At 41.6% G+C, this 144,179-nt stretch overlaps 3 protein-coding genes and 2 pseudogenes across 8 annotated transcripts; 1 reads left to right on the forward strand and 4 right to left on the reverse strand.

Annotated features, from left to right (window-relative positions):
• Positions 1–7,682: 7,682 nt before the first annotated feature.
• Positions 7,683–32,009, reverse strand: LRRC66 (leucine rich repeat containing 66). Of its 2 annotated transcripts, none has more exons than XM_027599531.2 (5): positions 31,985–32,009; positions 29,311–29,808; positions 17,760–17,929; positions 12,385–12,574; positions 7,683–10,336 (listed from the first exon to the last, which is right to left on the reverse strand). In XM_027599531.2, the coding sequence occupies exons 2-5, from the start codon at positions 29,801–29,803 to the stop codon at positions 8,145–8,147; spliced, it is 3,045 nt and encodes a 1,014-aa protein (XP_027455332.2). In that variant the 5' UTR covers positions 29,804–29,808; positions 31,985–32,009; the 3' UTR covers positions 7,683–8,144. The 2 variants fall into 2 exon arrangements, with proteins under 2 accessions (XP_027455332.2, XP_027455333.2); XM_027599532.2 differs by lacking the exon at positions 31,985–32,009 and adding an exon at positions 30,416–30,446.
• A 378-nt stretch (positions 32,010–32,387) lies between these two features.
• SGCB (sarcoglycan beta) lies at positions 32,388–49,658 on the reverse strand. Its single transcript, XM_027599548.2, has 6 exons — positions 49,597–49,658; positions 44,206–44,415; positions 40,179–40,364; positions 39,336–39,527; positions 38,894–39,025; positions 32,388–35,823 (listed from the first exon to the last, which is right to left on the reverse strand). The coding sequence occupies exons 1-6, from the start codon at positions 49,630–49,632 to the stop codon at positions 35,620–35,622; spliced, it is 960 nt and encodes a 319-aa protein (XP_027455349.1). The 5' UTR covers positions 49,633–49,658; the 3' UTR covers positions 32,388–35,619.
• An 11,340-nt stretch (positions 49,659–60,998) lies between these two features.
• Positions 60,999–97,967, forward strand: SPATA18 (spermatogenesis associated 18). 5 transcript variants are annotated; one of them, XR_004819919.1, is made up of 13 exons: positions 60,999–61,325; positions 73,523–73,628; positions 73,729–73,844; positions 75,211–75,323; positions 80,186–80,281; positions 83,179–83,430; positions 85,034–85,304; positions 87,620–87,778; positions 88,606–88,781; positions 91,775–91,974; positions 93,687–93,770; positions 96,270–96,315; positions 96,614–97,967. XR_004819919.1 is itself a non-coding variant. In XM_035726231.1 (13 exons), the coding sequence occupies exons 1-13, from the start codon at positions 61,239–61,241 to the stop codon at positions 96,619–96,621; spliced, it is 1,638 nt and encodes a 545-aa protein (XP_035582124.1). In that variant the 5' UTR covers positions 61,001–61,238; the 3' UTR covers positions 96,622–97,967. The 5 variants fall into 5 exon arrangements, 2 of the variants coding, with proteins under 2 accessions (XP_035582124.1, XP_035582125.1); XR_004819920.1 differs by having other exon boundaries at positions 61,000–61,325; positions 91,775–91,948; XM_035726231.1 differs by having other exon boundaries at positions 61,001–61,325; positions 91,775–91,898.
• Positions 81,886–83,131, reverse strand: LOC113924998 (annotated as a pseudogene).
• A 43,145-nt stretch (positions 97,968–141,112) lies between the features above and the next one.
• On the reverse strand, positions 141,113–141,747 carry LOC113924783 (annotated as a pseudogene).
• Positions 141,748–144,179: the final 2,432 nt, after the last annotated feature.

A 144,179-nucleotide genomic window follows, 5' to 3' on the forward strand; every position in this document is an offset into this window, starting at 1 on the left:
TTGGGGCGGGGAGAGAGGAGGTTGGGCACGCAGGTGCAGTGGACAGACCTTGCCCTGCATGTCACAGCATGCGAAATCTCCACCCCCGGGCGTCATTTTTAGTCTTATAATGAGGGAGAAAGTCGGTAAAAGGTCAGTGCTGGGGGTCCACCTTGGCGCAGACAGGTTTGGTTCGGTCTTTAGTCTTAGTTGAGTCCCTCCTTTAGGTACGCATCCTGCTTCCTCGTTTCTGCAAGAAATGCTACTCAAGGGGCAGAGGGTTTCAGCTATCCAGGAACGCTGGATTTTGTGGTTGGGGCTGAGGGGACCCCAGTCCTGTCCCTGCTCTGTCTCACACTAAACACAAATAACCTATTCTGCATTCCCAGGCCTCATTTTTACACACATTCCTCTATGTTCTGATACAACTATGCACACACAAACCACCCTACAACATAGTGGCTTAAAAAAGCAATTTACTATTCTCTCTCACAGTTCTGGGGGCTGATGGGTTCAGCTGAGTTGCTCGTGCTGTGGCTCTTATGGGGTTGCAATCAGGGGGTGGCTGTTGCTAAAGTCATTGTCTTTATTCAGTGTCTGGCGTTCAGGCTAGGATGTCTGGGACATCCGGGAACTGGTTGGGCATCTCTCTCTCCATGTGGCTTCTCCACATGGCTAGCTTCAGCATCCTTATGCTATAATGGTCTTAGGGTAATTGGACTTCCTACGTGGTAGCTGCTTCCTCCAGAGCAAGCTTCCAGGACACCCCAGGCAGAAGCTATAGAGCTCCTTCTGCAGCCTCAGAAGTCCTGCATGTCACTTCCGCTGTCCCCGTTGGTTCAAGCAGTCACAAGTCAGCTCCGATTCGAGGAGGTATGTGGAAGGATAGCCATCCCCTGCCATGTGCACTGCACGTGCACAGAGGGAAGAACTGATGGTTTCACGAAGCATGTTTCTACATGAATTCCTTCATACACGACTGGAGAATGATGTCGGTCTACCCTAGAACTCACGTTCGAGCATCTCGGATTTCTTTCCAGCCAGGGGCAGCCAGCACACAAGAGTAGCATCAGAACCTTCAGCAGGAAAGAAAAGAAAATCCCACAACTAAGCTGCTGTACTGGCAGCAGGATTCCTTTCGCTGTGTTTTATGAAAATTAAAAGGGAGCACCTGCCCCAGGCTCTCCAAGCAGGCCCGGGCTGGTGCATCTGGGTCAGGGGCCGCTCTCGGCTGCCATGCCAGGGAAGCTCCCAGCTTAGATTTCCTTCCGCCTGCATTGTCCCAGCACCCCCAGCTCTCTCTAGCTCGACTGGCCAGTTTTGCCCTTCAAGGGGCTATGTGAATTTTCCCCATGAACCGTTGTCAGCCTGTACCAATGTTTACCTGCCTGCGGCACCCAAGGTGACTGTCAAGGTACCAATGACTATTTTCCTTAATGCTCTGGCTCCAAGGTCACCTAACATTGGAGTGGTCTCCCCGACTTTGTTTGTCCCAAAGTCCCATGGCTTTTAATGTGTGACTTTACAGAACGGGAGATTTTTCAGAAATGCAAATTTCATATTATGGCAGAAAAACCTGAACTCTTTATTCTCTGCTAAGAGAAAGCAGGAATCTTTGGAGCGAAGCTGGTTCCATTCTTGGGGTAATGTTCTAGCCTGGTGTGGAACTTTTACTGCCAGAAAGCGATGAGGCTTTAGAAATTCTGGAGAAAGACACAGAAACCGGGTTAAAGGTGGGTCTATTGGCCAGGTTACAACAAATTGATTATCAAAACAAAAACAAAAAAATATGGTTAACTCAATATGTTGAGTCATGAAAAGCAAGAGTCAATAGATATTTAAAGAAAAATAATGAGAATTTTCTTTTCAAATAACAAATATTATATTTGCATTGTATTTGTTCAGATGAGCAAAGATGTTACTCATGCTTAATCGTACAAATTGCTTCAGGACTATAGATACATAGACACCCAAAGGGAGATGAAATATATGTGAGAAAAAGACTGGAAAAAAGTGTAGGCCCCGGTTTGGGATGTCCTTGTCTATTACGGTGACCGAGGGGCGTTCATTATATGCTAAATTATAAAGACTCTGTAAAACTTAAAAATTCAGTAACACTTTCATTGCCCACATTACCCAGAATCTTCAGATAGTAGTAGAACGTTAAAGTGGGATATTGAAAAATATAAATTAGCAGAAGTTTGTGCAGAAACTAGATTCAGTTAGCTAGAGGCCTTGTCCTCAAACTCTCGTGAATATGTGATTTTCAGGCAACAGAAAGAAGGCACCCTCTTCGCTTGCTTATTGGTGGACAGGCTCGTGAGACCTCCTGTTGTAAGGCGGTAGCCTGCCATTCACATTTGCCTAATGACATAGCAATCTAGTGTAAAGCACTCATGAAATTCATCAAAGCCTTTCATTCAAAGGCTATAAGAACCCCTTCTCCTCCTCCCACCTTCATTTCCCTTGGGTCTCAAGGCACTTCAAAGAAATTGTAGCCTTGAGTGGATTTGATTTTGTCTTTTAAATAGACTGGAAATGAGGAGACATCTGCTTGCTTGCATATATTTGCTGTTTGGTGGTTCCAGCAGTTACCCCTCATGACTCCCTTGATTTTCTCCTGCCCTGCATGACCACCGCAAAGAACCAAAGGCTTCTGGAGGGGAGAGAGAAAGGCCCAAGCCCTCACATCTTGAACCATTCTAGAGGGCTAAGAAAAAGGTTTTACCAACTTGGTTGAAAATGAGTTTACTGACACCCAGATATTAATATAACATTGCGTGTCAGCTTTTTCAATTAAAAAAAAATATACATTGAACCTGAAGGTTTTGTAGGAGGGAACATTAAAAAGACAATTCATTTATGGCACTGGTTGCTCTTCAAGAAGAATAAGGTATTTTCCCCCCCGTTTTATTGAGATTTAATTGACATTCAGCACTGTATAAGTTTAAGGTCTATAGCATAATGACTTGACTTAAGAAGACTAAGATTTTAATGTTTCATATTTTGGGTTTACAGTCATTGGTCCAAGACTTATTTAATAGGTTTTGAAACATGTAAAGGTAGATTATACAAGGGACTCTTCAGATGCTTCTTAGATGAAAATATGCTATTATGGAATTGTGAGGCTGATAAAAATTGGAGCTACTTTGCTAGAAAAATGCAAACAGATTTATCCTAATGAAAAGTAAGGTAAGTTTTAAAGGTCACTTATGCAATCATAGAACGAGAGACCTAATCAACATAAGGGAAGCTAAAACAGAGGGGAAACTTGAGGTGAAGAAGATCTGTGGGACTTTAGGTGGTTACAAGTTTGAGGCAGTTTGCAGGCAGACCCCAAAGGTGAGCCGTTTTGGAAATCTGGAAGTCACAGGCCTCGGATCTCAATCACACCGAGCAGTGTCAGCCACGTTTACAGCAGGCACATTGAGAGGGGTTGTAAAAATTTATTTTTACAAGCGCTTGCTGAGAAACGGGGCTACTTACCTGCAATCCCTTTGGTGTTTATGCCACATTACCAGAAGCCTTTTTTTTTTTTTTTTTGGAAGCGTGAAGAAAAACAAACAAAAACAGTCAAAACTGTGTATTTGCCAGAAGAGAAAGTAATTTTTCACCTCATAAAATAACCGCCCACCCTGAGATGATTTTCTGCTTCATAGACTCTAAGTCAGAACTGAATTTCATCCAACCGTTGCAAGTTGGCCAACAGAAGATCCGCTAGAAGATCTCACTCACGCCATGCGAAGCCTTGTTTCTTCCACAATTCGCAGGGGCACAGTGGGGGCCCCGGGAAGAAGGAAGTGGTCCACTCTGCTTGGGCAGAATGAGCTGAGAAAGACTCACAGAAGTGATCCTTACACTGTATCTTGAAAGCAGAGTAGGTATTTGCCAGGCAGGTGAGGCAGGGCTTAGTGGAAAGGTCATCGGTACAACCCAGGAAGTGGGAGCAGTGCGGGCTAAGGGGTGGTGGGGTGACATCGTCTGGGCCCCTTGTGACTTTGGAGGTCAGGAAGGAGGTAAGGCACAATGAAATAAATATGGGGTGGTGCCCGGAAAGCAGGGCCAGATTCATGGACATCCTTGTACGTCGTGCTCAAGAATTTATTTTCATTCCTTTATTTAATAAATTGGTGTGTTGAAAACGTACTAAACAACAGGCCTTGGGGAGATAAGACACATTTTGTTGTTGTTGTCCTCGTGGAGGTTATAGTATAAAAAGGGCAGAGACAGACATTAAATCAATAATCACACATATAACTACTTAATTTTACTTGTGATAAGCTCCTGTGGGTGAAGGACAATGCTTGTGTCATGAGTTTGTAATGGAAACATCTAACTTAATCTGAGGATCACAGAAGGCTTCCCTGAGGAAGTGACCATGAACCTGAGAACAGAGTAGAGGCTACTGAGTCAGAGGAGGGCTTATTTGGGTGGAGTTGTTGGGTGGGGTTGGAAAGAACGTTGAGGGCAGATGTGACAGGGGCAAAGGCCTGGGGATAGGGAGTTTGGTGGGGCTGTAGAAAAGCCAGAAGCCTATGGATGGACTCTAATCAGAGGAGCCTTGTGATCGTATTTGCATTTAAGAAACCCTCCCCTGGCGGTAACGTGGGATATAGCAACAGCATACGGGACTGGAGGTAAAGAGACCGTGTCCCGTGTCGCTGTGTGCTGTTATCCTAGCTCCAGTGGGAGGGTCAAGGTGAGAGCTAAAGCTGTAACAGTGTGGACAGAGAGGAGGGAATAGATTTGGTAGATAAAGGGCTACAAATGGCTGTTCTTTTTTAATTAAAATTTTTTTAAACCATTTTATTTATTTGAGAGTGAGAGTGAGTCAGAGGGGGAGCAGCAGAGGGAGAGGGAGAAGCAGGCTTCTCGATGAGCAGGAAGCCCGATGCGGGGCTCAATCCCAGGACCCTGGGGTCATGACTTGAAGGCAGACGGGTAACCGACTGAGCCACCCAGGCACCCCAGAAATGGCTGTTCTTAATGACCAGTGAATTAGATTGGAAAGAAGGGAGGAGGAAGTCAAAAGAATGACTCTAGGGTTTCTGGATGGAGCAACTGGGTGGATAGTGAAATGGAGCACAGAGATCAGACGTGGTGGAGGATTAGGAGGAGCCAAGGAGCTTCATTATGGACACGCTTGGTTGGAAGTGCCTACAGAAACGTCCCATAGGCAGCTGGATGCGAGCATAAAGTTCCAGGAAGATTTCAAAGCTGGAGTCACAGAAATGAAACATATCGGCAATTAAGTGGTGGTGGAATTGAGAGCTCACCCCAGGAACGTGAACTGAGTGAGGAGACCAGAGTTTCCAAGACCACACCCTGGGAAACATAGCTATTCAATAGGTGAGCATAGAAAGAAGAGGTAGAAAGGAGCCCGAAGAAGAATGACCAGAGAGGTGGAAGAATCAGAAGAAAGCGTATGCTGGATATTCTCCATCTGCCCCTCCAACTCTGCGTTCTTCCCTTCTTCATCCTGCTTTGTGACCCCTGTGGACTGCATCTACTGGCTCACTGGCTCTCTCGCTCTCTGGCTTCTAGAGGTCAGTGGCTGGGAGGCACTGACAGAGAAGGGAGGGCCAGAAGAGAGAGAGAGAGAAGCTGGGTGATTCCTCCTGCTGGATTCTGGATTGTTAGTGGCTCTGTTCTGCTACCCAAGTCCACACTCCTGTTGTGCATGCATAGCTGAGGTTCTTTCGTTTCTGCAGACCTAAGGGTGGGAAAGGTGGTCCTCCTGTTGCTAAGTCCTTAGGTCCCTCATCTTCCTTTGCTGGTTCACCTTAATCCCATCTAGAGCTTTTCAAACAGTTCCTTCATTAACCTCTGTCCAGTCATTCCTGTTTCTTGCCATCTGCATCCTGTTGGGATCCTCACCTTTACAGAGTTCTAGCACAAAGCCACAGAATGAGTTTCGAGGTGGGGGTGGTCTCCAGCGTCAAATGCTGTGGAGACCTTGTTTGATGAAGGCTGAGGAGTCCATGGTATGTAGCAACTGGAGGGTGTTGTGGCCTCAACTGGCACAGGCTAAGGGAATGATGGGCTGGAGCCCGATGGCAGCGCACCAAGGAGTCAATGGAGAGGCGCTGACCATTCCTTTGAGGAGCCTAGCTATTTAAAGAGCAGAAGGTGATATTTTGAGGGAGGTGTAGGGTGGTGTTTTCTCCCTTTGATTTTTAAAACATTTTTAAAAAGATTTTATTTATTTATTTTAGAGACAGAGAGCATGAGTGGGGGGAGGGGCAGAGGGAGAGGGACAAGCAGACTCTGTGCTGAGCGTGGAGCCCGATGTGGGGCTCCATCCCAGGACCCTGAGATCACGACCTGAGCTGAAATCAAGAGTCGGACGGTTAACCACCTGAGCCACCCAGGCACCCCTCTTCCTTTTATTTTAATGTTGAAGGGACTTGGGCACTCTTTTAGCCAGTAGGAAGGAGCCACTAGACAGAGAAAGCTTGGAAGTGAAGGAATGGGAAACATGAATGGATCCATGCCCAGGACTGTAGCAGGAGCTGACCGGAGGGATTAAGCTTGACCACAGCAGAATGCCGACTTCTTAGCTCATAGCCAAGGAGTGAGTGTAGATGTGGACAGTAAATGTGTACTGCTGTGGGGTAGGGAAATGAGGGGGTTTCTTCCTGACAGCCTAAATTTTCTCAGTGAAAGTTCAAGGGCAAGGAAATTTCAAAATTGCAATTGTGAACAACGGGAGAAACTGATCAGGGACCAAAGAAGGTCTCAAAAGTTTGCTAAAATAAATGAATAAATGATTGGTCTAAATGATATAAACCAGAATGCAGCATGTGTGAAGTGATAATGTCATGAGATACAGTTGGAAAGGTAGGATGTATCTAGATTATGGAATTTGGTCTTTATATAGGCAATGGGGAGCATGAAAGTTTTCTGGGTTTTTGTTTGTTTGCTTATTTGTTTGTCTTTTTAGTAACCTCTACACCTAACGTGGGGCTTGAACTGACAGCCCTGAGATCAAGAGTTGCATGCTCTACCGACTGAGCCAGCCAGCCACCTGCACTGAAGGTTTCTGATTAGTGGAGAGATGAAGAGAACATAAGACTTTTGGGGGGGGTGAGTGGGGGCAAGGAGAAGTACTAAAGGTTACAAAGAGGCCTTAAAATAATCTAGGAGCTAGATAAGGATGTGCCTTATTTGGGGGTTGAGAGTAGAGATGACAAAGTTAAGAGCCACTGAGGAGCTAGATCCTATGAGACTAGTGGTGATGCCAGCAGGTGGATTGGGGGATGGTTAGTTCCTTTCCCCAAATTCAATCCCCTCCCATCTTAATCCACCCTAAATATACACTCTGAGCAAAAGCAGGGTGCTTTCTGTGCAAACGCCGGTTTGACATGAACTGCCTAGCCCCATCCAGATTGCCACACTGAAATGTCTCCTTGCATAGACATACACGAACTTCCACCGCACAGAGGTTAGAAGTTACTCAGATACAGGAACTACAAGACAAAGAGTTGGAGATAAGACAGCAATTTCAGTTGGCTTTTCTGGGTGGATGTCATGATACTGTTGATCAAGAAAGATCACATTTGTGAAGGAAAATGATGAATTTTAGGTCCCGGGATGATCTATGTGGATTTGGGCCATTGGGGTTGAGAATGTGAGTCTGGAGCTTGGGAAGGAGGCTGGGCCTCGCGGCGCCGATGCAGGTGCGGTCTGTATGGGGCTGATGGTGAAGTGGCGGGGCCCAGGGAGAGCGGTGCCTAAGAAAGACCGGGAACAGCTCTTTGAGGAATGCTCTCTGAGAGGGCAGGCAGAGGTGGACAAGGGGTGTCAGGAAGGAAAAGGAGAAAATGCCAGAAAAACAGGAGGATACACAGAAGAACACAGCTCCTGACAGCCCAGATTGGAGAGTCCCGCCCAGGAAGGGCTAACTGAGGATAATGGCATGGTAGCTTTTCCTTTTTACAAACAATACCACGTCTCTTCTTGAAGACTGACTTCTAATTTACAGTTCGGTCTACAAAACGGTCCCCCTTTTAACATCACTTATGAGCAAATATTTAGAGTTGCTGTGAATCCCCTAACCTTGTAGTTTCACAGTCACTGTCCAGAAAGCTGTGCCGTCCTGTGTGAAATTTGTTTAAAGAAAATCTGTTCAGCGGTTCTAAGGGCTTCAATCTGAACTCAAAATGTTACTTGAATTCCCTTTGATTTTCAAGTTCCACATCGTAGTACAGCAGGTCCTCATACAGCAAGCCAGCTCCCAACAGGTGGCCTTGGGTCTGCATTTGAATATTTTCTAACTGCAACAGGTTCTCTTCTGAGTATTTACCCCAATCTCTGCCATTGAAGGGCTCCTGCATTCCTGGTGAACTGGTTTCACTTGGGATCTCTTGTAATAATGGCACCTGGCTTCTGGAACGGCTTTCAGCACAACCCCCCTCTCCTCTTTCACACTGAAGAGCCGTTTCATCGCTACAGGATTGTAACAATTGTGTGCGGCTTCTAACCTTTCTGGAATCCGAGTCCTCAAGAGTGCATACCAACCCCTCATTCGCATCAGTGTCTGTTAGGTGGGGATTCATGTTGCCCCCTTCCGAATTTTGTTGTGAGGGTGCTAAGTTTTCACCGGCAGTGATCTTGAGAGGAACATCATTTTGAGCTGTGTTTATTTCCTGAAGGCAAGGTTCATATTTACAAATGTCTGAGTCTCTTTCATGACAGTCGCTCTCGTCAGGATCTGAGGGAACTTCAGCGGACCATGGTGGTGTTTGTGGTACAACATCTACATTTAAATCTAAGTCTCCAAGTGAGTGAAGCCACTCTACGGCCTCAGATTGGAGAGCTCTGGCATAATCACAGACGACCGTGCCTGGGGTCTCATCCCTGGAGGGACTGCTACTGCCCAGAGACCCAGGCAGGGTCAGTGGACCCTCAGATGTGTCAGTGTTAGAGGCACCTTCCAGATGAGTCTCACACAAGCCTGAGTCTGGACCAGAAATGAGAGGGTTTTCAAAACAGTCCTCCTGATTCTCACCCTTCTCCAGAATCTTCTGGCAGGGGATATAGTCCTCAGGGTCCTCTAATGATGTAACATTGTCCTTCCTCACCCCTGAGTCCTCGTCCTCTGGGGGCTTGCTGGGTCTGTGGCTCTTCTCACCATGTGCCTCTTCTTCGGTCACATTTCTTGCATCCTCTGAACTTACTGAACTTAGAGTAAATAAAGACCCTTCATCAGAATCAGAATCATAGCTGCTGTCCAATGGGTACTGAGGGTCAGAAGGAGCATGTTTCTGCCCTGGTTCCACGTCACTGAGTGGGACCGCACCATGGGAGGCGGGAAGCCCTTCCTCAGCACTGGCCCCCTGGAGCCCTCGCTGTCGTGTGTCCAGTAAATTCAGGTAAGTGCCCACTTGCGTTTCCTTGGAAAACTCCGAAGGTAACCACTCATTCTCTCCAGCCCCCTGTGCTTTCGTATGCGTTTGCATTTTAGAGATAGAAGCTGCCATTTCTCCCGAGAGCGGTGTGTTTAACTCACTCGAGTCACTGTGAATTGAGCCAGAGACAGTCTGCAATCTGCCAGCTCGCACAGGGGCACCCGCTGAATGCACACTGGGAGAACCTTCCTGGGCCAGAGTTGCATAATTTACTTCCCCGAGAGCATCTTCCCTGCGGATGTGATCCTGCCCTGCTGGAATTCGTTGGTTATGACCAGCATTCGGCTGTCCTTGGAGAATGGAATGGGCTGCGCTGTCACTCAGAAGTACGTACTCCTTCCCACCTCCTGGCCCTCTGCTCTCCCCACATGGTCCCCTGCTCTGCCGCCTGCCAGGCTCCCTTCCGCCCTCTCCTAGAGGGCCGTCGGGGATGACAGCAGCGCAGGGGCTGGCGGGCCCTGGGAGGGGCTGATCTGTTCTCGGGTGCTGGGCGTTCCCTGCAGCTTCAATGTCGCCACAGAAGCCCTTGTTTGAGTACGCGTTATCCGCGTTGTCCGAGCTGGGCCTTTTGCGTGCGCATCTCTGGTGCCACAGTCTGTCAATGAAAGGCCTGGCGAAAGCCCCCAGGCAGAAAGCCACGAAGAACGTGATGAACACGGCCAGGCAGACGGCCAGGGCGAGGTCCTGGGAAGTGTCTCCCTGTCTGCCAGCTGTGGGCACATCCCTGGGGCTCCTAGCCCCTCTGGGCAGCCTGCGCGGCCTCTCGCTGGCCGGGGAGTCCGCGGGGCCCTTCCTCCGCGCCGTGCCAGGGTGCTCAAACCAGCCTGCCTGGGGCCTTTTGGCTTGGCCAGGCGGGAAGCTTTTCACAGGCTTTGCAGGATGGTGAGGAAGGTGGGTCTCCCTGGAAATTTCGCTTTGGAGGGTCCACTGGTCTGCCTTCTCGTTCCCTGGAAGCAGGGTGGGGGGAAACACACAGTGAGTGGACACGGAAGTAAGGCTCTGTGGGTCCTCCTCAGTCCTTACCTGGCTATGTCTCAGGTGTACATTGCATGACAGTAAGCAGCTTTCCTGGCTGATCAATTGGTTGTAACCAGTAGTATGTCTCCGGCCACGTGTGCTTTTACACCTTTTACACCTGGCGGTCAGGCTTCCGCCTGCTACTTAGAGACCTGGGAGGCTGTCCGTTTCTTAGGCTTCTTGCCTGATTGCTGCTCATGGGAGGAAAGAAGACAGACGGGGACAGCTATACCACTTCTCCTTCCTCTGACTCCTCCACCTACTGCACATTTTGGAGAACATTCCATCAGCCACCTGCACAACCTGCCTTGGCTCTGCCTATGTGCACGATATCAATTTCTCACTGTGCCCCAGGGCTGGCAAACAGAAACATTCAGGTTTCTCACTGGCTCCTGACATCCTGCCTTCCATACCCAGAATGCCAGTTGTGGTTTTTACAGAGGAATGAAACAGGGCGGCTGACATTAAGACCTCTGTGATCCCGGCGCCTGGGTGGCTCAGGCGGTGAGCATCCGACTCTTGGTTTGGCTCAGGTCATGATCTCATGGGTGGGGAAATCCAGCCCCCAGTGGGGCTCCACACTCAGTGGGGAATCTGCTGGAAGTTTCTCCCCTTATGCCCCTCCGCCCACTCGCTTTCTCTCTCTGTCAAATAAATAAATAAATCTTTAAAATTCATAGATTTCAGGGCGCCTGGGTGGCTCAGTCGTTAAGCGTCTGCCTTGGGCTCAGGTCATGATCCCAGGGTCCTGGGATCGAGCCCCGTATCGGGCTCCCTGCTCCGTGGGAAGCCTGCTTCTCCCCCCCGCACTCCCCCTGCTTGCGTTCCCTCTCTCGCTGTGCTTCTCTCTGTCAAATAAATAAATAAAATCTTTTAAAAAATTAAATAAAATTCATAGATTTCTTCTAAACCTAGTAAGCATGGCCATTTTCTACTTTAGTGACAGTCATGAACAGAACAGAGTCCAGGACTCATTACAAAAAACCTTACCTCCCCCCCACCCCCCACCCCTGCCCCCATACCCAGGGAGGAGTTTGAGATTTAGCCAAGATAGTTAATGGCAAAAAAAGTTTTCCAGAATGTTCAACTCTAGTAACATAGTCTAGCATTTTGGTAGAATGTCAGGGAACCAATCAAAGTATACTTTTGAAATATATGTGGTTTTTTTGTGTGTATATATATACATAAACATATGCATATATAAACATATATAAACATATATATACACACATTCATATATATATATACACACATACATATAATATATATAACAGGATTATACTTTCATAGGGTTAGCAAGCATTTTATTTTATTTTAATTCCAGCATAGTTAACATATGGTGTTATTTTCAGAGGCAAACACTTTAATCATGTTTTACGTTTTAAAAGTTTCTTTGATCAGTTATTTGTTAAGAATTGGGATTGGGGCGCCTGGGCGGCTCTGCTGGTTAAGCGTTTGACTTGAGCTCCGGTCATGATCTTGGGGGCCTGGGATCAGCTCAAGTTGTGATCTTGGGGTCCTGGGAATCTGCTCGAGCCCCACCCCCACCTCAGGCTCCGGGCTCTGCAGGGAGTCTGCTTCTTCCCCTCCATCTGCCCCTCCCCCTGCTCCTATGCGTGCCCTTGCTCACACTCTCTCTCAAATAAGTAAAAATCTTAAAAAAAAAAAAAGAATTGGGATAAAAATGTGACATTTGGGGGCTTTTCTCTCCCTGTGAAATTACTGTTTTTGACCAAATCCAATTGTTTCTGAGCAATTTGAACTAGGTTTCTTTGACCATGTGAAGAAAATCATCCATGAACTGAGGGAAACAGGTACCAGTGATTATTCTGTGACACAGCCCGAGGCTGACTTAATCCCTAATCAACACTCTTGCTTTCAAGGGGACTGTCATGGTTTCCAATGAGACTAAATTTTTCATGGGTTTTTCTCAGTTCAGCTGGAACCACTTCAGAGAGATGAGATGCCACTGACTTACCTACAGACTTACTGCAGATGACATTCCATGTTTTCCTCCAGGATTCAGAAATGACCTTTTGGAAGGCTGCCACGCTATAATCACACTGCCATTGGTTATCAGCCAAGTCCACCTCCAGATGGGGAAGCTCCAGAGCAATGACCATCATGGGTAGGATGGTGGTCAGAACATTGTTGCTGAGGTCTACCACCTGTTTGAGAAGAAACAAGTTGAGGGCAGTCTGTGAATCAAGACATTTAGAGACAAAATAAATACTAGTTACAGGTATTGTTTACATTGCTAGGGAGGCAGTACAAATTTAGCCCTGATTTGAGAGTTAGAGAATACTGGGTTTAAATTTCTGCTCTGCCCCCTAACAACTCTGTGAGCCTCAGCAAACTGTTCACTTTTTAGGAGGCTCCCTCCTAGGGTTGTTGTAAGGGTCAGATGTATGTGAAAGCTTTAAGTATGGTGCCTATATTAGATGCCCAGTCCTTTCCCCTCCCTTCTTTCCTATGAGTTGTAATTTGTGCTCAGACAAAACTGAAACTCCCGGTGGTTATCAAGGTCTAGAATTAGATACCAGGTTGAGAATTTCTGGAAGCACTGTGATCTTGAAAGTGACCAAAGATACGGGGCCATGAGAACATAGAACACAGAAGAATTGTGGTTGACCAGAAGTAGCAAAGAGAGATCTTTTGCATCAACAATTATCTCAAGGGTGGTAGTACGTTTCCCTGCATCCATGGCCACCTGGTATATACAAGATGACTCATTTTTCTAGTCTAATCAGAAACGAAGACGAACCTGGGGACCAAAAAGGCTTCAGTGGCTCTAGAAACATAGAGCAGGATCTGTGGAAGTTGGATATGGCCGTGACATGATTCAGCAGGAAAGGCAGTTGGGTGTAGCTCTTGCTACCATCCATTTGCAGAGTGCTGCTATGTACCAGTCATTCTACTGGGTGCTTCAACCTTCTCCTCCTTTTCACAGAGGAGGGAACTGGGCTAGGTCACACAGTACATACCACAAAGCCCCTAGTACCAGGGCCTGGTACACAGCGGGTCCTCAGTAAATAATGGAGAAAGGAATGAATGAACGGAGTGGCCAAGTTGAGATCTGATCTAGCTCCACAGCTGTGTGCTTTCCACTGGAACAGGCTCTCTTGGAGCCTGGGCTCCCACTGCCCGGGACGGAAGGGCTGGGTGGAGGAGGCCTGCAGCAGGAGGCGGCAGGGGTGGGGGGTTGTGGGGCTTAGGGAGGGGCAGGTTGGTAGTTAGAAGAACAGAAAATCATAAAAGAGAAAATGTAAACCTTGCTGGAAGGGGGAAAAAAAAAAAGGAAAAGAAAATTGGACCATGAATGAAAGCCAGAGACGATGAATGTTATCCAGGTCAATGGTTTTATAAACATCAGGGAAAAAACAGCATTGGCATCCTGGGTTATATAAATTCCTAAGAAGAAGTGATTCAAACAATCAAATAGCACCATGACCAAGACCACTACGTGTAGAATCAGAATTCTCCCTGAACTTAGGTAGTGAGGGTGACCTTTCCAGTGCTGAGTAACCAAGCAGTCTTGACTCCCAAAGGAAGGTTGCCGAAAACAGGAAGGAGGAGACTTGGGGGCTCGGGGTAGAAAGAACCACTTCGCTTGGTCAGGCCTTTCCTGTGATCAATAGCTTTCTTATGTACCCCTCCTCAGCAACAGAGTGGAATACTCCGAAGTGCTTCGGGTAGTTATTTTCCTTTTAGTGCACATCTGTATTTTCTTCATCCCAGAATCTTATTATATTACAAATTACGGAACTGAAAACAAAACTGGATCAAGGACAGAAAACTAATAAAATGATTAAGGAGGAATAATTTCCAAGGAAAGATTAAAGCAGAACAGTCTAATTTGCCTAAAGAAAAAGCCATCCACCATCATTTGAAAGGGGTGTACACTATAGAAAGATTGGAAGAGGCAACTAATGTTGCTACACAAGTCATCGCATCTAAGAAGAATGGGAAAGATTAAGAAAAGAAATGCTAATTTGAAATGCCAGTGAAACTTACTTCGTTCCATTTAAACATGAGGATGAATTTATGCTTTGAAAACTCTATCTGGCTTCTGAAGATAGTGCAAGTACTAGATGCATCTCCCGAAAAAGAAAAAACCAACATCTATTTTGATATTCAGCTTTCTGGTACCAAATAGTTCCATCAAGTTCCAAAACCAGTTTTTAGAGTTATTGGCAAACATGTAGAAGGGATAATGGAGGAGAAATTGTATGATTCTGGGCAGTTCAGGTGAAGCGAGAATTAGATGATTTCAAACATTCTTCAGGCTAAATGTTTTATGCTAAAAACACTTTTAGTTTGCCTGTAGCATCTCTTACCTGTGAGCTACAGAACACTTAACGAAGAACAGTAAAAATACAAGGGAAATAACAGACATAGGGCAATCGCAAACACAAATACACCTATGATCACTATACAGTATACTAAATGAGGTTCCCAGGCAATCCAACAACTCATTTGTGGGGAGCTGGGGAGCACTGCCAAGTTAAGCAGGCTTTCTCATCTGCTCTGATAATTACTGCGGCAAAGATGCTCCCCAATGGTCCTGCCTTCTGGTATTCACGCCCTTGAGGAATGTCCTCCCCTGGAGCACAGGCAGGGCCTATGACTTGGTTCTAAGCAATCAAATATGGCAAAAGCAATGTGATGTCACTCCCCTGATGACATTATATTAGCTTGTAATGTTTTTCTTGCTAGCAGGCTCTCCTTCAGGCTCTAAAGCAAGCCGCCATGCTGTGAACTGCCCTATGGAGAGGCCCATGTGGCACAGGACTGAGGCTGACAGCCAGTAAGGAACCAGTAAGGAACTGAGCCCTCAGTCCCACAGCCCACAAGGACCTGAGTCTTGTCAACAACCACGTGCGCTTGGCAGTGGGTCCATCTCCAGCTGGGCCTTAAGGGGAGTCTCCAACCCTGGCCAACACCTTAACTGCAGCCTCTTGAAATACCCTTAGCAAAGGACCCAGGGCCTTGCCGGGCTTCCTGACCCCCCAAATCATGAGATAATATGTGTGTAGTTTTAGACTGCTAAATTAGTAGTTATTTGTGATATACCTATTCATGATCATCATCCATTTATTCATTCCTTTGTTCAGCAAGTGTTTTTAAGTATGTGTTATGAATTAGACATATGCTAAGCACTAGAAAACAAAATAGATTATGATGTACATCCTCAAAGAGATTGGGGGGATATAGGCATTAACAATTAACCATACCTAAAGCTAAATAATTTCAGTTGTGATAAATGCAAAGAGGAAAAAACATAGCACATTATAAGTGTATATAAAAGGGCAATGAATTCAATCTGGAGGCCTCAGGAAGGTTTGCTTGAGGAAGTGACATTGGAAAGATTCAGAAGAATTAGTTTTCCCAGGCAAAGGATCAGCACGGGATCCTTCAGCCTTGGTGTGAAGACAGAAACGGAGTGCAGTGAACAAGGGAGAGTGGTTTGCCATGAGGCTGGAGAGCTGGGCAGGGGCCAGGCCCTTGTTGGGAAAGCTCAGAAGGATTTTTAACAAGAAGTGGCACAATCAGATATGTATGTTCAGAGGGTGGGATACTGTGGCCACTTTAGAATTTCTACATGCAGTTTACATTTATAAAGACCTTGCCAGGACGCCTGGGTGGCTCAGTCGGTTAAGCGTCTGCCTTCGGCTCAGGTCACGATCCCAGGGTCCTGGGATTGAGTCCCACATCGGGCTCCCTGCTCACCGGGAGGCCTGTTTCTCCCTCTCCCGCTCCCCCTGCTTGTGTTCCCTCTCTCGCTGTGTCTCTCTCTGTCAAATAAATAAATAAAATCTTAAAAAAAAATAAAGACCTTGCTATATTCCAAGTACTATTCGAAGCACTTTATATGCATTAAAACATTTAATTCTCACAAACTTCTATGAGAAAGGAATGAAGTTACCTTCATTTGTCAGATGAGAAAACTGAGGCACAGAGAGATGTGCTGACTTGCCCAAGATCATGTGGCCGCAAAGTGGCAGAGCCAACCCAGGCTGCTGAGCCCAGAGCCCACCCACCTTACCACGGCCTCACTTTCCTCCCTTCGATAGAGGAGGGCCTTGGGGGCCCTGGCTGACAGGTGGCAGTTGGAAATTCATCTCCCACCTATACTTGAAGAACGCTTTTCTTAAACCTGGGGAAAATCAGCTGTCTATTTGATGCTGTCTAATATGATGGCCCTTAGCCACACGTGGCTTTTCAAGCATTGAAATGTGACTCGTCCCATTGGGATGTGGGTTTGAAGTCTTAGCATGAAAAACAACGTAAAATTTCTCATTAATAATTTGTATATTGGTTACCTGGGTAAAAGATAATATCTGGGTATACTGGGTTAAAAAATACATTACTAAACGAAATTCACCTTTTTTTTTTACTTTTTGAATCTAGTTACTAGAGCGTCTAAAATCGCCTATGTGGCTCGCAGCTGGTTTCTACTGAATGATGCGGGCCTGTCTGAAGAGTGAGGGACTGTGGTGGAGGATATGGGACTGAATCTGTCCCTAAGACCTAGCCAGATGTCCCGCTAGATGTCCCCACGGGAAGCCCCCTGGCCTTTCTAAAGGAGCACTGCGGGGAGACTGTAAATTATCCCCCAGAGAAGAGTGGGGAAGGTGGAGGAAAGTGCTTGGGGCAGGGGCTGAAGCGGCCAAGCCCGGAGCAGGGCTCTGGGGGGCCCGGGGAGCGGGGGGTTCCTTCCCTTCACAGCTGTCAGCATTAGTGAGATTAACTGCAAGGCGCCTGAGAGACAGGGGTCCGAGATGGGTCCGATGTTTGTTCAGAGCAGTATATGGTACGTGGTAAGTACTCTACAAGTATGGGCTGTTATTATGATCATTTTTATTATTTAGGGCCCCGTTTGGGTTTGGAAGCAACAGTGTCGCAGGCCTTCAGAGCCCCATATCGTCCCAGGCTGCTCAGCATTGCCTGGGGTGGCTCAGAGGGGCCTCCTCAAGTGCTCCAGATCGCACAAGACCCCAGGGACCTGTGACCCACCTTGCAGCTCAGGGCGGGAGCCTCAATTATAACCCAGATTGAATTTCCTGCCAACTGGTAAGTGGAAACTTGGAGTTGGGTTTAATTTGATTTAGAAAAATAGTGTGCCAATTCTTGCGGTTGAGTATTATGTTCGAGTAAAATTCATGTCCATTACTGAGGCGTTTGAGTTCTGAGGCAAGAGAGAGACTTCAATTTTAGCAGAGCCTTAAAATAGAGTTTTTGACTAATAGCCCGTACTCCTGGGTGTGGAGAAACTCTTCCATAGAAATATTCTTCTAATGCAATGGCCCGGATGTCTGCATATTTTAAATACTCTAAAAGTCACTTTATAACCTGTAACTTCTTGAGGTCCTTGAAGGCTTCTGGATGAATCCTGAATATCTTGTTGCTCTTTAAGTAGAGGTTTTCCAGCCGCAGGCAGTGTCTAAGGTCAGACAAACCGATCTGCGCTATCCTGTTGAAGGACAGATCCAGACTCTGTAATGACTTCAGTTTCCACAGTCCTGTTAAAATGAAAAAGCACGTTAAAATACACACGAGTGATATTTACTGTTGGTTATCAAGGTCAAACAGTGGAGGCACCCTGCCGGGGCTGTCCGTGCAGGACAGGCTGAACGGCGGAGGCTACGGGGATCTGCGCACGACCCACCGCGCAGGAAGGAAAAGGTTCTGTTGCAGACGTTCTTGGGAAAAAAAAGAGCCACATGCAAACAGATAACTATGTTCTGAGCCAGCGGAGGAAAAAGGCCGGGAGGGAGCTGAACAGAGCGATCAGTAGTAGTAACACTCCAGAGTTCTTGTTGATCCTGTAACATTTCTAGGCACTCGCTTATTTTTCAGAGGTAATAAGTTGTAGCGAGGTTTTGTTTTCTGACAAAAAGAATCTAATTGGGTCTTGGTCTCCAGCTTTGTATTTCACTTGATTCCAGAGAGTAACCAGGAGGCCCATTTGGCACAGAACATAAAGGCTGGGAAGGAGGTGCCAGTCATAGCAGACTTCCAAATCTGATTTCCCATATGAGTCTCATAAGGATGCCCTGCATTTTCACATTTCCCTTCTGCTCTGTTCTCACATATAGCTTGTGTCTCTCTCTCTCTAAGATTTTATTTATTTGAAAGAGAGCAAGAGAGAGCACGAGCAGGGGGGAGGGTCAGAGGGAGAGGAAGACTCCCGCTGAGCAGGGAGCCTGAAGTGGGGCTTGATCCCAGGACCCTGAGATCATGACTTGAGCTGAAGGCAGATGCTTAACCGACTGAGCCACCCAGGCTCCCCCTACATGTAGTTTGTGTCTTTAACCAACTACTACTTAGCAGATCAGGTTGGTTCAATTCCAGAAGGGTTTATTCCTTGTCTACTGTCTGCAAGATGCTCATTATCAGACTGATTATGCAGAGATGATGACTTAATGTAAATAGCTGTACCTCAATGTTATCTTATGTGCCCATCAGCTGTACAGATTAAGTAAGAGATCATTAGGACAACTCAATCAAAACATTATGAGCCAGGCACTTTGTGCTGAGGACAGAGCATAGCATCCTTGTGTCTGAGTGAGTGATAAGACATACACACAAGAAAAAGTTACTAGTTATACAAGACGTTACACCCCCACCATCCTACTATAAAATTAACTGTTGTTTGCCTGTCAGCCTCTCCATCAGATGATTAGTCCCTTCAGGGAGGAATTCATATTTTTGTTAACTCTTACAATGCCTGGAATATAATATGTATCCAATAAGCCAGAGGTCACAGTGTTTGACCCGCACAGAGATTTAAAAATTATTGAGCTAACAATAAAGATTCAGCACAAAAATTCACATTTCTAGCTTCTCTTGAAAAATTAAAGTTCCAGTGGCACAAGATAATGCTTTGTGAGAGCTGAATGAGGGCTGTCTGCTTTAGCTGGGGCAGGCACTTACAGAGGAAGATGGTTTCTCTGTACTCATGCCTCTATCAAAAACAGGAAAACAAGGGACAGACCAAGAAGCTGCATGTTTAAAAAAAAAAATGGGAGAGAACCAAGGCTGATACTCAGCTGGCATAGGCTAGTAAGAAATATTTCCATATTGGTTTGTAAATAACCATTGCTGGGCCCTTGTGGGCTGCCCCACGGCCCTAGAAACCCAGTGGGAAAGCCCAGGTTATAGGCCAGTTGTTAAATATTTTGAATATAACCCCTAGAGAAAACATGTTTCTTCATGGAGTGAAGACTATTCCTATAAATTTTAATATGCAAACATATGGGTCTGTGAGAAAAAACTGCAGCAGAAGACAACAATATAGAAGAAGCTATAGTTTCCTTAACATCGTCATGGCACTTGCCTGGCCTACATATGGCTGTGAGCTCATAGTTCCTGTAATATCTTGCTGCTTAATTGAATGGAACACGGACCCTAGGAGTTCAGTGGAGGGAAGAAATCATTTTTTTTTAAGATTTTATTTATTTGAGAGAGAGAGAATGAGAGATAGAGAGCACGAGAGGGAAGAGGGTCAGAGGGAGAAGCAGACTCCCCGCTGTGCGGGGAGCCCGATGCGGGACCCGATCCCGGGACTCCAGGATCATGACCTGAGCCGAAGGCAGTCGCTTAACCAAGGGAGCCACCCAGGCGCCCGGGAAGAAATCATTTTAAAACTCCTGTTTAATTGTATACTCTCTTTATGCTCTAAGCACTTCACAAACATCTCCTCTTAATCCTCACAAAGCCCTGGGTGTTGTTACCATCTTGTAATTGACAAAACCTAGGCGCAGTGAAGTTAGGAACTTGCCCCATGTCAGAGTAGGTGGAGCTGTGGAGCTGGGATTGAAACTTGGGGATCTCTCAACCATTTTGTTTAATCATGAACATTTCATACAAAACAAACAAAAAGGGCAAAAATAGTAACATGTATTGTAGGACTCACAATATATATGTAGAGGTCAAGTGTATGACAAAACTTGCACAAACACCAGGAGAAGAGAGGTGGAAGAATATTGTTGTTAAGTTTCAGGTATTATGGGCAAGTAGTATAACACCAAATAAAGATGTTAGGATGTATACTGGAAATCCCAAAGTAACCACTAAAACAACACAACAACAGCAAAGAATTATGGCTAGTAAGCCTACAAAGGAGATAAAGAGGATTAATTTTAAAGATACACAGTTAATGCAAAAAAAGGCAGAAAAAGATAAAAGGGGGAACAAAGAACAGAAGGAACAAATAGAAAAAATATCAAGATGATAGGTAGAAATAATAGTTTAAAAACACCGAATAAAAGGCAAAGATTCCAAGTTTGGATAAAAATTCGAGTCAACGATATAATTCCTACAAGAAACCTACTTTAAATATAGAAACATGAGTAGGATACATGTAAAAGGATAGAAAAAATAGTCTTTTCTACAAATGGTGTTGGAATAATTGCATATCTTTAAAACTTTTATAAGTTATGCATACCATGTACAAAAAATTAACTCAAACTATTTTAAAACTATCATAAACCTAAATGTAAAACCTAAATTTAAACCTAAATATAAATAAATCATAAACCTGTAATATAAAATGTAAAAAAGTAAAGTTATAAAACTTCTAGAAGAAAACATAGGAGAAAAATCTTTGTGACTTTGGATTAGGCAAAGATTTCTTAGATATGACACCAAAACACAATTTATAAACTAACAAAGTGATGAACTGTACTTAACAAAAATTTAAAATTCTGCTCTTTGAAAGATATTGTTAAAATAAAAAAAAAATACTCAAGCCACAGACTGGGAGAAAATATTTACAAGTCATATATCTGTGAAAAGTTTTGTATCCAGAAGATATAAAGAACACTCAAAACTCAATAATTAAAAAAAATTAGAAATTGGCCAAAGATTTATATACATCATCAGAGACATACAGATGGCAAATAAACACACAGAAAGATAATTCAATATTAGTCATTAGGGAAATCCAAACTAAAACCACAATGATATACCACTATACATCTATTGGTATGGCTAAAATTAAAAAGATGGCCCATATCTGGTATGCGTAAGGATGTAGGACAACTGAAATTCTTACACAATGCTGGTGGGAATTTAAAATGGTACAACCACTGCACACAACACTGGTGATTTCTTCAAAAGTTAAACATCTACTTGACATACAACTCAGCCATTCTCCGCCTAGGTTTTTTACCCAAGAGAAATGAAAACATATATCACCACAAAGACTTTGTTTCATTCTTCTTTTAATGTTGACAGGAACAGTAGCAATGATCCCTCTTTCATCTCTGATACTGACAATTTGTGTCTTCTTATTTTTTTTCTTGGTTTGGCTAGAGGATTATCAGTTTTATTTTTTTTTCAAAGAAACACCTTTTGGTTTTGTTGATTTTATCTACTGTTTTTGCTGTTTTAAATTTCAATTATTACTGCTGCAATTTCTATTATTTCTTTTCTTCTGCTTGCTTTAGGCATACATTGCTCTTACTTCTTTAATTTCCCAAGGTGGAAACTTATATTATTGATTTTAGACTTCTCTTCCAGTGGATGCTTTTAATGCTATACATTTCCCTCGAACTGCTGCTTTTGCCACATCCCGCAAATTTTGATAAATTGTATTTTCATTTTCACTTAGCTTAAAATATTTTCAAATCCCTCTTGAGACTTCTTCTGTGACACGTGTTATCTAGAAATGTGTTGTTTAATTTCCAGAGATTTGAGGGGTTTGCTGCTTTCTGTTGCTGATTTCCAGTTTAATTCCATTGTAATCTGAGAACATACTTTGCATGATTTGTTTGTTACTCAAGTTTGTTAAGGTGTGTTCTATGGCCCAGAATGTGGTCTGTCTTGGTAAATGTTTCATGTAAGCTTGAAAAAAATGTGTATTCTACTGTTGTTGGAGGGAGTATCCCATACATGCCAATTATATCAAGTTGATTGATAGTAATATTCAAGTCAACTACATCTTTATTGATTACCTGCCTGCTTAATCTATCAATTGACAGGGGAGTGGTGGAAGTTTCCAATGATAGTGGATTTTTCTAATTCTCTTTTCAGTTGTCAGTTTTTCCTCACGTTTTGACACTCTACTGTCAGGTGCATTCACATTTAAAATTATTAGGTTTTCTTCAAGAATTGGTCCCTTTATCCCCTTTATATAGTGCTTTATTTATCCCTGATAGTTTCCTTGTTCTAAAGTCTCCTTTGTCTGAAATTAATATAGTCACTCCACTTTTCTTTTGACTAGTGTTTATCTAAATGGTTTATCTTTCTTTTTTTTTTTAAGATTTCGTTTATTTATTTGATAGAGAGGGAGAGAGAGAACACAAGCAGGGAGAGCAGCAGAGGAAGAGGGAGAAGCAGGCTCTTCACCAAGCAGGGAGCCCGATGCGGGGCTTGATCCCAGGATCCTGGGATCATGACCTGAGCCGAAGGCAGACCCTTACTGAACCACCCAGGTGCCCTTAATGGTTTATCTTTCTCCATCCCTTTAGCTAGCAGCTTTTTTAACAACAGCCAAAAAAGACAGCCTAAGTGTCCTCCACTAACAGGAAAACACATATCCATACAATGAATTCTGGCAATGAAAAGGAATGAACTTTTAATACATACAACACCATGGATGAATCTCAAAATAATTACGCTGAATGCAAGGAGCTATACCAAAAATGAAAGTACATATCATATGATTGCATGAATATAAAATTATGGAAAATACAAACAAATCTATAGTGTCAGAAAGGACATCAGTGGTTACTCGGACAGAAGGGAGAGGATGGGTGGGAAAGATAAATTGTAAGGGGCATGAGGAACTTTTGGGGGTGCAGATAGTTCATTATCTTGATAGTAGTGATGGTCTCATGGGTCAGTGTGGTTCAGTGAGTCAAAGGACAGATCAAAGAGTGCTCAGAAGACAGAGGAGAAGGGGCCTCCAACAATGTACAGACTTACGGAAGTCTGAGCAGTAACAACAGAATTGTTGATGGGCACTTTGAACTTAAGAAAGAGAATGGAAATCACCTACAGTTACCCACTGTACCTCAAATCACAGACGTGACCATCACAGCAAAGACTGGGATGGTGGGGAACACAATTAGAGACTCAGGATGGTGAAAGGCACTAGAGGGGAACTGACATTTTTGAGCACCAGTTACGTACCATATGCTGTGAGAAATGTTTCACATGTATCATCACTCTCTGTGTTAAAAGTTTTTACAAATACCGGGACGCCTGGGTGGCCCAGTCGGTTAAGCGGCTGCCTGCGGCCCAGGTCATGATCCCAGGGTTCTGGGATCGAGTCCCACATTGGGCTCCTTGCTCAGCAGGGAGCCTGCTTCTCCCTTTCTCTCCCTCTGCTTGTGCTCTCTCTGTCAAATAAATAAAATTAAAAAAAAAAAAGTTTTTACAAATACCATCTCTAACCCTCATATCCTCCCTGTATACACCATCATCCTCAGTTAAAAATAAGAACCAGGCAGGTTTTTATAGGTTAAGTGTCTTGTTTAAGGTCAATTAACAGGTAGAGTAATACAAGAAATATAAGAGTATAGAAGAAGAGTATAAGAGTTAATAAGAAGGATGGGACCAGAACATCCTAAGCATGAGGCGGGAGGGGTGGGGACTTTGAAGGCAGAGAGTTATAAGGATAACCCCTTATTCGACTCCCTTCATAATATCAAGCTAAGATTCCCCAAGAAGAAGGTAAACTTCTGCAGATGGGAATTAAGACTGTTAAGTGCAGTTACAACTCCTACATGAAAAATTTCCATCTACTTCCAATTTTAGAGAGTTAAGGTTTAATTGTATTAAGAGAACTGGTGGGGTCCTATAAATGACATTGTTTGTTTAGGGTCTCCCAGGAGAGAGTTGGGAGATTTGAGTAAACTCTTCCACAGTACTTGGCTGCATTTCTCAATGGGGGAAATGTGTTCTTTTAAAAATTTTGCATGGTGAATCAATGTTTAGGGGGGTACTCAGGTGAACAAAAGAAGTTGGGAGGGGCATTCATGGCCGAGGCATGGACATCAGAGGGTAGGTTCCATGTTTCAAGAGAGGGGAGTTGAACACTGGGAGGAAAATATGGAGGCACTTTTATGGAGAAGGAATTATTTATTGAACTGCTTTCTGATGATCACATAAGCCACGGGAAGCAGGAATCTGATCAGCTTTTGCATTTAGGTAGCCAGAGGCATTTTATTATTTCCAAGAAATTGTCTCAGTGTCTATTAGAAGAAAGGCCATAGAGGGTACGCCCAGACACTAAATTGCCTACGAATGTTCCTTTGGACTATGAACTTCCTAAATACTCCCCGAAAGCGATAACCTGATAACACAAAAAAATGATATTCAGGGGGTTACGGTTTCAAGTTCAAAGAGTATTAAGAATTGGAAGAGTCTGGAATGGTCCTAGATATTTTATTCATAAGGTCAGCCCTCAACGTGGTCAGTTTTATATAGGTGAGCCAAAGACTTTGCCCTCTTAGCTTACTGACATACATTCATGTTGCTATTTTAGAACCTGACCTGGTTTTGAGAACATAGGTTATTGGTATTTCCATAATCCAATAGCAATCAGGAGGAAATATTTAATTCCCTAAAAATAAGTAAGAATATAACATATTTTTGTTTTTACCATACACTGTTTTTTTCGTCTTTTTTTTTTTTCCTCTACCAGTTTCAAAAGTCGGGTATTATTTCATCTCATTTGTAACACATTTATCTCTTGGGTTTAACTGGAGATTGATCCCATTGTTTTAAATGTTTTAAAACTGATTTTTCTGTTATTAACACTGTACTCCAGAGATCTGGGAGAAAGGTGGACTCATCAGTAAGCTTAAATTCATAGCTAGCTAACTGTTTTGTAAATTGCATTGGCTGACACCTCCTCTGGGTGTTTTTCCCAACATGAAGCTTATTGGTGACATCAGAGCTGACTCTGAAGGTATGGGATCAGTTGACTCTGGATTAGTTAGTGTGAGCTTTCACTCTTACAAAGGTGGGCTTTCCTGAGTGAAAGCAACTTTTAGTTGCTTCTATAAGCTGTCAGCATTTGAAGACGTGAGACATGATTTATAAAAGTACACATGTGTTACAAGGCCAGTTGCTTGATTGCTACTTTGTGAGAATCTCTGATTTATTATTATTTTAAATGAGTGCAAGCACTTATATAAATAGGTAGACACAAATGATTCTCTGCTCATGAATTATAGTGGGCTAGGAGTTCCATCTACTGCAATAGTTATTTAACATTTTAAAAGATAACTTGAGATTTAGACAAAACCGAATTTATAATTTGTTTCTAAATAGAATGCTATCCTGAATTTGTGCCAAGAGAGTAAAAATAACTAATATTTGCAAAGTACTTTACAAGTATACAAAGTACTTTTCACATATTTTAATAGCTACCATTTATTATGCCAAATGCCATGTTACAGTAGGTTCTTGAAATACATTTTTCCTTTAATCCTCATAATTCTATGAGTAAATATTACATTACCAAGATGTTACCTTTTTAAAAAAATGTTTTTAAGTAAACTCTACCCCCAATGTGGAGCTCAAACTCACAACCCCAAGATCAAGAGCGGCAAGCTCTACCCACTGAGCCAGGCAGGCGCCCCCAGATGCTACCTTTAAACAGGCTTAGAACAAAGGAATCAAAGAACAAAGGGAAGGTCAGAAATAGAATGGTACTCCAGGCAGCACCTCCCCTTTACCAGTTTTTTCCCTCCAAAATGGGATTTCAAAGTCAGAGTGACTGAGCCACAGTCCCAGAATCATAGAATGGCAAAGGGACGTTACAGGGGGCTCAACTGAAATATGTGATGATTAGAGGAAAATAATTCAAATCACAAAATTCTATGGATAAAAGAACTCTGAATTATATCCAATTAGGTTCAGGGCTTCCATTGGCCTTCCATCATCAATTGGTTTCATTCATCTCTCTATGGTTTCATCTGCTAGAGTTCTAATAGAATTTCAGATACATGATTCGCTCATTTCACTTTTTATTCTCCTTTGTAAGTGTAACATTTTTCCTGATGTTTTCGGGAGGCAGAAGTTCAACTCCGAAAAGAAAGATGGGGTTGTATGTGCATTTTATAGGGGTGTTTGGTCCTTAAATGGAATTGTATTCCCTCTGACCTCCAATTAGCTCTGGGGAATTAATTCATCTGCCTTAAGGAGATATGTTAAGTGGCGGGATAATATTTTGATATATTAATCTTTTATCTCTATGTCTCTCTTTCCATTTCTCCCCATTCAACCAGAAAGTAGGCTCTGTGTTAATTACCCCAGGGGAGGCACAGTGCAAGGCAGAAAACAGAGGAGTCTACAAGTCTTTCTGGCTTTTGTTTTCCAAAGGCCTAAAACTTTAGAGGAAAGGAATTTCTGGATCTAGACAGAGGGTTTTGAAGAAACAAAAAAATGGGAAGAATTTTCTCCAAACTGAAAAAACTGAAAAGAAATGTTCTCTGGCTGGCAGGGGTAAGGGACACACAGACACACACACACACACACACACACACACACTTGTTAGGGTATAAAATTTGGGGAAAAGCAGAGGAAAGCTCATGGAAGACTAATGTTAAGTACAAGTATCTCTACACCCCATCCCCAGCTGACCCTACTAGAACGGGGGCTCAGAATCAGAAGTTATGTTGAATTATAGACAACAGAAGGTTATATCTCTAGTACACCTGAATTTAGGGGTTGAAATTCACATCTACCATACTAGTTAAGAAATATGTTATATCATATGGATATGTGTAGCTATGATGATGATCATCAAAGAGTTATAGCAAACAAAATGGCAATAGTCTAAATGTTGTTTGATTAACCTGGTTATAACATATGTATATATAAAAGCTATTCAACTATTTAAAATATTATTTATGAGATTGCTTAATTATATAAAGATGTTCAAAATACACTGTGATATGAAAATATAAATTAGGAAATATTATGGAAAGTATCCAATTTGAAAGAAAAATATGTACATAGGCATGAGGAATAGACTTAAAGAATATATATAGCTGATCCTTGAACAACACAGGGTTGAGGGGTGCTGATCACCCACATAGTAAAAAATTTATGTATAACTTTAGCTCCCCCAAAACTTAACTACTAAAAGCCTACTGCTGACTGGAAGCCTTACCTGTAACAGAAAGTCAATTAACAAATATGTTGTATGTTATATGTATTATATACTGTATTGCTACAACAAAGTAAACTAGAGAAAAGAAGATGTTATTAAGAAAATCGTAAGGAAGGGCGCCTGGGTGGGTCAGTTGGTTAAGCAACCGCCTTCGGCTCAGGTCATGATCCTGTAGTCCCGGTATCGAGTCCCACATCGGGCTCCCTGCTCAGCGGGGAGTCTGCTTCTCCCTCTGACCCTCCCCCCTCTCATGTGCTCTCTCTCTCTCAAATAAATAAATAAAATCTTAAAAAAAAAAGAAAATCGTAAGGAAGAGAAAATATATTTACAGTGCTCTATGATATTTATAAAAAGAAATCCATATATAAGTAGACCTGCACCATGGTCAACTGTATTACACGAAGGACTTATGTTTTTTCCTTTAGATTTTTCTTTAATTACTAATGTTCTACAAATAACAGGTTTTTAAAAATAAGAATAATACAGTAAAAATTACAAAATATGATGCAATTAGTTTATACTTTACACTGAAAATCCTGCACATTGCTTTTATGGAAAAGCTTAGGGAGAGAAGACTCCTTCCCTTCTCACACAATTCTGTTGATTTGATGACTGGGATAGTCATTCCTTCACCTGGCAGGCTATCAAAATGATGCTTAACACAAGACCAAAAGCTGGAGAAAAAGCAAAACAATAAAAATATGAAAGGAAAGAATGGAAAATAAGAAAAACTAAATATGTATAACTTAGGATGGAGAAAAAAAGACAATATCCTTACATTTTGTTTTTTAGCAGAATGTCTTATATAAAGTAAGTACTTAGCAAATAGCGGCCAAGATTAAAAACAAACAAGGAAAGGAAATTGTCTAGCACTCCTGAATACTAAAAAAGGTGAAGGGAGCTGTGGATTATGAATCTATTTTCTTAATAAAGTATTGGTGATTAGTTAAGGAGCTCCAACATGTAGACTACTGAATGCGGGAAGAGATGAGAATTAAACAACAGGAATATGTGAAGTATCCTATTAGAAACCAGGATAAAGAATTCTGATTTTGGGGCACCTGGGTGGCTCAGTCGTTAAGCGTCTGCCTTCGGCTCAGGTCATGATCCCAGGGTCCTGGGATCGAGCCCCCATCGGGCTCCCTGCTCAGCGGGAAGCCTGCTTCTCCCTCTCCCACTCCCCCTGCTTGTGTTCCCTCTCCCGTTGTGTCTCTCTGTCAAATAAATAAATAAAATCTTAAAAAAAAAAAAGAAAAAAAAGAATTCTGATTTTGATTTGATAAGAAAGTTTACATACTGATCATACATTAGCATATTTCTAGTCTACATTTGGAGGACAACTAGACAAGCAGATGCAAAATGTATTCTAAGAAAACAAGTATTATAAATATGGCAATATAATTTGAATTGTGCTACACACTGAAAGTACATGAACTAGTTATTTCTTAGTGCTTTCTATATATAGTAGCAAATATCTGATAATCAAAGTAGGTAATTGGAAATCATGCATTATTATTTAGCACTTAAATACCTCCTTGTGTCTCCGACAAATCTATATTACATTAATGTAGATTATAGTAATGGAAGATTAAATTGCATTGGCTATGAATTCCACATATTATAACTTGAAATTTCACTAAGAAACTCATTTGTCCTGATAAAATTGCTTTACTTTCAGTGGTTTCCTCAAAACTGAAAACATGGAATTCTTACGGGCATAAAACATCTCCTTGTTTCTTGGTCTAGTCCGTCTTTTAAAATTGTACTTACCCTTGGGAATGTCGGCGAGTTTGTTTCTTTGAAGAATTAACAACTTTAGAAACGGAAGCCCATGCCTCCAGCTGCTTCTGCGGTGTTTCCCCCACGAGGACTTAGCACTGTGTAGATCCAATGTGATGGAGCGGAGGGAACTGTTGCTGAGGTTTAGTACTTCCAAAGCATGGAAGTGTGCAAGAGGGCTTAAGGTGATGTTCGGAATGCGATTGTTACTGAGGTCCAGATGTTTTGTATTCCAGTCTTTTCTCACGTGTGACCGTAAGAGAGCCCTAAGGAAACTGGCCCTTGTGCCCACTGTGGCTGCTGACTGGGGTCTGTCCACATGGATATCATCCTTTCCAGTAAAAGAACAATTTGTCAGAAGATACCCATTCCATTGGCACTCCGAACTGAATAAAAGACTGCTTTTTCTGGGTGGGTTTGTCATTGTTCCGGTAAAATAAAGGCCTATTAGCATTGTTAGGACTCTGAAATGTAGGTTTTTCATAATGCCTAGAGAAAGGAAAATGGACTTATTCAAAATAACGTATATGAAAATTAACAGCAAATTAGCAGAAAATTCAATTTTTAAAAAAATATTTTATTTGAGAGAGAGAGATAGCAAGAGAGAGCATGGTGGTGGGGGGAGGAGAGGGAGAAGCAGGCTTCCCACGAACAGGGAACCTGAAATGGGGCTCAATCCCAGAACCCTGGGATCATGACCTGAGCTGAAGGCAGACGCTTAACCTACTGAGCCACCCAGGCGCCCCACAGTTTTCAATTTAAGATTTAGGAAAATTATTTTGCCTTGATTGCCAATTTAAGTGCTTGTTTGATTTCTTAGAACTTGGGGCATTAAAATGTAGCTAAAAAATGTAAAGCTATGGGGCGCCTGAGTGGCTCAATTGGTTAAGTGTCTGCCTTACGCTTAGGTCCCCATCCTAGCCGGGAGTCTGCTTCTCCCTCTTCCTCTGCTCCACCCCCGCCCCACATGCTCGCTTTCTCTCTCTCTCTCAAATAAAGTCTTTAAAAAAAAATGGTAAAGCTATAGTATACAATTACATTTATGTCACATTTTAAAGAAACAACTCCCCTGATTTTTCAGAGAATACATACTCACTTGGGCCTCACCTCTGTGTCTGTTATTCCAGGAACACTCACTGTGCAATCTGCTTTGGATGGAAACCTACCAAGGTTAAAGACTTCTCTGTTTTCTTGCTGGTCCTTAGTACTGAGCAAAGTCTATTATGCTTATCTACAACCTGTTATCAGCTATGTGGTTTATTATGTGAGTGACCAGCCATCCAGTTACACTAAACTGTGAACGATATGAAGGGAAAGTTCAACTCACAAAAGGAGACTCTTGATTTTTTAAAATTAAATTTACATTTTTTTGTGACTTTAAGTTGAAATACAACATAAACAAAATGGGTTATAAAAAGGATGTTCTGCATCAGCACCATGAAGATGTAATAAGATATATAAACATCAACTATCCTTTTCATCAAAGATTGAGAAGTTGAAAATTTTAAAATAAGAATCTACAATGGCTAAATGTATACACAGAAAATTTTAAAAGAAAATGGATAGTAAACTCCCCAGAAGACTGTCAGCTCCCAGAAGGGCTATGTTTTCCAAATATATATATTTCATATATTTCCAGATATATATATGGAAAATTTATAAAGAGTTCATTCACAAGACTCTTGCTTTTCTTAAATGATGACTAGAACTATATATATATTATATATTATATATCATATATATATTATGTTATTATATATATATAATGCTTCCCCCTTCTCCTCATGTTTTATATTTTCAATAGTCTGCAGTCTGTCTATGCTGTTTGGATGAATAAATGCATGGAGTGAATGAAATTTAACATGTAACTTTTAAACTTTGGTTTTATACAAGGTCAATTCTCCTACATTTTGAAGGGCACCTAAATCCAGGTACACATGGCCATGAACTGTAGAGGTGCCCTGCAGCATGGAGGAGTGATTTATTTTTATAGTGTGCCTCTTACAAAATACCAGAAGTTGAATTAATTTGTACAGCCAGAAAGATATGTTTCTATATGCAAAGCTGCAATCATTGTAAATACAATCGTATATACCAAGTTAATGTAACAATATGAACAACCAATAAATATAGTCATCATTCACAGGCACGTTACTTTGCAGTATTGAAGAGAAACGTATGATTGAAAAATACTTATGGGGGCATAAGTTAAAGATTTTCATTGACCTGCTTCTTTTTAAGTTAAGAGATTTATACATTAATAAATGAGTTCAAAAAAGCTAGATAAGGATAATTTTGTCTTAAAATGAAATACATTGATTTGTAAAGAAAAATTATGTATACTACAGACTTTTATGTACTAGGTAAAGAACCCCTAAGAACTCCAGAAAACTTTCTAAGGAAATTGGAAACAATTAGGTAAAATGTCAGTCTTTAAATGGACACATTCAAGCCTAAGTATGAGGAAGCAGTTAGAGATATCGGAGGTGTGTGTCTCAGAGTGAGAGAGATAGGGAGAAGGCTGGAGAAAAAACAAAGTACAGCAGAAACCAAGGGCCATTCTTCTATAAAAGAGAAGTTAAAACAATAGGAAGAAAGCAGAAGAAGGTATGTTAGATAAGATGTAGGAAGAACACCACAACAGTTAACAGTTTCTAAGGCATACCTTAGGTCCTTAGGCAGTTTTCAAATGGGTCTCTTTCTGGATCTAGCCAGGTGGGGATTTAGACCTGAGCCTTTGAGGCTCCACCCATCCACCCTTGGAGCCTGCCTGCCCTTGGCAAACCTTCACATTTTCATCTTCCAGGCTCTGGCCTCTTGCCACAGTGACAGTGTGCACATTCCCCTGGGACACGGAGGGAGGAGCCACTAGAGAGAGTCTGCAATGCACAGAAGGTAGGACTATCCAAACAGGAACTGTACAGCTTCGAGCTAGGAGCTCCAGGATTCCAGACAGATTACATAAACACCAATGCATTTAGGTATTCTCAAGCTATAGTTAAATTCATCATGTTTGTATGATTATGTAGAAATCTGCTAGAATTTTAACCATTAAAAATTCAACAGCACACAATTTACAGAATCTTTATTGTAAACAGAGATCATTAATAGTTATTACAAACTGAGTTAACTGAAACTCAGGGTAGCAATCCGAAACAGAGTTATAGGTTTTTGTAGGGCATAATTTGTAGTCTTTGCCTCCTCAACACTTTTTACAAGACCAGTGTTCTAACCCCCGAGCTATATGGCCTCGTGTCCTCAACACTTTTTAAAAGACTACCAAAATTATCAGCATTTCAACGGTCTCTTTTTTGTTAAGTTTAGCACCATAACGTTCTTAAGAAAACAATTCATTCAAAGCTAGGTAGAATTTCCACATTTCATCAACAGAAGTATCACACAAAATTTATTTTTTTCATAATGCAAAAAGAATACAAATAAGGATATTTTTAAATCTTGGCAGATTATATATAGGCAGACCCCACCTTGTGTTGTTTGCATTTCCCTAGCTGCCCATTGGACGGTTTCTGAAATACTTTGCTTTTATTTCATTTGTCTCCCTTGCCATTGCAACCTATCTCTGAAGTACTGCGGTTATTTAAACAAGCATATCTACCCCCCTCTCCTGAGAGCCTGTCTTTACTTTATCTACTTTCCTGAGTCGGCTGCTTTTTCCATCAGTGCTCAATGCAGGGGATGAACCACCAGAAGAAAGAGGCAAAGTTAACATTTCGGTTTTTGAAAATTACCATCTGGTGGTGAGAATGAGGAGCTGAAGCTTTACCATTATGCAAAATAGATCACAAGTGAAATGGACGGTTTGTTCTTGATCTCATTTCCAGTGAGTTTTCCAGGTCTACATCTCAGTGAAAAGGCAAGGGCTACCGGCTACCTGCAAAGTGTCCTAAAATACCATACCTGTTACCTTTACAATCAGTTCTATAAAAACATTAAAATATCCTCTCATGTTAAAAGCACTTACTGGAGATGTATCAAAAACACAAGTATTTTTCAAGGACGAGTAAAAATAGATTGCTTTGTGAATTATATTCAATAAATAATACTTCGTAATGTAGTGTTTTGTGATTTTTGCAAAAATATTTAAAGAGACTTTCAAAACAAATCTAAATAGAGCAGACAAGTAAAGAATGTAAAATTAAAATATACTAAGCATCTGAATGAAAATTCCAATGGATTTTTCTGAACATCATTCAAATATGAAATGACACTGAATATATTCAAATAAGATCTGAATATCACAACAATAACACTCAGAGGTCATAAAGTACACTTTTTGGCTGATGGGCATTAAGGAGGGCACGTGATGTGATGAGCAATGGGTGTTATATGCAACTGATAAATTATTAAACAATACAACTGAAACTAATGATGTACTATAAGTTGGCTAAATGAATTTACATAAAAAAATAAAGTTCACTTTTTTCCTTCATTTAAAAACTGCACTCCATATTATATAGTAAGTCGATATCTTTTAGTATACTTTAATGACTATTCATAATCTCTAAGGCATGTGGTTCTTCTATCAGAGAGAACTGTGACTAGATTGAATGCAAATTGTTTTTTGTCTTGATTTTCTTATCTACACAGTTCAAAGTGACCACGAGAGAATGCTGTTCTACTTGAATGCAGAGTGGGGCTTATGATTTATCTCTACTGTTTATTTTACAGCAAACTATTTTGAAAACTCAGCCCCTGATGCTCTGTGTGTAATTAATAATACCAGAGTTCCTTTTAAGTCAAATATAAAATGCATTAAAAATCAACTGGCTTGAGGGTTGTAAATCACTACAATGGGATTGTGATATGAGGAGCAGAGATCAGTTCTCATACTTACTCAAAAGTTACTTAAAGATTAATTTTCTGTATCAGCATCTGTTACACCAGTGCGGCCCGACTTTGTTCAAGGCCTGGTGCACACTGCAATGGGTGCTATTTGAATGGCTCACTGGGGTGAACTACCAGCCATTCCCAGCCCAGGGACTTGCCTGGGGCCATGGCCTCCCACTTCTCACTGTGTTGCCCTGAAGCCTGAGGGTATAAATAACTTAGTGACCCTTTTACCCAATTCAGGCATTCCCAGGTGCCAAGGCCCTTCAGTTATGACACTGCAGTAACCTACAACTAGGCTAGTTTGACTTCTCTGTAGTATAATATTTTGGAATTGGCTTAAGCTAGTTTAAAACCTGACAGCAGTTGGCCATTTTTTTTTTTTTTTTGACATGAGATTGACTGTTTTTTTTTTAACTAGAGTAAGCATGGTTGTTTTATTGGATTCTTATCTGCTTAGGTAAGTTTGAATTAGTCTCTGTTCATTTTTCTAGAGTTTTAAATATTAAGACTTCAGTGCAGATAGTAAAAAGAACACGGTATTTGGAAGCAGGTACATTTAGGTTTGAATCACAAGCAAGTTCTAATCCCAATCCGGCCGGCTATTTCCTATGTGACATTCGGTAAGTTTCTTAACTTCTCTGATCCTCAGTTTCCTAAGGGGAAAAACTGGGATAATAACACCTACATCCAGAGCTGTGGTGAGAATCAGTGACATTACAGATGCAGTGCCTGGGACAGGGCCTAGGGTGTGTCAGATGCTCAGCTGTCATCAGGATTTAACAGTTTAAGCTGGGATGGTGTTTCAATTTCTACCACATTGTGAACACTTCGTACTCATCAATATTTAACAAATTCTATTCTTTTAGAGTAAATTCCATTCTATTAGAGTATTTTCATCCTAACGCAAAACTAAGAAACCATAGTTTCTTACCAGCTTACATATGTGAAGTTCTTTAATGACTTCACTTGCATTGAGAATACAGCTGAAAATTAATGCACTAAAAATCTGTCTTTTCTCTTAGAAGCCCAAAGATGGAGCATGTAACATTTATTAATGGTGTACCTTTCAAACATCTTAAGTGGGTGTATCTCTCCATTAGTCACCAAAATTTACTTATATCGAGTCTAAACAGTTGCTTCACCCCTTTATCCTTTAGACAAGGAACAGCGGGATTTTAAAAATACTTCTTTAAAGATTAATTTTGCTTGTATTCACTTCTGATAATTACTTTAGAACTGTAATTTGAAGATCAGTGCAACTTAATGAAATGTATTAAAATTTAGGCTCTCTGAGAGCTCTTTTAAATATGGAGATTATATAATAGATACAGTAGTGCTCTGTAGATAAAATAAGAATTATTGCAAACTCTCTAAAAACATGACTTGCATGCACACTCTTAAAAAAAGTCAAGTCAAGATATGAACACATGGGTGAATTCCCGGGTTCTTCTAGTGAGTGTTTCCACAGGGGTTGTCTGAGATCTGGCAGCCCATGTTCTGGCCTGTTACTTGTACTTTGAAGAGCGTTCCATCCGCACACATACAGAGCTTGTAGCGCACCCAGTCGCCAGTCCCAAACTGGTCTCCACTGGAGGAACTAGGTAGGCGACTTGTGCTAACCATCACAGTTCCATTTAGGATGATGCTGTTTTCCTATTAGGAGAATAATGGTATGATTTATTTACCTCCACAAGTGGTGACAGAACAAAATTAATAAACGAAACTTAGAATATTAACAAGAAAAATAAGTAGTAAAAAACCGTAAAGTCATGACCAAAACCACAACAAAGAAAACAAAACCAATGTCAAGATTCAACTAGTGACCTCTTTAGTTCATAAAGTGTATCAATAGTTATAACACATTTTATTAAAATTTATCAAAATTCCTAAGTACATAAGACTGATACAGATAATTTTCATTTGTTACTTCCTAAGAGAGTTTTTACAAAGTTAGTGGCTGGTAGGTTTCTGATGATAAGAAGAAAAAGACTGTTTTTCTCCAACAGAAAATTAATTTTAATTTCTAATGTTTTTACACCACCACAAATAAAGATTCAAACCAGAGAATTCTGAAGACCAGGCACTCAAAGAAAACCACCTTGAGGTTCTCTTCTTCAAGCCCACTGTTTCAGGAACATTCTTGAACTGTAGGCCCTTTTTTTTGGGGGAACTCCTAAGTCTGTCTCTCCCTTCTTTCTCCCCTCTTTCCTTTTCTTCTTTTCACTCATTCAACAAATAATTATTCAATGTCTACTATGTGCTAGATACTATTTTAGGTGCTGAGGATATAGCAATCAACAGAGAGCTAAGTCTGAGTTCTCATACAGTTGACATTATCATGGGGAGGGGCAGACAATAAACACGTGAACAGGTAAAATAAATAAAACATCACTGGAGGAAAAAAGGTAAGTGGAGAGAGAGTGACCAGGCAGGGGCTCTATTTACAGAGGGTGGTCAGGGAAGGCCTCTCTGATAAGGTCACAGTGCAGTGGAAACTGGCTGCTATGAGTAAGCCATGTGGGCAACTGGGGAAGGGCCCTTTAGGCAGAGGACCCAATACATGCAAAGGCCCCCGTGTGAAGATGTGCTATGTGTTCGAGGAACCCATAGAAGCCAGTGCGGCTAGAGCAGAGAGCACAAGGGAGTCGACTGGTAGATGAGTCAAAGAAATAACTCAGGGCCAGACATGTTAGGGAAGGGAATGGACTTTGAGTTTTATCCCCAATTAGATGAGAAGCCGTTTGGAGGGATCTGAATGTGGAAGTGATGTGATCTCTGAGAAAGGATCACTCCGGCTGCTGTATAGAGGACTGACTACAGGGGCGAATGAGGAAGCATTCACCATTTAGGAAGCTGTTCCAACAGTGCAGCAGGATGTGGTTGGTGGTTTATACCGTCGGTGGTGGTGGTGGAGGCAATGAGAAGCAGCCAGAAGTTAGAGCCAGAAGGCTTTTCTGATGGACTGATGGGCACCATTTAACAAGATGGGAACACTGAAAGAAAGGCATATCTGGGGAGAGAGGAAGGGTATGAAGATTTTAGACTTGTTGAATTTGAGATGCCTATTATGCACTGGAGTGGAGAAGGTACAAAGTCAGCTGGGTATGTGAGTCTTAGTTCAGAGGAGAGATTAAAGCAGGAGTTCCAAATTTGAGAGTCATCAGGTTATAGAAGGCATTCAAAGCAGTAAGACAAAGTTGGGTTTGAAGAAATGGAAATAGCTAATTGACTATGTAGTGTTAGTATGCATATGGAATAAAGAGAATCCTTAAGTGATGAAATTTGAAATTTTGTTCCAATATTGCCATCTTGTGGTCATTTAACTTTCTTTAAATTGCTAGAGCAGTTATTCTTTAAATGCGTTTAATTGATAAAATTAAAACAAATTTTTTTAATAATTAGCTATACACTTAAAAACTAGCCACTGATATTAACTGGATTATAAAGCTAATTATCTTTTCAGTACTGGGGGCTTGTTTTTCTTTAACATGTGGAGAAACTGATATGTATGTATGTGTATTTCAAAGTATCTTAATGTTTCCCATATCAACAACAGACAGAATTTTCAGGTAGAAAGAAAGAAAAGATTTAGGTAACTTGCTAATGGCTATATGCAAATCTATCACACCTCTTGCTTCTTTGAGTTTCCAGTGCTGAGAAGAACAGCCCCACTATGACCGTTCTTCAACACTATTCTCTCAGAGGAATGGCTTCTTACTACAATACATGCAAAAAATACTCAGTATTGCTATTGAGTTTCTGGCAAGAAACACATTTATGTTTATCTTTATTATTTAGAAATTGTAATACGTGTTTTAGAGGAGAAAGCTATTTATGAAAATGGAAAGCTTAATTTTTTAAAGCTTATTTTTTCTAAATTAAATTAAATTTAAATAAAAGAAATAATTATTTTACAAGTCCTTAGGTTTAAGTTTATTTTTGTCATATATGATGCTTGGTAAAATAAATTTAATTAGCTTTAGTTAAGTGGCATATAGCAGGTGGCCAAAGACATTTTGAATAAATATGCTTTGATCAAAACTGTGAGCAGGTAAACCGTTTTTGGATTTCTGGCTCCCTTATATGAGATATGTTACCTACTGAAGTTCAGATATAATCTGTGAAGGACAAAGCTTCACTTTTCAATAGCTATAATAAAGGCAAAATCATTTTCCTTTGCAGTTAATAATAGATGGGTAAATAAAAACATTTTGTACATTTGCTAATTGATTTTCACATAGCTAGATATAAAACTCAGGAAAAGGCATGAAAAATCTTTAATTAAAAAAAACTCCAACAACTTCAGGGAATGGATACTTCCTATGATAATTCTTACTTTGAGAATTCTTCCAGAATTTTGGAAATTTATTTATTTTTGCCTTTTAAAATAATATAGGTATCATGTTATAAAAAATTGTTTTAGAAAACAAGAGGCAAGCAGAAAGAAAAATAAAATTATCTGTTATCCTGCTACCCATAGCCAACCACTGTTGACATTTTGGCATACCCTTCCAGGTTTCTAAAAACGTACATATGTATTGAAAAATGAAAATGAGATATTTCACAAACTGTAACTTTCTTTCACTTTAAAGTGCATTTTGAACATCTTTCCATGTCAAAAAATATACTACATTACCATTTTTAATAAGTGTATACTATTCCACATATAGATTTATGTGTCCAAGAATCTAATAATTCTCTAAAACTCTTAAGAAATACTCACTGCCTTTAACTCCATATTACCACCCATGTGAAATTCAATGGTTTTGCCCATAATGAATACACCTTCATTTCCACGCACGATGGCACGCCCGTCAACTTTTATATTTAAGTCACTAGTAGCATTGCTGGTAATCTGAAAATTAAAAAAAAAGGAATAAAAAGCATTTCTAAATTAAAGTGAGAATTATTATCAGACACAGAGGAACAGGAGTTTCAGCCATGGAATATGAAAGGCAAGTGTTTTCAGTCACGTTTTATAGGTGTTGAGATAGAGAGATGTGATTTGATAATGATCAGATGACAAATCTAGAATTAATCAATCCTCCCCACTATTCCAGAATTTATTCTTTCACATCACTATAAAACAGCAAAACTCCCCACCCGCTTTGTAACTTTAGACTGCAATTCTCTTCCATTAATAAAGTAAACAAAATAAATCATACCCTTTCAGTAGATGCTTTTTGAACATTCAAACTTTTCACTCCACTTGGCAAATGAAACTCATGAGTTTCATAGTCTGTGCTGAATAAGATATTCTGAGTCCTCGGGTCAAAAAATTGCATACCAATGTCACTTGTAATAGAAGTTTTGTTCTTTTCTACACTGAGCTTTGTTGTTCCTTGCTGAAAAACAATCTTCAGGAAAACACTTTATCATGAATATGTTTTCAAAGGAGACAGCATCCAAAATTCATCAAGAACATTATCAAAAACACTTTGTAATAATAGACTAACTTCAAATAATTTTAACTGCATCTGTCTGTCCCCTCTCTACTTGGGAAAAGAGTTCTTTCAAATGAGGGTTTATATGCTTGTTTGCTTATACTGCTCTGCACAAATCCATGGGTCACAACAGGACACATAGACAGACCTGGACCTAAGATGGACAGGGGGTGGTAAGATTACCTCCTTGAGGTTCTAGTCCATTGAAAACCTATGTTACGGCAGCCACCTGGCATGGGCTGCCACTGACCCGATTGGCATATTCCCTTCTAGACTCCCAGAAAGTACAGGGTATTCCAACCTGGGAAGGTGCTTTGTTTGCTGGTTACCTTGCATGGAGGAGAAAGAGAACACTCTATTCTTAGAATAATTAATCTATTACAGAAAATGCTACTACCATATTAAGATATTAAGAAAGCATGTAATATTAACAGATTATAAGACCAGCATTATTAAATATGCTTGTGAATATTCTCTCAAGGAAAATACCCATTTCCAATAATCAACTCTAGGTTTTTACAAAGAATTTTTCTCTAATGTCCCTCAACTGATACGATAACTTACAGGCTGGTTGTTGCCAGTGATAACCAAGTTTTCATTTCGCCTTCCTCCTACGGTGCTCTTATAAAGGGGATGTATAACTCCCATGTCAGACACTTGCTTAAACCGAAGCAGGCCACTTTCATGAAACTCCATGCTGTCACAGCCATTTGGTCCGATGCGAATCACAGCCCAGATAACAAGTGTTATCTAAAAGAGAAAACAAGACCCCTGCTAATAGGTAGCATACATTTAACATAATTAGAAAACAAACAGAAAAGGTAATTGCCAAAGGATTAAACTTCCTTAAGATGTCTCATCAGTGATACGAACACATCAGTCGGTTTTCCACTTATAAATAAAACCCAGTTTATTTTTATCAAGGTATTACAGGCAAATAGCTAAAAGTCAAAAAGTGCTGAAAGAGCAGTTTCTTATTTCTTCTGCTCTCTCCACATCTTATCTGGTGACAGCCACTTGCAACAATTTTAGGTATTTCATTTAGAATTTATTCCAGATTTTTAAGTGATACATTATTTCTTCACTCATCAATTGGAGGTTTTATCTATTAATTTCCTCCTTTAGCAGATGAGAATTTATCTCATTTATATTTCTTCTCCCCTGGGTCCCATCTCAAGTGCTGGCAAGACCCAGGTTCAGTATTTTTAGTATTGCAATCGTGTAAGTACCGTTCACTGCTAAGCCAAATACTGTAACTAAGAGAGCACTTCCTTTCTTGTACTCTGCGTCTCTTGGAGTTTCATATTTGTCCTTCTTCAGCACTGGACCACATTTGCTTAGTTTCTTTGAAAACCCGACTAAATCTTTTCAAAACCTCCAATGTTTCTATAAAATGACACTCAGTAAAAGGTTCTCCGAATCCAAACCTCTCAGATAGTTTATTCTATGAGTTCTGTTTTTCTCTCTCAGGAAAGCTTGTTGGAACTCTGATCTTCTTGCTCCAATCCGGACTATTCCTCCTGGGTCTGCAACACAGCTGTTAACTGTGAACTTTTCCTTTGCTTTCATGCTGGAACTTCCTTCCGTCCTCCTCTTGCGTTGGATACCCAATTTCCTGCATCCCTACCTTCAGCTTTCTGGGAGTTAGTGCCTTCTTGCGGTGAGCACCTCCTCCAGTGGCCTCCTTAGAAGGAATCTATATGAAGGAAATTTTGAGTGTGCATGGTTAAAAAATGTCCACATAAGCCCTCACATTTGATTAATAGTCTAGCTTGATAGACATTTCTAGGTTTGGTGTTATTTTCTGAATTTTGAAGGCCCTTGCTGTCTTGCTGTCTGGTTTGTAGGGCTGCATTTGAGAGGTCCGACGCCTCTGATTTTGTATTCTTCATACATAACCTGTTTCTATTTTTCCTCTGGGAGATTTTAGGATCTTCTCTTTATCTCCGGTTTTCTTAAATTTCACAGGAACGGCCTTGGTGTGATTCTTTTTTTATGCATGCCACTGGACCCAGAACGGTAGTCTTCAATCTGTTCTAGGAAATTTTCTTGGTTCATTTATTTGATAACTTTCTCCCCAGTATTCTTTCTTATCTCTTTCTGAAACTCCTATTAACAGAATGTTACACTTCTTGGATTGATTCTTTAATTTTGTTGAGCTTTCTGGAAGGGTTCTTTTTCTTTATCTTCTAATCTCTTTCTCTCTCCATCTATCCATCCATTCTTATGTATTTCTACAAGTTCTTCCTTATTCTTTAATTGCTCCTTTTTAATGGCATGTTATTCTTGTTTCGTGGATGTCATAGTCTCTCATTTCTCTGAAAATACTGGTTTTAGCTTTTTAAGTTTTCTGTCATTCATTGTTTTTTCTCTATCTCCCTGAATTCCTATTTTCCCCATGGTTGGTGTGTTTTTGGTCTCCATCATTTTTCAATTCTGGGAGCTTCCCAAAAAATCCATTGATCCCTGGTGACTCAGTGTTCATATTTATCAGTGAGGTTTAAAGAAGTGCACAGAAAGTTCTATGTGTGGGGTGGGACTTGTGACAGGCTAAACAGTAGGAGATTAGGTGGCTTTTTCACTGGGACCTGCCAAGTGTCAGTATCTACAGGTTTTTTCTCCAGATGCTTCCGTTTCTCCAGAGCAGGCTATTTTCTCTCTCGCCTGGGGGACATAAGCCTGGCGCCAGGCAGCTGGAGACAGAGGCTGAGAAAAGAGCTAGAGATCTGGGAAACGGAGTCTCAGCACTCAGGATTCAGACTTCCCCACTTCCAGCATGGAAACCCATCCCTACCCTCTTCTGCGTAGCATCCTCAGACAGGAAGAATCCTCTCCCTTCTATAACGTACCGTGTGGGGTTAGGGGGCGAGGTTGCCTAACTGCTGGCTGGAAGGGACAGGAAGGCTCGGGATCTCATGGCTCCTTCTACAGAGTTCTCAAAAAGCTGTTTTCAGTTCCTGCCTCACTCCTGCTTTTCATGGTACTTGTATTTCCAATTCCTGATGATTCTGCATGGCACTTTCACCAACACACCCTGTAGCCCCATCCCCAACACAGAGAAGCAGTTTCTTCTCTGGTAAGTTAGCTGCCATTTCGCTTCCTGCTTTTTTGTCTTCTTATATAATGGTTTAGGATTTGGTTGCCTCTCACGTTCTTTCAAGATATTTCTGTTTCCTGACATTGTCACCTTTGGATGAGCTTTTTAAAGAGGAAGGGTATAAAAATGTCTTCATTTTGCCATCTTAATCAGAAGTTTCCAACAACAACAAATAAATGTATAAAATAAAATAAATTCAGAACATATGCTCCTAGTAAACTATTTACAGTTACCAGCTCTTTCCTCTTAAGGGAAGAATTAGACACAAATGTTTTGGATGTACATAAAATATAAAGGACTGGCTTAAAAGTATTAGAAGTCAAAAATAAAAATAAATGGAATCACTTCAGAACCACTGTAGCCCATGTTCATCAGTCATTAGTATACCAATAGCCACCCTCTGAATATGTCATCTACACACATGCCACAGGGGTGCAAGTTTAATCCTCAGATAGTTACAACCTTGGAGTAAGTCTTCTTCTTTAGAAAAGCAAGTATCTTTGGAAAAGGCAACATACCGGGTCTTCAGCACTTTAGTGTAAACTGGCCTACCAGATCCTTTCCTTCTTTGACAACAGAGACTTAAGACTACAAAACATTACCCTCTGCTGTCAAACAAGGATTTACAATTTTAAAATCTGGTTGAGGAGGTGAGACTAAATTTAGGCAAAGCTGACCGAAAACAGAAAGGATTATATTTTCTAGGAGAGGTGAAGGCAATAAAGTCATGATGGCAAAGGTCTCTTCTACCGAGCTGATTTTACCCTTTCAAAAGTCATGATGGCAAAGGTCTCTTCTACCGAGCTGACTTTACCCTTTCAAAAGTTAAAGGGAATATTCCATGCACATTTTCTTCTAAATAAAATTAATATGTGGTAATACTAGCATACTAGGTTTTTAAAATATATAACACATTTATGACAACTCAATAAGAAGAGGCACAGACTTATAAAATAAGTCACAGAGATGCAAAGTACGGCACAGGGAATATAGTCAATAACGTTGTAACAACACTATATGGTGACAGATGGTGACTACACTTACAGTGAGCACTGAGTAATGTACAGAACCGTCAAATCCCTTGTGTTGTACACCTGATACTAATAATAACACTGTATGTTAACCACACCTTAATAATAAGTAAAAAAAAAAAAAGGCCAGCGGTCTTTTCTATAAGTGTGTAAAAGATGGAATCTCTTGTTTTTCAAAGTATATATCAGAAGAAGAAACATCTGATAAAATGCGCTCTTGAGTGTGAAATTTGGAAAACAGGATTCTGTTAGACAATATTTTGGACAGTAAGCAAGTCAGGGGCTCTTTGTACACACTGTGAAGGGTAACTGCATCTAAAAAAACTTAATAAGGGATAAAACATGTACAGAAAAGCAGAAAGTAAGAGGGTTTCAAAAGAAAGTACAGAAACAAAGTCCATGATTTCACTAAAAAATTTCCCATGGTAATTAAAAACAAGAAAATTCTGTACCACATACTTACAATTAAATTGATGACAGCCAGGATAAACAAGAGGATAATGACACAGATGGCTAGACTGCCCTTTCTCCCTCTCAATCCTGTTTTATGGAGGCGATCTTCATCAATTGGAATGTATCCGGCTTTGAAATTACTGTTGTGCTCCTTATTGACGTTCCTTCTCTCGACAGCCTTCTCACGCATGGACTTCTTTACAGGACCATTGGAACTTTGCTAAAAACAAAATACAACACATTGGAACAGCCATACCCACTCTTTTCAATGCATTTATTTATGAAGTGCAAATTCCTAATGAAAGAAAGCTGAACTGATTAGTGACATATTTTCCATGAATAAACTTTAAGTCATGCTGAGTTGTAGGCTCCAAGTCAGGACATTCGTATGCTTAGAGGGGGAGTGGAGAAGAACCTTTTAGTGTGACTCTTTGATAACACACTTCCACCCTTTGCTTTGAACAGTCCCAGTGTCCTTAAAGTGTACAGTTAGCTCATCTGGGGGAAGAGTTGACATATACATTCCACAGTGGGTCATCTTTTTAACTAATGATTTACAGTGATTTGTTTCATTTCATATATAGATAGATAGATAGATATCATGTATATATATTTTTCATTTATAAGAAAAGAATTTGGAAAGGCTGACACACTTTGCTATTTATCACCCCAATTGGCTAAAGCTAACATTATCCTAGATCAGCAGTTTTCAAAGTATGGGCAGGGGAGACTGGGAGAAGCCCCCTGAACCCTTACAGGAGCCTAGAGAGTAAAAACTATGTTCAAACTAATACCAAGATGTTATTTACCTTTCTTACTCTCCTTCTCTCATGAATGTTCAGTGGAGTTTTCCAGAGGCTAAATGACTGTATGTGATGACATCAATGTTCTAACAGCTAACGGAATGTGTGCTTGTGTATTCCTGTGTTTCAAATTTTCTCAGGTTTAATTTTTAATATGGTAAATATCAATGAATATAACCCACATAAATAAAAGCTCTTTGGGATCCTCAGTTAACTTTTAAGGGCATAAAAATAACCTGAGACCAAAACGTTTGAGAACCTCTAACTTAGACTATGGGTGAAAAACACTTTTGGTAATACCTCATGAACACAAAATGGGTAGAAGTGGATACTGCCCAACTTACATATATTTTAGAGCTCTGAGAAAACTTATTTATTGAGTAGGCATTTGTTAAATATTTTATGCTTAAACACTAATACCACAAATAGGAATACTAAAGAAATATAAGACAGGATCCTTATTCTCTAGCTATTACAAATGTGATTTGGGTATAAAATAGTTAGCAATGCAATAATGGATTCTGTGTGTTCAGGTGCCAGAATCAGTAGTATGGCCAACATATGCTGTGGAGTTCAACGGGAGGAGACACAGGATGGCTTTGCACTTGTTTTCAAGGAAACAGGAAGTAGGTGGGTCAGAGCCGGCAACGCAGGGAGAAGTAAGGCAGGTTGAGAAAATTCTGGGACTGCCGGGTACAAATTCTAGTCTTTCTGTCTGTTTAACCGGGAGTCCCTGGAATGACATACATTTCAGGATGCTAAATGTGTAGGTGTTTGTAGGAGAGAGAGGAAACAGGACTACCAGTGAGTAGGCTGTTGGGGATGTTGTTGTAATGGAGGTTTGAGGTAACGAGGTAACGAGGGCTTCAACTCAGGGGGGACGAGAAAGGATAGGTTAAAAACATACTTCGTGAGAGGAGCTGACTGAATTTGCAGCCAGCTTCAAAGAATCTCATGTTTACTGAATGGTGACTAGCTAAATATGGGGAATGGAGGAGGGAGAAGATTCTACATATGTTGAACTTAAACTAAATGAGAAATAACCACATGACTCAAAGGCAAGGGGAAGGATGGAATGGGTATTAGATCAGTCAGGACTAGAGATACAGATTTGAGAGTCCCTAGCCTCTAGGTAAATTAAATCCATGATAATGCATCAGTTTACTGTGAAAAACAGCATACAGGAAAGAGAACAAAGGGCCAAGGACACAGTCTTGGGAAAATTTAAATGTGCAGCTACAGTAGAAAATGAGAAATACAAAGAATAGTAAGAAAACCAAGAATGTGCAGTGTTGCTGAACTTGCTTTGCCGAGAAGTGTTCTATAACCTTCAAAGATGAACTCTGAGTAGCAAATTGGTAAGCCGGACACAGTCCGAAAAGATGCCACATGTATACATCTATTTTCCAGTCCAGAAAGAGAAAAGAGGAAAAATGTAGCTAAAGAATTATGTACTGTCAGAGGAAAACTGTGCCTTTGTTGTTGCTGTTAGTAACCATCACCACCCCCCAATTTGGGGAAAGACTTGTATGTTTGATGGCAGAGGGAAAGATGCCAAGAGGGGCAAAGACCAAAGATCTCACAATAGGGCAGGATAATGTACGAAATGAGACCCTCTAGGAGGCAGGAAAGAAAGTGATACAGAATAAATGAGAAAAGAATAAGCTTTAAGGAAAGGCTCCCACTTCAATGAAACAGTTCACACCCAGGAGAGAAAACATTCTTTTTCTTTGGGATGTGGAAGGCAAGGCCATCTGCCAAGAAAGAGTGCAGAAGGCTACTGGAATCTTATCATGGTGGCGGAGGTAGCAGGCTGGTTAAGGGCTTATGGAAAATAGAAAGAGACGTGAATAATCATTGTGAGTAATGCAGCAGATACAATTTTTGTAATTCCACAAAGCAGTAAAGAAGGCTCTATAGAAGATAATTCAATCTACTCACCAGATTTTTCACAAAACAGGTTGTTGAGTGTTATGTAGGTTGTGTGTCTGCATGAGGTACATCTGTGAGGGTACAGTGATACTGCTGAGTTCCTAGAGTGGAATATGCATTTTGATACTTTTTGGCTGAAGGTATAGAATACCTTAAGGGAGGTACGCTTTCCTCTAATTTTCACAGATGCAGTATGGGCAATTTAAAAATCAGGGCTTGAATAAAGGTCTACATAAAAGAGAGACAGGACAAAATTGATCCCTCCTGGGATACATTCTTTTCTCTGCCAATTCGTGTACATTATTATTCAGTTTGATACATTTATAACTTATTGAAGAGTTACTATATGCCAAATGCCTCAGATCACCAAGACAAGCCAGACATAGCACCTACCCTCAGTGAACTTCCTTACAGGCCAGGAGAGTAGACAGGCCGGGTCACTAACAATGGCAGTTTAACATGGTAAATGCAGTGGTAGCAAATGCACAGAATACTGAAAGGGTACAGAAGAGGAATGTAGCTCTACCTAGCAAGCAGGTGCATCAGGGGAAGGTTTTTAAGAAAGGCTGAGATTTCATTTGAATCTTGGGAGGATAAATAGGAGTTAGCCAGGCAAAAGCACAGAGAAAGGCATTCCAGGCAGAGGGAAGAGCATGGAAACTTTGAGTACAAGTCATCTCAGTGTGAAATCAATTTTGGTAGTTTCTGTGGATGGTGAAAAGGATGAATATTGAAATGGGGCAAAAAATAAGGTCAGAGATATGGTTAGGGGCCAGTAAATGAACAGACATAAGTACTCGAATTGTCAAGAACAATGGACTTTATCCCGAAGGTGATGGGGGAACTACCGATAATTTAAAATGGGTTAGTGATACAATCAGATTTGCATTACAGCAAAATCTAAGTCATGTACCAAAATGAGATGAACTGGAACAGAAGAGTTTAGAGATGAAGATATCAACAGCAGGTTTATCTAACAGTCCAAAGGAGGGCTTGACTGAGCTTTAGATGAAGAGAAGATGGGGAGAGGCATTAAGAGGAAGAACTACAGAACCTGGTGATTGATTGGCTGTGAGTGTGACCCAGAGGAGATCTAAGATGACTCCCAGCTAGAGACCTGCTAACAAAATGTGTGGAGTCTGGACGAAAAAGAAAATGTGAAGCCCTTTGCAAATATCACACCTGGGACAGCAGAAATGAAACCAAGTGTGGGTCCCTTCTGAGCTCCCTTAAGCTGGTCCGGCTCTCAAGTTTCTAGCTAGGTTAACCAAGTGAATGGATGGTTGTAACCCTTTTAACGGTAAATATGATGCAATCCAGTTTTGTACATTTTTGAGTTTGGGGTACCTGTGGAAAATTCAGTTCAGGCTGGAGACACAAATGTTTAACTCTGAAGTGGAAACTAAGGAATGGACCAGATTGCCCAGTTTATGTGTAAAGCAAGAATAGAACCTTGGTGGAGCCTCCAGAGCATCAATAGGTGATGCGGATGAAAAAAAGAACCATCTAAAACAAGAGCTGGTAGAAAATCAGGAAAACCAAAAAACAATTTTAATCTCAACAACTCCAACAAGTTTTGTCTCCTTTTACTTTCACTCATTCCTTTAGATTTTATTTTATTGTTATGATCTGTAGCTTGCCACCTTCGCTGATTTCTCTGCAATTATTTGGCAGTCTGACTTTAAGTTCCTTGAAGGTGGATTTCAAGTCTTTTTTATGTCCTTTAGAAGGACTGTTCCAGTGATATATAAAGCAAATACGGCGTTAAGAAAGTCTTTTCTGAGAACAGCATGCTGGCAACTTGACTTACATTTATTTTTTCAACAACGTTGCAGAATGAGACTTTTTCAAAGGAAACTATCCTATCATAGTTTTCTAAAGGGAAATAACAGTTAAGGGAAAAAGTGACTATGAAAATTATTTTTATTACAACAAAATACCCTAGCAACTATAGATATGTATATGTAACACATGCATGCCTGTGTATGCATATTCATAGCTTGCTTTTGGGGGAAAATGGTCTTTTAAACTACTCTAAGGTACAAGTTTACAATGCAGATCAGGAAATACTTGATAAAGCATTAAAAAAATAATTTTAAACCAACTGCACAGGAGGCAGTTTTAAACTGGTGACCAAATTTCCAAAACCAAAGCGGGAGGAGAACCTGATGCCTGCATATCGGGGATGGCAGGCACAAGCAGTGGCCCCAAGCTGACATGCAGGCAACAGCGGACTGGTTCTTGGCTGGTGTCAGAGGAGCCTCCCCCAGGGGCTGAGGCTATTTTTACCAGCATCTTTGCTGGCCACCGAAGCGGGCACGTCCCTGGCACGTCCTGGCGCAGGCTCCCGGCTGCCACGGCCGCCTCCCCGCCCCTCAGGCGGCGACCCCTTCTCAGCCCGACCAAGGGGCAGTCGGCCAGGCCGAGAGCCGCCGCCTGCTTCCTCTCATCGACCCGGAGCCCCTGCCCGCAGTGCCGCCCGGCCCTCGCCAGCATCCCGGGCTGCGGACAGCTCCTCCCGCCCGCTCCGCCCCCCCCCCCCCCCGGAGCCCGGCCCGCGGCCCCCGCAGCCCGGCCTCCGCCGACCGGCCTCACGCCGTACCCCACCGGCGGGACCCCGGCCTCCCCGGGCCCTCCTGTCCCTGGCCGCGGCGGGGCTCCCAGACCTGCTCAGCCGCCGCCGCCGCCGCCGCTGCCGCCATCTTCCCGCGCCCGGCGCCGCCGCCCTCCCCGCCGCACCCAGCGCGCCTGCGCCTGCGCCCTGGCCCGGTGGGGGGGGGGCGCCGCTCGCCGCACCGCCCCCCCCCCCGCAGCCCCGCCCCAGGGAAGGGAGGTTCTGTGTGAGGTGGGGGGTCAGCCGCTCCTGCATCCAGCGCTGTGGCCTCGGGGCGTGCCTTCCCGTCCAGCGGTGTTCATGCGAGCTCGGGCCGCTTCTGGATTCTCCCGAAAGGAGGACGCCTCTCCCTTCGCCCTCCATTCCCATCACGCAGGGCTAGTGCGGTCCCGAGCTGGGACGTCCTCCTTGCATCATGGCCCGGGGCCTCCCTGGCCAGGGTGGCAAGGGGGCGTTCTGGAGAGCATATAGGGACGGGGGTGGTGACAGTGTGCATGGAAGTTAACACGTTGCCAATTAGCCTGCTAAAATCTTGGAAACTGAGAGGCCTCAAGGAGGACAGAAAAGCACTTTAGGGAGGCTTCTTAACTTTGGAGGGCCTGTGAAGTCTGATGCTTTTTTCTGTGGTATTGGGGGTGTATTTTCCATTTAGTATTGGAGACAGTGTTGTCGATATACATCGTGGGGAACCCAACCTAACGGATACCCACTGCACACCGGGAATGTGCCGCCCAAATGTACAGGTAACTTGAATACACATTCCTTGTTCCTTGTTGTCAATAGAATCCAACGCTCTTCGTAGTTTTTTGGTTTTTGTTTTCAGTGCAGTGAAACTGAGGTGTAAGAACTGTTCCCCAGGTAGCTGAAACTATTTCTAGAAAGCACCTTTGGGCCCCAGCGCTGCCTAAGTCAGCAGGAAACTGCAAAGAGACCAGCTGGCAAAAGCTTTCTTTCTCTAGGAACCAGGTCAGTTTTGCTTTTTTGATGACTGGGGCTGTTATTTCATGGCTCTGCTTGCTTTCCATCAGAACATTGCTGTGAAGTTGAAATTAGATCATCTGTTGCATGAGAAATCCCTCATAAACTTTCCCCTTCTCTCTGGATTTTGGCTAATGTCAGTAGCTCACTGGTCATCAATCTCTATATATCTTCTTTCCCAAATGCTAGAACCACTGACTCACATCTCTATGCTCAGTGCTGCTAGGATCTCTAGGACAAATCTGCATCTTAACCAGGACAACTGCAAATTGTAGCCCAAACTGTTGGGAGTCAGCAGTAGGTCTGTTAATACTCTGGCTCTGGTTTCATTTATCAACTCAGATAACTGGGCTTTTGACTGATCCTCAGTTCCTGTCTCCAGTTCTGGTCCTTACTTCCTATGCTTTGCCTCTTTTTCCTCTGCTTAGAAAGAGCTTCTCTTTTTCTCTCTGGCAAGCACACTCTATTCATCCTCCTAGAATCCATCCAAATGTCACATTCTCTCTAAAGCCTTCCCAGGCTCCCACAGCCAGTTTTTAGCTGGTCTGTCCCTTAACTCTGCTGTTTTTTGTAGTACATCATGTTGTGTTATATTTTATCTTGTTTACTTGTCTGATGTCACCTAAAAGATGGTGAGCTCTGTCAGGAAGGTTCATGTCTTACTTGTCCTTTTACCTGGAGTGCCTGGCAGAGCATAGAAACTTCATAAACATCTTAGAAATCTGCCTGATATCCCAGTTTTTAAGACTAGAAGCCCTGCCTTCATTTTGCTAACTTCTCTTTGACTTAGGTGGTGAGATACCTGATAATTGATTTTCTTGATGCCAAATGCCCCTTAGAGTCCAATTTTTTGACATGTTGGGCTTGAAGTGTGTGTTGGTTTGGAGTCCTCATTGCTGATCTCCATCTCTCTGACAGGACACCTCCCAGTTCTTCTTGTTTTCAATTGCTATAGTCTAAACACTCAGTATACTCACATAACCCCATCTTTAATGTGGGTCATTCCCAAATGTGTTATCTTCAAGCTTATTTTTTTTTGAAATAATAGCATCTACCATATACCTGGGAATGAGACTTTAACTTCCCTGCCAGTTTTATAATAGGTCATATTATTCCCATTTTACAAATAAAGAAATCAAGACTCATAGAGGTTAAAAGGCTAACCAAGTTTTCAACTAATATAGAGTCTGGATTGAACCTAGATCCTTCTGACTAGTTTTTGCTCTTTCTACAACATAACATAGTCTTTAATTCTGTATTTCCTTGTGCCTTTGGAAGTGCAAACCAAGCCTAGAGTACTAGTCAGATTATGAAGACAGTTATCCCTTCATTCACCTTATAAATGCATTGAATAGTGTCCCCCCCAGCAAAAATATATCCAAGTCCCAATCACCAGTACCTGCAAATGTGATGTTATTTGGAAATAGGGTCTTTGCAGATATAAATAAGTTAAATATCTCACGAGAGCTCACCCTGGATTTGGGTTGGGCTCTAAATCTCATGACTGGTGTCCTTAAAAGAGGAGGAGAGGACAAAGACACATACAGAAGAGAAGACAATGTGAAGGCAGAGGCAGAGGTTGGAGTAATGTTTCTACAAGGCAAGAAATGCTACAACTTGTCACCAGAAGCTAGGAGAGAGGCATGGATCAGATTCTCCCTAAGAGCTTCCAGAAGGAACTAACCCCGCTGATTTTCTGAATTCTAACCTCCAGAACTGTGAGAAAATAAATTTCTGTTGTTTGAAGCCATCAAATTTGTTACAGTAGCCCTTAGGAAACCAACACACACTTCAAGCCCAACACGTTAAAAAATTGGACTTAAAATCGTTCCTCCCCAATCTGCTCTTTGGGTGTTCCCTTAGTGAATGACACCACCATCCAGTCCGAAACCTTCAAAGTCATTCTATACTCTTTGTAGTGTGATCTTTCTAAAAATACAAACGCAATCATGACACTCTTCATCCTGAACTTGAAAATCCTCCAATAACTTTCACAATGAAAATTCTTTATATTAGCACATAAAGTTCTGTACTTTCTGGTCCCTGTCTACCTCTTTTTTAGCCTCATTCCCTGCCCCTTCTACAAACTCATCCTACACTCCAGCCATGTGTGGTATTTGCAGTTCCCATCTGTTTGCCTGAATGCATCAAGTTCTTAATGTCTCTGTGCTTTTGCAGATGTGGCTATTTCTCTATTTTATCTAGCTATTCTCCTCCTTGTCCGCCAAAACTCAGCTCAAGGGATATCTCTTCTGGGAAGCCCTTCTTTTTATTTTTTTATTTTTTTATTGTTATGTTAATCACCATACATTACATCATTAGTTTTTGATGTAGTGTTCCATGATTCATTGTTTGTGCATAACACCCAGTGCTCCACGCAGAACGTGCCCTCTTTAATACCCATCACCAGGCTAACCCAGCCCCCAACCCCCCTCCCCTCTAGAACCCTCAGTTTGTTTTTCAGAGTCCATCGTCTCTCATGGTTCGTCTCCCCCTCCGACTTACTGCCCTTCATTCTTCCCCTCCTGCTATCTTCTTCTTTTTTTTTCTTAACATATATTGCATTGTTTGTTTCAGAAGTACAGATCTGTGATTCAACAGTCTTGCACAATTCACAGCGCTCACCATAGCACATACCCTCCCCAATGTCTATCACCCAGCCACCCCATCCCTCCCACCCCCCACCACTCCAGCAACACTCAGTTTGTTTCCTGAGGTTAAAAATTCCTCATATCAGTGAGGCCATATGATACATGTCTTTCTCTGATTGACTTATTTCACTCAGCATAACACCCTCCAGTTCCATCCATGTCGTTGCAAATGGCAAGATCTCATTCCTTTTGATGGCTGCGTAATATTCCATTGTGTATATATACCACTTCTTCTTTATCCATTCATCTGTCGATGGATATCTTGGCTCTTTCCACAGTTTGGCTATTGTGGACATTGCTGCTATAAACATTGGGGTGCATGTACCCCTTTGGATCCCTACATTTGTATCTTTGTGGTAAATACCCAGTAGTGCAATTGCTGGATCATATGGTAGCTCTATTTTCAACTGTTTGAGGAACCTCCATACTGTTTTCCAGAGTGGTTGCACCAGCTTGCATTCCCACCAACAGTGTAGGAGGGTTCCCCTTTCTCCCCATCCCCGCCAACATCTGTCATTTCCTGACTTGTTAATTCTAGCCATTCTGACTGGTGTGAGGTGGTATCTCATTGAGGTTTTGATTTGGATTTCCCTGATGCCGAGCGATGCTGAGCACTTTTTCATGTGTCTGTTGGCCATTTGGATGTCTTCTTTGGAAAAATGTCTGTTCATGTCGTCTGCCCATTTTTTGATTGGATTATTTGTTCTTTGGGTGTTGAGTTTGATAAGTTCTTTATAGATTTTGGATACTAGCTGGGAAGCCCTTCCTAATTTTTTTCCTTATCACAAATTTCTGATTTCTGCAGCCCCCCAGTAATTGCGATTGCACTGATTTGCTATGATGACGCTTTGATACTTAATAATACACTATCTTGTGTTATTTTACTTTTCATGCATGTATAGTTTGCTCCAGAGTAGACTGTAAGTTCATTACAAAGCAGGGGGAATGTGTTACAACTTCTGTGCTCCTGAAAGTACTGGGAACCAAGTAAATAATAGGTACTTAATAACTGATGAATGAATATTGGATTAATTTTCTTCTATTGGGTAAAAAATATTACCGACATCTAAGTGTCTCTGACATATGTCCACTCTAATGCTCACCATGCATTACTCCAGAGAAGAACCTCATTAACTCTCAAATCTGTGTCTCGTACGAGCTCTTTCTGGGTCTAACACTGCTCCAAATTTCACCTCTTGGAGCACCAATATGATATAAAAAAGAGACTCAAACATATCATTTTTCTGTTTACAGCTCTTTGCTGCTTCCCCACTGCCTACAAAATCATGATCAACTTCTTTACCCTGATATACAAGACTTATCACAGTTGAACCCAGGACTATCTTCACAGTCTTGTCTCTGATTCCCTGAATACCCTACAGTCACCCTGGACTAGCATTCATCATTCTCTGCCTGTCCATGCAATTTCATGTGTCTTTGCTACTGTCCATTTTGTTCCATCATCTCTTCTCTTCCTGGTGAAACTCTTCTCCATCCTTCCAGATCTGGCTCTAAATGTCACTCTCTTCTACAACTTCCTTTGATCCGTTCTTCAGAGAGCTGGATGAGGAAGTAAGGGAAGGATCAGTCAGTATTTCATAGAATTTTATATTTACTGTTGTAACTTGTCACATTGATCTATGGTTACATATCTCTCTTCTGAATAGATTATGAGATGCTAGGGAGCAGAGACCAAGTCTAATCCTGCCTTATGATTAAGGCAGATGTTTCTGTCACCTAGAAATTCAGTCAATGTTTATCAAATGTGATGAAAAAACCTATTTCAACGTCCTTTATTTTAGGGACTGCCCTCATGTGTCCCAAGTCCTCTCCTGGGATCTTTAAGGACATCTTACAGTGTAGATCACACCCAATGTACATTTGCAACACCTTAATGTATCCTAAGAGCACCCCTTCAATGGCCATTTTCAGAGCCAAGTATTTGCCATTGCATTTAGCTCCAGAGCTGAAAACATTGAGGGCAAGTATGCCTCAATATTCCATCACAATGGTAATGAAAACCTGTGTTGTGATAGGAGGAGTATCTGTGGCTCTCAAAAATCACAATAAATTGGCTCCCCCATTCTAATCTGTGTTTGCTACAAAAGCTCCATAGTTTATTTAGGTGCTAAGGTGATACAGTTGTGATAGATTAAAATCTTCCTCTTGTTTGTGTCACGTAACCAAGAAGAGGCATGAAATAATTTTATAGCAACATTCTGAACTGTTGCTGTGAGCAGGAAAGGCTTATTGGCACGACACAGGAAACAGCATCCCTGCTTTCTGTGCGATGGGGGAGCCTGCCTTCAGCTCAGATCCCAACCAATTGGTTCTTTCTCCAATGGGCAGTGGGTTTTTTTTTTTTTTTTTGTCTCTTAAAATCTTTTCCTTTCCTGCAATGTAGCTGAGAATAAAAAGGACCTAATGAGGCTGATAAAATGAGTACAGGGAGCCCTCAGACTAGAGAACACGAAGTACGTGGACAAATGAGTGTTTTGCTACCTGTGAATGGAGACAAAGCACCTCAGCAAGACCACCAATGAAAACTGGATTTAAAGGAAGCTTCATGCAAGTGGGTGAGAAAAGGTTAAGAGATTTTCTTCAGATGGCACTAGGCCCTACCCTAAAGAAGGTCCTAACACAGGCAGCTGTTGGACGAGAATAGCACAGCTCACAGAAGAGGATCAGGGGTGCCTGTGAAAACATCCAAGCCACAGCTGGACAGAATATTCTTTCAGCCATGCTGGCTTAGGGTGGGCAACTGTCCTTAGTGAGGAAGAACTGAAAATGATGATGAGGATTCCACTGTATATCCTTGCAGTTTGTTGTATGTATTTATGTTTAATTTAGTGCAGCGTGGAATTCCATACAAACACACCTCTCACTACAGTGAGTGGGTTCAGTGAATCTTTTGTTGGCTTCTTAAAATCTCCCCAGTTGACCAATGCAGGTAAAATTTAGAGTTAAGGACTCTAAAATTAAAGACTTTTCCTATTCCATCCAGATGTTTGTCACATGACACTTCTCTAGAACAAGTGGCTCCTGGCTGGGTGGTAGAATTATGATGCCATAAGAACCACCAACTGGCTATTAAAACTTTTGCTTTCTTTTGTCTCAACAGGATTATGACATCAGATATAAAGCAGCCAATCATCTCCTCCCTTCCTTCCTTCCTTTTTTTTTTTTAAGATTTATTTATTTTTTTGAGAGAGTGAGAATGAGAGAGAGAGAGAGAGTACATGAGAGCGGGGAGGGTCAGAGGGAGAAGCAGACTCCTCGCTGAGCAGGGAGCCCGATGTGGGACTCGATCCTGGGACCCCAGGATCATGACCCGAGCCGAAGGCAGTTGCTTAACCAACTGAGCCACCCAGGCGCCCATCTTTCCTTTTTTCTTTCACTTTTTATTAACAATTTGGCTCAGCAAACTTTTTTTTTAAAGATTTTTTTTTTATTTGACAGAGCAGGGAGCCTGATGCAGGACTCGATTCCCAGGACCCTGGGATCATGACCTGAGCCAAAGGCAGATGCTTAACCGACTGAGCCTCCCAGGCACCCCAAGTTCAACAAGCTTTTTTTTTTTTTTTTAAAGATTTTATTTATTTATTTGAGAGAGAGAATGAGATAGAGAGACCATGAGAGGGGGGAGTCAGAGGGAGAAGCAGACTCCCTGCTGAACAGGGAGCCCAATGCGGGACTCGATCCCGGGACTCCAGGATCATGACCTGAGCCAAAGGCAGTCGCTTAACCAACTGAGCCACCCAGGCTCCTTCAACAAGCTTTTATAGAGGGCCTAGAGTGAGTCAGTTGCTATGCTGAGGAAAGATAAATAAACCTCTGTCCCTTTCTTCAAGAAGCTCACAAGCTCATACAGGAGGCAGACAAATAAGTTTAATATAGTGTGATAACTGCAACAATACGATCGTGTCCAAAAGTGAAAGAGAGAAAGCATAAAGAAGAACAGGTTTGGGTTCTGAGAGCCAGGGTGGGTGGAGGGAGTTAGGAAGATTTTGTCAGTTTCAGTTGGGCTTAAATTTATTAAAAGTGCAACTATAGAGAAACCCCTTGCTTATGTCCTGGAGGTTAGGTGTATTAGTTATTCCAGCAAGCCTGCAGAATAAATTGTACTCAAGAAAAATGCTCTACTTTTGGTGATTGACTAATGGTCTCAGAATCAAGACTTGACACAAGCTGAACTGTGAACCAAAAATTGAAAATAAGGTGATGGTTGAGAAATAAATTGAAATAAAGGGCAAGATTTGCTCAATCTGAACCACAACCAGTATGTTAAAAAGAAACAAATGAAACAATAGCATTAAAGAATGTCAGAACTGCAAGAGATCTTAGAGCTGATCTAGTCTATGTTTTTCATTATGTAGGTGGAAAAAATTGAAGCTCAGGGTGATTAAAGACTTATGTAAAGTCACAAGAAGCCACTGATTGGCAGAGGGTGAGATAAAGGGCGCGTGTCCATCATGATCCAAGTTTATTGTTCTTTCAACTTCTTCAACATGCCTGATAGTGTACCATGCAAGAAAAATTTGATTTTATCTTTTCTTTCCAAATAATTGCCTAGTGATAATATCCTAAAATAATCAAATTGAGACAAAATTAAAATACTGTCCGAATAGAGCCTTTACTAATCTGTTTTTGTCCGTATGTATAAAAAAGTAGTCTTTAAAAATTGAATCTCAACCTTGTTGGCTGCACACTTGTAATATGAAGCATATGGATTCTTCTTTCATCAGCAACACAAACTATTTGCACTCCAGGCTCCAGCTCTCTCTTAAATTAATTGCTATCCAGCACTCATCAAAAGCCCTGTGGAGGGGATCATTATGAAGGGCACTTACGAGGATGTCCGCTTCTTCCTACAGGTATGGAAGTTCTAAGCTTGTATCAGGTAGCATCACCAGAGAGCTAAGAAATGCCGAGTCAGTTGCTTGGCCCTCTCTGATGACATGAGTTCTAGTGTTACCCCTTTGGCATTGATCAAAGGTGACCGCAAGAAACAATCATGTCAAGATTGTTTCTATATTTTCTAAAAAAAGTGGGGGACGTATTAAAGACACCATCATCTGCGTTGTTCTAGGCTCTTTGGAAAAGCATAAGCATATTTTGTGATTGGTACCAGGAAAATGTGTTCCATTCAAAGAAGTGGAATGTATACTTCTAAACTCAAATAATAATAATAATCATGAAAGTCATTTTCCTTTCTGCGTTGGCTTCCACAAGGTACAGATTAAATGTTAAATGAAGCTCAATCTTCGTACATAGGCTTAAAACGGGGGCATATTTGCTTTTTCCACTAAAAAAGTATTTCTAATCTAACAATGATATTTTCTACAAGTCTCTTACTGTAAGTTATCTCAGATCCTCTTTTGGAAGTAGTGGGGAGTAAATAATGAATAAATACATAAAACACTTGCTTTGTTTTGAGTCATTGATGACTATGCTGCTTTGCTAGTGATAAACGTGTTTCCTGCTACACACAGCGCATGCTCCGGAGTTCTGGGGAAACTAAGAGGTACCCAAAACACTGCAGGCCGTAAGGGTCTTGAATCCAGCCATGGGGCTAGAGCATATGTAGACATAAACAATATCAGGTGGCAAATTCTAAAGTGATTTCAAAGATCCATTCTCTCTTAAGACTAGAAGACTATTAAATTAGTAATTTGGACATTTGGTCAAAGCACATTCTGTTTTGAATCAGCTTAATATTGTTATTTTGGCTAACATTTTTCTGAAGGTGGTATAATTCTTTGGGTAACTCTGCTTCTGAATAAGTTTTCATAAAAGCAATCAGTATTCACGGTAGAAATTCGGAAAATCAAAAAAGTATAAAGGAGCAAATTAAAATAACATAATCACACTTTGAGTTTATATTGTATAACACAATATAGATAATTTAGTGTCCCTGCTTTTTCACTTAATATAGTAAGAATTCCTAGACAATAGATATTCTTCAGTAACAAGATTTCTATTGTGCAACTTTTCATTGAAGGATTTGCTCAACCATCACCTTATTGTTGGAGTTTAGATTGTTTCCAACCTAGTTATCTCTATTAAATGTAGTATTGTGATCTACATTGTAGTAATAATGATCATGCATTTGTGAAGCCCTGTGCCAAGCACTGTGTTAAACACATCACACAAATTTTTTTATTTAGTCTCATAATAATCCTGTGAAGAACTGTTGTTCCTTGTTTATAGATAGTGTAAACAAGGAGTAGCAGTTAAAGAGCCCACAGCAAGGAAGAGGATTTAACCCCTAATCTAACATAAGCAAATATTCCAACTTGTTTTTTATGAATAAGTAAATAGGACTGCTCAAAGATTCCAACTGCCTATTGAAATATGCAGTTAATTGGCTCCAAATTAAGAAATCTGTGGGATTTTTCTCCATTCCCTTACTCCCTCTTTACATATTTTTTAAAGGAAGAAAGCGTCTAATGAATATTTAGTGGGTTTTTTGTTTTTTCTTTTACTTTAGTAATTATTACTGTACTATGATAAAATGTGTTATGTACCTTTATGGTCCTTGTTGTTCCTTTTGTTTTTATTGAGATATAAGTGACATATAACATTATATTAGTTTCAGGTGTACAATGAAATGATTCAGTATTTGCATATATTGTGAAATGACCAACACAATAAATCTAGTTAGCATCCATCACTACACATAGTCACAAATTTTTTTCCTTGTGATGAGAACTTCTATAGTTCTTATTTTGTAGTCTACAGAAGATAGTAGCAACCCAGGCTCCAGAAAGGAGCCTCTCATTTTTACTGGAGGACAGAAAACCACTGTAATTAAGAGAAACAAGAACAAAAAAAAGAGGTGGTATAATTTTGAATATTACCATATTTGGACACATGCAATGTTCATATATTTTCAAGTACCTAAAGAAATGGAACTGAATTAAACTAGCTAGCTAGCTCGCTGAGGCCGGGCTCCATTCCTGCTGTTTTAATGACTAGATAAGAATGATTTGCAATCAGCTCATCATTTGATGCATATAAAATAAGGGCTTCTAAAGTGCTTAATGATGGTTGAAATTGTTTCATTTCTTAAGCAGTTTAAACTACCGTTGTGGCTTAATGCACCCTTTTGAAAGAGTGCCAAACCGGGTCTGAACTTCCACAAAGTTTCAGTTGGAGAATGAGAATTAAATGAAACTTTAGAGTGCTCAATGATTCTAAAACTATACCAAATCTTGTCTAAGCCCGAGGATTAACTTTGGTTTGTGAACGTCCTGGAGCTTCAGATCTCCTGACTTGGGCACCCACCAAATCCTAGGTGTTACAAACGAAGCACTGAAGGTCGGAGAAGTTAAGAGAATAAAGGAGGGCGCCAAAGAAGGGCTTACCTCCTGCCTAACCAAACTGTCAGTGGAGAAACAACCTTGGCTTTTTCAGGCTAGAGGCCTCGGGATGCCCCCCATCCCGCACGGCGGGCGAGTCTCGCTCCATCAAGCAAGGGACGGAGTAGCTAGCGGCCGTCTGTAGGCTTAGCCCCTCCGACCCCCGGCCCCATCCGGAGTGAGGGGCCTTGGGCGGCCTCGCCTTCGGCTAGCAGGAGCAGCAGGAGCAGCGGGAGCAGGAGCAGCGGGAGCAGGAGCAGGAGCGGCTCCAGTGCGCGCTGGGGCGCGTGCCCGGCCCCGGGGGCGGCGGGGAAGGCGGCGGGGTGGGCGCTGGGTGGGAGTAGCTGTCGGGGCTGGCCGCAGAGGCAGGCGTTGCCAAGGCGCGCGCGGTGCGCGTCCCTAGCAGCCGCCCGCCCACGTCAAGGTTTGTTTAATAATCGCCGGGGTATTTCTGGCTGGGGCTCCCGGCGGCCGCGGGGGAGGCGGCTGAGGCGCGGCGGCTGTGGCCCAGGGCACCTCCCCCCGGCTTCCCGAAACCTGCCCCGTCTGACCCGAGGGGGAGGATGGAAGGGCCAGCCGCGCTCTGAGCCCCTCAGGAAAAGAACACCCTTCCCGCCACATCAGCCCGGGGTCCTGCGGAGGCCACCGCCTCGTCCCCTCCACGTCTCCATCTCCCAGAGCGGGGCCGAGTGGAAAAGTGAGCGATGGCAGAAAACGTGAGGAAACTGGTCTCGAGCGAAACTTTACGACTGATGCACGACAAGCTAGAGTGCTGGCTGAGGGAGTACAACGTGAGTCCGGGTGGCTCGCCCTCGCTTTAGTTCCTGGCAGAGCCCCCTTAGGGCTGGCTCGGGGTGGTCGCTTAGCAAAGCCCCGGCCGGCGTTATTCCTCGCCGCACGACCCAGGCTCCGACCCGGATCTTGGGGGGGGGCGGGGGGGGGAGGAAGGGCACGGGTCGGCCTGTGCCCTTCCGCCCGCTCCCCCCGGCGCCAGGGGGCGCTGGGGTGGCGCGGCCCGCGGAGCGCAGACTCGGAGTCCGCGCAGAGAGAGCGCCTTCGTCCGGCGGTAACCAAGGACGCTGGCGGCCCTAGAAACGGGAAGGCCCAGAGGTCCGCCAGGGGTCCAGCCTGCTGCTTTCCGTTCCATCCCCTTGTTAGCAATCCACCTCCCTATGCCTAACTCTATTTTTTTTTTTTTTTTTAACTACACCCCTGGTCCTGCCTCTCATCACGTCTCAGGATACTCAGGGGTTGTATCACAATGAATTTTTATAAAAATACTCCCAGGAGTTATTACCCAGATGTCCGTGAGATGGACACTTGTCAACGTTGCGGATTTCATTTGTGCGCTGGTCAGCATGGCAAGTAAGGCACAATTTTACACCAAGGCAGACTTCAGGAGGCCTGTTACCAAGGCAGTTTTAGAAAGCCAGTATTCTGTCATCAAATCCATAGAGCTCTTCAAGTCTCATTAATCCCTACCCCCACTCCGGCTCGCGTTAACCTCCCCCGCACATTAAGTACAACTCAGTGTTGCATTTGCTGGGTTTGATCTGTCCGTCTTAAATAGGAGGGTCCCACTCGTATAGTGGAACAGTGAGGCAGACAGAGCTGGGCATCTGTGGACCCGGAATGAGCCCCCCTTCCCCCACACCAAGTTCTGGGTCTGGCTCTAGATAGTACTAGCAATTATCTGGGGCAATTTATTTCACCTCTCTGGGTCTCAGTACCTCATCTGTTAAATAGGACAGACTCACTCAACCAGATCTCAATTTTTTTTGAATTTAAATCGGCTTGTTTCTGAAATCCTACCAGGAAAAATGCAACTGGATGCTGTCTGAGTCTCTGGGCTTTCCCATTCACCCTTTGACCAGGGCTCCTGTGGTGGAGGGGAGCTCAAAGGACACCTACAGCTTTCTCCTTGCCCCCTTTCTAGTGTTCAGTGTTTACCATCTTTGCCCACTTTTAAAGAATGAGCACTGTGACTATTCCTTCCCCATCCGGATTGCAGGAAAATTAAAATTTACCTCTTACAGCGTGTTATTTCTTCCTTTTTCCCTTCCCCACTTCCTTCCTTCCTTCCTCCCCCCCTTTCTTTCATTATTACCCCTTGGCCTAAATAAACTCTGAATGTTAAAAGGTATATTTAGTTTGGGGGTGCCCGGCTGGCTTAGTTGGTAGAGCGTGGGACTCTTGATCTCTGGGTTGTAAGTTTGAGCCCCTCTTTAGCTGTAGAGATTACTTAAAAAAATAAATGTTTTTTTTTTGTTTTGTTTTGTTTTTTTACAGAAAGTATATTCAGTTTGCCACAAGACAATGTTTTAACACAAATGACATTAGCATTTGACTGGATCAAATTTAATGATTGTTTTAGAAACTTTTCATAAGTCCTGAGAAATGCCAAAGTTTATTACACTCTCCTTTCTCAGTAACAGTAGTCCCCCCCCCTCCTCTATTGTCGTGGACATCATTTCAATCTAGATTCTCTCCCCCATGCCAGGCTCCTTCCCCCACCTTCATAGAGACTGCACTCTTGGAGACCAATGCCCTTCCAAAAAATCTGTGGCCATTTCCCCGTGCGATCATTTTTTTGGACTATCTAGTGTTTCTGTTACATTTGACACCTCCATTCTTCTAAGGCTCTAAAAATTGGTCTCCTTTCCTTACCCACTTTCCTCCTATGGCAGTTCTTTAAGCCTTTAGGAGTCTTCTCTTGGGCCTCCATTCTTGCTTCTCTCTTACACATATGCCCATGAATCTCACATCCATATTCAGGGCCTCTTCTCATCTGAGCTCACTTCTCTGATTGCCTATTAGACATTTTCAGTTGTGCTATCATCATCTCAAAGTCAAATCAGTCTAAAACCTGTCTTAGCTTCTCCGGTGCCACTAACACTGGCCTCTTTCTTGACTTCACTGTCTTCATCATGACACACCCCACAACATTTTTGCCAGCTTGATCTGTTGGCACCTACTTCGAAATTCACACAGAACCCTTTCACCTCCTCTGCTGTAATCACCCTTGTCTGCCTTCCATCATCGTTCATCTAGATTATTGTAAAAATATCTCAGAGTGATTCTTCTAAATGTCAAGTCAGATCAAGTTACTTCTCTAATAAAATACTCAGACTTTCTGTCCCACTCAGAATGAAAGCCAAAGTTCCTGCAATGGCCATCAAAGTCCTACACAACTGTGCTCCTTTAAACTCTGACCTCATCTGTTACTCCCCCCTTCACTCTACTCCAGCAATACTGGTCTGGTTCTTTCTAGAGCAAAGCTTTCAATAGAACTTTCTATGATGGACATGTTCTCTACAGGCACTGTCCAATATGGTGGCTATTTGGTACGTGAATTGTGGCAAGTACAAACTGAGAAACTGAATTTTAAATTTCATTTAAATTAAAAAAATTAAATTTAATTAAAGTTTAATTAATTTAAATCTAAATCGTCACATATGGCTAGTGGCTACTCTATTGGGCAGAAGAGTCTAGAGCACACCAGCTGGTCTCCTGCTTTAAGGGCATTTTGCACTCACTGTTCCTCTCTGCCTGGAAAACTTTCGCCTGTGGATATTTCAGTAAGATATCAACATCTTTGCTTTCTCTCCTCCTTCAAGTCTTTGCTTAAATGTCACCTTCCCAGGAAAGACCATTCTGTTTACAATTGCCATCTCCTACCCCTGCCCCTGGCACTCACTGTGTCCCTTCTCTGCTTTGTTTCTTCTGTAATAGCTACATCTTCTAATTTTTACTTATTCTTTCATTGTCAATCTTTCCTCCCTCCTTCCCACTAAAATGTAAGCTCCAGAGGGCAGAGATTTCTCCCTTTTTCTGCTCATCTCTGTATTCCCAGCACTTAGAATAATGCTTGCCTCCTACTAGTTGCTCAATAAATACCGACTGATTGAATGCTACCATCATTCTCCCAGACACCCGGGTTCTTGGACTCCTTTGTCTTCTTAAAACCTCATATCCAGTGTAGAATTAAAGATGATCCCCAAATATCTTTAATTCAGCCTTTGTTAAAATTGAATAAAAAAGCCATGATTTCCAGGGAGGGGCACAATTGAGAGGATGCAAATGTTTTTAATAGTTTGTGTGTGTGTGTGTGTGTGTGTGTGTGTGTGTGTGTGTAGCTAAAGAGAGAGGATAAGAAAATATGTATATACCACCAACCAAAATTAAGGTTACCTCTAGACTTATTCAGTATCTTGTCACCTAGAGTGTGGGTTTTGGTCAATGGCTAAGAGCTTCCCTTTAATACGGCGTTTGTTTTACTAGTTCCGAGGACTTTTTCCTTGAAGCTTTAAGATGAAGAATAGTCATTGTAGCAAACTACATTTATTTAAATGTTGGTTGTAGAGGTTTATTCATTAAAAGCTTTAAATTATGTTTGCTATGGAAAATTGATTTTGCTGACTCTGACCACATTGATTTAGTTCTAATTAACTCAAGCAAAATAAAAGGCCATAAATACCACTCTAGAATTAAGAATGGGATTAAAGTTATCCCCTTGGGAAACAGTTATTTTCAGTGAAAAAGATCAATGACTTGAACAGATTAGTTCTAAAACACAATGCAAACATTTCATTTTCCTTCAAACTAGCCATTATTGGGATGAACAGTTAGATCATAGTTAATTTTTCTTCTTTCATATAATTTCCTTCATATGGATTCCCATTTCCTCTGCCTTAATCTGTCCACCACCACTCTTTTCATTGGGTCCTATGTATGTGGTCAGACACAGTACATTTTTTAAAAATGTAATTTTCTGCCCCAAAGCCTTTGGTTTTTATTTGTTGGCTTGCTTTTAATCTTACAACATCTAGCAATCTTATGGGCCCTATGCAAAACCACTACTTGCTTAATTTTTTAAAGATTTATTTATTTAAAACAATTCCAAGAAGGGATATTTTTCAAAACCTCACTAGAGAAACACAATAAAAACAACAGCAAACATTGCCAATTCACTTTCTTTTAGTTATTAAAGAGAAGCTGAATTACTGTATTACTTGGTCTTTAAAACTTGGATTCCATTGGCTGTTCAAGGACAGCTTGGTACAAACTTGTAACTTTCAGAATTGTTCTTCCTCCTCAGTGGTTACTGAGACTGTTGGTGAAAGAACCATAGAAAATCTCTCCTTGTTCAACCAAGAACGGAGCTAATTATTAAGAGCTTAATTATTCACTCAATAAACGGTTATTTAGCTTCTGCTGTGTGTGAAGGTTTGACCTAGACATTCTATATTTACACTTTGGGCAGTGTGCCTTTATTGATGAACTTATTCATTCAACAGAAGATTTTTTCAGAGTTTATGATATGACTGTCTGTGCTAGATGCTGGGAATAGAAATGCCAGCTTCATCTTAGTGATAAACTTCCAGTCGGAGACGCAGATGAAGGGTAGAGGAAAGAGCATGTGTCAAAAGGAGGGAGGCAGGAAGAAGCTGGCCTATTTGGGGGGTCTATGAATGGTTCTCGGCAAGGAGAGGAAGTGAGATGGGGCTGAGGAGGTGGGGTGGTTGGGGCCAGAGGGTAGAGGCCTTAGGTGGTGTGTTAAGGAGTTTGGGTATTATCCCCAGGGGGCAATGGGGGGTTGGACTAAAAGCATCATGCAGTGAGGAGACATGTAAACAAGGTCAGACTCTGAGAATGGTCCTTCAGGTAAGAGTATGCTGCCCCAAATGCCTCCAATTGATCATGCACCATCTGTATGGTCCTCTCGGTCAACTCTGCAAAAGGGTCAAATAACCAACTATGCAGAACAGAATTAGGTCTCATGACCTAATTACTTCATAGAGATGTTAAGACGAGAAATTAACCTCCTTCCAATGTTAGCAGTACCTGGAGAAGGTCAGCTCTGGGCTGAAACTCTCTTCCTCCTGAGATGCTTTTGTTTCCACCCAGAATCTTGTGGACTAGGGAGCTACCTTTGGTCAGATGCTCTGCGATTTATTACTTTTTTAAAAATGTACCGTATGTAATTACAGGAGCAAATGGTAAGAACTTACCATACCCTTGATAACCCCATCCCTAAGATAGGATAGGATTCCATTTCTTGAAGTATCATAATAGACCCCAGGACATGACGATCTGGAAACTTTTGATTAGCTGATATGTGAGTGGGGATGCTAGGGAGAGCTCATAACACTTCCTCTTGCATTACTCCCCTCTTATGTTTTGGAAATCTGCCCTTAACAAGTGAAAACAGCATATTCAATATCGGTACATAAAAAGGAGCTCTCAAAGAGGTATCCCTTTGTTTTAGGATAATCTTTGTGTTGAAATAGACGTTGCCTCTATGACAAAATGTCCCTGATTCTCAGTACAAAAGGGTTGTAGTTGCTGTGGTGTCTTTAGACAGACTCTCCGGCTGCCTTTGCCCTCCCCCATAGTCAATACACTTCCACATTCCTGGGGGTTCAGTCTAGTTAATTCATAAAAAACATTTTTTCTTCCCTTTATCTCCTTATAGTATGCTAAGCTGCAGTAATGAATACACCTCCAAATCTTACTGTCTAAACTTACACGAAAGAGATTTCTCATTAATGCAAAGTGATGGCAACTCTCCTCCATCATTGGCTTCAGGTTCAGGTGGACCCCGCCTGGTGGCACAATCATCTCATCATGGACCTCAGAGGTCCACTGGGGAAGAGAGGGAGAGCACTTAAATTATACACATCACTTTCACTCATCTTCCCTAGGGATTGTTACGTGGCTCCCATCTACTTGTAAAGGAGCCTGAGACATGGAAAGCACGTGGAATATTTGATTAGTGCTACTGTTTCTGCCACAACTACTAATGATGGATTCATGGCTAGGAAAGAAGTTGACAAGTGATTAAGGCAGATTATTCTATTTTTAACAGAGGGGCTATCAACTTTTAAATTTTCCTTCTTAGTTTCATCTTAGACAAACTTGCTAATGGAAACATCATTGTTGTTTAATATTTAAGGAAAAGTCATTAATAAAAGAAACCTGATAGAAATATTAACTTCAGGTCAAGATGCTAAAATCCAGTGGAGAGATCTAAATAGAAGCTTTTGCTAAGATGTTGGCGTGTATATAAGCCTACTTTTCTTAAATCTAAAATTCAGTATTTTGGTTTTAAAAACATTGTTGTGGAGGTGACGGTGTTGTGGCAAAGTCAGCCATGCTGTAGAACAGAGGGTTGATTTTGGAAACTGAGCCATGTGAAGGGCTGCCCCCTGTCTCCATCATGCCTTACAAATGGGTTCATCACGTCAGGATTCTACCTTTAAATATCTGTCAAATATCTCCCACTTTCCCCCTCTAGCTACCATTGCTCTTATTCAAGCTCCCATCATTTCTTACATGTGTGGGAAAATCTAGGGTGAATTAGGGCGGATCCCAAGCAAACGTTGTTGCAGAAATACTTGCAAGACTCACAGGCATAGGAGCTTCATTCTGTCCAGAGAACTCTGCCCTGGACCGAACTCACAGTATTTTTATAACCATCATGGTTACAAAAGGAGGCTAGTAGCCCGTCTCTGTTGCACAGGGATTGGTGGCTATAAAAGGACACATTTTGTTAACAATGCCAGTAGTTCTATTCCTGAATATTCTACTCCTTTCTGTTACCTCTCACTTTCCTATCTGCATGAAGGATAAGAATAAGTTTGAAGTTTACTTAAGTTCCACAATTATAACATGGCATATTCCTATTGATTTTCCTGCCTTCCTCCATGCCCACCTCTAAGCCAATATTTACTTAGCCATTTGCAAGATCATTTTTGTGGCTTCTCATTGCCCATAGCAGAGATTCTCAACATGGACAAAGCACTGTTCTCTAGGATAGTGCTTTAAAAACTTACCACAGAAATCTATGCATTTTACTTCACAACATAGCACACCTACATTCTTCTATACGTATTACTGAAGCAAAGGTTTCTTGAGTAATTCTTATCTTTAGTAATTGTGATATACTCCTTTTCTCTTTCATTAAATTTTTTAAGGGGGGGGTACTGGTTGAGATTCATTAAATTGATCTCACTTCCCACGAATGCTGTGGTTCTCAGTTTTGGTTGCACATAAGAATCATTTAGAAAACTTAAAAAAAATTTTCAGTGCTCAGGCCCCACACTAGAGCAATTAGAAAATAGGAATGGGAGCCCACAGAGCTCCTCAGGTGAAAGCCTTCCTAAATCTTGGCTCCTCACCGCTTCCTCCTTTGAGCCTCACCTGGGAGATCTAGACCTACTTTTCTTATAGCAAGTAGTTCTGGTTTTGCATTTATGTGCATGTTTATCTTAGACTATAAATTCCTTGAGGGCAAGAGGCTATATCTTACCCATCATGGTACCCCTAGCATGCAGCACACAGTAGCCTCCTCCATAAAAATGTGTTGACAGCCTAAAGGCATAAGTGAAGCAGAGCATAAACCATCTCCTTCTCTGGCTTCCTCCTGGAAGCCTTCCTTCCATTTACCTTCCTTCCTGGCTGTGTTCTTATTTCTCACTGCTCTTGTTTTGTTTTCATCTACTGGCCCTTCTTCCTCTGCCCACTTCTGAAATAGCAAAACTGCCCTCTGCCCTGCCCTTTGACTTCTCCCACCCTTGGGGGTCTTGTCTATGCATATGGCTGGGGCACTCTCCATCAGCTGAAGGCTTGCAGAGTCACGCCCCCAGCCCCCACCTCTCTGCTGAGATCCAGAGTCTTCTCCTTCTGCTCTTGGGATAGGGCCATGGTTGAGAGCCTGGCTCATGTCAAAGGCTGCAGGAACAGGCTTAGTTTCCGGATCAACCACCTTTTCCCCAAATTGCTTAAGGTCTTGGTTTTCCTCATTGGTGAATTAGGGATGACGGATGGTAATCCAGTTGGTAGGGTTATTCTGAGGATTAAATGAAACTGTATTTAAAGCTCTCAGCACAGGGTTTGGCTGGTACAAAGTTAAGTGCTCGGTAATTGTTAGGTACTATTACTAGACAGCTCTATCTGAAGGTCCTGTGGATCCCCTACATTGTCTGAAAACAGCACCATCCCTCTGACACCTCTTTTCTGTTTCCAAACCTTCGGGCATCCTCCTCAGGTAATGCTAGAAGCAGTGGCTGACACAGATGTGATTTAGGGCTGCAAAGGGCCTTCAGGGGACCCTTGGCATCTCCACAGCCTTCAGCATCTCTCAGCCAGATGGTTACAACCACCCCTCTTCCCACCAGGCTCCCTCTCTTATCTGAACCCTATGTGGTTGGCTTCTGCCAGAGTGATTTTCATAAAACACAAAGTAAATCGGATCACATCACCACTCTCATCTACCCGCCCCCTTAAATCTTTCAGTGATGGGATAAGGCTCAGAACCCTTCGTGTGGCAAATAAAGTGTATCATTATTTGGTCCCTGGACCCTGTATTCCACTTGCCCCTATGGTACACCTTGCTGCTCCTTGCCTTGGTACCTGCTGTTCCTTCTCTTGAAATACCTTATTTCTTACCCCTCCCTGCTCACTGCTTTGCTCCTTCCCCAGCTCACTACCCACTGAGAGCACTTAATAAACTCTAAGGTAACTATTAATCCTCTGTGTGTCTCCCATTTTCCAACCCACTTCCCCAGCTGATGAGCTCATTGACAGTAGGCGACTTTTAATTTTTTCTTTCTTTCTTTTTTTAAAAAGACTTTATTTATTTACTTGAGAGGAAGAGAGAGAGAGAGAGAGAGAGTATACAGAGGGAGAGGGAGAAGTAGACTCCCTGCTGAGCAGGGAGCCCGATGTGATGCGGTGCTGGATCCCAGGACCTAAGATCATGATGTGAGCCAAAGGCAGCCACTTAACCAACTGAGCCATCCAGGCACCACTAATTTTTTCAATGTAGTTTTATTTCCTGAGCTACCAGCCCAAGGCCTTACGAATAGTAGGAACTCAATGATTTATGAATGAAGGAACTGTGGAATTAGGAGACAGTATAATTAGGTCATATCTTTGCTCTATTTATTTTGTGTGAGTGACTGTTTGGTAGATGAACATGACTCTATTGCAACTTGAGCATCTTGTGTGATGCTTTGTGTTAGAAGTTGCAGCATGTTGTAACAGGTCTTGGGAACAGGAACTGTCTTACACTGTGTATTGTCTTCTGTTGTTTAAGTTGTGTGTACAAACCCACTTAGCAAACATTCCTTTCGGTACCTCCTTTGTACCAGACCCTGGGCAAGGCATAGAAGCAAATGGTAATAATACTACAATAATGCTTCTAATTATTCTGTCCCTCCTCTATTCTGTACCTAAGTTGGCTCATGAGATCAGCCACCTCCTGAATATGAGTAAACAGAGGCTCATATTTAAAATATCTTTTCTAAGAGAATATAGCAACCAAGTAGGAAACCATATTTGAACCAAGGTCTGCCTTTATTCCTATACCCATTGCTCCTTTCAATAACACACAATACCTCATAGGTACCAATTGTTGAATGCCTTCTGTCTCTGAGGTGCTAGATATGCATTCTTGGATTTAATTCTCCTCTAACACTCTGCAAGGCATGATCCCCATTTTCCTGGAGAGGAAATGGGCTCAGAAAGGTTAAGCAATCTGCGTAGGATTGCAGAGAAGGGTGGCAAGTGGTAGAGCAGAGATAATCACTCAGGTCTGCTAGACCCTCAGGCCCCATTCCCTGTCCACTTAGCCTATGGCATGGTCTAGCCAGAGGGCAAAGCTGTTCTTGAGGAACAGGTTCACCATGGTAAGTGCCGGGGGGAGAGCAAGGCCCAGGAGCTGCTGCTTCAACAGAGGAGGGATGGGCACACCTGCTCAGATGGGGATTCCAAATGTTCTGATGATGTCAATATTACACTGTTAAGTTATTCATTCATTCATTCATTTGTCAAATATTTGTGGGCCCTTCAATTTGTTATGTATACCAGTGGCAACTGATATAAACATAGGAAAGATAAAGGAACTTTTAAAAAGAGGTCCTGGTCTTTTTAGGGGAAGGGGCTAGAAGGATGAGACCCAGAAACAAATGGCTGTATGAGACATAGGTGCCATAACAGAGCTTGTCGCCAGGTGTTGTCCACCAGGTGTGGATGTAAGCCAGAAGCTCCACCAAGGGCACCACGAATCCACCCCATCCAAACTCCTCCCCGGGCCTGCAAGGCCCTCCAGGATCTGTTCTGCCAACCTCTCTCACCTTCTGTGCTTCTGCCACATACGCTTACTTATGGTTCTCAAGGTGACTAAACTCGCTTCCCCTGCCACAGGGCCTTTGCCCCTACTGTTCCCACTGTGCATCACGGTCTCTCTCGAATACTTTGCTCAGTGTCTCAGTGTACTATCTCCTTTGCTCAGTGTCTCCCCTTCGGGGGGTGCCTTTCCACATGGCCCTCCCCATTCACTCCTCTCCCATCATCCCGTCCTCCCTCTGCTCCCAGCTCTAACCACGATCTTAAGAGCATGGGTTCCAATCTCAGTTCTGTCATTTTACCGGCTAGGTAAGCTTGGACAAGTTATTTAACCTCTTGGCCTCTCAGTTTTGTCCTCTGAAAATGGGGGTGTTAACAATGACGCCCCCACCTCCCAGGGCACTGCTGTGGGGCTTCACTAAGCTTATATATGTACAGCATCAGTAGTGCCTGGCGCATAGAAGGTATGTGATAAACATAAAGTGTGTGAATCTTCTCATCGATGTCTGTCCAGTACTTACTGGATCTGACTACAGAGACTACAGAACACAGTCTGGGAGTGCGACAGCGACCAGGCTGGCATAGCCTCCGTCCACAGGGAGCTTGCTTCCTGCCTGAATCCCCCCGCCCCCCCTCAACATGCATTTGCCCTGTAGCCTTTCGCCTGGAACTCACTCTTCCTCTTTGTTCTCCTTTTTATCCTCCTCACCCCCTGCTTCCTGCCTGGGATTCACCACTTGAGAGGACACATCGGTCTGTGCAACCACGTGATTTGTTTGTTGCTTGTGGTTGTGTTCCTTCCTTTAGTGGCAGACTTCATTAGAGGTTTGACTGGTGTGGAAATGGTAAAATCTCATCAAGGAGGTGCAAAAAAGCAGAATAATAGCTAAAGGCCCACCTCTTGGCTTTCTTCGTGTTCTGTGGATGTTTTGCAACCCCTGGAACTTCCCATCCCCCCAAATCTGCCTGCTTTCTCCTTGCCTAGACTTCACTTCCTCTCGGAAGTCTTCCCAAGGCCACGGGCTCTGGAGTAGACCTCGTGCGCACAGATTTCACCGCATGGGACTGTCTCCACCCCTCTCTCCCTTACCAGTCTGCATGTGCTATAAGGCTGGGGCCATGTCTTTTGTCTTATTCACCATGGGATCCTCAACCCCCCAGTACCATCCTACCGTTAACAAATAGTGTTCTTTACGTACATAATGAACTTGGAGGACACGAACCAATAAAGCAGGTAAATTAGGAAGCTGTGGTTTGTATTGGATTACAAAAGGTCTATTCACTTTATAAAAGGAGTTTTTGCAGGGTTCCATTGAGTAGCAAGTCAGGGGTATTGCTATTAAAATAACCCCCAGATCTCAGTGGCTTCACACACACACACACACGCGTGCCACACACACACACACACACACACACACACTTTCTTGATGATGTGATAGTCATTGCAAGTGTCCAATGAATAGCCTTTCAAATTTCAAATCTTGTAGCTCCACCATCCTTTATGCCTCTGCTGGGCCCTCTGCTGGGTCCTCTGCATCTGGCTGCCCGATGGGGAAGGAGAGAAGAGAATCACTCAAGGGGTTTTCTTCTGGGTCATACCTGCAAGTGGCACATAGCACTTCCTGTCCCATTCACTGGAACTCCGTTACACGGCTGCCTGACTGCTAGGGAAGCTGGGAAAAGCGGTCTCGCTGTGCATCCAGGAGGAACGGGAACGATGTTTTGGTGAACACAGGGCATTCTCTGCGCCTGGGCGCATACCAGAGCCCCGCGGCCCCTGGGTAAAGTCAGGTCCTGTCAACCTGCAATGGGTCCCTGAGGAAAGGAATTGCACTGACTTTCTGTTTTGGTTTTGTAGACAAACACATGTGATCAAAATCTTAATCATTGCCTTGAGCTCATCGAACAAATTTCCAAAGTTCAAGGACAGCTCTTTAAGATCCTCACTACGGCAGCCCAAGAAGGTGAGAATGGCCCGTGTTTCCCCATCTGGCTTCGGTCCTTGGTACTCTCTCACTGTGTCGCTGAATTTCTTTCCCTGACCTGATTTGTGGGTTCTTTTAGGTGGACATTATGATGGTGTGGAAATAATCAAATCGCGCCTTCTGCCTTGGCTGGAGGCCTCCTTTACTGCTGCTTCCCTGGGAAAACCTGTTGACAGCAAGGTCCCCTCTCTACAGGTAGGGATGCTAAAGGATCCCCCTTGACTTTCAACACCCCGATCAGGCTCTGGGAACTCAGACATATATAAGAGATGGCTTTTACCTAGTGAGGGACTCAGCGCTACTTAAGGAATGGGGACACAGGTCCAAAAGGTGAGTTTCTGTTTACAGTAGTAAGTGGCGTAATGCGTTGAGCTTTCTCTTCAAACAGACCTGTGTGCAACTCTCAGCTTTGCCTACTTCCCAGTGGTGTGACCTCAGACAAATCAACAAGCCTCTGCTTCCTCAGCTGTAAGAAAGGACTGGTGATGTTCTACATCTGGGACATTGCCCACACTCGGCAGTAAATGGGAACTTTGGAATGACAGATTAGTCACACAGACAGGGTACATGGAGCCTCAGAAGAGACCATTAGATGGGGGAAAGCACCATAATCTGAAAGAGTGAAATGAAATGAGTTGAAAACTTAGTTCTCAGAGACTGACAAAGAGTATTGTCATTTGCTGTTGCTATGGGGTGATTTCTGTGGGTTAGGGTCAGGTTTTAGACAGTTGAAGCCCAGACTAGAAAGAGGACCTACACCTTGCTTAAGGCATTAACATCATTAAGCATTAGTAACCTTGGTTTTGGACGTTTATATGGATTTCCATAAATTCTTTTCTAAAATTAAAGCACGTAGAGTGGTCTTTTCTTAGTGGCCTTAGGGGTGCAGGTGTGGAAGGGTTCCTGCTTGGGGGTCACTGGGCAGAATTCTGGTCTCTTTTCTATGGTCCTAGGTCTGTTGACTAACCTTTCATGTGTCACTTGCTGGAAAGGAAACAATGCTTTTGCTGACCCACTTGGGCCATTTTGAGAATTAAATGTGATAAACATGCAGAAACAACTAACATAGGCTAAGTATTCCGTAGACATCAGTTGGTTTTAAGCAAATTTTTCTCCCCTGGGGATTTTTCACATGCTGCTGAGATTTTTACCCCGTGGGTGTTCTTCTGAGTGTAAAGATATGGGATGATATTTCAATGGCTTTTTAAAAAATTGATGTATAATAAAAAATTGAGCTATAATTTACCTGCAGTGAGATCCATAGGTCAATAAATGCATATATCCGTGTAACTCACACCCTACTAAGTTATAAAACATTTCCATCTCTCCAGAGCATTACCTTGTGCCATTTCCCAGTCACCTACCCCCACCCCCCAACCAGGCAACCACTCTTCTGATTTTTATCATTCTGATTAATTTTGCTTGCCCTAGAACTGCATATATATGGAACTATGCATTTGTGTCCTTTTGTGCCTGATTTCTTTTTCTCAGCATAATGTGTTGCAACCCATCATCTTGTTTCATGTATTCAAGACTATTTTTGATTTGTGTATCATTCCAGGACACATTTGATAAAGAGAGACATAAAGAGGCTGCTGTTCGGGATCGGGACATGCAACAATTAGACTCCGAGTTGCCTTTGACTCGTAATCAACTCAACCAGGTTCAAGACGAGTAAGAGGAATGCAAGTTATCTTTTTCCAAAAAGAATTGTTTGTTCTTAATTTTTAAGTTTGAAAGGAGAACAATGGCTCATGTAAAATACAGACATCTGCAAATAACTGTGTGTGTGTGTGTGTGTGTGTGTGTGTGTGTGTGTGTGTGTATGAGAGAGAGAGAGAGAGAGAGAGAGAGACTGAGAGAGAGAGAGTCCAGAGAGTAAGGAGCCAGTGTCTTTGAATCTGGGGGTAAGATTTCTATATTATAATAGGCTACCTAAGACCCTGTTCCCCTTGGCTCCATCCCTGGAGCTCCTTCTTCTCCAGAGGCCTGTTATGAGCCTATATATGTAAACAGGGGAAGATTGTTATATGATAATCTATCTTTTGAAAGAAAAATAAGATGCAAAAAGGGGAGGGTTAAAGAAGTCAGACAAAGAGTAAAATTAAGGAAAGAGAGCAAAAGTAAGATGAAGAGGCTGCATCCGTCTGTCAGATGTGCTCATTTAGAAGGTATAATGCCTGGCTGAGAAGTCAGACTCTTCAAAGAATGAGCATTTCAAGATTTTGGAATAATTAGTAGATATAAAAAGTATTTTAAAGAAATTAAGCAATGCCAGGCAGCAACAAGTGTCAGAAGCAAAGCCAAGGTAGCGAGCTCAAGGAATCACAGCAAAGAAAATTGCAAGCCTTGGATTTGCACTTGAGGAAGACAGACAAATGTGTACAAAACTGCATTCAGCCCACCTAGCCAAAACACATCAATCGGATGTTTCTCAATTGGAGCCTTGCTCCACTGCGGACATGTATGGGGCAGCAAGGAACTCTTTAGTTAGGGCTTGTGATGGAATAAGCTGTGGCATGCTGCCTTGTTCTCTGATGAGATTTCCTTTTAAGGAAAGCATCTCTACTGATTTAGTTTTGCTTGATTATAAAAGTAATAAAAATTTCCTTCTCAAAACGCATACAACATACGAAAGTGGAGTATCATAGCCAAGAAGATTTATCAGAGGCACGATTATTGCTAATTCAAAATGCATACAACAAATACAAGTGTAAAGGTGAAAATCACCTGTTTATCTCATCCCTGTTAACATTTTGGTTTATTTTGCTCCAGACATTTTTCTTTGTGTGTGTTTGCATGTGTGTGTATGTGTGTGTGTGTGCGCGCGCACACACACACACACACACACACACACACAGTTACCTCCACACCCCCCATTCATTTCCAATTGGAATCATTGTCAATGAACAGTTTTGTGGCTGCAACAGTCAACATTTACAAATGTAATGAGCAAAAAAGCACAATTCCTCTGAATTTTTGCAACTTATTTCAACTAATATCAGCTGATTTGGAGTGAGGTGAGGATGATTAAACTTACCACTTCTTTTCTGGTTTACTATATAGTCCTTTTCCTGTAGAGATTCAGTTAGTTTCAAGTTCAAACTTCTGCTAGGGGCTTTTTCCCCCCTCTCCAGGAGTCTCCTCGGTCCTCCCCCTTCCTTAGACTGGCCATCTAGAAGTAGAGGGATGCTTGCGTGCTTATGAGGGGTGACTCAAGCTGGAGAGGAGAGACTTTGGGTCTTGTGCTGCTGTATGGGTTCTTGCTGCCTCGTTTCCAGTTGGGCAGTAGAGTCTTGTGCCAAGGGGTGCTGATCTGTGGCTTGTCTGGTTAAATCTTCTGGAGCATTTGCTGGCAACTGTGGCTAGCCAGGCCCTTCCATTTGCCACTAACTGTGAGGCAGGGCTTCGAGACTTTGCTGGTTCTTGACTTCTATCAGCACCAAGAGGAGCCAGGAATTCCTTCCTACCTCCCTCTTTCATCATTATGGCTCTGTAAATACCCATCAGGAGCATCAGGGGTCAAGGAACTATGACTGCGTATTTTTGTAAAGAAAATTATTTGGAGATAATTTCCAATGCAGAAAATCTGTAAGAATAGTGCTAAGAACACCCATATACACTGTCATGTACCTTTCACACTATTTGCTTTATCATTTGTGTGTATACTATATATGTCTATATATCTATATATCTCCTCCCCTCCCCCCACCAAACCCTGTGCATCTCATTTGACAGTGGCACAGAATGAAGGTGTTTGCTCCTTTACCTTGGATTTCCTAGTTTTGTTTGGTTTTTAACCCACCTGTGGTTATTCTTTTAAGGCGTCAGAAATGATGCTGTCTGTCCCTCGCATTCTATGGTAGCTAGGTCTCTCCTTTCTCTCTTACTCTACCTGCTACCTGCTATGGAATGAGTGGCCCACCAAGGAGATTCCCCATGTCTAACCTTGTGGGGACCAGATTGGTTTTGACTCAGTTACAAATGGGCAAATTCTAATACAGTGCTGAACGGGGACAGGTCTGCCCAAGTTTGATGAATCCTCGAAAAGGAAGATGTCTAGATTTTATACTCGGGATCTGGTTATGAGTCTCTGTGTCTTCATTTCCTATCTCCAATCTATTGGCAAATCTGGTTGAATCTACCTTCTAAACATCTCCCACTCTTGTCCCTTTCTTACTATTCTACCACCATCGCCCAGTTCAAGGCCCTGATTCTTGTTGCCTCAACCAGTTGCCTTCCAACCGGCTACCCTGCTTTCATTCTTGCTCTACTATAATCCATTTCACACATAGAAATTTATAAAGTCAGACCCTGGCTTAAAAGCTGTTAGTAGCCTCCTTTTACACTTAGGAAAAAATTCTAAACTCCTTACCAGGACTCTCGTAGCCCTGTGTGATCTGGCCCTGCCTCTCTCTCCACCCCCACCTCATGCCAGGCTCTCCTCAACTCGTCTGTGGTCCCCTTCCTCACCTTGCAGCCTTTGCCTGTGCTCTCTCAGAAACATGGCAGTCTCTCTCTGGGTCTTTGCATGGCTGGTTCTTTATTATCTTTCAGGTCTCAGCTGAAAGGTGACTTTCTCAGAGTCTTTCTGTGACCATGTACATCGAAAGGTCTTTCCTTCCCCCACTCTGTAGTTCTCTTTCACAGTGATCTGAGAGTAGCCCTTACCACAATTTGGAACTTTAAAATATTGATTCGCAAGTTTCTGATCCACTGGACTAGAAGCCCCAAAGGGTTACTGTCTTGTATCTGTCATTCTGACACTGTTGTATCCCCAGCACCCAACATCATGCCTGCCACATGGTATATCCTCAATGAATGAATAAATCCCTAATAAAAAATAAGTAAAATACATTAACTTGCTATTATTAAAATAATGCTTGGCACATGAATGTACCTCCCTTTCTTCTCTCTATCATTCAAGGGTGCCAAATTAGCATGTACGTTTGGTTATATGTACATGTGTTCACACAGGTGTGCCATATCTTAAGAGAAAAACATAACTACTTTATTCCTGTTCATACTCTCCTTCCTTTCTTGGCCTATTTCCTTCTTTTAATTTTCTACGGTTTTCTCCTGACAAAAATGTTCATTTTTTTCTCCACGTACACTTTAAAAATCCTGTAACATAGTCACCTCTGAATTAAATCACAGCAACTTCCTCTTAATTGCCAGTAGCCCTATTATGAAGTTATTGCTACTTTGGCATTTCTTAAAAGACTTTAGACATTGTGTCCATTCATTTTTCAGCTAAAAAAATCTCCACTGTGTTACAGGCACTATTTTAGGTGTTGGGGATAAAAAGATAAAGAAATAATTCTTGCCCTTAAGTAGCTCACAGGGTATTTGTAATGAGACTGTTAGTGTGAACCAAGTGTTGGAGGTGCTCCGGAGAAGGGGAGACACACTTGGCTTGAGAGAGTCAGGGGTGACATTTGCATGAGCACTCACAGGTTGCGTGGGCACTTGTTAGGGGAGGAGGAGGAGAAGGAGATGGGAAGGAACACTGGGTAATCACACCACCTCTTGCATTGCCTGATTGGCTGGGATCTGTGGGGACTTAGTAGGAATCCTGCTAGCCTATCATTTCTCTATCTGCTTCACTGTCTAGGGGAGGACCCCAGTGTTTGACCTTCCATTCTTCCATCTAAAAGGAAGGAAGAAGACAGGTGTGAGTTTAGATAGCAACTGCACCCTCTCAGCCTCAGATGAGAGCCTGGATAGTACCAGGAGGTAGGGTCCAAGAAGTCAAGAAACCTTTGCCAACCTATGATCTCTTGCTGGACTAGGGCGACTTATTTGAGAACCACGGGTCTCCATCCAATGTCATCCATACACATTCATTTCTTTTTAAATTTTAGATAGACCTAAAGAAATAATATGATTTGTTATGATTTGCCTATAATGAAGAGAGTCCTTGAAACTCACAATGACCTAGCTATGTTGAAAACTCAGGAAAATCATGCTCAATAAGTGGTGGAAGTCATAGGCATGAAATACTTGGTAGTCAGATGTGATTGTGGAAGACTTTCTTTGTAGGTGGGCAAATAATTTTTTCTTTATATTTAGGAAGTCTGGGAAAATTAGGTCAAATGCAACTCTATGGTGCAAAGTAATGAGAATACTGCAGAAAAGGGTATTGGGATATTGCAGAAAATGGAGATTTTATAGGGAGAGGCAGCCTGAAGATTTGGTGTGCTGAGCAGATGAATTAGGAGGGTGAGAAGGAGGACGTGAACAAGTTTCTTTGCCCTTTACATTCTAATGTTAATAATTATTACATAGCTCTTTAGTGGTAGCCACTCTATAATGTCTTCACGTTTGACATTGAGAAAGAATGCTAGCATGCTTTTGCATACAAGCACACCATAATATTTGCAATAGCATCTGATTGGATGCAGATGTCTCATAATTTGATCTTGTTTTTGTTGAACTTCTATATATGCCAAAAGTTCCTGGGAGAACCTATGCCTTGATTTGGAAATTCTGCCAATTTTGGAAAATCTGTCTTTAGTTACTGATTTCTCTTACAGTCTGGCTGAAACTGAAAAGACTCTTGAAGAAACCAAGAACAGATCAGCCATATCCCTTTTGGCTGCAGAGGAGGAAATAAATCAGCTAAGAAAGCAGTAAGCAAAAAAAAAAAAAAAAAAAAAAAAGACAGGATTATTGCAGTCTGCTGATTGATCTTTGAATTTAGCTTTTTGGTACTCCATTATAATATGAAAGAAGCTGTTCACAAAGAGGAAAGGCAGCAATATTTTTATTAATGTTTTGTATAATTTTCTTCTTACTACAAAAACTCTAACTACCTACTATGGAAAAATTTCAAAGTACAACAGAGTATGAGGAACCGAAAAACCCTCTCAAAATTCCAGAGCCAAAAACAATGGATCGTGGATCACCACATCAAAAACTAATGATATATTGTATGGTGACTAACATAACATAATAAAATAAAAAAAAATTCCAGAGCCAGTTATTGTTACCATTTTGCTATGTCTTCCAATTGATACATTAAAAAAATAGAGTTATTACTACAAAATCAGCATAAGTATACAATTTTGGACCCCATCTTTTCACTTAACATTGTTTTTCTCTATTACTAAGAAAAAATACTGCAAGACTTAGTTTTAAATAGAGGCATCATGTTCCATTATTTAGATATTTCCCTAATATTGAACATTTACTTTGATACTGATTTTAAACATTGGAAACAACATTGTGATAATGATTGCAGCAAATGTTAGTTTAAATTTCAGATTATTCTCTAAATATCAATTTCTAGAAGGAGAGCATAAACGCATACTTTAAGGTTATATCTTTCTTGAATTGTTAAAATCAAAGTGTAGTTGACACACAGTGTTCTATTAGTTTCAGATGTACAACATAGTGATTCAGCAACTCTGTACCTTATGCTACGTTCACAAGTGCAGCTCCCATCTGTCACCTTACAATGCCATTACGGTATCAGTGACTATATTCCCTATGCTGTGCCTTTTATTCCTGTGACTTATTTCTTCCATATGCGGAAGCCTATACCTGCCACTCCCCTTCACCCCCTTTGCTCATCCCCCAATATTCTCCCTTCTGACAACCACCAGTTTTTACTCTGTATTTATGGGTCTGTTTCTACTTTTTGTTTGTTGATTCATTTTTTTTAAATTTCACATATAAGTGAAATCTTGTGGTATTTGTTTATCTCTTTCTGACTTATTTCACTTAGAATAATACACCCTAGGTCCATCCATGTTGTCACAGATGGCAAGATCTAGTTCTTTTTTATGGCTGAGTAATATTCCATTGTATGTATATGTATATATATATATATATTGTGTGTGTATACATATATAAATATATATATCATATCACATCATATCACATATACATATATCACATCCTTTCCTTATCCATTCTTCTCTCAGTGGACATGGGTTGCTTCCATATCTTGGCTACTGTAAATAATGTTGCAATAAATATAGAGGCACATATGTCTTTTCAAATTGTATTCTTGTTTTCTTTGGGTAAATATCCAGTAGTGGAATTATTAGATTTCAATATTTAACTTTTTGAGGAAACTCCATACTGTTTTCCAGAGTGGCTGCACCAGCTTGCCTTCCCACCAACAGTGCACGAGGGCTCCCTTTTCCACATCCTCACCAACACTTGTTATTAACAACTTCTTGTCTTTTTCGTTCTAGCTATTCTGACAGGGGTAAGGGGGTATACCTTCATTGATCTTAATTTTGATTTTTCCCCCAAAAAGCAAGTGGGGGTTGTATTAAAACACATGCATGCACGCACACAGACACACACGCACACACACACAAATACCTTTTTGCTGCCTTCACCCATGTTCCATTGTTCTGATTTCTTTGGGAACACCCTCACCATTGTAGCTGGGAGCACTGCTCTGTTTTCCACTTCTATCTCTCCCTCACCATCATTTTCTTTTCTCTCTCTCTCTCTTTTTATTTTTATTTGCATTTATTCTATGCAGAATTTACTTCTGGGTCATAAGTTTTTATTTCTTCAGTTTCTTCTGGGGTATCTTTTTCTTCTGTGCAACCTCCTTTTCTGGTTTAGGGACAGTCTGCTCTTTTTCAGTAAGGACCATCTCCATGTGGCAGGGAGAGCTCATGTAGGGGTTAATCCAACTATGAGCCTTGTAAATTCTTTGCTGCATCTCGAGGGCTTTGTCCACCTGGATGTGCTCAATGACCAGAGAATCGACATCAAAACCCTTAAGTTCAGCATGACTCTCTGCATTTTTAAGCACATGCAGTAAAAACTCAGCACTCTTCCTAGGCCACCGACCCTGTGTGTAGCCCTCCTGTTTGGCCCGGGCACACCTACCAGCTCCACCAGTGTAGCGACCGAATAGCACACATGGCTTCTGCAAAGTGATGTCCTTCAGATACTTGGTGGCTTTTGGGATCTGCATACCCTTGATGGCCTGGGCAGTTTCACGTGTGTTCTTAAAGTGAACACGAAGATTTGAACCTCCTGATTTGCATGATTTTGTAGGGTTTTCTGGGTCAAGCGAATAGCGGGCCATTTTCAGAGGTCACCTCAGGCCGCTTAGGGGAAGGAAGAGTTCTCACCATCATTTTCATCTCTTATTTCCTACTTGATAGACCTTCTCAGATTCTTTGACCCTATAATTGAGTGATTTCCTGTAGCAGCGATTCTGTTCTTTACCGTTTCCAGTGCAGCTTTTAATTCTGCTATTGCATTTTTAGATTCTCTGTGTCCTTCTTAATCTTAGCCCTTACCTTTTCATCTTATATCATTGTCCTTTTCATCACAGCACGTTCTCTTTGTGTGGGTTTGCTCCTGTTTTAGGTAGTCACGCCTCTCTGCATCTTTATAAGGATGCCAAGTTTATTTCAGAAGCTTTGTCTCTAGAATACATTATTTGTATAAATTCACCCTTCCACCTAGTATTGTGGATGTTACTATTACCTTTCCTCCATCCTTCCCTCCTTCTCTTTTCTTTCCTCCTTAATTTTTGTTTTCTGTTCAGGCTTAAATCTCTTCAAGTCCAGGAGGAATCCCGCCACCGAAACGTAGAACACAGAAGCGTGGAGCATCGGTGTGCGGAGCCTAGAACCTCAGAGCCGAGGACCTCTGAGCAGAGGCGGTTGGACCAGTGGGGCATTGACAAGCGGGGCGCAGAGCAGCGGACCGAAGTGGTTTCTGATTATGAGAAACAGCTCCGAACGCTGAAGGACGAGATAGCTGTTTTGTCTGCTGAAAAATCTGTGCTTCAAGGAAGGTCTGACACATTCTCACAGATCTTTTCATTTAAGTTCCTTTCGGTAGTGGTAAAAATGTGGCTTGGAAAAAAAAAATGCAATGACTATCTTGCACCCAAGCCCCCACAATATGGGAAGCTTTGAATTGTAGAGGGATTGTTTTCTCTAACTGCCCCCTTCCAGGGAGAGAAAATACCTCCTGGATTGTCAGTGCTTGGGCACTAATTAATTTGGGGCTGACATGGAAGCCCAAGGAATGAAACTGAGAGATATGTGAGATGAGAGGATAGTTCTTTGGCTTGAAAGCCGATTTGGGTGGGCCTGTCATACATGCATGGTACCCATGCGGGAAGAGTGTCCCATAATAGGAGGATCCTGTTCTCTGAGGCCTGCCAGTGTCCTCTCTGGGATGACTACCTGTCATTTTACTTTCTGTAGCTCATTTTGTTTGATGAAGTGTGTAGGTGAGTGTTCTTGTGACATCCCTCTCTACTGATGGACAGAATGTTAAGGCGGGACATTCGGAGTTACGTGAGGACAGAGCGGGATGTTTCTCTTGGAGCATCTTCCTTGTTCTTTTTAACACCCACCACCTCCCTCAGCCCCACAGCATGCCCGGATCCAAGCTATCAAAGCCACTCCCACCCCTGGTCCCCATTCCCCCAAATGCCACCTTAGCCTTTCATTCCAGGGAGTCACTCTGCCATGTTGTGCTGGTACCAGCTTGTACTGGCTCCCTAGAACTGATTCTGTGCACATCTGCCTCATTCCAAGTTCAGTGTGATGTCACATTCATAGCTCGAACTGGGTTGTGGTGGCAGTGTTTCTCGCACCATGGAAATTGTCAGACTACTGTTGAGGGCTTTTGCTCCGCTCCACCTTCAGAGTGGGCTTTGTAGGAGAACCGTTTGCTTCCTAGTATCTTCTACACTTCCCTCCTTGGGGGCCCATTTCCTTTGATAATTTACTTTGTACTTGATGGCAATACCGTTCATTGATGCTCTGCTTTACAATTCACCAAGCACTTCCACCTCTATTAGCCCACTGGATCTTTCAGACCCTCCCTCCCACCCAGAAATAGGGCGAGCATGTTGTAGGTAAGAACTCAGACTCTGGAGGGGAGAAATGAGCGCGAACGGTCCCACTGCTATAGAACGAGAACGCAGATCTTCTTTCTCACGGTTGAGTGTTCATCCCATATTATACCATAAAGCCTCTGTGATACCTGAGTACCCCAAGGCTGGGGTAAGAAATACTGAGAAGCTGATCTCTTTCCCTCTGGCTTTTGCCAGCAGTGTTACTTTCCTTTTCTGAGCCTCTAGTTCCTTGGCCTTAAAATGGCCAACAATCGATGTTGAGCTCGAAGGGCTGCTTAAAGGATAAAACGAGGTGCGAATTCCCTGTGCAGATATAGAGCGAATGACCGCGTATTTGATGCCCGGCAGAGAGGCCGCGGTGGGCGGGGGGTGGGGGTGGGGGGGTGGGGTGGGGGGGTGGGGGCAGCTGCTTTCTCTGCGTGCAGCAGGGAGCACGGCCCCTGGCAATCACTTGCGGGTCATGGGGCCGGGAATGAGAGAGAAGTGAATCAGAGCGCTTCTCTGGCTGGTTCTTGCTTACCAACAGGTCCGCCCGGAGCCGGACTCCCAGCCCTGGCCCTCGCAGCCACAGCCACAGCCGCAGCCGCAGCCGCTCCACCAGCCCCTCCACCACGGTCGTGAAGATCAGGAGCCCGTCCCCGAATCGTGCCAAAATGTCCAACGTGGCGCGCAAGGCTGCCCTTCTGTCCCGGTTCAGCGACGCCTACTCCCAGGCCCGGCTGGATGCGCAGTGCCTGTTGCGGCGCTGCATCGACAAAGCTGAGACCGTGCAGCGCATCATCTACATCGCCACAGTGGTAGGTGACACTCGTGCGGCTGAGCCCCGCGGGGGGACAGCACGTGCGTCAGCCGAACAGGACAGCCTAGGGGACTGGTTGGTCCTGAGGTCACAGAGGGAGGGTGGGATTTCCCCTTCCTTCCTTCCTTCCTTCCTTCCTTCCTTCCTTCCTTCCTTCCTTCCTTCCTTCCTTCCTTCCTTCCTTCCTTCCCTCCCTCCCTCCTTCCTTCCTTCTTTCCTTCCTTCCTCCCGCTTTCCTTCCTTCCTCCCTCCCTTCCTTCCTTCTTTCCTTCCTTCCTTCTTTCCCTCCTTCCTTCTTTCCTTTCTCCCTTATTTCCTTCCTTCCTTCCTTCCTTCTTTCCTTCACAAATATTTGGTATGGCTAATTTTTTGCAGTCAAGAACTATTCCTATATATCAATATTTATATTGATCAGGCATTTGTTGAAGAAGTACCCATAAATAGAGGATTATCTCAAATGAATATATACTATGTTGATTTTCACTCAGTCTTCCAGTTGATTTCCTTTCCTTCTCAAAAAAAAAAATCAGAAGGCTGTTTTGTGTTAACTCTTCTGTTTATTGAGCTAAGAGTAGTTACTAAAACTGCTAGTATGTGAGCTACTTGAGGATGGCAGATTAAAAGTGCTCATATATAATCCTTAATTCTCAAAGCAAAGGTATTTGTTCTGTGGATACCATACTGAGATACTAAGGGTCCATTTTGAGAAATGAGAACAGTTAATATTTAAAAAGAAAAGGAAACACTGGTATGAGACCAGAATTATCAGAGTCTACTGAACATTATCCTGAATTACTAATTTATTTCAGGACTCAGCAAACTATGACCTATAGGATGTATCTTGTCCTGGTCTGTTATTTCCTTATTTCTAAGGAAAATACCACCTGAGAGCTAAGAATATAAGAATGGTTTTACATTTTTAAATGATTGTAAAAAAAAAATATGACAAGAGACTGTCTGTATTTTAGGCAAGCCTAAAACATTTACTCTCTGGCTTTTTGCAGAAAAAAGTTTACCAGCCATGATTCATTTCATTAAGAAGTTGGTTAAGGTTCTGAAGCCATGCCTTTCATGCATAACTGAGTTTCCTCGGTGCCTGCCACATAACAGGCATTTAATAAATATTTGTTGAATTAATATATGCCAGGAAACATGCCAGATACTTGATATGTGTCTTTGTATAACATAAACACAGATTGATAATTTCATTTCTGGACCAGTAATAATGACATTGTGGTGGGATCATAGCATCAACCAGCACTTTTTATTTTTTTTTTTTATTTTTTTTTTTTTAATTTTTATTGTTATGTTAATCACCATATATTACATCATTAGTTTTTGGTGCAGTGTTCCATGATTCATTGTTTGTTCATAACACCCAGTGCTCCATGCAGAACGTGCCCTCCTCAATACCCATCACCAGGCTAACCCATCCCCCTACCCCCCTCCCCTCTAGAACCCTCAGTTTCTTTTTCAGAGTCCATCATCTCTCATGGTTCGTCTCCCCCTCTGACATACTCCCCTTTTCTTCCTCTTCTGTTATCTTCTTCTTTTTCTTTTTTCTTAAAATATGTTGCGTTATTTGTTTCAGAAGTACAGATCTGTGATTCAACAGTCTTGCACAATTCACAGCGCTCACCGTAGCACATACCCTCCCCAATATCTATCACCCAGCCACCCCATCCCTCCCACCCCCGACCACTCCAGTAACACTCAGTTTGTTTCCTGAGATTAAGAATTCCTCATATCAGTGAGGTCATGTGATACATGTCTTTCTCTGATTGACTTATTTCAACCAGCACTTTTTAAAAAAAGATTTATTTATTTATCCGAGAGAGAAAGAGAAAGAGCACAGGGAGAGAAGCAGACTCTGCTAAGCACAGAGCCCTACATGGGGCTCGATCCCATGACCCTGAGACCATGATCTGAGCCGAAATCAAGAGTCTGACGCTTAACCAACTGAGCCACCCAGGCACCCCTAACCAGCACTTTTTAAGTGTTTATGTAACCACAGATGATCTGTTTCCTTGAACCTCTGCATTGTGCTGCCTCTTGCAGTCAGGATTCCCAGAACAATGATCAACTGTCTTGAAATTAGTGAACGTGCATAGTCATAGATGTGTTTATGTATTTTTTCAAAATTGAGGTATGTATTTTCTCCCAGATTAAAATTAGTTTCGACCAACTGTGTTTAGTGATCAGAAGACACATACGATGTTGAATTTTTGGTGGGTATTCTTTCTTCATTCCTTGCTTTGGATTTCTTTACTCCCCTTCCTCCACCTAATAAATTTGCTGCATTTTTACATGCAGGAGGCGTTCCATGTAGCTAAAATGGCATTCAGACATTTCAAGATCCGCGTGAGGAAATCGTTGACACCATCTCTCGCGGGGTCGAATAACTTTGAGGATGCCGTCTTGGATTATATCATTTGTCATCTCGATCTATATGATTCCCAAAGCAGTGTTAACGTAAGTGTTGGGTCTCTTAGTGGGACTGGTGTGCTACTGCTGCACTTTACATGGAATACTAACACCTCAGAAATCCACCCAGTGCTCAGGGTTGCTTTTATGTAACGGAATAGCAGAAAAGAGCAGCATCCAGTTGACTTTGTAGAACCAGTCATTATTGGCTGTTTCTTAGACATTTTTATGGGGAAAAAATAGTCTGACCTTTATAGTTCTATTCTTTCGATGGGTTCTTAAGATTGGAGATAGAATACCATAGTGCTTAAGAGCAACGGCTTTGGGGAAGGTAGGTATAGATTTGCATCCTGGCTGTGCCACTTACTAGACCGTGCACATTTACTTCACCTGTTTGTGCTTTAGTTTTCCAGCCTTAAAATGGGAGCAACAATGGCCATGACCCCTGCAGAGTTCTTGAGAGGAAAAACAAGCAAGTAATTTGCTTAGCACAAGACTTGGCACGTGTAACAAACACCCAATAAGGGCAAGCTGTTATAATTGCTATTATTCTACACTATGAATGAGTTGGCACTTCCTATAATTGCCCAGAATAGAGAATTGAGGAAATAATAAATAAAACCCACTAAGGATATTTGCTTTGGTTTTTGGGGGGGATTCTCTTGGCCTTTGGCATGCCGTCTGTCCTCTGCATCATCTTTCCTCCTTCCCCATTAGTGAGTCTTTCTCCTCCAGCACATGTGCAGTTTTCCTGGTTTACAACATCTTTACCCATGTACTCTTTCTCCGCCCCCCACCTGACATAACCCCCTTTGGATGTCAGAGCTTCTTGTCACAGTTTGGTAACAAGGTGATGCCATCTTTTTGTTTTTCAGGATGTGATGCGAGCCATGAATGTCAATCCCAAGATTTCATTTCCTCCTGAAGTTGACTTTTGCCTCCTCAGTGACTTCATCCAGGAGATATGTTGCATTGCCTTTGCCATGCAGGCTTTAGACCCACCCCTAGATATTGCATTTGGGGCGGATGGAGAAATTTTTAATGATTGCAAGTAAGAGACATTAGAGCAGAAGCTAAGGGATTTTTTTTTTTTTTAATAATAAATAACCTTTTCTCTATTTCCTGGAAACAATTTAGGGAAAAGAAATCTGGGTGGGGAAATCAACAGACATGACCTGACCTCCAGGCCCTGCCATATACTTTTCTGTGCCACAGGGCCGACCCCTCTCCTGGGGTAGTTTTCTTTCTCAGTCAAACGTGATTCAGAGGTGATGTAATCATTTCCATTGAATGCATTGGTCTTGGGGAAAAATAATGAGTACCTGGAGCCTGTCTGGAACACTAAAAAAACGTGCTACATACATACAAATGTGTATTACTTTTTACTGGTTTCTACTGCAGTATTTAGGCCGGGTTTCTCAAAGTATGGCATAGAGACATCACTTGTGTCAGAATTACTCAAGTCTTGTTAAAGAGGCAGGTTCCTGGATCACACCCCCTGATATTTTATGCAGTAGGTTCGGAGTGGGGCTCAAGAATCTGCCATTTAACAAACACTTAAGTGTTCCTTGTGCACACTAGCATTTGAGACTGTCTAGGACCATTAGATTTCTATCAACTTTTACATGGTAAATGTTTCCTATATAAATTAGCAGGAATCAAATTAATTTAAAACATTTTACTGAAATTTTATGGGCTCTTATGGTACAGCTGGAAATTATTGGGAGGAGGCCAAGCTAGTGGTTAAGAACATTCTGAGGCTTGAGGATCTGGCATCAAGCTGCTCAGGTTCAAATCCCAGCTCTACCACCAATTAGCTCTATAATCTGGGGTATGCTACTTAATTTTTCTGTTCCTTAGTTCCCTCTCTGTCATATGGGGGAAATAATAATACCTATTTCCTAGGGCTGGAGAAGGTAGTCGAACTCATTCAGATAAAGTACTTAGGACACTGCTTGGCATGGGGGCGCCTGGGTGGCTCAGTTGGTTAAGTGGCTGCCTTCGGCTCAGGTCAAGATCTTGGGGTCCTGGGATTGGGCCGCAACATCAGGCTCCCTGCTCATTGGGGAGTCTGCTTCTTCCTCTCCCTCTACTCCTCCCCCCTGCTCGTGCACTTTCTCTCTCTCTCTCTCTCAAATAAATAAATAAAATCTTTTTTTTTTTAAAGGACACTGCTTGGCATGCATTGCACACTCAGGAAATGTTAGCTCTTGGTCTCTGTTCAGTCTATAGAGTTGTGGGGTGGTGGTGGCCCAATATCCCTACAAGCTATTGATGACAGAAGCTACATACATTTCTTTTGCTTATCCAAATCACAATGATGGTGTTTCCAATTGCCTTCTAGCTTGCCGTATTTTCCTGCCGTTGTCCTGTTTCTAGTTTCTTTCAGATCATCGCTCCTAACATGTGTCCACTCATGGAAGAGCTGCAGTTAGAACATTACACTGCAATCGAGCTTTTTGATTTCCTTACAGAACATAGTCTCTTCATCCCCCTTCCTTTATTCCTTTCTCCTTTGGAGAATGCATAGAACCACTCAGAAATGTTCACTTAATTTACTTTATGGAATCTGCACACTTCACAGACCTCTGGGGTCCTCCTGCTTCCATGCCTTCCATCAGACGGAAGTTGTTGCCTCTTGGTGCACTCTGTAGCCTGTATCTCTGAAAGGCTGTAGAGCCGAAACTAGAGCTCCTAATAATGACTATTTGGTTCTACTTCGAGGACTTCATAGAACAAGTTTTTTTTTTAAGACTTTATATATTTATTTGACAGAGAGAGATAGCAAGAGCAGGAACACAAACATGGGGAGTGGGAGAGGGAGAAGCAGGCTTCCTGCGGAGCAGGGAGCCTGATGCGGGGCTTGATCCCAGGACCCTGGGATCATGACCTGAGCCAAAGGCAGATGCTTAACGACTGAGCCACCCAGGTGCCCCATAGAACAAGTTTAATCCTTAAAAAACAAACAAACAAACAAACAAACCCACAAAAAACCCAAACCAAAAAAACCCGACAGCCTTTCACATATTTGAAGCAATTATTCAAATCTTCCTACTTCTGGCCTCATGGCTTTGGGTTTTTCCACATAAAGGGGATTTGAGACTTCCTGATAGATCAGTTTCTTTGGTCTGTGTTCCATGCTCTTCTGAGTATTCCTTTTTAAGTGTCCACAGTAGATGTAGTCCCCTGCTTTGAACGGAGCAGCTTAGAGAGACTAATACCCTTTCCGTTCTTATTCTCTATTAATCCCGCTAATCTGTACTAGTGTTTTCTGTTTTTGTTTTTTGGTTATATAACACTGTTGTTGATCATTCTGAGTTCAACTGAAACCTATTATTCTTACTTGTACTGTGATTAAGCCTTTTATTGCCTCTATCTGTGCAATTATATGCTTTTTGGACTCAATTATAGAACCTCATACATACCCGCACTACATTGTGTCTTATTAGATTCAGCTTATTGTTCCTGTTTGTTGAGCTATTTTTTGATACTGTCCTTTATTTCTCTTTTCCTACCCATCCCTAGCCTTTGAGTGGTTTATCTATAGTTCATGCAGGTCATTGATGAACATGTTACTTATCGAATGATTGAGAGAAAGCTGAATTCAAGGTCTAATTGACTCATTAATTATTTCACTTTGGGTATGATCACTGAACCAGTTTCTAATCCATCTACTTAGGTCAATCATCCACCTCTATTTCTCTTATTTTGCCCACAAAGATAGCATGAGAAATCTTTCAGGGTGCCTCCAGGATTTCAGATGGTCTCCATCTCTAGTGTTTCCCTGACCTGTAACTTGTAATTCTGAGAAGGGAAGGAATGAGTTTAGTCTGACAAAACTTGTTCTGTGTGAGTCCATGTTGGGTCCTTGTTATCACTGATTCCCGTTCTAAGAGCTCACAACCATCTCTTTAGTACCAGAATCAGGATCCATATTCATCTAGACTGAGCATAATAGAAAACGAGAATTTACAGTGATGTCCTCCAGTCACACTACATCCTTGCTTAACTTCTCTTTTTTGTTCTTTTGTGTGTTTAAAATAGGTACCGTCGCAGCTATGACTCTGATTTCACTGCTCCTTTGGTCCTCTATCACGTGTGGCCTGCTCTCATGGAGAATGACTGTGTCATTATGAAGGGAGAAGCTGTCACCAAGAGAGGGGCTTTTGTACGGTGGCCTTGCGTAGTGACAATTCATCCCAAGTGTTTGATTCACAAGTTCGAGAACATTTCTAAACCCAGAGGTTCTATAGAGGAAGTCTAAAGAGTTGCTTGATAAGGCTTCATACAAAGGAGGGGAAACAGACTGGCTGGGAAACAAGAGATTCTTTTCTTTGATTCCTCCACAATTCTTCATAATTTCCTGGCAGTAACTTCTTTGTCTGTTGCTTTATTTATAAGATGGAATAGCCATATTTGGTTCCTCCATCTTAGAAATATGCTATCATATGGGCAAAGCTCTTTGAGCTCATCTTATTGAAGGCCCTCTATAATTCTAAGCATTGGGAAGGGATCAATTAACTTTCGGGAAACAGTTGGCCAAATTTTTACTGACCATTATCCATGTTGGAAATGATGAATGTACTGTTTTTCTCTCCTTGGTATGATGCGTAGGGAGGGGGGAGGGATGAAAAAAAAGAAGGCAGAAGAGGTGGGGAGAGAGTAGCTTATCAGTTTTGGAGGGCTGCTTCCTATATGCATTGGTTGTAGAATGTTTTGGACATGGTAAATAATTGGGCAGCCTTCAAAATGGCGTCGTAACTATGAAAGTTTATTAATGTGTGTGGTGGTGGGGGTTGGGTGGCCACGGGGGCTTGGATATTCTGTGTAGTTCACACAATGGAGTTTTTATCCTGCCCCTCCTAGAAAGAATTAAGTGAATTCTAAATGGAGGCTATTCAGTCCAGCGCAAAGCCACCATCTGGGTGGGCTCAGTTCCTGTTCTCTTTGAACAAGAGAATAGGAAAGTGCTTCAATGGCAGTTTTTCATAATATAAGGAAGAACAGGAGTAGAGTATTTTAAAAGAACTTAAGGGTTTTTGCAGCTGAAACATTCCACTAGAGTGAATAGTATCTCAATAAAATATTTTGTGCTATGAAAGTTGAACCTACAGAAATTGGATTGGGTTGATCTGACAGCCACACATGTTCTATGATGAATGAGCTCATAAAACATGCTTCTTGCTCCTGCAACTCTCACTTTTTGCTAAGAAACTCTAATTGTAGACTCTCTGTAGTGCAATTCGGAAGGGAGGGAGAGGAAATGGCCACTATTCGTATATTCTACATCAAATAAGGCATTTAAACTTCCTTCTTCCTCTCCTCAAGCATATCACCAACATTTACCCCAGCTTAAACTCCTAAAACAAAATGTGAAAATCCTAAAAGGAAGTACTTGGAATAAAGGAAAAAGTTGAATGAAGGGAAATTTGTAAGAAGGATTTTGCTGGTAAAATCTCATTATAGTGAATATCGTTTTCTTAGTCATTAATTTAGTTAATAGATGGGCAACAATGGTGACCCCCTCCCTCCCTCCCTCATTCATTAATTCATTTCATTCAACAATATTTTTATGACCCAAGCACTGTGTTTAGGTGCTGGGGATTCAGCAATGAACAAAAGAGACCCAAATCCCTGCCCACATGGGGCTTACATTTTCTGACACTTGCAAGCTGGAATTTAATTTCTAACAATTTACACATCAAAACAAAATTCTAGCACCAAGATTTTGAATATTCCAATGTTCACTGTCATGGGATTTTATCTGAGAAATACCCTAAAGTTATTGTCAAATATTGGGCAGCTGTAAGATGTGAAAAGTGTGTCTCACGCTGATTAATGCCCAGTAATGGGCCAAGTGTAATCGTATCAGCAAAACCTCTCATTCTTTAGGATATGCATATTGTTTTAAGTCATGTGAACTTTCACAAACTGCTATTTCTCTCTCTTCTTTTAGTGGAATTCAGTGCGATCTGTAAGTCGATGTCGAAGCAGGAGTTTAAGTCCCATCTGCCCCCGTAGCCGTATTGGTTTAAGCACGGTATATATCTAATAATTTTTACACAAAGCATCTTCTAGTTGACACTCTTATCTCCAATAGTCACCTATGCAAGAGGTGATTATAAGCCTGTAGGTAGAAAGAGAACCTGTTGCAATAACCCTAAACTGATTTTTATGCTCCCTTGCTAAGGAACTTGTCGTTCTAGAAAGAAGTAGAGGTTGTGTTTTTCTTAATTACTTTGAAGAACAATAGACTTGACATATTTCATAGTTTTATTTTTGTTTTAGAATGAAAATGGGCAACAGATATAGTCTTCCGAACAGAGGATGGGAGTGACCTAAACACAGGTCCTTGGTTACTCTTCAACGTATTGCATGAGTTTAGAGAAATTGCTCAAATGGTCTGGATTTCAATACTGTATAAAGGGCATTGCAGGCATTAATTTTTCCTCCATGCTTCAAAGTAGGAAGAGTAACACTGGTCTCCTTGTGTATTAGTTCTTGGGAGGACTAGTACCTCTGTCAAAAAAAAAAAAATAACAGCAAAAACATTTCTGAAAACCAAAAACATTATTAAGAGTCACCACTGTTGATTTATTCAACAAATAATATTTAGTCCATGCCTTTTGAATACAGGACTGGTCCAAGACATCTGGACACCAGATAGGATAACAATTTGCTGTTCCTTTGAATAAAAATTCTTGAAATATTTGCTCAGTCTTGTTTTAGGGAGAGTAGTGGAGGAGAACAACAGCTAGGGCTCCACTTCTCTGAAATTATCTCCAGTAATGCAACTCTAGCTATAAACTTCTGAAACTCCCTCTGTAAAACAAAATAAAAAACAACTGCCCCCCCGCCCCCCCGCTAATAAGGTCTACTTTTCTGAGTTTAGTGAGCATCTATTACTTCAGCGTGCTCTTTATCAAATATTCCTTCCTTTGCTAATGGATGCTCAATTTGCAGAGGGGGGGGGGGACACAAGTATGATGAAAACACGGTTTCTTCCCTGAATGGGTTTCAATACAGGAAGATCAATATGATTTAAACAAAGTAACTGAGTATGGTATATGCCACCGTCCATACAAGAGGCATGAAGGACTAGAGCCATGAAAGGAGGTAGGCACTTTTTCTGGACTTGGTAGTGAGGAAGGGGTTCATGGGCGAGTTGGTACTTGATTTGGCTTTTTAGAATGGATGGAATTTCAATGAGCTGGGAAATTAAGGAGGAATATCCAGAAAAAGGAAATAGCCCTAGAATGGAAAACATAAATCTGACACAGATCTTTTGCTCTTAGAGATTTTAATATACTTACTTATCCATATTCATGAATAAGCATTTACAGTGGGTAAAAGTAAAAGGATAGTGCATTTAGTGGACTGAAAAATAAAAAAGAAATCTTGAGAATTTTATCCTGGAAAAGTCACAATCTCCTTATTCTAAGAGGACATGGCTTATCAAAGAGCAATATTAGACACCTATAGTGCTCACAGACATGGCAAAATTTTCCTCTGGACTCTCACTGGAAGGCTTATTGGTGGGCAGTGTCCCTCTAATAAAGCCCTTATGCATGTTTCACACCCCTTCTTTCTCTTTCCTGCTTTGTGCCCAAGGAGAACCAAAAAATTCAAACATTAGAGGGAATAAAATACATTCTTTTTTTCTTTTTCTTTTTTTTTTTTTAAGTAGGCTCCACGCCCAGTGTGGAGCTTGAACTCATGAACCTGAGATCGAGGGTTGCATGCTCTACTGACTGAGCCAGCCAGGCGCCCCTAAAATATATTATTGACGGTGAAACCGCTGCCCACTCTCTGTCCCTTTCCACCGTGCTCTCCTTACAGTGATTGGGTACACCTGCAAAATAAAATACAAATATTTTTAGTCTGTTTTTTTTTGGCTTATTTGAGGTCTTGATGCATCCAGAACAGCTTTCATCTTTGTTAGTGTCTATTTATCTAAAGTTTTTGAAAGCTCAGAGCAAGAATGTTGCTTGTAGTCAGTTATTTCTGAAACATAACAGGTTTGTAGGTATAGGGTGGTGGCTTTTGCTTAGTGAAAGCAAAGGTGAGATTTGGAAAATGATTCTTTTCTGGCTCCCCAGGGACACTCCTTCGTAGGACAGCGTTTTGGACACATGACATCATTCATATAAGAATCTGATAGAGAGTATTTGATCATTTTAGCTTTAATTGGTTAATTGTACTACTACTACTAATTATTTTCTGGAAAGCATTGAATTCAGTATGGCCACTGAACATCCAATCTCAAAGTCTTCAGCAACTATCAAAACAAACAAGCAAACAAACTTAAGCCACTGAGCCCAGATTTTAATGAATGACATGATTTAAACCAAATTGATCGCCCATTTACTTCAGGACGTATAGGAGGAATCGCATTGCTCAACCTCAGGGTTGGCATCATAGTTGTAAAGTGCCTCAGAACAACTACCATTTAGCTGGTTTTAGGAATAAAACGTCAAAGGGAGTCATTCTTTGAGGTCCATCTACTGTGTCATTCACATTCCTCCTTTGTATTTTCCAGATATCTCGAAGCCGGAGCCCTTCTCCAATAAGATGTGGATTGCCGAGTAAGTGGGATGGTTTAGATGGCTTTTTAATGCTCTTTTAACACTCAGCCCTGTGCAGCAAAATGAATGTTTCACCTCCCAGGGAACATCTCTGACCTCCACCTCACACCTTCATTTCTGGGCCCTCCTGTTGATGGTGCCCAAGCGGGTCCCATGGGTGACATGGGAGGAGCCTCTCTGATTGAGAGGTTTTTTTTCGATGTAAACCCAGATTGACCACCCCAGTTTCATTTACGTCCTTCGAAAAGAAAGTCTAAGAAAGTGACCATAATCATGAACTGTTTGTTTTTCTCCCTAGGGTTTTAAAGCCAGCAGACATGTCCTTTTGCTACAGTACATCTGCACCAGCTAACTTCCCCAGTGCCTGTCTCCTGTGCTTGCCTCAGAACTCACTTAAGATAATGTGAAAACGCAATTCTGTGTATCACTCCACCTGGAGAGTTAAATGTTTTGGCTTAGCGTGTTTGTAACCTCAGATATATTGCATTTTATTTTATAGATACAAATTCCATTACTTTGTTAAAAACAACTGCATAGGTGTTTAGGATCATATTCATTTGAAGCAAAGTCCCTCAGGGTTTTCATCCTCAAATACTAGGCTCTTTTATGGCAACTGTAGAAACTTAAGTGGAAAATCTTTACCACGTGGAGTTCAAAAGACAGAGTCAGTTTAGCTTACAGATGGATCATAAATATTATAATTGCTGGTATTAGCTTAAAGCTTGAATACGATATTGAGTGTTATAATTTTCTTGTTTGGAAGACAGCCCTAATCCCAGGCGGGGGAACTTGTCCTGGTAGCAGTACTTCAGGCTACACGTAGTTGGTGTTGATTTCAGAGAATAGAGTTCACTGGCTTGCTTCTCTTTTCCTGCTTTGAGAATGCCCTGTTCGGTTGAGTTGGGTACCAATGCCAAAGCTACTTACCTGACAGAATGTTCTTGCTTCATAAATGCACAGAAGTGATTTGGCTAGAAGCCAGCTTTGAGAGAAATGGTAATTACCTTGTGTTTATCTTGTGGGGATGTTTCATACAGTTTTAATGTACATGTTACATATAGAAGCAACCTGGACATGTGCTTTATCTATTCCACCTAGTTGTTTGCAAACTCAGACCTCCTAAGAACTGCATCTGACTAAAAATACCTAAATGTGGGGCTTAAAATTAGGGGTACCATTTATTGATTTAAATTGAGCGAAAATACCTTGATTTCTTGACTGTGAAGGACTGTTGAAAAAGTTCAAGTTCAACGTAATAATGGAATGTATCTTTCCCAAGATATGTAATGTTTTGTCTGTTCCCCCCCTCCCCCTTACCACTTTAATATGGTCTTAAACACAAGCCTTACAAATGACTGCTCTCTCTGTGTGCCTTTTGGAGAGAAACTCTGAATTGGCCACAGCTTTGTCTGCGCTCAGTGCCCAAACTAGCACCTAGTGCCTTGTAGGTGAAAAAACAAAAAACAAAAAACAAAAAACCAACCAACCAAACAAACCCAAAGCAAAAACTTCTCTAAACCATCTTATCCCAGTAGTGCAATTGCTGGGTCATTGGGTAGCTCTATTTTTTTTTTTTTGAGACACCTCCACAGTGTTTTCCAAAGTGGTTGTACCAACTCGCAATTGCACTACAGGGTATTTACCCCAAAGACACAGATGTAGTGAAAAGAAGGGCCATATGCACCCCAATGTTCATAGCAGCAATGTCCGCAATAGCCAAACTGTGGAAAGAGTTTGCCGAGATGCTCTTCAGCAGATGAATGGATAAAAAAGATGTGGTCCATATCTACAATGGAATATGACTCAGCCATCAGAAAGGATGAATACCCAACTTTTACATCAACATGGATGGGACTGGAGGAGATTATGCTAAGTGAAATAAGTCAAGCAGAGAAAGTCAATTATCGTATGGTTTCACTTATTTGTGGAACATAAGGAATAGCAGGGAGGACATTAGGAGAAGGAAGGGAAAAATGAAGGGGGAGAATCGGAGTGAGAGACGAACCATGAGAGACTGTGGACTCTGAGAAACAAACTGAGGGTTCTAGAGGGGAGGGGGTGGGGGGATGGGTTAGCCTGGTGATGGGTATTAAGGAGGGCACGTACTGCATGGAGCACTGGGTGTTATATGCAAACAATGAATCGTGGATCACTACATCAAAAACTAATAATGTATTGTATGGTGACTAACATAACATAATAAAATAAAATAAAAAAAATAAACCATCTTATCCCTTGTGCTGGTAGCTAGACACGAGGAGAGACCTCCTCCATCCCTGTCCCTTGGGTCTAATGGTCACCAACTTTATTCTGAAGTGTGAGGTTGATTTTTCTACCCCTGTGTATTTTTACATAGTCATCACATTGAGGCAACGCAGCTGCTGGAAGGAGGACTCAGTGTTTAGGTAGTTCCAGTTCTGACTTGGTCATCAGTTTGCTTTGCGGCCTAGAGCAAAAGTTACTCCACCGCTCTGAGTCTCAGTTTTATTTTAGAGTGCATAGGTTGGAGGAGATTAGTTGTTCTCTCAACCCTCCCAGATTCAGTGCCCCTTTATGACAAATATTCTGATTATTGTGACATAAAATTCAATGTTATAAGACCCAAATGCATACATACTTTTAAACAATGAGTATAGTATCCTAACTTTAATACAAAGCAGAAAAAAGGAAAAACAGTTTTTAATAACATGTATTTCAGTAAGAAGGCTTCGGTGTTGCCATCCTAGGTGATAAGATCAAGTCGTCAGATGCTTACACCTGTAGGTAGTCATGAGCTACAAATGCAGGCCAATGTGCATTGTATTGGCAATATCACAAACAGTGTTGGATATGATATTCTGAAATGATGGACAATTCCTGATAAAGTTTTGAACAAAATCTTAGTCATGCCTTGATTTACATAGTAAGCGCATCTCTGGAAAAGTTGGTGTGCGTTGAACCCATGCAACTATTACTTTGTGTTCTATGTTAAAAAACATTTTCTAAAATCTAAGCAATGATAATTCATTTTTAGGAGTTGGATGGGGGAACACATGCCCTGATTTGGAAAATGTTCACACATAGCTCAGTTGCTCAGTTTATTTTCTCTGTACCCTGTCTGGTCAGTTGTCATCTCTCAAGTCTCTGATTTGAACTGTAACCACATAGGGAATAATGGCGAAGTGTCTCGAATAATTTTTGGAAAGCATCCGCAAAAGCAAAGGAGGCTGACCTAGACTCATCTCATCTGGGCATGCACCTTAACCTTAGTAACTTTGAAGTATGAAAAGCTCCTACTTTGTAAACTGGTAAATGTCAATTCTATATTATTGGCTCAACATCTAACAATAAAATCAAGAAAAAGAGTGCTTCTATATCTGCAGGTTCTTTGCAATGAGATGCTTTCTTTCCAGATCCCCAACTTCAGCAATAGCCTTTGCCCATCTCCATTCTGTAAGGTCTGAACCAGGGCCACGAATTCATTCCGTAAGTCTGGACCGCACCCCTTCTCTGGGGTTGACCCTGTGACTGTTACAATTTTATGCTGTAGCTTAACTGCCAGATTTAGTTAATTTTCTTCACAATCCATTGTCATCATATTCAAGATACTGTCTCTGAGTAGTGCTTTCCCATTTTTATGGAGCTTGCACTTACATTATTTTAGTTGCTCCTACAGCAAATTCAGGCATGTCTTCGACTTATAGGTAAGGAAGCTGTTCCTCCAAAACATCATGCAATCTTCTTCCAAGGTCTTTTCTTTCAGAATCACATTCTAGCCTATTTTTTCTTTTTCTGTCATGGCCCATAGCATCGGTTCTTTTGTTTCCTGTTCATTCATTCATGCACTTATGAATACTTATTCAGTGCGTAGCTCTGGTGTGCTAGATTCAGTACCTACTCCTAGGGATGGAGTGGTGGACAGGGTTCTGGCCCTCAGGGAGCTTAATGTCATGTCCAGTTGCATTCTTTGATGATTTTCCTGTCATCGGGAGCAGATAATGACGGAAGACAGAAAAGAAAATGGGATCAGGACTGAATATCAATTGAATTTAAATACATTAATTGGGAGGGCAAATACCCATATAGAAGAAAGTTATGCAAGGCAATAGGAGAAATGTGGTGAACTTCATAAGAGAATGTAACTCAGTGTAACTCAGTTGTCATTCACAGGTGAATTACACAATCTTTTAAAATACCTACTAACCCATGATCCCAGGATCATTAATAATAAAATGAGTGGTGGGAAGGAGGAACTCCTAAGATCAGTTCTAACACTTCCCATTACCACAGCTGTGTGCTCTACCTGCTATATTCCTAAGCTCCAGGGCGATTTGCAGACCATTCTAATTCATTTCTAGGCACCTCACATCCTTCATGAGGCGGACTGCTGCCAACAGTGTTCTATAAAGTTTGGGTTGAGTGAGAGATTTCTTAGTAGTATAACTTTGGATAATATCACACCTATAATTAAAGGCAAAGTGTTATGGAGCTTTTAAGAAACTAGTATTACAAACTGCATTAGGTCATTGAAATGTGAGCCCAGGCGCCATATGGGTAAGTGACATTCGGTGTATGCCATTTAAATACCCAGCAGTGAAGTGTTTTGGCTTTAATACAGTGAGTGAACAAGGGCCTTGAAAATAAAGCAGGAACTAATTTTCTTATTTTAAAATGAAATGTAATGGGACAATTTTATGCTTAAAAAATTGCCCACTGGGTGCCAGCATAAATATACTTTCCATAGTATCACTGGCAATTAGTATATCAAAATTGGGCAGCTAACTCTAGTTTCTATTGGGTGAGCAACAAAAGAATATGACAAATGGGTATGTTATTGTTTTATTCAATAGAGTTTAAGCCAGGATTTAGTGATACAACCAAAATAATGTATTGAAATGTGATGTGAAATATATTTTAGAAAAGGTCTTTAGTAATTGGACAGTTGTCAGAAGATCTTGAGTACCATTTAATGAATCAGACTTTTAGCATTGATTCTTGGGATGCTGGGGTGGGGCATTATATTTCTCTTCTACTCAGTTCTATCATCTTAGACCAGGGAACAAGTTTCAGAGCCATGTCTTCAGAATAAGATAATTTAGGATTGGCTCAGCAAGAGTCATAAGTGGAAGCAAGAATGGAAACGTTAGTTGTTCCTTCATCAATCCTTCACTTAAAAAGCACTTGCTGATGCTTTTAAAAGGTGTGCCTGGCACTGTGTCAGGCCCTGGGGATACAACGGTGAACAAGACTTTCAGTTGTGAAGAGAACGTGCTCAGTAGTCCTTGGCAGTGTGTACCTATGGGATGGGTCTGTGATCTCTCTGAACAATGGTGCAGGGACTGGGGATGACCTCTTCTTTGGGAGATCATCTTAAGTCCTTTATGTTGATAGTGGGTTGAATCAGTCCTTCCATGGCACTGCCATCAAGAAGCCTAGACTTATCACCCAGTAATAAATTATTGAGGGAAGTGTCCCAGCTTAATGTAACCTATGGTGAGAATGATCTGAGGAGATACATGTGTAGCTTAAAATAACACGCTGGAAGTGGCACAGAGGGCATAAAGGACATTGTATTCACCCTTAGAAAGGAGGCATGAATCAGAACCAGAGAAGATACGTTGTCAAGGTTGAAGAATCTACTTTCCACAGAAGCAATTTTAGGAACCCTGACAGGAAGGCCTCTCTACTCACTTGCACTTTACTGGCAGATTCTTGGCATTTCAGTTTTAGAGATTTACTCAGACTGAAGACTCTGAGGATGTTAGAATGCAAATGCAAATAACTTGGAGCAGTAATCCCAGAGTACAAGTGGGGTTTTGGATTCTTTCCTGAAAGTGATAGGGATAGAGGGAGAGACAAGGGACAGAGGGACCATGGGGGCCCTGAGTAGGCGACTAGCGTTATTGAGTTATGTAATGGGAAAGTTTTTTTCCCCTTTGAATGGGGTGTTGAAGGCAGGAAAACCAGCTTTCTCCTCTTCTACTGCTGTGTTTGGTGTGAGCAGTCTTACTGGCCAGCCAGAGTTCTCTCTTTGAAGCTGAAGGCCGCTTCATCTCGGAATGGTTGCTATAGCCTGGACCATTTGTGTCTCCCCCCAAATTCATATGTTGAAACCTAATCCCCAAAATGATGGCATTTGGAGGTGGGCCTTTGGGACGTGATGAGGTCATTTGGGTGGAGCCTTCATGAGTAGGACTGGTGCTCTTATAAAAGAGATCCTGGAGAGCTCCCTCATCCCTCCCGCCATGTCAGCAAGATGGCTGTCCATGAAGGACAAAGTGGGTCCTCACCAGGCACCAGATCTGCTGGCACCTTAATCTTGGACTTCCCAGCCTCCAGAACTGCAAGAAATAAATGTTTGTTGTCTAAGGTACCACTCTATGGTATTTTGTTATAGCATCCTGAACAGACATAGACAGTGGTTACTTTTGTTCAAAGACCCATTTGTATGCATACTCTAGCCTGTTGCTACAAATCACTGGCCTTGATGTGCTATCAATGACTTTTGACCTTTCTTAGTTTTATTTGAAATTGCCCAGCTGAAAATAAAAAGGGACGGGGGTGGGTGGGGTGGAAAAATAAAAGAAAAGTTTCGGGTTTTCTTTGATTAGAAAAACAAATTCTCCTGGAATTTTTAAGAGTGATAGTGTCATTCATATTTATACTTATATTGATAATTTGACGGAAAACTTAAGAAGACCTAACATTTCCCAGAAAATCCTCTGTGGAATACTAGTAACAAGTATTTAATCTGGCATTTCCTACATGCCATTGTGCCAAGCTCTCCGTGTCATTAAACCTATTGTACAGAAAGAGAAGTGAAGGCTCTAGGTTATTACTAAGTAACCTAATCCCAAGTCATGAAGTTAGTAAACGTTGGAGCAAAAGTTCAAACCCATGTTTTTTCATGTTGAGCCCATCATCTTTTCACTGAGTCTGTAGGATGTTAAGATGTGGGGTGAAAAAAGTATCTTGTGGCCCTATCCATTTGAAAAAAGAAGTTAAAAGGTGAGTTGAACCCATCTTTTCTGCCAGACCCTGAAGAGTCATTCATCATCTGCCGTTCATGGGAAACTTCAGGGAGAATGTCATATGCAGCACTCTGCAAATTTATTTCACTATGAAACCCTTGTCTCATGGCATTCTTGTAAAGGCATTGTTCTAGAAGACCCATTTCAGGAAATGCCTCTTTAGGACCTATGTATTGGGTTTTAGAATTACAGATACTGCTGACCACTGGGAGTTAGGCTCTCTCAACTTTTACATGTGGAGGAAGAATCTTGATTTTATCATCTGTTTAAGATTTTTCCCTAACAGGGCGCCTGGGTGGCTCAGTTGGTTAAGCATGACCTGCCTTCAGCTCAGGTCATGATCCTGGAGTCCCTGGTCGGTCCGCCTCGGGCTCCCTGCTCGGCAGGAAGTCTGTTTCTCCCTCTGACCCTCCTCCCATCTCATGTGCTTTCTCTCTCTCTCATTCTTTCTCTCTCAAATAAATAAATAAATAAATAAAATCTTTAAAAAAAAAAAAAAAGACTTTGCCCCAACAAATAAGTTCCTAAATAAGAAGCCTAAAATGGAAAATCTCTTTTTATCTCTCTCTACTTTTTTTTTTGAGAGAGAGAGAGAGAGAAAGCTCAAGAGGGGTGGGGAGGGGCAGAGAGAGAGGGAGAGAGAGAGAGAATTTCAACCAGGCCCCACACCAAGCATGGAGCCCAACGCGGGGCTCAATCTCACGGCCCTGAGATCATGACCTGAGCTGAAATCAAGAATCAGACGCTTAACCGACTGAGCCACCCAGGTGCCCCATCTTTATTCTTTATACCTCTGCTTATCTTTTCCTTTTGTCTTATTTTCTTCACACTTCTATTAATTGTATCATGAAATAGAATTCCCTCGAGCCCCATATCTATGTCAGGGTGATTTTTCTAGCATTTGTGTTTTTCCTTAAATCTCTGACCATGTCACACCTTTCCTGCTGTTTCTACTTTCTCTCTCATTCCCTTCTACTTTCTCTCTTTTTCAGAGTTTCAGTTTCCTAGTTAATATCCCTAATGCATATTCAGGTATACTTCTTAAAAACAGGCACCTAAATTTTAGTGTCATTATGAATCAATGAAAGAGACAAATGGATATTATTCAAAATTAAAACACTGAATGGCATTCCATATAAAGATGCACATATCCTGATTCATATAATGCATTAACTCTATGAAAATTTCAAATAATTATTTCTAAAATTTTAAATATTTGGATCACCAAAAATGACAATTCTTTAAATTATACTTAAACTTTCAATAAGTTGGAGCTGTCATCATATTTATGTCTTAAGTCACTTCAATAAAAAATGTTGACTAGTATTTCCCAAATTTGTTTGATGATGAAAGTCACTTGGCATGTTTATCAAAGACAGATTCTTGAGCTCCACTCCAAGTATCTGAATCAGAATCTCCAGGGGCCTCTGTATTTTTAATATCAGCAGACAAGTTTGAAAAACACTGGCCTGTATCTGGCTTTAATGATCCATAAGTGAAATTTTGCAGAAATAATTTATTGCATATATTATGTCATCCTTAGCTTTCTAAATGGAAAATAATGTATTAATTTAAAAGCCTCTGAAAATTTTAAATTATTTGCTACACTCTAGTAATAGGTAAGCTATGGAAATTTAGCATATTCATTCTTTTTTCTGCACACATAAAAATATGGCCAATTATGGGCTATACAGTTAGATTTTCAATAAAAGAAAAGAATGAAAAAGGATACCAATTTTATTTTTCTTTCCTAGAGGTTAAAATTGTCCTCTTTTGTGTTTCATGTTTGGAAAGTATCTTTGTTGAGTTGTCAGAATATGTATTTCTTACTAAACTCCTAAGTGATCCCCTTCAACCCTGTAGATCTATGTTCACTGTGTGTAACTGAGAGAGTCAGAGTTAGAGTAATGAGTCCCCATCGGCCATAGTTTGCCTAGTCATGGTTGTCTGCCAAATGGAGCTAGTCACCTGGATGATTCAGTCTTAGGAACATCTTTATGATTATTCATATGAGTCTTCAGAGAAAAATCTAAAACAGAGTGCAACTGATATCCAAATATTAGACCTCACAGATGGCCTACCTCCACTGGGATTTTCCCAAACATTGAATAGAGGAGAGAAATGTGGCTCTTTCTGTTTACTTTGCAAAGTCCCAAATGACCCAAAGAGAAGATTGGAAGTGAACCTGTTTCAACTTCCATTCATGAAAACTGAAGCACTTCTTCTTCTTTTCTTTTTAGAGCCTGATGGAATCTCTCATCGAGGCAGTGCCTAAGTTGAAAAGCAGGTTTTAAACTAGCTCCAGAAAAGAAATACTGATTTAGATGGGCCAAACGTAACCCCAATTTGAATGTGTCACGATTTGAAATGTGTGGGCTAATAGGTCTAATAGAGGTGCTTTGGTGGAAACAATAGATTTTTTTTTAAAGATTTATTTATTTACTTGAGAGAGCGAGAATGAGAGAGAGAGAGTACATGAGAGGGGGGAGGGTCAGAGGGAGAAGCAGGCTCCCTGCTCAGCAAGGAGCCTGATGTGGGACTCGATCCCGGGACTCCGGGATCATGACCTGAGCCGAAGGCAGACGCTTAACCGACTGAGCCACCCAGGTGCCCGAAACAATAGATTTTTTTTCCTTAATGTTTTCCTTGCCTGAATTCAGCGTTTCTTCATTGATTAGCCAGAGGTGGTAACATAAGACAAAACCACATTGATTATTGGAAAACTAAAGTTGTAAAGTTTTTTGAGATGATTTCTCCCTTCCTAACCAAGTTGATCTACAATTGGAGGAAATTCTAGGGACATAATTCAGTTCTAATCTTTGGTGCTTTCTGCATCTCTTCAGTCCATTTAGGGTTGGTGTTTTTTTCCTGGGAAATGTTATGGATTTAGCCACGAGATGGCAATGTTGCTTAAGAAGTGAGAGGATGCCAGTAGTACTAAGACAAGCTGGGAAAGAAACAGCAATTCCTTTGATAGAATCTATAGCTTTACTGGTTTTAGTGCTCTCCATAAATTTGGAGAATAACTTAAATTAACGGAGAATTGCCAGGCATAAAATGCAAAGACTATGATAGAAAATGTGAGTGTTAAATAACTATAACATTATACCTAATAAAGGGGATGGCATTTAATACCCAAGGCTCGGAAAGCAATTCCTCTGAGAGAAAAATTTTCTTTTTGTGGGTTAATTTTAAAATTCTCTTATGCAACCTAACACCATCATCTTGGTCAACTTAAGAGTTCTTATTGAGACATAATTCAGTTTGTTAATAAGCATTTTAGACAAAGCTCTTTGCTCTTAAACATGGAAGAGGAGAACTTGATGGTTTCTTTAATGATCTTCTAAGATGTCCAAGATTTTTCAAATAATTGGCATTTCTCATGGCTCATGAGAAATCCTTAGGGTTATTCCAAGCAACTATTTTAATTTTCACCTGGGAGATGGAATAATATCGCTAAGAAACTCTCTTAAAAAATTGCAGGGACTCATCGGAATAATATTGCTAGAGTGTTTCAAAAAGCCACAATTCCACATGAGAGGAAGAAAAATTTATAACATTAATAGCTATTTTCTTTCCTTTAAAATCACCTCTCAGAAGCAGAGTTGTTTCCTGTCAAAAATGAAGATTGCCATTTTGACTTCTCTAAGCCTGCTTTGATTACTTTTTTTTCTTTTTTTCTTTTATTTTTTTTTTTTTGTTTTTTTTTTCTTTTTTAACAAGAAGATTTTTCAGAGAATGTTGATCTTTCTATCCTTATAGTCAGTGAATTGGTAAGTTAAATATCCCTTCTGCCAATGGCCATGCACCTAAGTTTAAGTTAAAATACTAGTCTCCAGACCAAAATTTACAAAGGACTTCCTATTTCCGCCTTTCTCACGGAGGCTTTCACCCAGCTCTTTAGGCTCTACACCATCTGGGCCAGACTTTTGGAAAAGGGCCTCAATCCCCTATTTTTCTGGCATCCTCAGAGATATAACCGTTTTAAGATATTGTGACTGGGTGGCTGAAGGAAAGGAAACTCTTCCTTGGTGTGGTAGAGCATCCACATTATTTGTATTTAATTTTAACAAATCAATATTGTGTATGGGTATCAGGATTGCAGAAGTCCTCCTGGGTAAGGTACCTTTCTCTCTTAACCAGAACCGTGTCATAGAACCTTTACCTCACAGCCAATCCAGGAAAGGGAAAGTTGCAAATGTTGAAGATGTAAGGAAAAGGGGGTGAGGATTAAAGGAGAGGTTGAATAGATCTTTCTGTTGGTTTTGCTATTGGAGATGCATCTATCAAGAAGGTAGGAGAGGAAAACAGAATGTCCACGTTCGGCTATGCTTTCCATAATCTGAGGGAGGCCCTCCCATTGGGATTGCCGCTACTCAAAGGGCCTGTCTTCAAAGAACTCCAAAGAACTTGTAAATCAGTGTACCGACTCCTTCATTGACAAAGTCTTGCTATTTAAATTAATTGGATTAACCAGTGTGCTTAGGGACACAGTTGATTTAGATTCTGATGCAAGCTCTTTATTTAATGGTGGACCTATGACCAACAGCTTGTGGACTGACAGTAACACTGGGCAGCACTGATTAGACTCTGATGAGAGCAGTGTCCCCTAGAATTGTGCATTGTCCAAGAGTACACAGTGGAGCTGGGTGAAAGGGGGAGGCTTTAGCATTGGTTCAATGGCATCTTCAAAATTCTTGGAAAGCCTCATATAAGAAGAGATTGTCAGAACCATTTTTGCTTTCCCCTGCTGAGGGAATATAAACTGTATTCTCTAAATGGGACTTCTGCATTTCTTCTGAGATTCCTTAGGAAGAGAAGTATGCACCAGGATCTGGACTAGGGTGATGTGAGTAATGCGGTTGCATTGGGTACCAAAAAACCTCAGCAATAAAATATTTTAACGCAATATTTAAAAAAATCAAAGTTAATGAAAAAAAATCTATGATGAACAAACTGTCAGCATTTTAAGTAAAGACAGGATGATGCTGATAGTACAGTCTCCTGGGTTCTGAATGCATGCTATGTATTGTCTGCAAACAAGCTCAGTATGGCTAGTATCACTGGGCTTCGATGAAAGAGTCTCATTGTGATCAATACTTTTTCAGTAAATCAGATTAGAAACAAAACCAAACCCAAGGTAGAAAGTATCCTGTATCAGATGAAGTTGCATTCATCAGCACCTTTTCTCTGTAAGCCACAAAAGTGAAAAATGTGGGATCTAAGAAATAATGAGGGGGTGCCTGTGTGGCTCAGTTGGTTAAGCGTCTGCCTTTGGCTCTGGACATGATCCCTGGGTCCTGGGGTTGAGCCCTGCGTAGGGCTCCCTGCTCAGCAGGGGGCCTGCTTCTCCCTCTCTCTCTGCCACTCCCCCTGCTTGTGCGCTTTCTCTCTCTCAGATAAATAAATAAAATCTTAAGAAAAAAAGAAATAATGAGGACTTTCCCAATTTCAGTTTCTATTCACATGAATTGTGTTACATGGATCTAATCAATATTACTTCCTTTTTATTCCCAGACGTGCTTCAGACCAATATAGGCTGAGGGATGGAACTGCCAGTCCGGTATATGCCAATCATGCTGGTGGACCTAAAAGGCATTTCTAATCAAGTGGACAGTGGATAATAATTTAAAGAGATTCAACAAAGCAACCGTTTTATTTCAGCAAAACAGAATCACACTCACACTGAAAGAGAACATCTTAAGATAGATACTTCCTTGGGAAAGTCTAAGATAATGGAGGTTTGTTAATTACTGGACGCAATTCCATTGTGCCTTCTTGGATGGAGCTTTCTGAAATATGTGTCTTGTTTGGCTTTAGACTTTATACACTGGAGAGTTGCCTTAGGAGTTAATATTCTAGCAATTGCAGGATGGTGCAACATACACTAGCACTTGAGCGCTCTCTGCTTTGAAAAACAATGAGAATTTTATGAAGAAACTTCAAAAAGACATTCCACTTGGAGATAATCCCAAGGTCCCAGTGAGCCTCCTCTGTTGGAACACTGCTTTCCCAAGAGCAGTAAATACATTTAAGTGAGGTTGTTTATTTCTAAATATTCTTAATCATGGTAATAGAGTTACTGAAAACAAAAGAAGGCTTATTTTTTCCTTCTTCCCATGAACCTGCAGATCTGTGTATGCTTGTAACCCAGAGCAGCGACGTTCTCTTTTGAGTTTTGCAATTGGAAAGAAGACCAGGATCAATCCTGGGCTGCCACTGGTCAGACTTCACACGAACTAGGGTATCAGCAAAGCAAGGTCACCCCCAAACTAAGACAATTTAATGTCTGCTATTTTTAAAAAGTACTGTAAGTAGCTTTAGGAAAAATCAGCATTTTGTTAGACTCCCTTAGGCTTTTAGACAGTGAAAAAAATTGAGTTATAAATAAGTGTGGGTGCGGCTCAAGTCTTTGAGCAAAATCACATGTAGGGAAGGAAAATATGAAGCTTGTCTATCAACCAAGACCTTTAGAGGGCGTGGTCAGCCTGCATGGGCCCCACAGCCTCCTGTTCTTCTTGCCCATGTTCAGCGATAATCTCGACTGACGAAGGAAGTGCTCTCCACAGTTCCGCTCCCAGCATCCCAGGCAGACGGTCCTAAGTTCGGTGCCAGCCCCAACTCCACCACATTTGTCTGTTGGGGGAATTCTAGCCACGAAGGCAGCTTTGTGTGCCATGTCTCAGAGCTACCAGCGAGCCATGCCAAAGAATGTGGAAATGGAACGGGGGACAGTATGGTGCTGCCTCCATAAATAGAATATCTCCTGAGGTTTTATTGAGAGAAGAGAGCTGGGTTACTTACTTCATCACTTTTCCTCTGGCTAAGCTTTGAGAGCAGTGGACTGCTGAGGCTCTGAGCAAAGTGGAGGGGCTACAGTTAAGGAGGGAAGCAGAGCTGACAGACACGAGAACACGGCTTTTTCCACTGGGCTCCTTCCTCTTCTGCCTTCTGATCAGCAGACAGACCTTCCAGAAGCAGCCCGAGGGAGAGATTCTGTCCATGCCACGTTAAGCACGTGAACGCATGTCTACCACATACAAGGGTGTGTTGATAAAGGCTGGAGACTGGGCTGTGGGCAATTTGACTTTGAACATTTGAAGTTTGCCTTGAAGCTGGAAACCTGCCTCAGAGAAGGAGGGTCCAGAGAGACTCTACCCAGGCCATGAGTCTTTGACAGAAATCACTCATGCCTCATGAAGTGAAACATTTGCTCCTTAGAAAAGTAGCCTTCTTGTTGAGTTGATGTCAGTTTAAAAATAACCCTCAGGCCAGAAACTTTAGAAGGAGGATGCAGTGATTCCTGTGAGAGAAAAAAATCTCCCCAGAGGTTCACCCCCTTGATGTCAGACCAAGTGTTGGGAGGGGGTGGTCCTGGCTTTCTGAGAGGTGATTTGAGGGCTCCCTTCCTGCCAGACAGACAGAAGAGAGACTGGCCCTCACACCCGTGTCAGCACAAACTTGCTCAGGGGCCGTTTTGTGCTCAGGCAGTCTGGTACAGAGCTTGGGAGGTTTCGGACAGGTCTCAGGGCGGCCCCACGTCTCAGGGGGCGGGAGACTTCACCCAATCTCCTGAATCCCCACCCCAAAGACTTTAAGGTGGTGAGAGCTCCCACCATTGCCCCACAGGGAGTGTTCTTCACGTTAGAGGAACAGCCTCATCTGCAGGGCTATTCCTCCATCTGCGTTGGGGGTAGAGGAATGCCACTAGCCAGGGCTCTGCACGGCCTGGTTTCTGCAGAGACACACAGGGCCTTGTAGGGAGATGTGTCAAGAACAAGAAGGTACAGAAGGAGGACCTAAAGTGACCGCCTGGCCCCTGCTGACTCCTATTGAGGCATCATCTTGAAGACACTATGGCGTCAGTTTGGGTTCCTTATCTTCTCTTCCTTCTCCCTTCCTCTCTCTCTCTTTTGGGATTTGACCCTAACCAGGAAGAATCCCTTGTTGCAAACTAGGCTATCTTGCCAGCAGGTGGGAGCTCCCTTTGGGGACTGGGAGGAAGGAGAGAGGTGATTGGGTGAGTGAGAGTGATGTATTTGAATGGGGGGACGGTGATGGAGAGAGAGGGAAGGGGAAGCCTTGGTAGGAGTGAAAATAGGTAGATAAGAGGGGTGGGTAATAACTATCAAATAACCGGTACCTCTGAGGTGGCAACCAAACTGTCCAGCTCCCCTTGTCTCTTTCCCCCAGCCCAGCCCCCAGACTTGCAGAGCCTGGGTAACTCCATCGCTCAAGGAGAGCCAACTCTTGACGCTCTGGGCAGCATTATCAGGCTGTTTGGTCTGTAGAACGAGTGTCCAGGTCTTGGGCTTCTGGACAAAGGGATGGGAACCCCGACTGTCCCTGTGGTTCCTTTGTGAACTTGGGCAAGTCTGTTAAGTTCCCAGAGACTCACTTTCTTGATGGAATAAAATGGGATGTTTACATGAGAACTAAGTTTGAAATCATGTAGAGCAGGTGCTAAATAAATGTGTTGAGGACCCAGATCGCCTTAGAACATCAAAGTTGCAGCTGTCTCTCTCGCTGAAGATGCTGAGCACCTCACTTCCCTGCATGCGCCCCTCCAGCCCTGTTCCTTCCTCCCATAGTGATGGGGCTCCTTTCTCTCGTTCCCAGGCTTTCAGTTTCCTGGCCTTCAGTTCCCCGGCATTTGTCACTGTGGGCACTTCTAGGAATCCTGGGGTTTTACTTGGGAAAAGCTGCCATGAAGGCAGGGCACGGTTAGCCAAGGAAAACCCACTGTAGATTGTCCAGGGTACCAGGCCAAACCTGTTTCTCCTATGGGCTGCGGTGAAAACACATCACTGCTCTTTCTCTAGAAGGAGCATTTTTGAAAAGCAACGGTTCAAAATTGTGCAGAGGAAAAATGACTGAATAGCACATTGTTTTAACAGGAAAGGAAGCAGACATCTTAAAAAACAGGAGTGCCCTGCTGCGGTACTATCCTTCTATTTTAGAATATTCTACACTATTATACCAAAAAAAGCAAAACATTTATGAAACAGGGGAACTTTACCTCTAGGTCTTTTCTCCCACAGCATAAAGAGCTCCTCAGCATTTAGGACAAAACCCCTGTCCCTCTCCCTTCTGTCATGAGATCCCTGTGCAAAGACTCTCCCCATGCTATGTCTATAGAAGTGACCGGTGCAATCTCTGGTCTGGTCTGGCCTGGAGCTTTGATGACAGGAAGAGAGGCTCCATTTCCTCTTTGTATGGCTGGTTCTCGCAGCAAATGGAAGTGTTTCCGAAAAGAAATGTTTTGTCTGGTCCTAACAGAATTCAAAAGCTAAAGGCATTATCCCTTCCACTCCGCAGATGCAAAAGCTTAGTGAAATTAGAATGCGCTCAGCTCTAGCCTCCCTTCCTATAAAAATATATGACAGCAACGACTCTCCAGACTTACTGTATCAGGGGAACTTTGGAGAAAATTTGTCTCAATGATGTGTTATTTTAATACTTAGTTCACTAAATCCCTTGCCTGGCTGGGATCACTTTTAATAATTAAGAACTCAATTAACTCAAATATATAAACACAGGGAATGTGCAAGCTCGTGTTTCATTTGGAGCCCAACTTCAATGAACGGCAGACAGTATATGGGCTCTTACTTTCCTCAGTGTGGACCTGCAGGGGCTCATTACCCAGCCTCTGCCTCTCTGACTGCCATATGCTTCCCTCGCTGCAACTTTAATCAAGACCAGACTTCGCTTCATGTGAAATAAGATCTGAAGGCCCTGAGAAGTCATCCTCATGAAACTGGAGCAGCTGGAGCCTGCAGAGTGAGAGAGTGTGATTTAGACACATCATTTCAATGCTAGGTTTCCAGTGCATCTTAAAGGAAACTCAGCTCACATCTTTGGACCCTGGAAAAGTTTCATGAGATCTTGGAGCTTCCTGTGAACCTGAACCTGGCTATTTAACTAGTGTAGGAAGTGAGAAATGAGTGTTTGGATGATCATATGGTTGCGTCTTCAGTCAGTGGGTTCAACGGGGCTTCAGTATGGTTTTCCAGTAAATTAGCAAGGAAGAACAGTGAACATTGTTGTAAGGCAAGGACTGTGTGTGAGCTTTTTCAAGATTTGATTTTAATTAAATCAGATCAGCGGAGGTACAGTGAGGTCTCATGGGAGTTGGGGAAGCCGCAAATAAATTGTCCTTGGCACAAAATGAAATGAGGAACACGGTCTGGAGCTTTAACAGAATTTGTGGATGCCTGGGAAGAACGGAACACCGAGATAGGGGGCAGCTTGTTTGTTTCTCCCAGGCCTTGGTGCCTGGGGCCCTCTCTGTCCAAAAACTTACTCTTTGGCTGGAGTAGAGAAACTTCAGCCTATCTAGAGAGCAGTGCCCAGAATGTGTCTGTTATCCCTGAAAAACTGTCTTTTTTTGGTCTTTGGTGGAGAATCTGGAGCCTCACGTTCACTTGCCCAGTGAAAAGAGAACTAGCTGGAGAAATTGGGCTCTTTCCTCCAGTTCCGCTACTTCCTATTTTATGAGCCACTTAGTCTTTATTTGTCAACGGAGGTAACAATGTCCCCAGGCCTACCTCAAGTGAGACTCACATGAGACAACAGTTACGGAAGGAAACAGAACATTTTGGCCAACAGATTATTAAAGAATTTACCAGTTCTGGTGAAGTCACAAATGGTCTCTCCTTAATCCTACACACAAAGAAAGTTTATGGAGTTAAATACAACTGGTAAGTTCTGCCTCTAGAACTCCTCTCATCTCTAGCTCCTTTGGGGAATGGGAACTGATTTAGTCCAATTTAAAACTTGGCCTGATTCCATGATTTAAAATTATTCACGGTCAATCCAGTGTCTCAGGGAATAACTTCCTAGTATTTCAGATCTCTTCCTTCTTCCCTCTACTCTTCTCCAGGATGGCACCCGAGTGTGTGGAAGACAGGCTTCCACAACCTCATGGTCTTATAGGAAAGGGGTCTTGTGACCTTGTGCTAGACTTTTGGCATGTACAGCTTGTGTTCCCTGAGGTATGGATGGCCTGGTCCTGTCCTTGAATGTTCTGCTGGCATCTCTGTTGATGTTTGCGAGTTTTACGTATGTCGTCCCTAGTCTTGCTCAGACAGTTCAGGATCTAGAGGATCTAGAGCATCCCTGTCTTCCCTCTTCCCCGTCCTCCTTTGGGAGTCCCTGCCATGGGCCCATCCAGTTCTTGGTCCAGTTGTCTAGCCTGTAGTAGGGGCAGTGGGTGTATCTGTTTGTCCCAAGAAGGTAGGCACATGGCAGACCAGCTGGTCAATCTAGCATTCATGAAACAGAAAACAAGGGGGGCTCAGGAGGGCAAAGTGAATCCCCTCTCTGCCTGAGCATTCTGTGTGTTGTCTTGGAGGCCACCAAAAGTACATACAGGGTTACCTTGCTCGCAGTCTCTAGCTAGGTCCAAATGGCCTGTAAAGCAAGAGGTCCTCCGGACTTCCCTACTATACTTTCTCCCTAAACAGGGGCAGGGAGATGGGCACATTTCTGACCTTCTGTCTCCCCAAGCCCTGCCTCACCGTCCTCTCCTTGCAACCCTCTGGACTGATGGAGCAGGCTTTTCCTTTATTTGCCCTTGCTGTCTGCTTGGGCTTCTTTGTGTCAAACTCCTTCTGTGGGTCTCTCCTCTAGCCTTCTCCTCTTTACTTTTCTAATGTTCTCTCTTACCAAAATAGTCTCTATTTTCTCCCAGATTCGCTAAGAAATAAATATAATATACATTTAGCTTTTTGTGGAAGGATACACAAGAAGTGTTTAATAGTGGTTACCTTTGAGGAAAATGACGGGGGTAGGAATTGTAATTTTAAACATTCTGAGATTTAAAAAGTCATGGGGAATATTATTTGTACTCTCCCCAATATCACTAGGAGTAGAATAAAATTTTCTTGCGATAATTTAAAAGTGCAGTATTTGATATTGGAAAGTTTTACTTTGGTAGAAATAATATACACAGAAGAAATCTCACAATGGCATAAATTGTATCTGGTAAAATTAGTTATGGACTAAAACACAGGAGTGAATGAAATTTCCATTGTAAATTTCAAATAAAAAGGAATTAATGCTGACTAAATAATTTTAGTAAAATGAAATACGGAAAAAAATGGAACTTTTGAATGGTGCCGAATAGAAAATTAATCAAAAATGAAACTGGTGTGGTTAGATTAAAGGTGGCCTTCCATATCTGTTTTCCCCACTTTCTCAGGGGAACGCTGGGTGAGGTACCCTGCTGAGAAACTACATCTCCCAGTTTACCTTGCTGCTAGCGTAGCCCTGTGTCTGTGATCCGCCCAATGATGTATTAAGTAGAGCCAGGAGATGGGAACTCTGAAGAGGTTCATTAAGAAGAGGTAACTAGCCCTTCCTCTTCCTTTATCCTGCTGTCATAGCTGGATTCCCAGCAGCCTTCGCTAGAATGGGTCCTTAAAGATGAGAACCACAGGCTGAGGATGGAGGAGGAGGACAATGGGAGAGGTGGGTGTCCTGATGACTTCATGGAATCACAGTCTCATCCTTGGAGAACCTATCTCCAGACTTCTTTTCCACGACAGCATAAACTCTTGTGTGACCAATATACTATTTTTTTCAGGTTTCAGTTTACTCACAGCTGAATATAATTCCTAACTAATATAATGGCTTAATTGTATTCGCTCTGAAAAATGGTTTATGAAAATTCATCAATATTGATTTCATTCTAATTAAAACATCTGTAGAAAGAGTCCTCAGTGTCAAGAGCTTGAGATAAAAATTTCCACCGGGTCAAAATGACAAAATGTCTTGCATTCTGAAGACATTATTTTTAAAAGTAAAACTCAGTAAAAGCTCAGTGCAAGTTAAGGATTTATGTTATTCATACCTCATCTAGAAACCTCAAACAAATTCCTTTTTCTCTCATACAACTACTTATGCCAATTTTGAATTACAAAGCTCTCTAATTGCAGAGACTCCTGGGAAAATATACATACCATGACTTACACATTCATTTTGTCTGGACACCCTGTACCTCAATTAGGGTCAAATACCTGTGGTTTGCATTTGCCTGGGACAGGCAAATGGAACCAGATGGGAGATTTCAGTGGGAAATTCTTGACTAAACACAAAGGCTTGGATATTATCTGGGGTCTCCTGGACCCTTATGATCTGGATGAGAGTGGCCTAGACTCCCCCCAAAAGACCTCAAATAAAGTTCAATATCCTTCCAAGGTTCTGCAATTCACCATCATCTCCGGCTCTGATTTCCTGTGTCCTTGCCCATTATCAATATCAGTACATTTTTTTTTTTTTTAACCAAGGATGAAACTATAATGAAATAGCACAATCACCTAAAGTCCATAGTTTTCCTTAGGGTTCACTCTTGGAGTTGTACATTCTATAGATTTGGACAAATGTATAATGACATGTATTCATCACAATAATATCATCCAGAGTATGTTCACTGTCCTAAAAATCTTCTGTGCTCTGTCTATTCATCTCCCTATCCCCTACCCTTGGCAACTACTGGTCTTTTTACCGTCTCCATAGTTTTGTCTTTTCCAGAATGTCAGATATTTGGAAACATACAGTAGGTACATCCTTTTCATATTAGCTTCTTTCACTTAGTAATATGCATTTAAGGTTTTTCCATGTCTTTTCATGGTTTGATAGCTCATTTCCTGTTATTTTTTTATTTTTATTTTTTAAAGATTTGATTTATTTATTTGAAAGAGAGAGAGAGCACGCACAAGCGGGGGGAGGGGCAGAAGGAGAGGGAGAAGCAGACTCCCCTCTGAGCAGGGAGCCTGTCGGGCCCTAGCTCTTTCCCTTTTAGCACTGAATAATACTCCATGCCTGGAGGTACCTCAGTTTATCCACTCACCTTGAAGGACATCTTGGTTGCTCCCAAGGTTTAGCAGTTATGAATAAAGCTGCTATAAACATCTGTGTGCAGGTTTTTGTGTAGACATGTTTTCAACTTGTTTGGGTAAATACCAACCAAGGAGTGTGATTGATGGGTTTTATGGTAAGAGTGTGTTTAGTGTTATAAGACACTGCCCAAGTGTCTGTAGCATTTTGCATTCCCCCCAGCAGTGAATGACAGCTCCTGTAGCTTCATATCCTCACCAGGATTTGCTTTTGTCAGTGTTCTGGATTTTGACTAATAAGTGTCTAGTGATATCTCATTGTTGTTTTAGTTTTCATTTCCCTGATGACATGTGATGAGGACCATCTTTTCATGGGCTTATTTGCCATCTGTATATTTTCTTTGGGAAGGTTTCTGTTAAGGTCTTCGCCCCATTTTTGAAATCAGGTTGTTTGTTTTCTTGTTGTTGAGTGTTAAGCATTTATTGTGTATTTTGGATAGTAGTCCTTTATCAGGTGTGTCTTTTGCAAATGTTTTCTCCCAGTCTGTGGCTGTCTTCTCATTCTCTTGATACTGTCTTCTTCAGAGCAGAAGTTTTTAAGGAAGTCCAGCCTATCAAATATTTAAAGTTCTTCCTACTCGACATCAGGACTTCCCATGTGTTCAGCACTGTCCAGAGGCAGCAAGATATCTAACTTACCATTTTATTCTAAGACCTAAGACCTGAGACCCTGCAAGACTCCTAGCGGAGGTCAATAGCATTGCTTGTGGAGAGAACAGTGAAAAGAGAGATCATGTAAATAAGTGAATAGGACTAGATCCAATACAATAGGGAGAGGTGAAGACTCTAGAGAAGTATGATCTCATGCCCCAATGATCTTGGACTTCCAGCCTCCAGAATGCGAGAAATAATAGTCTTGTTTAAACTATCCAGTCGATGATATTTTGTTATAGCAGCCCAAACTGACTAAGACGACTGACTGACTGAGAAGCCAGGCCTACAACTGCCATACCCTACCATTTTTAAAAGAAAAGTTAAAATTTTTCTGGTATTTAAAACAGTAGGTGAGTCAAATGAGACAAAGCTGTAGGCAGACTGTGGCCTCACGTCACCACTTCACCACTTTTCCTGGGGTAAGGAAGGATTCTGGCTCTACAGTAAGGAAGACCTGAGTTTTTCAAACTCTAGCGCTCATTAGCTGTGTGTCTGTGGGCCAGCTAATTTAGCATCTATGAGTTTGGTTCTTTTAGCTGTAAACTGAGCAAGAAACAGCACCCTGCAGTGTTAAGTGAGTTAATTTAGGAAAAACAGCACCGTGCTAGACATAGAAAATGTTAAAATAAGCCAATCAGAAAAGGATATGCATTTTATGATTCCAACTACAGGACATTCTGGAAAAGATGAAACCATGGAGATGGTAAAAAGGTCATCAAAACCGAAACATTGGTTTCCAGGGGTTCAGGCTGGGTGGGGGGGGAGGAGGGACGAATAGGTAGAACATAGGGGATTTTTAGGGCAACCAAACTATTCTGTATGCTACTGTAATGGCAGATACAAGTCATCATACCTTTGTCAAACAGGTCGAATGTGCAACACAGTGAACTCTAATATAACAACAGAGTTTAGATGATAATAATGTAGTGATATTAGCTCCTCGATTGTAACAAGGTACCATACTAATGCAGAATGTTAATAATAGCAGAAACTGGGGGTAGGGTGAAAGACTATATGGAAAAAAATGTTAAAATGAATGATGATTATTGATGATGAAGAGATTATGGTGATTATGTTTGTATCAGTTAGTTACTGCTGCATACCAAGCCCCCCATCCCAAAACCTTAGTGGTTTAATTCATTAACTATATACTGTTGCTCACATGTTGATGGGGTAGCTGGGAGGTTCTGATGATTTGGGCCAGGGCTGGCTGACCTCAGCTGGGCTCGTTCATGCATCTACAGTCAGCTGCAGATCAACAAGCTCATCTGGGCTAGACTTTGTCACATAGGGGCTCTTGAACCAAGTATGACAGATGCCAGCTGGGGTCACAACTGGTCCGACTGGGCTGACTGACCACAGGCCATGTGTCCTCTCATTCTCCATCAGGCTAACTCAGGCTTGTTCACACGGTGAAGTCAGGGTCAAAGTGAAGGGAAATATGCAAGGACCCATACACTGACACTTCTTCCACATCCCATTGGCCAAAGCCGGTTACAAGGCCAGCCCAGATCCAAGGACTGGGGAAACAGGCTGCATCTTTTGATGATAGGAGCTGCAATACTGCACCGCCATCACATTGCAAAAGGCATGGATATAGAGAGAGGAATCATTGGAACCATTTCAGCCCCTCCTCCCAGACAATCTACCAAACTGATGATAATGGAAGTTGGCTTCTTACCTACCCCTATGAGGTCACTCCTCATCCATGACCTTTTGGCCCTTTTCCCAGGTTTAGCTGACCATATCACTGGCACATTTTCTTTCATTTAGTTGGAGATTTGAATTGGAAAGTTGAACTTGACCAGAGCCCATGATTTTAATCCAGAGAGACTAAAAGAATACAGGAATCACTCAAGTTGGCAGCCAAGTCTGCACTGGGAAAACATGGACCTTAAAATATGGAAGATCTTGTGAAAGGAACCTATAAACTTGTCACATGCCCCGTGAGCACGTTGAAAAGCTCTAACTTCTTGTTTTCAAGAACAATGATTTTTGTTGCTCAATTCTACTGGAAAAAGAAAATTGGACTCAATTTACCACCATTTACAAAGCCCCAAGACACCCAAACATGACTCATAATCTTTGCTGGCGAGAATAAGGATAGCGGCTGCCCTGGGAATAAACAGGGCACACATGCTGTGCTGTACTTGGCTGCAGACGTTCAGTGACGTTTGAAGGGAAACAGTCTTACATCGCACGCACCAAGGGTCTTACGCTGCTGTTTACTTCTGTGGACAAGCAGTGCACAATTTACTAGAAAAGTATTTTTAAAAATCCCAAACACCCACGTTACGGAGAAATAGGTTTGAAAATTTTCCAGTTTTGTAGCTGAGTTTACAGTCTTAGCCCTAAGAAAATATTTAGAATCATTTTCATTGACACAGTACTTCAAATATTCCAAGGGAAGAAGCCCAAACACCATCAGCTGTTGAAGCTAAGTGTTGTGTAGCTGACGTCCCTTGTCTATCTTCTCTTGACCCCAGGTGTGGGAGAGTCCACTGAGTGAGGCGAAGCTCTTTCTATCTCCCGAGGGCCTCTGGGTGTGCTGCATAATCCAGCATTTCTCTCCTTATCCCACTTCTTAAATTCAGCCAGGAGGTGTGAACTCTCAATGAAGTTCCATTTCTCCAATACTGCTTCGGATGTTTCCAGAATAATACTGTCCAAAGTGTATTCCATGTAACACAGTTCCCATCAAATGATGCTCAAGAACGTGCTCCACGGCCAGATAATTAGTGAGAAACAATGCAAACCATATTCCTCTCTTGGAAAGCTGAATGCGATTAGCAAATAAAAGCTCTGAGCAGTTTCCCAGTAAAGAAATGCATTTAATTTTTTACTAATCCAGTGTTTCCCACTTGTTTACCCAGGGAATCGTTTTAAGAATAATTATAATGATATAATAGTTATTATCATTTTGCTTAATACTTTGAACAGTTTGGCAAATGCTGTCGTGCATCAAAGTGGAGCTAGTGGGGGGGGCGGTTTGGGCTACTGTCCTAGTCCATTTGGCGACTATAACAGAAATATCATAGACCAGATCACTTGAACAACAAACGTTTATTTCTCACAGAAGTCCAAGATCAAGATGCCACAAGATTCCATGTTTGGTGGGGGCCTTCGTCCCGGTTCATAGACGGCCATCTTGCTATAACCTCACAAGGAGGAGGGGTGAGGGAGCTCTCTGGGGTCTTTTTTTATAAGGACACTAATTCCATTCAGATGACCTATTCACCTCCCAGAGGCCCCACCTCCTAATGCCATCACATTCAGGGTTACGATTTCAATATATGAATTTTGGGGGACACACGCATTCAATCCGTAACAACCACTTACGCTCCTCGCTCATGGCGGTTTGGGCATTCTCTTTCTTCCCAAAAGTGCTTTCAGAGCATGCAACCCCTTCTCATTTCAGACAGGAGTCTCCAATGCCAGTGTCTCTTTGCTGTGAATAATGGTAACATGCCTGGGTCAAAAACAAACAAATGAAAAACCCGCAAAGCAACACAGCCACAACACTGAAATTGATTCTCTTAAAGGCACGTGTTTTCATTGGGCAAAAAAATGGGGACAAAGAAACTCTTTTAGGCACCTGGGACCCCAGTACTATTTGAATCACCTAAGCAGAAAAAACACACTCGCCATGGCCCCTCACTAAGTTTTGTGTGTCTAACGCCTGGTACACTGTCTGGTGGAGAACAGGGATTCGGTGACTCTGCTGACTGACTGAATTCAATCAGTGTTTCCCAAAACATGCTCCACAAGATGATCTGGCCCAGAAAATTGGCAGAGTTTTTTTTATTTTCATGATTCTGTATTTATTTTAAGGTGTCAGTAAAAAGACACATTTTTCCCCCATGATTTAATGGATATTATTGTTTAGGGCATGGGCAACATTAAGATGTGCACTGATTTAAAGAAAATGTTAAATAAATGAAACAGCAATGGACATGTAGCTATAATGAAAAGCGTAAAAATGGCATATGTCTGACTGGAGTTTAGGGAAACACTCCATTGATCACATGCTGTCCGAGTCTAGGCTCTGAAGTGGGGCAGAGCCTGGGGGAGGGCAGAAGGGTGATGGCTGTTTCTCAAAGGAAGGAAGGGCCACACCTACATTTTCCTAATGATGGACAATCATACACCAACTGAAATAAATGAGCAGGAAGCAATACTTTCTTAAATTCACTCAACTTGCTAATTGACCATAAGGCTTTGTCAAAGAATCCTGGTGATAACAACATAAATGAAACCGAAGATTCTTGCCTAGCCTTAAAGCAGAATGCTTACTGGCTTCAGGTTGGAATGGGCAGGACTGAGCTGGGCATAATGTGACTTTAGTAATATTAAAAAATAAATAAAAAATTAGGGTCACATTGGCTACTTTCAACTCTCTCTCTCTTTTTTTTTTTCCTGAGAAGCTCTCCCTTAAATCATATCTTACTTGGAAATCTTAGACAAATAAAAATCAGATCAAAGTGGAGCCTCTCGATGTGATTGATGGGGGCAAGGGGCAATGGCAGAGAGATTGATTCGGGGGAGGGTGAGCTGTTCCCTCTTGGCCTCACCTCATCCTCTATTGTGGCCCCTAGGTACAGCTGGAAGAACCCGTAGCTGAGATAGTTTCTAAGGTTTCCTATAGATTGAAAATTCTAGTGTTTACCTTCTTTGGTGTTGTGAGACTCAAGAGTACCCACAGTACATAGGATAAACCAGATCCGTGTTTTTCTCACATTTTTCATGGAAATGTCTAATAACATAAGAAAGAATTAACATGCAATCCTATCATATCATGCCTGCCTGGTCTGAAAAGGTAGCCAAAAGTATCTTTTACAAGTGTGAAACTTTGAGAGCTGCAACTTTATCTTCAGAGCCCCTAAACAATTCCTAACTGTTCTGCTGGTCAAGGGATGAGATATATTAAGTCTATAAATTTGGGGAATCGGATTGAATGGAAGAGAACCAACCCTGCACATTTGGTGGTTTCTTTACTCTATCGATGTCAGATTTTGATCATTCAGATTCCTATGTATGAGAATATAAAAATGCCAAATGTATGTTTCCTTCCTAGGTCTTTGAGTGAATTGATGCGTCAGGGGGATGGCTTCCTGAGGCTTCATGTGTTCATGGTACACCTTAAATTCCTTGGAAATATGAGTCTACCTGGTAGTGGATATCAAATATATGGCTGCTAAGGGGCAGTGTGTATATATGGGGGGATATTTCCTAACATTGACCAGAAGTGATGCATGATTTCACAATGCAGCATTGTTTTCGGCTTAGACTCTCAGTGGAAAGTGACTCTTGTCAACAAAGGAATTAACTATAACTTCCCGTTTCTGCAGGTGGCCCGAATTGCTCCCTGCACAGGGAGCCCAGACACAGTAACGTTCAGGTTAGAGGCACAACCAATTCCAGTATCATAAACCCACAGTAAATATCTTACAGGACATACTAGCAAGAAACAAAGACTCCCTTCCTGAGAAGTGCCTAAGTGAAAAGTGAGCTCTATCTGTCATTGGGAGTAAGATCTCAGAAACCAGATGGACATCCCAGGGCAGATCACTCTGTGGTAGAGCCAGGATTTAAAGCCAGGTCTTCAGGCTACAGAGCTCATAGCCACCAGGCTTAACTCTTCTCAGTGTCTTTCCCGGGTGTATGTTGGCAATCATCTTCAGTCATGTTCCTTCCAATGAGGTCTTTATGCTACACTTTTTTTCTTTGTTTAAAAATATTTTTAAATAAATCACTTATTGCATCGATGTTTTGGCTGTGAGTTATGGACATGTCTCACAAAACGGGAATTCCTTTCTGCTTTCTTTGTTTTTATTCATAGATGCTAACTGCCAGATTTTATGACCTTCCCTGCCTGAAAAATATTAGTGTCCAGAAGCTGGTTTCCTCATTGCTGACAGAAGGCAAACTAATTAGAAGTCTGTTGGAGCAAGTTTTATGGGGCAAAATGCAGTTTTAGTTCAGCCAAGGAACTGAGCCCATCTTAAGTAAAAAAAAAGTAAGAGTATCTCCTGGGTTAGCAAATATATGAGTTCAGAAAACAACCTTAAACCTCCCAGATGCATTGAAGGTCACATGGATCCCCCCAGAAGAATTAAAATGTGATTCTTTGGTACATGGGTATACTGCAGATGGGATACTTCATGGATCAAAGAAATGGGGGCATCCTATAAATTCTGCTAAATAAAACATCCACAGTACAATGGTTACCCAGATAAAGTCTGAAACTGGTGGGGGAGCAGGGGAAGTAGAAACACAAAATAAGACTGGCTTTACAAGTTTCTGGGGGTAGGGGCTGTGTTATGGAAGCCAGGTGATTCTGAAGTTTTATTTAACTGCTCTCACTACTTTAATATAGCAGACCCAGGAGTCAGGCTGTCTAGGATCTAATTCTAGTCCCTCCATTAATGGAGTGAGTGATTAATTTCATTAACCTCTGTGTTTCAATTTCCCCATCTGCAAAACGAGGCAAATGATAACATTTACCTTGCAGTGGTTTTCTCAAGGCTCAAATGAGTTAGTACCCATAAAGTTCTTAGAACAGCACGTAATGCTCAACAAATATTCTCTATTATTATTATACTCTATAAGGCCCACGATCCTCTTCCAGTTGAATTTTGATGATTGATTACTTGAACTGAGCAGGACCTGCTACATAATTTGGGGGCCTTGTACAAAATGAAAACATGGGTTCTCTTGTTCAATAATTATCAAAAATTTCAATATGGTGACAGTAGAGTATTAAAGCAAGCATTGGGCCCCTCTGAGTTGGGGGCAGGGTTGTGCCGTGGCCCCGATCTCACACCCATGAAGCAGGCTCTGGAACCAAATTATAGAAGCAACAAGATTTTAGGAAGAATACATGTACAAAACAAATAGTTTCTTACATCTGGAAGAGCCAGTGAAATTTGTTTCCTTAAAAGAAAAAGAGGGGCTATTTATGAAGAAGAAATCCATTTAAGAAACTCAGAATTGTCCCTTTACAAAACTGTGTATGGGCCATCTCAGCTGAAACGTTGCCACCTCCACCAGATTCACGGAGAAAGAAAAAGGTAAGTGTCACAGGAGATGATCTTCCAGGCTCGACTTTTTAATTTTCTACAAATGAAATAAGGCAAAGCAATATTCTTTTCCTCAAATGCTCTTTAAGCATCAAAAACCTAACTAACTAGTGTTCACTTTTAGTTGCTGATTGCCAGAAGATAATCCTGGCTTAAATTTCTCTACATCATACATGTCTTTCCAATAAAACAGATTTTGAGCTAGAGGAATAAAGAAGCAAACAAATAGCAAATAATAATCTTGATGAGTGGATGAAGAGAAAATCAAAGTTCTATTTATTTCTTGCCAAATTCGTTCAGTTTCGGGATATGGTGAAGGTCACAATTACTTCAAACTTATTAGACAGATCAAGTCAACCAAGAGGAAATTGAATCACAGATAAAAAAATGGGTTTATGCTACTGTACCACTGGGTAACATATAACTATAAATATAAAGACACATATGTAAAAAATATATGTAAAGATATATATTTAAATTATATTTAGAAAGCTCTTCACCCATTGTTGTCTAAAATTCTCTGAAGGCAACAATCTGCTCACAATGAGGCAGCCATTCGTGGGCAAACATTTCTCAGCTGGGTTGTGCAGATTTCATTTTATTACAAATGAGATTTAATAATTCCTTTATTTTTGTGTGCATAATGCTTTCAATAGCCCTTCTTTTTTCACTTAATAAGATCAAACACAGCTAACCATTTATCTTCACGTGGATTCAAGCACTAAATAATTGTTGTCTGAAAAAAATAACAATTATCTTGTTTCCTTGTTTACCCACCAGTGACTTTCGACATTCACTGTTTAATATTTGACCTAAAAGAAGAGAGGATGGGGCCGTGAAGGAGGAAAGCAGAGAAAGAGAAAAGCTAAATGTCTTGCAAATGTCTTGAGTAGTTGATTATTATTTGTTAAAAATGCCTGACAAAACATTTTTTTAATAAAAATTTTATTTATTTATTTGACAGACAGAGCACAGGCAGGGGGAGCAGCAGGGAGAGAGAGAAGCAGACTCCCCGCTGAGCAGAGAGCCTGACGTGGGGTGGGGCTCGATCCCAGGGCCCCGGGATCATGACCTGAGCCGAAGGCAGACGCTTAACCAACTGAGCCACCCAGGCGCCCCTGACAAAACATTTCTAATATATATTATGAAATTAACAGTTTTAATCCTTATTATGAAGTTATTATAAGACTAAATATTCAGCAAGATACATCAGAAAACTGGGAACTGAAATAAGCTTTGTGAAATTCAGCAAGAGGTCTCAGAAACTAGGGGAAAAGTTCTTAAAGAGAGTCTGTATCTTTAAAGCTTAGTTATTTCACTTACTTTTTCATTCTTGGTTGAAGAAGATGTGAAGCCTTGGTTCTGGATTCCTGAATAAATAAGGCTTTTCAGAGTCATCAGCAGAAATTCTAGTTTAAATTGCAGGGGGCAAATGTCGGGATCCAAAATCAAGTGACATTTCTAAGCAGACACTTGGATACAGTTTCCCAGTATTCTAGAACCTCCAGACCTCCCCAGTGGGCATCTATGGAAGGGAATGAGATTGTCCACTCAAGATGAGGGCTCTAGGAGAGTATTCTGCACCATGTTTTGTTTTGTTCTGTTTTTCCTTATCAGAGTCTCTTGGAGATCTTTCCGTATCAGTACATAGAGATATTCTTCATTCTTTTTTTATTTACAACGGCATATATTTTATTGTATGAATGCACCATGGCATATTTATCCAGATCTTTATTAATGGTATGGCTTATTTCAATTTTCTGGTATTAAAAATAATGCTACAAAAAATAAAAATAAATAAAAATAATGCTACAGTGAATAAATTGCATAGGTTTTATTTCCCACACAAGCCTTTTTTTAAGATTAGACTTGAGGTTTTTTTTTTTTTAAGATTTTATTTATTTATTTGTCAGAGAGAGAGAGAGCACAAGCAGGGGGGAGTAGCAGGCAGAGGGAGAAGCAGGCCCCTGCTGAGCAAGGAGCCCAGTTATGGACTCCGCCCCAGGACCCTGGGATCATGACCGGAGCCGAAGGCAGACGCTTAACTGACTGAGCCACCCAGGCGCCCCTAGACTTGAGTTTTCAAGACTATCTTTATTGAGATCCTGCCATTTGCAACAACACGGGCGGACCTGGAGGATACCATGCTAAGTGAAATGAGTCGTATAAAGACAAATACCATATGATTTCAGTCATATGTGGAAGTTAAAAAACAAAACAGACAAACAAATAAAAAAGAGACAGACAAAACAAACCAGGCTCTTCAATACAGACAAACAAACTGCTGGTTGCCACAGGAGAGGTGGGTGGGGAGAAGGCTGAAGGAGATAAAGGGGATTAAGACGTACAAACTTCCAGTTACGAAATAAATAAGTCACAGCGCTGTAAAGGACAGCACGGGGAATATAGTCAACAATACCGTAATAATGTTTGGTGACGACACCTGACGAGCACTGAGTAACGTATAGAATTGTTGAGTCACTATGTTGTACACCTGAAACTAATATACCACTGTACATTAATACACTTTACTTAAAAAAAAGACATCTTCATGGAGATATAATTAACAATAAAGTGCAGGTATTTACAGTGTACAATTCGATGAGGTTTTGACTCAGTTTTGACACTCCCATGAGACTATCAGCACAATCAAGATAATGAACATATCCATTAACCCCCAAGGTTTCCTTGTGCCCCTTATGACGCCTCTGTCACACTTCTCCCCGCACACCCAGACAACACTTATCTGCTTTCTGTTATAAATTCATTTGCATTCTCAGAATTTTATATAGATGGAATCATGCAGTATGTACTTTTTTTTTGGTCAAGCTTCTTTTACTCAGTATAATTATTTTCAGATCATCCATTGTGTGTATCAATAGTACATTCCTTTTTATTGCTGACCAGTATTTCATTGTGTGCATATAGCATAATTTGTTTGTTGACTCACATTTTGATTGTTTCCAGTTTGGGGCTGTTACAAATAAAGCTGCTATGAACATTTGTGTACAAGTCTTTGTATGAACATATGATTTCATTTCTCTTCGGTAAATACTTAGGAGTGGAACGTCTGGGTCATACAGTAGCTGAATAGTAAAAATTTTAAGAAACTAGCAAACTATTTTCCAAAGTGAATGCCATCTGACATTCTCCTGGGCAATGGAGAGTTCCAGTTGTGCCATGTTCTTGTCAACACTTGGTATCGTCAGTCTCTTTTGTGTAGTTGAAGTATCACATTGTGATTTTAATTTGCATTTCACTAATGACAAATGAAGCCGAGAATATGCTTTTCTTTCTTTTTTCTTCTTCTTCTTCTTCTTTTTTTTTTTTTTTTTTGGTCATCCATATATCTTCTTTGATGGTGTCTGTTCAAATTTTTTGCTGTTTCCATTTGTTTGCATTCTTATTGTTTAGTTTCAAGGATTCTTTATAAATTATGGATGCAAGTTCCTTATCATATATATAATTTGAAAATATTTTCTCTCAATCTGTGAATTTTCTTTTCATTCTCTGGGTGGCTCTGTTGGTTAAGCAACTGCCTTCAGCTCAGGTCATGATCCCAGGGTCCTGGGATCAAGACCCACATTGGGCTTCTGGCTCAGCATGGAGCCTGCCCCTCCCTCTCCCTCTGCCTGCTACTCCACCTGTTTGTGCTGTCTCACTCTCTCTCTCTATCAAATAAATAAATAAATAAATAAAATCTTTAAAAACATAATATCTTTCAAAAGACAGAGATCCCCAACTTTGACACAGATCAAATTATAAATTTTTGTTCTTTTAAGGCTTATGCCTTTGATGTTATCTAAGATCCTAGTCTAACCCATGGTCACAAATAGTTTCTCCTCTATATTCTCCTAGAAATTTACATTTTTAGGCTTTACATTTAGGCTCTTTAAGCATCAAAAACCTCAATTAGTATTCACTTCTGGTTGCTGATTGCCAGAAGGTAATCCTGGCTTACATATCTCTACATCATTCATGTCTTTCCTAGATTTCTGGTCCACAGAAATTGTGTGAGATAATAATATTCATTTTTGTTTTAAGCCACTACATTTTAGGGTAATTTTTAAGGCAGCAATAGAAACTAAAATGTTAATTAAGTTACCTGATAAACAGTTTGATCCTTCTGGGGCTTGCTTTTAAGCTTTGCTAGGTGATATCAAAGCAGCATTTAGTGTAGGGATAATTTTGTCACATTATTGAGACAAAGCCCTTCTGTGTACTCTACCTAATGCCCACGAATTATGAGGTTTTGCTCCTCCGGCTGATAAGAAGAGCTATGGTTGGCCTGGTGTGATCTTTGGGGTCTGTTCACTTTAATCCTCCCAAATGGTTCTTTTCCTGGTCACGGGCAGCTTCCTCACATGCATGCACTGATTGGCGTTCACCTGGAGATTCCGGGGGACCCTCTGCTGACCTCCAGATTTCTCACTATGTGCAGCTTTCTCCTCTGTAGTCCTTTGCCCTGAAACTCTAGATTCCTTGTCCTCCTCAGACTTTCAACTCTGTCTCCTTAACACAGAGAGATTGCCAAGTTGTACCTGGGCTCCTGTCTGTGCTCTGCGGTTTGGAAGCTCCTTCTAGCTAGGAAGCTGGGGAAATTAAAAAACTCGGTTCATTTGTTTCTCATCTCTTGGGGATCATTGTCCTTCATTGCCTGATGTCCAATATCTCGAAAAATTTTCTTCATATACTTTGTCTGGTTTTTAAATTGTCCAGGCAGGATGGTAAATCTCGTTCTGTTACTCCATGTTGGCTGGAAGTATCCCCCAGACAGACTTTGAAAGGCCAGTCTTTATTAGGAACCTGTTCCGGATATGGTGCTTGGTACTTTACAGGCTAAATCTTAGTTAATCCCCCAAAACAAAACAGAACAAAACAAAAATGTAAAAGGCACACAAAGAAAAAAGGAACTATGAAGTAGATACTACTAGAACTCCTTTTTTACAGATGAGAAAATCAGGACACAGAGACATTAAGTAGTTTCTTCAAGATCATAAAGCTAATATACATGGTGGGATTGGGATTTGCATCCAGATCTGTTTGATTGCCCAAAGCAAGCTCTTAACCAGTCTCTTCCTGGATCTCTTACAACTAACTCTTGCTTCTTGAAGGAAACTGAAAGCCGACTTGCTTTGCCTTATGCCCACTCTCTGCAGATACTTACTCTTCTGGACTTTTCATTCTCCCTCTAACGAGTACCACATGGAGAACTCTCCAGGCTCCATAATATTAGAGACTGACCAGATTTTCCTTTTGTACAGAATAGCTGTTTATTTGGGATCTTGACTTTTTCCCTGCATACAAAGAAGCAAATTTAGGTTGAGAATTCATAAAATAATACATTTCCATCATAAACATATGAGCTTTGGCCAAATGATGGCAAATTCTTTGAAATAAGAAGAAGACAAAGAGAAAATTAGCTCTCTTTGAGAACAATGTGAGGATGTCTCTAAAGTTTGAATGGAAGGAGAAATGAGGTCCAAACTTCAAGTCTGCTTCCAGCCTTTATGTGAAGCTGGCAAGAAGGCTTCTCTAACTGGGAGATCTACTGATGTGTGTTTGTAGTTGTTCCAGGAACCCTCAACAAAACACCACAGAATGGAAAGACACTCAAGCCAACACAATGGACACAAAAATAGAAACAAACTTATTAAATACCTGTTTAAGGGCAGTATTAACACATAATTAAGGGGGCAATTCCAGGGAAATGTTGAGTCTGTTATAATTCTGACGTTCTCATCAAAGGAAACTCCTAAGATTTTGACTGAGTTTTCTCAGGAGTGGAGACTCATGAGCCTTAACCTCGTACTTATGTATGAAACTGAAGCTCTCAGTTTTAGAATTTGAACATTTTCCTTGCAGTTTTCTTTTTTCTTTTTCATGCTTGTTGGGTTTTAATTACACAAATAAAATCTGTTTATTGTTGAAAAAGTAGGAAGTATAAGTAACCCAATCAATAATCACAATGAAAAAAAATAATCACAGTGAACATATGGATGACTATCCTCATGGCCTTTGCCTCTTCCCTATGTAAATCAAGTATGTATGTACATTTGCATGTGTATGCTGTGATTTGTGTTTGTGTGTGGATGATGTGGTGTGTGTGTGTGTGTGATGTATAATTCTAGAATAGTTTATAATGCCATAAGAAGAGATTCCTATCTGCCATCATGGCATAAGTTGGGGAAACCCTAATAACTTTGTTGAGTCTGGGTTGGAGGAGCCCTGCCAAGACGTGGTATGCTCTTATAAATTGATTTTTTCTTCTGGGCCTAAGTCTCTCCAACTTTTCACCTTTGAGACAGCCCTAAGAGACCAGATGCCTGGACCTGTGATTGGAGAGTGATCCTTTGCATAATAGTCTCAAAGGTGACTCAGGCTTAAGGCCTGGGCTGGAAACAGTCAGAACAATATTTCCCAGACCCACAGCTGTGTGGGTTACAATCCCCAGAGGCCCTCTAACTGTGGCTGTGATTGCTAAGAACAGTTCGATCTCCCTGGAACATGTGAGCGCTAGGAAGGCCAGATTTTTCATAGTTTGAGAGTAAGGATCCTAGGGAGAGGCAGCTAACAGAAGAGGAGGGTCCACTTTTTTTTACTGAAGTCTAGTTAACATACAATGTTATATTAATTTCAGGTGTGCAACATAGTGATCTGACATTCTACATCTTACGCTATCCTCTCTGCAGTAAGTGTAGTCACCGTATAGAGTTACTACAATACTATTGACCGTATTCCCTATGTGGTACTTTTCATCCCCATCATTTATTTGTTTTAAAAATTAGAAGTTTGTACCTTTTAATCCCCTTTACCTATTTCACGCATTCCTACGACACCGCGCCTTTGGCAACCACCAGTTTGTTCTCTGTATTTATGATTCTCCTTGTTTGTTCACTTGTTCACTTGTTTTGTTTTCCACATATAAGTGAAATCTTGTGGCATTTGTCTTTCTCTGACTTCTTTTCACTTGGCGTGATACCGACTAGCTCCATCCATGTTGTCACAAATGCAAGATCTAATTCTTTTTTATGGTTGAATAATATTAAAAAAAACCCATATCTTCTTTATCCATTCATCTATGGACAGACACTTAAGTTGCTTCCATTACTTGGCTATTACAAATAATACTGCAATAAACATAGGGGTGCATATATCTTTTCAAATTACTGTTTTCATTTCCTTCGGACGTATTGTATGGCATTTCTATTTTTAATTTTTTTGAGGAAACTCCACACTGTTTTTCACAGTGGCTGCACCAATTTACATTCCCACCAGCAGTGCACAAGGGTTCCTTTTTCTCCACATCTTTGCCAATGCTTAGTATTTCTTGTCTTTTTTGGTCCTAACCACTCTGACAGGTGTGAGGTGATATCTCATTATGGTTTTGATTTGTATTCCCCTGTTGATGAGTGATGTTGAGCCTCTTTTCATTTGTCTGTTGGCCATCTGTATGTCTCCTTTGGAAAAATGACTATTTGCGTCCTCTGCTCATTTTAAAATTGTATTATTTGTTAGTAGGGTCTACTTTAGATGGTTCCATGCCATTCAGCTAACTTGCAGCCCACTGAAATTTTCTTTTCTTCATTTGGTGTTCTTAGTTGTATTCAACAGAAATTGACTGACTGGGGGCACTTGGGTGACTCAGTCGGTTAAGCGTCTGCCTTCAGCTCAGGTCATGATTCCAGCGTCCTGGGATGGAGCCCCACATCAGGCTCTCTGCTCAGTGGGGAGCCTGCTTCTCCCTCTGCCCGCCACTCGCCCTGCTTGTGTTCCCTCTCTCTCTCCAACAAATAAATAAAATCTTAAAAAAAAAAGAAATTGACTGACGGATTTAAGCCCCCCCCCAAAAAAAAATTACTGACATAAAAGAACATTACTGAAAGACAATTGCTGGCAAGGTGAGAGAATGAGACTTAGAAGATAGGCAGCAAAGGAAGGTAGGTAGAGAATGTTAGCAAAAACATGCCCTAGGAACAATCTGGTGCCTCTGACTGGCCAGCCACGCTACCTCTGGTGACAAAGGCCAAGCCTTTTCTTTAACAACTGTGGGACCTGTGGCAAAAGTATGGATGGAGGTCCAGTACCATATATGTGTAAATATTTAAAAATTAAAAATAAGTTACAAATCAAATGAACAATCTATTAAATAAAATATGCTAAATCCTCCTTCCTCAACAAATACATTCATAGTCAACTGAGAGGTCAAGCTCAAACTTAAAATTCTGACTCCTTAGAATTCCATGGGTTGAAATCCAGCCCTTGGCTCCTGTGCGCCCACCATAGCCCATCCTTCCTTGTTTCCCTACTTCAGCCTGAATATACAAGCACCATGCACATCTGCTGCAAAAGTCCTCTCTTGACCACTCTCGGGGTCTAGAAGTGTGAGTGGTCTCCTTTCAGGGGGATGGATACAGGGAAGAGGAGCACACAGGTTCTGGAAATAACCTTGGAGTCATTTAGGCAGAGAATTCCGGGGACCTGTGTGTTTAGAGTGCAGTCTAGAATCAGGAATGGAGTTTAGGCTCTGAGTAGGTTTGTCCTGTTGGACTTGTAGGTTCCTGGTGAGGCACAGCAAGAAGAGGGCCCGCATGGGGTCCCCTAAACTGAGGCCTAGGGGAGAGAGTTCCGTTTGCTTGAATCTGAGGACAGTAGTGCCCAAAGCTACTGCTGCTCTGTGAACTGGATACGGTGACCCACGAACAACAGCACAGAGTCACCTCTCTCAATGCTCTGGTGCCCCAGCAGGAATGTATTAATGGCTGAGCAGAGATTATACACCCAGCCAATAGCCCCTGGTCATGGGGTGGAGGTAGGGAGCAAGAGAAAACAGAAGCTGGTCCAAAATGGCAAATGCCCACTACGCCCAGATGGAATGAGCCACTTTTAAACATGTTCTACTCCAAGCCCTCCATCTAGAATCTGCACAAGCATTTGAGAAAAAAAAATATAAATATAAGAAAATGTAAATATAAAAAAATACCTTCAGGGTTGAAGGTAGCCAAAAAAGAAAGGAAGCCTAGCATTATCTTCCACCAGAAGCCAGTGAGGACGTTTGTTGTTCCTGTTCATTTTATTTCTATTTTGGGGCCTGTGCTACCTTCCCACAGGCTGAGGAGTGAGACTGTATGCATCTCACTCACCAGTTGGTGTAGTAGATACTTGTTGCTTTCATCCTTCCAACATCCATTTCCTCTTCCTCTGTTCCATAACACCCGCTCTTCTGGCAACAGCTTCTAGTTGGTTTGGGTGTTGTTGGCCAACTCCTGGTTCCAAGGAGTGGCATGCGACCCATTAGTCTGAGCAACCAGAAGATCACATACTCCTGGTTCCCAGATGTTAGAATACCTTCTGGAGAAGAGCTATAGCCATTCCTAACCTGCAGATATTTAAGAAAGAGATATTCAGGAAGGAGGAACTTTTGGATGGAAGCAGTGGGTCATGAGAGGTGGGTCATTAGAAGACCCTCCCAGGAACCCAGAACATGCATGGGCATGTTCCTCAGCTTCATCACTATGTCAGAGCCAAGGTCCCTGGGTTTCACTTTCTGATGGCCAGAGTGCTCAGATCTATGTGGGTGGTGTTCTCAGGTCAAAGGACATGACTCAGTGGTCCTCCTTCCTCGGTCCTCTGCTCCATGCTGGAGGCTCCCTGGTGGTCAGTATAACCCTGGGATGTAACACACTTGAGTTTGAATCCTAGTTCCATCATGTGGACTGCATGGCCCAGTTTCCTCATTTGTCAAACAGGATGCTCTTTAGCCTGAAAAGGGAAATAAGGCTGATCTTTAAGCCCAAGGTGGCTGAGGAGGGTTCTTGATGTTCTTTGGCAACTTGCCGTCAAATGAGTCCCCCAACTCTTGCAACAAAACTGGGCTTGGTGTGGATTAAGCATGAAATGGAACTGTAAGGAAACTGGTCTGCTCCCACTGACTGCACAAGGAAGGCTGGCCACTTTGCTTTATAGTCACACCTTATACACCCCTTGCCAAGTTCATCGTGCGTGGTATATGCTCAGGCAATTGTGATTTCTTTTTGTCCACCTGAGTTGTTCGATTTGATTACATTCACACAACAAATGTGTGTAGTTATGCTTGGTGCTGCAAGGCGTATGTGATGAGACCCCCTTGCCCTGTAAAGTGTGCTAGAATGAGTGAGATGTTCCTGAATGAGCCCAGGCAGCACTGCTACCCCCTTGTTCTCATTAGGGAAAATAGATCTGCTTACTTGTGTGGATTTATTTTATTAGAAGTCTATAATCCTCTCTGTTTTTCCTTTGGCTGGCATCCAGGTTGTTCCTGATGACATCCCTGCTGAGAAGTTTCCTTTGATTTGTGAGTGAGCCGAGCTCTTGGTTTGACCTATTTTATTTCCCATCTAGGGCCTGCTTGGGGTTCATGTTCTCTCCGCTCCTGCACCTCCTCTCCCAGAGCCTTAGGCTGATCCCCAGGGCCCTGGGTGGGTGTGGGGGTGGGTCCCCATGCTGCCTTTCTCAGACACCAAGTCTCAAAATCTCCTTGGCTCAATTTCCCCCCTCCTTTGGTTTCTTTCTACGTGGTTAAGTCAGGCCTTCCCCAAGGATGCAGATTTTATGGGTCAAATAAAGGAAAAGCAAATTCATTTTAAAGGAGACTGGGTTGGTACTGATATCCTTCATTCTAGAGGGAAAAACCCCTAATTTATCCCCTCAACATGTTGTCCTTCGTGTACTTAGATAATGACAAAGCCAGTGGATATAAGCATCACTGATGAATATAAAAATAAACCTTTCAACAAGACAACAAAAGTGTAAAGGACTGACCAAAATATATTACTGATAGAGTTTTAGATACGTATTATGTTCACCCTATATTAAGTGAAACCTAAATTGCAAAGTGGTATGTTCCATTCGATCCTATATTATTAAAAATATGTTTGTTCATAAAAAAGAATCTTTCTACAACCATACAGAGTTTATAGACGGGTTTACATTTTTATTTCTTCAACAAATCTGTAATTTAAGAAGAACAGGTAGTACTATTATTTGTATTTTGCACACAAAGGAAGAGGAGCACAAAGCTTATCTGTGAGTACGTATCTGACAAATGGCAGAGCTAGAACACAAGCTCAGGTCTCCTGACTACAAATCTCTTGTTATACTGTCCCGTTAACACACAACCAAAAATCGCAAGGTTTCAGATGAACCACATGTGCCCCTATTTCCACATAAATATAATAAACACGTATTATAAAGTAAGTCACGCGCCATAAGTGCCTACCACCGATATCGGTCCTTTTCCCTCTCACACTTGTTCAACCCCTCTCACACCACCTGCACATTTCACCTGGGCCCATCATGATTGCCATTTTGCATCATTTTGTGCAATAGTTTGATTCATGTATTTGTCTCTCTTTTTTAAAGGATTTTATTTATTTATTTGAGAGAGAGAGAGAGAGAGCACGAGCAGAGTGAGGGGCAGAGGGAGAAGCAGGCTCCCCACCAAGCAGGGAGCCCGATGCGGAGCTTGATCCCAGGATACCAGGATCATGACCTGAGCTGAAGGCAGATGCTTAACTGACTGAGCCACCCAGGCGCTCCAATTCATGTGTTTCTCTTGCATTGGATTATAAGCCCCCTGAGGGGAGAGAGCGTATCTGATTTTGCACACATTGAATTCCCAGTAGAGTTTTTGTCTCATACTAAGTGCTCAATACATATTTGTTGAAAGAATAAATGAATGAAAAATCAAGATAAAGCAACTAGGGTTTTGACTTGGGGCTCTGTTCTCAACCAGAAATCAGTGTGGCCTGTGAGAGACTGAGGCCAAGGGAAAGTACTCATGAAAGTGTCTACAGGTTGTTTTTGGACTCTGCAGTTAATCAGGGAAGAAAGCAGCTTCCTTTCCAACTCATGTGAAGGGGAGGAGGTGTGGCTTTTACTCCTGGGGAAGCTCCTCTGTGGCTCTTTCCTTTCCTTCACCTTGCTGGGAGGTTGAGGAATGGGAGCTGTGGCAGCCAGTAGGAGGACCCTGTCGCCCTCTAATAGGAGAGAGTTGGCAGTGTTGCCTCTTCTGGGCTGCGTGGGGTTGCTTGCAGACAGAGGGTGTGGCTTCTATCCTGGATCCCTGAACCAAGTCCGGAGGCCAAGGCCAGGCCAAAGTCAATCCAGCTGCTGCCTTGGGCATGGAAAGGGTTTTTAATTGCAATACCTGAGTCTTTGAGGGCATTTGCCATCTATTTCTTTTGGCATCACCACAAGAAAAGAAAACCCTCCCACTCTAGATATTGCCAAACCCAATATCCCTCCTTCTTAAAGGAGAAAAGAGGAAAATTCTTTTGTGCTTTGAGGGGGCTTACAACAAAGGGACAAGGAAGCGCGTTACACTCTATCAGGTCTGTGTTGACTATTCTTGCCACTGGAAAGTCTGAATGGCTTTTCACAAACTGCGAATGAAAAAATATTATCCAAAAACTGATCAAAGCATTCATTTATCGAAGTACAACCCTGGATCTAACATTATGACAAAATGGAAATTCAAGATCGGCCCACATCAAAGACTTGGTATTTACTGAGCATGTATCCATCAATGCTTACTCGAGTGCACTGCATAAGATGCTCTGCTCTGAGCACGTAGTTTGTTTGAAGGACATTAGCCGGAAGCTTGGCTAATGTCATTCATGCTCTCTGGTTCCTATCACATGTGGGGCACAGCAGAATCACACTTTGAGCCCGGCAGGCTGCAAGCCAGACTCCTTTGGGTCAGGTCTGCTTTTAAGATTTTCTCTTTATCCCCGGCTTTAAGTAATTTTATCATGATGTGTCTTGGTGCAGTATTCCTTCTTGTGTAGGAGGTTCATTGAGCTTCAGATTGGTGGGTTTATTGTTTTCATTTTGGATAGTGCCTTGATGGTTATTAGTATTTTCTTCTACAATGTCTAATCTGCTATTTTTTGAAGAAGAAGAAAGTTGGAGAACTTACTAATGGATATCAAGTCTTATTTTAAAGTGTCAGTAATTTATTTATTTTTATTTTATATAAATTCAATTTAATTAACATATAGTGTATTATTAGTTTCTGAGGTAGAATTTAGTGATTCATCAGTTGCATACAACACCCAGTGATCATTCCATCAAGTGCCCTTCTTCATGCCCATCCCCCAGCTACCCCCTCCTCCACCCACCTCCTCTCCAGCAACCCTCAGTTTGTGTCCTAGAGTTAAGAGTCTCTTATGGTTTGTGTCCTGTGGTACACACACACACACACACGCCCACACAATGGAATATTACTCAGCCATCAAAAAGAATGAAATCTTGCCATTTGCAATGATGTGGATGGAGCTAGAGGGTATTATGCTAAGTCAGTCAGAGAAAGACAATTATCATATGATCTCACTCATATGTGGAATTTAAGAAACAAAACAGATGAACATAGGGGAAGGGAAGGAAAAATGTATAATATGCTATTAATCCCATCTAGTCTATTTTCCATCTCAGACATTTTAGCCTTCCCTTGTCAAATTTTGACTTTCTAAAATTATCTTCCATGTCTCCACTTCACATATTCTGTCTTTCCTCCGGCTATTTGAACATATGGAGTATGGTTACAATAACTGTTTTAGTGTATTTGTCTGTTAATTCATTCATCTGTATCAGTTTTGGGTCAGTTTTGATTGATTTTTTTTTTCTTCACCATGGGTTATATTTCTCTGCTGCTTTGTCTGCCTGGTAATTTTTATAGATGCTAGACATTTTGTATTCTAACTCACTGGGTGCTGAATACTTTAATACTCTTATGAACATTCTTGAGCTTTGTTTTGAAATGCAGTTAATTGGAAACAGTTTGAACCTTGCGGTCTTGCTTTTGGGATTTGTTAGGAGGGATCAGGGCATCATTTGTTGTAGGGCTCATTTGCTGCATGAATTATAGGGTTTCTCAGTGTAGTTGGAAAGAATGGACATAACTGCTTCTGTGGGCTCTGAATACTATTCCCTTGAATTCTTTTGGGTGGTTCGTTCCTCAGACTCAGGTAGTTTCCTCAAAGCCGTCCACCGGTCAGTACTCTGTCAAATCCTTGAGGGGATCTTCTACATATCTCCAGACTTCTTTGTGTACCTCTCTATTCTCAGGTCCTCTGCCTTGTGAACTCTAGGTTCCTTGGTCTTCCCTGTCCCTTATCACTGTCTCCTTCACCCAGGAACCTGCTGGGCTCCCCTTGGTTTTCCCCTGATCCTGCTGCGGTCTGGAAACTCTACCAAGGGAGTGATCTGAGGCAAACTTCAGGCTTCCCTTGTATGTTTCTTGTCCCCCAAGGATCACTATCCTTTGTTACGTGATGCACAAATGTACAATGGAAAACTGTTGTGTCATAGATCTGTCAGGTCTTTAGTTGTTTCATGTAGGTGAATAAACCTATTTTTTGTTACTTCATCCTAGCTGGAAGTGGAGGTCTGGCATCACTAATTTTAAAGGGCTCTTTAAATATTAGAAGTAGTTACCCTTTTTTTTCCAGCTCGTATGTTGTTTTTTTTTTCCCCCTCTCTGTTTTGTTTTGTTTTATTTTATGGCCCTTTTTTGCATACTGAAATCTTGCATTAGCTTTTATACAGTCAAATCTAGCAGTATTTCATTGTTTCTGATACTGATGTACTTTAAAGTCTTTCTCCAATCCAAGATTATAATTTCAGCCGTCCCTTTTTGTCATGTACTAGATTCTTACCTACTCTTGTGCTTTATATTCTGGTCCACTTCTCTGTTGCTTTATTCTACAGTAGGTATGAATATACTTGAATAGTTGTAGCTCTTTAATGTCTAGAAGGCAAATGATGTGTTAAACATGGCTAGTGGTCCTTCAAAACCCATTCTCACTTTCTTTTATGCAGTTGAATCTCTCAGTGTTTAGGTGAGTGCAGCGGCCCAGTATAGTGACTACATTTCCAGATCTCCCTGGAAGCGGAGTGTGGCTATGTGATCGATATCCGGCCAATGGATTATAAGTGCAAGTGGTGTGTTCAGCCTCTGGGAGGAGTTCCTTAAGGAAAGGAGCATGTCCTTGTCCCCTCCCTTTCCCTTTTCCCCATGCAGACATCATTGTTGGCGCTTGAGCAGACAGCATGGCTCAGCAGTGGAAGCCATGTCTGGGAGTGGCAGGGCTGGAAGATGAGAGGAGACACGTTCTCAGAGACAAGAGGAGCTATTCCAGCCCTACGCCATTCACTTCTGGACTATGCTTACTTGAGAGAGAAATAAGTTTTTATTTTTTTAATTTTGTTTTTCCCACTGTTATTTTGGACTTTCTGTTATTCAGAACTCAACTTGATCCTGAATGATAGAAACTATAGAATTCTTTTGACAAAAATAAATCCTGTCGAAATTTCAACGGAAATTACACTAAATTTGTACATTAATTTAGTGAGAATTGACTTCTTTTTTTTTTAAAAAGGTTTTACTTATTTATTTGAGAGAGAGAGACAGAGATAGAGAGAGAGAGCACAAGCAGAGGGAGCAGCAGGCTGAGGGAGAGGGAGAAGCAGGCTCCCCGCTGAGCAGGGAGCCCGATGTGGGACTCGATCTCAGGGCCCTGGGATCATGACCTGAGCGGAAGGCAGACGCTTAACCAACTGAGCCACCCAGGAGCCCCAGGAGAATTGACTTCTTAACAATATTGTCTTCCCATCCAGGAACATGTTTGGTGCTTTCATTTATTCATGCCTTTTTTATGTTATAATAAGCATTAAAAAATCCCTCTAAGACCATTTTTATCTTTGTTTTACATATTGTGTGTTTCAAATATGTGTTACCCTTTGAACTATAAAATGAAAACAACACCAAGTAAATTAAAGTATTACAGAACAATGCAGAAATGTAAACCCAGGTTGAACCTAAACAAAGGAAAAGAATCTGCTTGTTAAGTTTGACTCTTTTGTTTATTTGAAAATTTCATGAAAATTTCCCCCCGGTACACGATTTCTAAAAAGCAAGTTGGTGGCTGTTTAACAGTCCAGTGTTGCTCAAGGCAGCCTTTTTAAGTATAATTGCTTACCAGAATTACCTAGAGATTCATTTGTACTACATGCTTCTATTTGGGTATCTTACTTCCTCTTCTTCTTCTTTTTTTTTGTTTTTTGTTTTTTGTTTTTTGTTTTTTGGTGAGGCTGCCCGGAAGGCAGACAGGTTTATTGAAGCCACAGCCAGGTGATCAACGGTTGGACTTGGCCACACGTTCCAGCTCGTCCTTCTTCTTGATAGCATAGGAATTGGAAGAGCCCTTGGCTGCATTGATGAGCTCATCTGCTAGGCACTCGGCAATGGTCTTGTTGTTCCGGAAGGCGGCCTCACGGGCATCTGTGCACAGCAACCAGATGGCCCGATTCACACGGCGCAGGGGGGACACGTCGACAGCCTGACGCCTCAGTGTTCCGGCTCGCCCAATGCAGGTTGAGTCCTCCCGGGGACCGCTGTTAATAATTGCATTCACCAGGACCTGCAGGGGGTTCTCACCAGTGAGCAGATGGATGATCTCGAAGGCATGCTTGACGATGTGCACGGTCATGAGTTTCTTGCCATTGTTAACGGCCATGCATCATCATCGAGTTGGTGAGACGCTCGACAATGGGGCACTGTGCCTTACGGAAGCTCTTGGCCGCATATCGCCCTGCACTGTGAGGCAGGTACTTGGCATATTTCTCCTTCACTGCAATGTAATCCTGCAAGGAAATGTCATTGATCTGAACGTCATCGGTGCTCCATTTCCCAAAGAGCTTGATGTCAGGGGTCTCCGCCACTGCAGGTGCAGCTGTCTCCCACTCGGTCATCCTGAGGGCGCAGCCGGGGCATCACAGTCGATTAGCGTGCACCACGCGCTGCCCTGGCACAGACAGGAAGACTTCTTCTTCTTCTTCTTTTTTTTTTTTTTTACAAGATTTTATTTATTTATTTATTTGTCAGAGAGAAAAAGAGCACAAGCAGGGGGAGCGGCAGGCGAAGGGAGAAGTAGGCTTCCCGCTGAGCAAGGAGCCCAGTGCTCACGACCCTGGGATTGTGACCTGCGCTGAAGGTAGACACTTAATTGACTGAGCCAACTAGGTGTCCCTGGGTATCTTTCTTCTTAACAGGATCCCACACTTGTTATCTAAGAGTGGTGTGTAATTTTTCTTGGCAGTATGGGCAGAGGATGGGATGTATAAGGTTTCACTCAATCTCAGGCTTCTCAGCTAAGAAGACGGCTTGGTATTTGTAATCAGAGGAGCTGCTTTGAGACTTGGAGTAAGTTCCTAATACATGTAAGACTGTGGATGCGTCCCTTACCATTTTGGAGTCCCAGTTTCCTTATGCATAACCTGGGCAGGACAAAAATACTAGCTTAAGGTTCTTCCAGGCATAAAAATGCTTTATAAATGAGAAAAGTCTGTATAAATGTTCACGATGGGTTGCTTTTCTCTAATCATAAAATAGCATATTTCTTATTATCTCCAGCCATTTAAAAATTTTTTCAAGTACAAAGATCCTTATTTAAGATAAAAAATTTCCATGAACACTCTATCCTTGGTGATATTTTTATTATCTCTTGATTGATGGAATAAATGAGATAGAGAGTATGAATACTTCAGTAACAGTTGTGAATGAATAGTTTTCAATCACAGCAACAGTGGAAACAGTAGAAGTTATATGATTAATTCATATTACTCTTCAGTCTATGGATCCTGGTGTTGCAATGCTTTTTGCTGCAAGTAACAGAAAATTTAAAACACAATGGCCTAAACATAAAGAAATATAATATCCCATTAATAGCCTGTACAGAAGAGAGGATTCAGGCTTGGTTGATTCATGTGCTCAATGAGGTCAGGACACAGGCTCTTTTTTCTTTTTCTTCAATTTTAATTGCAGTTAGTTAACATACAGTGCTTTATTAGTTTTAGGTGTACAACCTAGTGATTCAAAAATTCTATACATTACTCAGTGCTTATTATGGTAAGTGTACTTTTAATCCCATTCACCTATTTCACCCATCCCCCCACTCACCTCTTTTTTTCCCCTTTTTTATTGTTATGTTAATCACCATACATTACATCATTAGTTTTTGATGTAGTGTTCCATGATTCATTGTTTGTGCATAACACCCAGTGCTCCACGCAGAACGTGCCCTCTTTAATACCCATCACCAGGCTAACCCATCCCCCACCCCCCTCCCCTCTAGAACCCTCAGTTTGTTACTCAGAGTCCATCGTCTCTCGTGGTTTGTCCCCCCGGCCTTACTCCCCTTCATTCTTCCCCTCCTGCTATCTTCTTCTTCTTTTTTTTTTTCTTAACATATATTGCATTATTTGTTTCAGAAGTACAGATCTGTGATTCAACAGTCTTGCACAATTCACAGCGCTCACATAGCACATACCCTCCCCAATGTCTGTCACCCAGCCACCCCATCCCTCCCACCCCCCACCACTCCAGCAACCCTCAGTTTGTTTCCTGAGATTAAGAATTCCTCATATCAGTGAGGTCATATGATACATGTCTTTCTCTGATTGACTTATTTCACTCAGCATAACACCCGCCAGTTCCATTCACGTCGTTGCAAATGGCAAGATCTCATTCCTTTTGATGGCCGCATAATATTCCCTTGTGTATACATACCACATCGTCTTTATCCATTCATCTGTCGATGGACATCTTGGCTCTTTCCACAGTTTGGCTATTGCCCCCACTCACCTCTTTTCTGGTAATCATCAGTTTGTTCTCTAGAGTGAAGAGTTTGTTTCTTGGTTTGTCTCTTGTTTCTTTGTTCAACTGTTTTGTTTCTTAAATTCCACACATGAGTGAAATTATGTGGGATTTGTCTCAATCTTTGACTTATGTCACCTAGCATAATACTCTCATAATCCATCCATATTGTTGCAAATGGTAAGATTTCATTCTTTTTATGGCTAAACGATGCTATTCCATTGTGTATATATATACCACATCTTCTTTATCCATTCAGCTACTTGGGCTGCTTCTATAATTGGCTATTTTAAATAATGCCTCAAAAAACACAAAGGTGCATATATCTTTTTGAATTAGTATTTTTGTATTCTTTGGGCAAATACCCAGTAGTGGAATTAGTGGATCATCTGGTAATTCTACTTTTAATTTTTTGAGGAACTTCCATACTGTTCTCCACAGTGGCTGCCCCAGTTTGCATTCCCACCAACAGTGCAAGAGGGTTCCTTTTTCTCCACATCTTCTCCAACACTTGTTGTTTCTTGTGTTG

The sequence above is a fragment of the Zalophus californianus genome, chromosome 2 (assembly GCF_009762305.2).
Source record: "Zalophus californianus isolate mZalCal1 chromosome 2, mZalCal1.pri.v2, whole genome shotgun sequence".
NCBI lineage: Eukaryota > Metazoa > Chordata > Mammalia > Carnivora > Otariidae > Zalophus > Zalophus californianus.

Coding starts and splice junctions, on each gene's coding strand:
- LRRC66 (XM_027599531.2), bottom strand. CDS start 29,803: ATGAAAAACCTACATTTCAGAGTCCTAACAATGCTAATAGGCCTTTAT. Junction 17,930..29,310: donor ACTCGCCGACATTCCCAAGG/GTAAGTACAATT, acceptor TCATTTTAACAG/GACTGTGGAAACTGAAGTCA. Junction 10,337..12,384: donor CATCTGCAGTAAGTCTGTAG/GTAAGTCAGTGG, acceptor CCCTGCTTCCAG/GGAACGAGAAGGCAGACCAG.
- SGCB (XM_027599548.2), bottom strand. CDS start 49,632: ATGGCGGCAGCGGCGGCGGCGGCGGCGGCTGAGCAG. Junction 40,365..44,205: donor TGGCTGTCATCAATTTAATT/GTAAGTATGTGG, acceptor TTTCTCTTTTAG/ATAACACTTGTTATCTGGGC. Junction 35,824..38,893: donor GTAATATGGAGTTAAAGGCA/GTGAGTATTTCT, acceptor TTCTCCTAATAG/GAAAACAGCATCATCCTAAA.
- SPATA18 (XM_035726231.1), top strand. CDS start 61,239: ATGGCAGAAAACGTGAGGAAACTGGTCTCGAGCGAAACTTTACGACTG. Junction 85,305..87,619: donor TCATCTACATCGCCACAGTG/GTAGGTGACACT, acceptor TTTTACATGCAG/GAGGCGTTCCATGTAGCTAA. Junction 93,771..96,269: donor GCCGTATTGGTTTAAGCACG/GTATATATCTAA, acceptor TGTATTTTCCAG/ATATCTCGAAGCCGGAGCCC.